General features: G+C 38.9%; 1 protein-coding gene and 1 pseudogene across 1 annotated transcript; both read left to right on the forward strand.

Annotated features, from left to right (window-relative positions):
* Positions 1-973: 973 nt before the first annotated feature.
* On the forward strand, positions 974-84,229 carry ASZ1 (ankyrin repeat, SAM and basic leucine zipper domain containing 1). Its single transcript, XM_054726106.1, has 13 exons — positions 974-1,090; positions 1,514-1,613; positions 7,575-7,697; positions 9,829-9,940; positions 54,122-54,233; positions 54,776-54,910; positions 56,113-56,237; positions 56,980-57,055; positions 58,581-58,637; positions 59,834-59,943; positions 66,574-66,679; positions 80,281-80,394; positions 83,827-84,229. Exons 1-13 carry the CDS (start codon positions 974-976, stop codon positions 83,977-83,979), a joined length of 1,440 nt encoding a protein of 479 aa, XP_054582081.1. The 3' UTR covers positions 83,980-84,229.
* A 10,465-nt stretch (positions 84,230-94,694) lies between these two features.
* Positions 94,695-104,487, forward strand: LOC103295932 (60 kDa heat shock protein, mitochondrial-like; annotated as a pseudogene).
* Positions 104,488-106,986: the final 2,499 nt, after the last annotated feature.

The following is a 106,986-nucleotide window of genomic DNA, read 5'->3' on the forward strand; positions in this document are numbered from 1 at the left end:
TATTTCTCGTGGAGGTTGGATGCAGAAAAGTGGGTCTGGGCTGCTTTCACCTAGAGTTGTTTGTATTAATTACTTGCTCTCTGAACATGTAAATAATTTCTTCTTCCCCACTCTTTTGATCCACTCTCTCCCCTTCCTTTCTTGACTGAATTTTTCCTTTAGTGCGTCTACACTCTCTAGGTGGGAAAGCGTTGTTTGTTTTTTAAAAATATATTTTCTTGATGTTTTATAGAGAGGAAGGGAGAGGGATAGAGAGCTAGAGACATCGATCAGCTGCCTCCTGCACACCCCCTACTGGGGATGTGCCCGCAACCAAGGTACATGCCCTTGACCGGAATCGAACCTGGGACATTTCAGTCCGCAGGCCGACGCTCTATCCACTGAGCCAAACCGGTTTCGGCAGGGAAAGCGTTTTGATGCTCTTAAATTTCTGAACCTACAACGAGATCTCAGATCACGTGAAATTTAAAGGGAGAAGTTCTCCTGGCTCGTTCGTGAGCTCCCATTTGTCTTGAGTGCATGGGTGGTACTCCTTAGAGATAATATCCTGGCCAACAGCAGTCCCTCTCCAAGGGTACGCATGTTTGGCAGTGGGTTTGGAGCGGGGTGGGAGCTGGGTGAGGGGGGGAAGGTGAAGGGGACGGGTGTGAAAGCATAGTCATACCTTGGCATACAAATCCCAACTCTGCTCCAGCTACAAGTGGGGCAATCCTTAAAGCCCAAGAACCTCTTCAAACAAGTCCCCTGTCAGCCCCACTTGCACCGGGAGACACGCAGGTTTCCTATCTCTCATAGCCACGGGGCTGCAGAGAGGGATGAGGGGCGCAGCACCAGCTACGCGCCTGCGCCTAGGAGCCCCAGGCCCGGGCTGGGGCACGTCCCGCCTTCCCGCGTAGCCCAGTGCGCAGGCGTAGGCGCAGGCGCAGGGGGCGGGTCGCACGCGGAGCTGTGCGGGAGGGAGGGCCCGGCGGCCATGGCGGCAGGCAAGGCGGCGAGCGTGTTCCGTGGCTTCCCGGTGGCTGGTGGAGGCGAGAGTAGCGAGAGCGAGGATGACGGCTGGGAAATTGGGTATCGCGACCGGGCATCTCAGGTATCAGAGGAGGCTTTTTCTTCACTGTGCCTACGTCTGCCTCCCCTGGCCCTCGAAGACCCGGCCTCCCCCTGAAACCTCTTCCTTCCTCCCCTGTTTTCACTTCCTCCTTTGTTTTTCCAGTGGAAATACAGGCTTTGGGACTTGAGACAAACCCGCAACGCGTTCGTCCGGTTTCCTTACTGTGCTTTTCGTCCACTGCGCTTCTTTAGGTTGTCCATGTGGTAGCTCGTCACGTGGGCTTGGGCCCGCCATTACCTGGTCGCCTTTAGAGGTCATTTGAGACATGAATTCTTGACAAACTTCGTCTGTCGCCCACCACCACCATCCCGCCCCCCACCCCTCCAAAACCATTTACCTGTTGCAGTGGAAATGAAAATATGTATAACTACTTTCTTTTTTTTTAACTGTCTGCTTTTTTAGAAATTAAAAGGACCGGTTCCCACGGAAGACAAGAATGAAACATTTAAGAAAGCATTGACCACAGGAGATATTTCATTGGTCCAAGAGCTCCTAAATTCTGGTGAGAAATAAGGGATAGATTCAACCCAACACAATTGTCTTAAGTTCACAACTGTTTCTGATTTTAAAAGGTTCGAGTTGCTTTTCTAAGGGAATCACAGCGAATGTGAGTGGATCAAGTGTCCTAGATACCTTTCTTGACTCTGCGTTCTCTTTGCCTTTTCTTCCTCTAATTTGGAATGCCTCCCTATTACCTTCCATTAGTTCTTCCGCTTCAAGAGGCTTATTCTGACCAATCCTAGCCAACTAATATTGTGTTTTGCTTTTTTTCAGCGTTTTCTTGATCTATTAATATGTTTCTCAAGAGTTGATTTTAGTTATGACATCTCAGTTATGGTCTTGTCCTGTGCCGGGTGTGTGTGTGTGTGTGTGTGTGTGTGTGTGTGTGTGTGTAAGATGAGGCCTGGTGTAGGAATCAGGATATTTGGGTATCTGTTCCAGCTGTATTGACTAGTCAGTGTGGTTCCTTGGAAAAGTCATTTAAACTTCCAGAGCATCAATTTCTTTATGGAAAGCATCATAATTCTGGCCTGGGTCCCATGACATTTTTTTTCCCTGTTGATCAGATATTATTTTTAAGAATTACCTTGACATAGAAATTTGAGTTGTTGATTATAACGATTGAAATTACCCAAATGAATAACAGGCATTTACCATTGGAGTGGAGATGTGGGGGTGGGTGGAGGGATTGAGCAAAAAAGAAAAGAGAGAGAACTCATGGACATAGACAACAGTGTGATGATTGAGGGGGGAGGGATGGAGAAGGTGGACAATGCATAGAGGGGGTAAATGGTGATGGAAAATAACGTTCATACACAAAATAGTTAAATAATATTGTATATAGAAAAATGTTTGTCTTCTATGCTAGAGATGCCTTGTGGTTTAGTGCAGTAGTCGGCGAACTCATTAGTCAACAGAGCCGTAGTTTGCCGACCACTGGTTTAGTGGAAAGCAAGTCATTTTGGAAACAGTACAGTTCTGGGTTTGAGTACTAGCCCTGCCATGGATGGCTCTGTAATTTTGACCAAGTTACCAAACCTTCCTAAGCTTCAATTCCCCCTGCCCCCCTTCAATGGGCTACATTGTATCAAAGATATTTGGGGGGGAGGGAGGTTAAAATGAAGTAATACATTAGTAAAGTTCTTAGAACAATAAGCATCATGTAAATATTAGCTGTTATAACAAAAAAGTTTATGTGAATTTGTGGACAATGGAACTTGAGTTGTAAGTGAAGAATGAAATTGGATGAAATTCAGATAATTAAACGAGACCTAATACCTAACATAAACACATGCAAAGAATGCACATAGTGTTGGATGTGATGTAGTAGGCAGAAATTTGTTTTAGAAAAGAGAGTTTGCCTTAGGAGTAGTGGGACTAGGTACAATGAAGTGATGGAGGCTCCCGAAGGATGAGAACTTGAAAAGATCCTGCTGGTAAAGTAGGAATTTAGTAAACGTTTTAAAATCGTTTAATTACAGAAAATTTTAAAGTTTGTTTAAAACAGCAAATAATAATATATAATTATAAATAGAAAGGTTTATTTCATCCCACTGCCTCTGAAGTCTCACTTTCACTGGTAATTCCGTTTTAGCATTTCCTTGTTTCCTTCTAGATGTTATTACTTAACACTTCTTAAAATATTTTTATTTTTTGCCTTTCAAAGTCATTCTTGACTTTGATAGATATTTTCTGCATCAGTTGAAAAGTTTAATAAAATTAAAGCTTCTGTTGAGTCAGCCACTTTTAACAGTTCAAAGACGTCTCAGTTTTTGTTACTCTGCCATGTACTACTTTCAGTTCTCTTTAAATTATTAAATATTTCAGACATTCAGAAAGGTATGAAGATGTCTCTCCTTCCCCCTGGAGATTATCACTCTCCTATCGTTGGTATTTATCTTTCCTATGCAAATCTTTAGACTTTTACTCTGTATGTATATATCCCAAATCAATATAGTGTTATTTTGAATGTTTTTGAGTTAGAAATATATTGTGTCAATCTTCTTAAACTTACTGATTTTACACTATGCTGGGTAGAGCATAATAGATGGTTTTTTGAATATTAGAGGTAATTATTATTAAGCTTTAGAGGTGATGATTATTAAGAATTTTTATACTAACATGCCACATTTGCTTTTTATTCACACTGTTTCCTTTTTATATGTGCACTCAAGTTTGGGCAGTAATATCAATAAGGAAACAATAATGAGAAAAAATAATGTTTTCTCTGATCTTATTTATAGGCTTTCAATTGCAGCCATTTAAAGAAGAAAGTTTGTTAGGTTGAGCCAACAGTATATGTTTGTACTAAGAAGGTTTTATGGTGTTTTTTTTCCTTCAATTTCTTTTTAAAAAAATAAATCTTTATTGTTCAGATTATTACAATTGTTCCTCTTTTTTCCCCCCATAGCTCCCCTCCACCCAGTTCCCACCCTACCCTCTGCCCTTACCCCCCCACTGTCCTCATCCATAGGTGTACGATTTTGTCCAGGCTCTTCCCGCACCCCCCACACCCCTTCCCCCCCAAGAATTGTCAGTCCACTCCCTTTCTATACCCCTGATTCTATTATATTCACCAGTTTATTCTGTTCATCAGGTTTTTAATTCACTTGATTTTTAGATTCACTTGTTGATAGATATGTATTTGTTGTTCATAATTTTTATCTTTACCTTCTTCTTCCTCTTCTTAAAGAATACCTTTTAGCATTTCATATAATACTGGTTTGGTGGTGATGAACTCCGTTAGCTTTTTCTTATCTGTGAAGCTCGTTATCTGACCTTCAATTCTGAATGAAAGCTTTGCTGGGTAGAGTAATCTTGGTTGTAGGTTCTTGCTATTCATCATTTTGAATGTTTCTTGCCACTCCTGTCTGGCCTGCATAGTTTCTGTTGAGAAATCAGCTGACAATCATATGGGTGCTCCCTTGTAGGTAAACTGTTTTTCTCTTGCTGCTTTTAAGATTCTCTCTTTGTCTTTTGCTCTCTTTTTTTTTTTTTAATATATTTTATTGACTTTTCACAGAGAGAAAGGGAGAGGGATAGAGAGCTAGAAACATCGATGAGAGAGATACATCGACCAGCTGCCTCCTGCACACCCCCCACCGGGGATGTGCCCACAACCAATGTACATGCCCTTGACCGGAATCGAACCTGGGACCTTTCACTCCGCAGGCCGATGCTCTATCCACTGAGCCAAACCGGTTTCGGCTGTCTTTTGCTCTTGACATTTTAATTATGATGTGTCTTGGTGTGGTCCTCTTTGGATTCCTTTTGTTTGGGGTTCTCTTTGCTTCCTGGACTTGTAAGTCTATTTCTTTCACCAGGTGGGGGAAGTTTTCTGCCATTATTTCTTCAAATAGGTTTTCAGTATCTTGCTCTCTCTCTCCTTCTGGCACCCCCATAATTCGGATGTTGGTACTCTTAAAGTTGTCCCAGAGGCTCCTTACACTATCTTCATATTTTTGGATTCTTTTTTCTTTTTTCTTTTCTGGTTGGGTGTTTTTTGCTTCTTTGTATTTCAAATCTTTGACTTGATTCTTGCGATCCTCTAGTCTGCTGTTAGATCTCTGTATATTATTTTTTATTTCAGTCAGTGTATGCTTAAATTCTAGTTGGTCCTTTTTCATATCCTTGAGGGTCTGGCTAAATTTATCGTTCTTTTCTAGAAAATTCTTGAAAAACCTTATAACCGTGGCTTTTGAACTCTATATCCAGTTGTTTGCTTTCCTCCATTTCTTTCATTTGTGACCTGTTTCTTTGTCTCCTCATTTTCACTGCTTCCCTGAGTTGATAGAGTGGTTTTGTGTGCTAGGTGTCCTATAGGGCCCAGTGGCTCAGCCTCCCCAGTTACCTGATGTGGACACTCTTGGTGCACCCCTTTGTGGGCTGTGTGCACAGTCTTGTTGTAGTTAAGCCTTGATTGTTGTTGTTATCACTGGGAGGAATTGACCTCCAGGCCAATTGGCTGTGAGGATCAGCTGTGTCTATGGTGGGAGAACTTCTGTGCTAGAGACATCCTTGTGAGACAAGACTTGCAAAAGCCTCTGTGCTCAGCTTGGATGGAGCGGAGTCTCAGTGCAGAGCAGACAGCAATGGCTTCCCGTCAGCCCTGCCCTAATAGGCCCCTGGGTCTCAGTGTCCCATGGTAATCACTGCAAGCACCTCTGAGAGAAAGCCGCTCTTGAGTTTCGCCCACTGTCAGTCCATTTTCTCCCCCGAATGAGTCTGGGTCCCCAGAGTCTTGCCCAGAACTGGAGTTCAGAGCCATCGGGAGCTTTTTTCTCCCTCCCGATTGAAAAAGCCAGCTGTGTACTCAGTTGCCAGCCCTCTCTGCCCGCGTGCCTCCATACCTCTGCCTTCTGCAGCTCCTCTGAGTCTCAGTGTGCTTTCCTCTTCCCTTCTAGTTGTAGAATTTCCACTTAGCCAGCCTTCCTGTGGTCTGGATTATGTCCGTTTTGTCTTTCAGTTGTATTTTTGAAATTGTTGTGTGAGGCATTAGTTTAGGTATTTACTTATGCTGCCATCTTGGTTTCTCCTATGTTGTTTTCTCTCATTAATTACTGTGTACCTTATATCAGTTGGAGTTAACACATTCAGGAGTAATCTTTCAGTAACTTAGTGTGGATATGATCTCCCTCTTTTTGGATAGACCCCTTTATAGCCACAGACTATAAAACTATAAATAAAAGGTGTTAAAGGCAACTTTTATTCTATTTTCTATCTTTTCTTAATATTAACAAATATTTCTTAGGTTGAAGTGAGAGAGAGATTGCCAATTAAATCTTGATCTTTTTATTGAAAAGGCTTTACATACATTGAATAGGCTTTGTCCACTGCCTCATTGTATTCTTGCTCTCGTATCACATCTTCCCCAGTCATGGATAGAAACCTTTTTATATGATCACATCAGTCAGTGCTGTTGGATTAAAGCAGATGACTTCAAGGATTTTTACCATTAGTGACTTGAGAATTTTAAGGTCAGCTGGCTCAGCTGGCTCTTGTTTTTGCTAAACAAGTTATTAACTGTCTTTTCCTGTCCCATTGTCATTAATAGCTTTAAAACTTCATCCTAGTCCTATGGCCTTAGGTCTCATCTATGCCTCTTCTTATTCTAGCACATGGCTTGTCATTCATTTGTCCAAGGCAGACCCTGATGGTCATTTTGACTAGTTCTTTTCTATCACTTATCCTTTTCAAAGTAATTTTAAATTCTGATGATCCTGCCTTTAAAATGTTCTTTAGTTTTCCATTCTCTTTCTCCCCACTACCTTTGCTGTGACTTTTACATGGGCTTCTAGTCTGATAACTGGTCTCCCTGCCTCCTGTTCCACTCTCAACAGTGGTACCTTTGTTTTCTTTATAATACAAATATAATGGTGTCCATTCTTGGATCACAAAGTGCAGTCAACATTTCTTAATAGAGCTTTCATATTCTAACCCTAATCTATCTTTTTAGCTTCATGTTTGGCCAGTCACCCATAGATAAATTTTGTGTTAGGAAGGAAATTAAGGGATCTTAAGAATATACATGGTGTTCACTACCAAAGAAATGTATAAAAAATATTCTAATTTTTAAAAAATTTGCCCCTGTGAAACCTTTCCAACTCCCCTAGAGAGAAAATGGTAGCATGTAAAACCTGTTATAACATAATAGTTTTATATAATACATTGCTGGGGCTGACCAGCAGCCCCGGAACGATGGATGTACAGATTACTCAGACATAGTTTGACTGTGAAAGAGAGGGCTAAGGGGCCCTTGGCTCTAGTGGCCAGGACAGCCTCTATTACCTGCATCGCTAGGCTTTTATTGGAATTTTTATCTTTAGATATAATCAGTAGGGTGAGTAATCTTGGGAGGACACATGTGTTTACATTGTCTTCTAGGCAAGGCATCCAGGGATTAAGATTAAGGATTCCAGTAATGGTGGTGGAGTTTTTTAAAAGCTTATTTTTATTTTGACAGGCATTAGTGTAGATTCTAGCTTTCAGTATGGATGGACTCCCCTTATGTATGCTGCTAGTGTTTCCAATGTAGAGCTGGTTCGGGTCCTTTTGGACAGAGGCGCTAATGCAAGCTTTGATAAAGGTAAGATGTTTTGAATATTTAATGTGAAAATTTACTTTGTATATTCTCTGTTTATACACCTCATTATATTGTGTTTAGGTGTGGTAATGTACAGTTTCCATGTTCTGTTTTTTATGTATTCACTTTAAATCTTTTTCCTTGAAAAAAAAAATAAGGGTAAGGTGTTTGAGATTATGTAACTGATTATGTTTACTGTGATTTTCTTTTTTTTTAAAAAATATATTTTATTGATTTTTTTACAGAGAGGAAGGGAAAAGGATAGAGAGTTAGAAACATCGATGAGAGAGAAACATCGATGAGCTGCCTCCTGCACACTCCCCACTGGGTATGTGCCCGCAACCAAGGTACATGCCCTTGACCGCAATCGAACCTGGGACCCTTGAGTCTGTAGGCCGACACTCTATCCACTGAGCCAAACCGGTTAGGGCAAACTGTGATTTTCTTGATGCAAGTGAAAAAAAATTAAAGCAGTTAAAACTCTTTTTATAGTTATATTGGGTGAATAACATATAGAATAAAAATTAGAAACCATAGATATTTTTAAAGCTCTCCAAAAAGGTATATTCCATTTATTTTATTTTTTATAACTAGTTGTGTTATTATGTATCTTTAGCTCTTATGCAAAAGGGTTTGGGTTATTTTTATAAAGTAAAAATGCATTGAAAGAAAACATCAAAGCATTCATAATTTTGTGGAAAATTACTTGAAAATCAGTCCTTGGAATTTAAAACTTAACTCTGAATTATATTAAAGTTGTTTCAAAGATAGTTTATTAAATCCATATTATTCTATCTTTTTTATTAAATAAATTTCTACTCAGCTCTTCTTTGAGTGCTCTTGAAAAATAGGAGTATATGCAAGTTCAGTTTAATTATTATATTGAATTACTGATCACTTGTTTTTAACATGCTTCACATGGACAACTAAATTCATTTCATAATTCAGGTATAGGTTTTATTTTAGAATTAACTTTCACATTAAGTTTGTACCTACATTAGATATTTGTAAAACCATTTATATTTTGTTTTCTCATTTATATATTTTATATAAATTCCCATCTTAACAGTTTTATGTTTAATCAACTGCTGTGATGAGTTTTTCTGTTGTGTCATTTTAAAATATCACCCAATGAAAGCTAAATTTAGGAATGAGATTTTTGAAGTGTATAAAATATTCTCAAAAAATAATAGTTTTCTTTCTCTGCTGTTGTAATCAGAGGAATACCTTACAGTTAGAAAGCATTTTATATTTTTTCATAGAATGTATACATAAATTCTTTTATGTAGTCAACAACAGCATCATTAGGTAAAGAGGGCAGATATGAGCTTCCTATCTACAAATTAGGTCTACTGAGATAGTAAGGTATCACTCTAGTCACAGTTTATTTTATATATATATATATATATATATATATATATATATATATATACATATATATACATATATATATATATATATATATATATATATATATATTAGAATATATATCTTTATACGCAGTCAGTATGGAACCACTAATGTAAACCATGACTGCCTTGACCTATTTTGAATTTTTCTATTTTATTTAAGAAATATTTTTGTTTTTTCAATCTACCCTGATCTCTGCTGATGCCATAGAACCTAGGGGAAGAAGAGTTTTAGTAAATAGGGTGAGCACAGAGACATCAAGTAGAAAAGGACTGAGAAGATCATTTTCAGTAGGATGGTTTAGGTATAAACCAGGTCAGTGAGTTGTCAAATGAACGAGAAGTAAAGAAGTGAAATCAGAGAATAAGCAATCATTGTTTTTCAACCATGATTACAACAAGGAAAACTTTAACCAACCAAAAAGTGTTCAACTCTGGGCAGTATCTCTACATCTACTCCATGCTCTTCCCTACTTTCCTAGTCTCTTGAAGAAATAATAGGGAAAGGAAATTAAGAAATGAATTACAGATATAATTTTGAGGTAATCCATCTCTAATCTCATTTTTTGATGAAGGAAGACATAAACTTGTCTACTAAGAGAAAGGGATTTGGAAGTAGGTTGTAGAATTATAAGAGTGCAGTACTTTTTATTATCTTTTGAATAGTAAAGGAAGTCAATTAGATATACCTGTTGATGTGGTTCTCATTTTTCTATTCAATATAGATAAGCAAACTATTTTGATAACCGCATGTTCTGCTCGTGGCTCAGAGGAACAAATCTTGAAGTGTGTAGAACTGCTACTTTCAAGAAACGCTGACCCAAATGTTGCTTGTAGGTAAGAGCCTTACTATCTGTTCAGAAGTGATGGATACTTTGATTATCAGACTTAAAAATGATTTTTTAAATCCTCACCCAAGGGTATGTTTATTGATTTTCAAGAGAGGGTGGGAGAGAGGGAGAAAGAGAGAAAGATCAATGTGAGAAATATTGATTGGTTGCCTCCCATTCAAGCCTCCACTGGAGATCAAACCCACAACCTAGGTATGTGTTCTGACCGGGAATCGAACCCGCGCCCTTTTGGTGTATGGGATTATGCTCCAACCAACTAGCCATGTCTGATAGCATTTTTTATTTTTTAAAAATTATAAGCAGTGTGTATTTACTTGGCCATATAATTGATGAATGAAAATATCAGATGATTTATATAAGATGATCAAAGGAAGGGCGCATATCATGAAGGTAATCTTTTAGCTTTTAATTTTTAGAACAATATCCTAAGAATTTGAAATGAAAAGGAAAGGAGGACAGTAAACTATTATTTCCTGTGAATCATATACTCAAAAGAATATGATTGAGCCATAATAGTAAGCCTCTTAACTTAGTGTTCTCTCTAACATTTAAATCCACTAAACAATTTTATACAAATGCTAAGATATATATCCAAAATAATACATCCAAATGTTTTCATTTTCCTAAGAGTTTTCAATGAATTATGTTATATATATATATGTAATTGCCTAAATGCGTACAAAACAAATAGTAAGATGTTCTTGCATCTTTTGAAATTCAGTAATTTTTAAAACATGAACCAGGTTGCTTAAAATTTCTGTCATTGACTTCTTTCTTCTCTGGCTCCATTTTCCTGTTAAATCTCTTTCTGATTTATTAAATCTTCAAAATGAAGAGAGTGGGAAGTAATCTCAATAGAAGTATGTCTAGCAAGAATAAAATAATTATTCATCATTCATTAATTCAAATAATAATGATCTAGTGCCTAATATGTAGAAATAACTAGGTTGACTTTAGGAGTTTTTTCCTAATTTAGTTCAGGTTCTACACCTGGACAGCAGCTTTGGAAGGTACTGTCCAACTTTAGATAATCCCTAGGTCCTTTATGAGATCCAAAGATTTTGATTTAGTAAAGTGGTTCTGAAGCAAGACCTATTTTGTCTCCCAGTGGACATTTGGCAATGTCTGGAGACACTTATGTCTGGAGAGAATCTTCTATCCACTACCTCCTGCTTGCACCCTACTGGGGATCGAGCCTGCAACCCAGTCCTGTGCCCTTACCAAGAATGAAACCATGAACACTTGGTTCATGGGTCCATGCTCAACTACTGAGCCACACGGACTGGATCCTCCCTTTACTTTTCAATCTGTGTGTCTTTTGATCTGAAGTGGCTCTCTTGTAGGCAACATATGCAATGTAGTTGTTTTGTCAGCCATTCAGCTACCCCATGCCTTTTGATTGGAGCATTTAATCCATTTACATTTAAAGTAATTGTTGATATATAGTTATTGCCATTTATTATTCATATTTATTATTGTTTTTCCTTCTTAATGAAGTCCCTTTAACATTTCTTGTAATACCAGTTTGTTGTTGAACTCCTTCAACTTTTTCTTGACTGGGAAGCTCTTTATCTTTGATTCTAAATGATAGCCTTATGGTTAGAGTAATCTTGATTATAGGTCCTTTCTTTTCATCACTTTGAATATTTCTTACTAGTCCTTTCTGGCCTGCAAAATTTCTGTTGAGAATTTAGCTTACAGTCTTATGGGATCTCCCTTGTAAGTAACTACCTGCTTTTGTCTTGCTGGTTTTAAGATTCTCTCTTTGTCTTTAACATTTGGCATTTAAAGTATGTGTCTTGGTATTGGCCTCCTTGGGATCATCTTGTTAAGGACTCTTTATACTTCTTAGACTTGTATGTCTATTTCCTTCACCGTTTAGGGAAGTTTTCTGTTATCATTTCTTCAAATATTTTTCAGTCCCTTGCTCTCTTCTCTGATAACTTTGTGATATGAATGTTGTTATGCTTGACATTGTCCCAGTTTCCTCAGACCATCCTAATTTTTTTATTCTTCTTGTGTGTGTTTCTTTTTTTTTTCTTTTTGCTATTCCAAGTGGCTGTTTTTCGCTACCTTGTATTCCATATTGCTAATTTGATCCTCTGCTTCATCTAATCTACTATTGATTCCATGTAATGTGTTCATTTCCACTTTTGTAATCTTCATTTATGAGGGTTCCTTTTTATGTTTTCTTTTTTTTCTCATTTTTTAATTTTTTATTGATTAAGGTATTACATGTGTACATATCTTCCCATTGTCCCTCCCACCCCACTCCCATACATGCCCTCACCCCCCAGTGTCTTGCGTCTATTGGTTATGCTTATATGCATGCATACAAGTCGTTCTGTTGATCTCTTATCTTCCCCACCCCTCCCCAACCTTCCCGCTGTAATTTGACAATCTGTTTGATGCTTTACTGCCTCTGTATCTATCTTTTTGTTCATCAGTTTATAATGTTCTTTATTATCCATAAATGAGTGAGATCATGTGGTATTTTTCTTTCATTGACTGGCTTATTTCACTTAGCATAAATGCTCTCCATTTCCATTCAGGCTGCTGCAAATGGTAAGAATTCCTTCTTTTTTATAGCAGCATAGTATTCCATTGTGTAGATGTACCATAGTTTTCTATCCAGTCATCTGCTGACGGGCATTTAGGCTGTTTCCAAATCTTAGCTAATGTAAATTGTGCTGCTATGAACATAGGGGTACATATATCCTTTCTGATTGGTGTTTCTAGTTTCTTAGGATATAATCCTAGAAGTGGGATCACTGGGTCAAATGGAGTTCCATTTTTAATTTTTTGAGGAAACTCCATACTGTTCTCCACAGTGGCTGCACCAGTCTGCATTCCCATCAGCAGTGCACGAGGGTTCCTTTTTCTCCGCATCCTCGCCAGCACTTGTCATTCATTGATTTGTTGATGATTGCCATTCTGACAGGTGTGAGATGGTACTGCATTGTCATTTTAATTTGCATCTCTCAGATAATTAGTGACTTTGAGCATGTTTTCATATGTCTCTTGGCCTTCCTTCTGTCTTCTTTTGAAAAGTACCTATTTAGGTCCGTTGCCCATATTTTTATTGGGTTGTTTATCTTCCTTTTATTGAGTTGTATGAGTTCCCTGTAAATGTTGGAGATTAAACCTTTATCAGTGATAACATTTGCAAATATGCTCTCCCATACAGTGGGCTTTCTTGTTTTTTGTTGATGGTTTCTTTTGCTGTGCAAAAGCTTTTTATTTTGATGTAGTCCAATTTGTTTATTTTCTCTTTAGTTTCCATTGCCCTAGGAGTGGTATTGGTGAAGAAATTGCTTCAGCATATGTCTGAGATTTCTCTGCCTGTGCATTCTTCTAGTATTTTTATGGTTTCCTGTCTTATGTTTTAGTCTTTTATCCATTTTGAGTTTATTTTTGTGTATGGTGTAAGTTGGTGGTCTAGTTTCATTTTTTTGCATGTATCTGTCCAATTTTCCCAACACCATTTATTGAAGAGACTGTCTTGACTCCATTGTATGTTCATGCCTCCTTTGTCAAATATTAATTGAGCATAGTGGTTTGGGTCAATATCTGGGTTCTCTATTCTATTCCATTGGTCTATATGCCCGTTCTTGTGCCAGTACCAGGCTGTTTTGAGAACAGTGGCTTTGTAATACAGCTTGAAATCTCATATTGAGATCCCTCCTACTTTGTTCTTCTTTCTCAGGATTGCTGTGGCTATTTGGGGTCTTTTTTTATTCCAGATGAATTTTTGGAGAGTTCTTTCTAGGTCTGTGAAATATGCTGTTGGTATTTTAATGGGGAGTGCATTGAATCTATAGATTGCTTTGGGTAGTATGGACATTTTAATGATGTTGATTCTACCAATCCATTAACACGGTATGCTCTTCCATCTATTTATGTCTTCCTCTATCTCTTTTTTCAATTTCCTGTAGTTTTCTGAGTAGAGGTCTTTTACCTCCTTAGTTAAGTTTATTCCTAGGTATCTTAATTTTTTTGATGCAATGGTAAATGGGATTGTTTTCTTAGTCTCTCTTTCTGTAAGTTCACTATTGGTATATAGGAATGCCATAGATTTCTTTGCGTTAATTTTGTATCCTGCTACATTGCCGAATTCATTTATTAAGTCTAATAATTTTTTGATGGAGTCTTTAGGGTTTTCTATGTATGGTATCATGTGATCTGCAAATAAGGACAATTTTACTTGTTATTTTCCATTTTGGATGCCTTTTTTTTCTTCTTCTTGTCTAATTGCAAAGGCTAATACTTCCAGTACTATGTCGAACAGGAGTGGTGAGAGTGGGCATCCCTGTCTTGTTCCTGTTCTTAGGGGAAATGGTTTTAGTTTTTGCCCATTGAGTATGATGTTGGCTGTGGGTTTGTCATATATGGCTTTTATTATGTTGAGGTATGATCCTTCTATTTCCACCTTGCTGAGAGTTTTTATCAAAAATGGGTATTGGATTTTTTCAAATGCTTTTTCTGCATCAATTGATATGACTATGTGATTTTTATCTCTCAATTTGTTTATGTGATATATCATGTTTATTGATTTGCGGATATTGTACCATCCTTACATCCCTGGGATAAATCCTACTTGGTCATGGTGTATGGTCTTTCTGATGTACTGCTGGATCCGATTTGCTAGAATTTTGTTGAGGATTTTGGCATCTATGTTCATGAGGGATATTGGCCTTTAATTCTCTTTCATTGTGTTGTCTTTATCTGGTTTTGGTATTAGGGTGATGCTGGCTTCATAGAAGGAGCTTGGAAGTGTTTCTTCCTCATTAATTTTTTGAGATAGTCTGAGGAGGATAGGTTTTAGTTCTTACTTGAATGTTTGGTTAAACTCCCCTGTGAAGCCATCTGACCCCAGGCTTTTGTTTGCTGGAAGCTTTTTAATGACTGCTTCAATTTCTACCATAGTTATTGGCCTATTGAGATTTTTAGATTCTTCCTGATTGAGTTTTGGAAGGTTGTATTTTTCTAGGAATATGTCCATTTCCTCCAGGTTGTCCAGTTTGTTGGAATAGAGTTGTTCATAATATTTTTTTTAACAATCCTTTGTATTTCTGTGGGGTCTGTTGTTATTTCTCCTCTTTTTATTTCTGATTTTGTTTATTTGGGTCTTCTCCCTTTGCTTCTTGGTGAGCCTGGCGAGAGGTTCATTAAAGAACCAACTCTTGGTTTTGTTGATCTTTTGTATTGTTTCTTTGGTGTCTATGTCGTTCATCTTCGCTCTGATCTTTATTATTTTCTTCCTTCTGCTTACACTGGGCTTTTCTTGTTGCTCTCATTCTAACTCTTTGTGTTGTAGGGTTAGATAATTATTACCATTGTTTCTTGTTTTTTATGCAGTAGGCTTGTAGAGCTATGAAATTTCCTCTGAAGACTGCTTTCGCTGTGTCCCATAGATTTTGGATTGTTGTGTTTTCATTGTCATTTGTTGCCATGATGTTTTTTATTTCTTCCTTGATCTCTCTGGTAACCCAGTCATTGTTTAATAGACTGCTGTTTAGTCTCCAAGTGTTTGATTTTTTTGGATTGTTTTTATTGTAGTTGATTTCCAGTTTTATGCCATTGTGATCTGAGAAGATGGTTGATATGATTTCTGTCTTCTTGAATTTGAAGAGACTTTGCCTGTGTCCTAATATGTGGTCTGTCCTTGAAAATGTTCCGTGTGCACTGGAGAAGAATGTATATTTTGTAGTTTGGGCGTAAAATGTTCTAAAGATGTCAATTAAATCCATCTGATCTAGTGTGTCATTTAGGATTGCTGTTTCTTTGCTGATTTTTTGTTTAGTTGATTTATTCAGTGATGTCAGTGGGGTATTAAAGTCCCCTACTATGACTATATTGCTATCAATCTCTCCCTTGATATCTTCCAGAAGTTGTTTTATGTATTTGGGTGCCCCTGTATTGGGTGCATTTATGTTTACCAGAGTTATATCGTCTTGTTGAATTGCTCCCTTTAGTATTATATAGTGGTCTTCCTTATCTCTTGTTATGGCCTTTACTTTGAGGTCTATTTTATCAGATATAAATATCACAACCCCAGCTTTTTCTCATTTCCATTTGCCTGAAAAATGTTTTTCCATCCCTTCACTCTCAGTCTGTGTGAATCCTTTGTTCTGAGGTGGGTCTCTTGCAGACAGAAAATATATGGGTCATGTTTTCTTTTCCATTCAGCTACCCTATGTCTTTTGATTGGTGCATTTAATCCATTTACGTTTAATGTTATTATTGACAAGTACATGTTTGCTGTCATATTTTTCCTTAATGTTTGTGTTTCTTCTTGCCTTTCTCTTTCTTCTTTTTACAGCAGTTCCTTTAGCATTTCTTGCATTGCTGGCTTGGTAGTGATAAACTCTCTTAGCCCTTTTTTGTCTGTGAAGCTCCTGATTCCACCTTCAATTTTGAATGATAGCCTTGCTTGGTATAGTATTGTTGGGTTCAGTCCCTTGCTTTGCATCACTTTGTAAATTTCATTCCATTCCCTTCTGGCCTGGAGTGTTTCTGTTGAGAAATCCGTTGATATTCTAATAGGAGAACCCTTGTAGGTAACTTTCTGTCTCTCTGGCAGCCTTTAAGATTCTTACTTTGTCGTTGGTGTTTGCCAATTTAATTATGATGTGTCTTGATGTCGGTCTTTTAGGGTTCATCTTATTTGGGACTGTATGTGCTTCTTGGACTTGCATGGTTTTTTTCTTGCCAATATCAGGGAAGTTTTCTGTCATTATTTCTTCAAACAGGTTTTCTATTCCTTGTTTCTCTTCCTCTCCTTCTGGTACTCCTATTATGCGAATAATGTTTCGTTTTGTGTTGTCCCAAAGCTCCCTTAGGCTCTCCTCTTGCTTGTTAAGTCTTCTTTCCAGTTGCTGCTGTGTTTGTGTGTTTTTTCCTGCCTTGTCCTCTAATTCGCTGATGTGGTCCTCAGCCTCTTCTAGTCTACTGTTTAAGCCTTCCATTGTGTTCTTTATTGTAGCTATGTCATTCTTAATCTTTGGTTCCTTTTCATGTTGGCAACATTCTCATTCAGCTCCTTATAATTCTCTTTGAGGTGTGTGTATTTGTCATCCAGCCATTTAAACATCCTTATAACCATTACTCTGAATTCTTTCTCTGATAAGCTGCTAGCCTCAATTTCATTTAACTCCCTTCCTGGTGATTCCTCTTTTTCTTTCCTTTGGGGATTGCTTTTTTGTCTTCCCATGTTTTCCTGTAATGTTTTAATTGTAGATCCAGTTGCTTTGCTACCCAGGTTCTTTTGGGTATGGTGCTACTGGTGTAATCTCTCAGTTCTCCTGGGCTTGGTAATCTAGTGTACCTCCCTACTTGAGCTATTTGGGTTCTCTTGATGTAGGCCTATGAGCTTGAGAGGCACAACTGCGGTGTCTAGAAGTCAGCAGCCTTGGAGGGGAATGTCCCAATTTTTGCTGTCTTGCATCCTTAATTGAAATCACGTGTGCCCAGCGGAGACTCACAGTGGCACCCAGGAACCGTCTGTTGGGGTGATGGGGATCAGGGGCCTGCACTCTAGGAAGGCATGACTGTGGTGTCCAGAGTTCTATAGTTGTGGGGTGGGCAGACAGCTTTTGCTGCTGCACCTGTGGTGGATAGGCGCTCACTCCCAGTGGTGGCTCACAGGGTCACCCACGGTACGTTTGCCTGCGAGGCACACTGAAGCACTCTGAAGGGCCCTGGCAGTGTAGCCGCATAATTGAGGCGCCTGTGGGCAGGTATCCAGGGTGAGTGAATTCAGAATTTCTACTGCCGGGGGGAGGGCGGGAGTGTGCCCCTGTTTGTCCAATATCACACCCAGGGAGAGCTCACAGTGGCTCCCATGAGTGCCCTGTGGGTAGATGGGCTCAGGGTGCCTGCCTGTTGGAAATTCGCATCTGTGGAGGTGCATTTGCAGGCGCAGAGCTCTGACGCACTCTGAGGAATCCTGGCACTGAGGTTGAGCAGCTGGGGTGAATGTGGGCAGTTATTCAGGAAGAGGGAATTTAGAATTTCTACTGTGGGGCAGCACGCCCTTGTTTGTGCAGAATCACACCCAGCAGAGTCTCACAGCTGCTCCCCTGAGCACGCTGTGGATAGATGGGCTCACGGGGCCTGCCTGTTGGAAATGCGCATCTGTGGAGGTGCCTTTGCCTGCGCAGAGCTCTGATGCACTCTGAGAGGCCCTGGCACTGAAGTTTCACAGCTGGGGTGTCCGTGGGCAGTTATTCAGGAAGAGGGAGTTCAGAATTTCTATTGCAGGGCCGCGTGCCCTTGTCTGTACAAAATCACACCCGCGGGGGCTCCCAGTGGCTCCCACGTGCTGCCTATGGAGTGGTGTGCCCTGGATGTCTGCGTGCTGGAAATGCGTGAATGTTTTGTTAGGAGTTCTGCCGCTGGGGAGGGGGAAGTTGCACTTACTGCTGCCGAGCGGTGCACCTTTCGAGGTGGAGGTCCCAGGGTCCGCGGGTCTGCAGGTGGGGCAGCAGGATTTTGGCTAGAGTGGCTGCTGGGTCGCGGGACAGTTCCAAGGCCTGTCTGGTTGGTGGTGCTGATGAGTTCCTAAAAAAGGCCATTCTCCCCTTCAAGATGGTATGGGCTCCGTGCCGGAGTCCCACAGTCCGCATTCTGGGGAGTGCCCACAGCGGTGGTTGTCTCTCCTTGTACAAGAGAGCCTGGTCTGCCAGCCCCTGCTGCTCCTACAAGGATTTAACTGTCCCTTACTCACTCACACACTCACCACACAGATTCACACACTCTCCTTTCATACCCTCACTCACTCACTTCCTCTCCCTCACCTCCGTCCTGCCAGCTGCCATCTTCTCCTCCCTTTTTATGTTTTCTATCTTCTTTATTATGTTTTTTTATCTCTTTGTTTAAGTTCTAGTTCATCTATTCTTTCCCTAATTTCACTGAGCATTCTTATAACCAGTGTTTTGAACACTACATCTGGAAGACTGCTTGCTTCAGTTTTATTTAGTTCTTTTTCTACAGTTTTATTATGTTCTTTCGTTTGGAACATGTTTGTCTCCTTGTTCTGATTGCCTTCCTGTGATTGTTTCTCTGTATTAGGCAGAGCTGCTACATATCCCAGTCTTGGTAAATTGGCCTTTCGTGTTAGGTGTCCCATGAGGCCCAGTGGCACAGTGTTTATGGTCACCTGATCAGATCCTCCAGGTGTTTCTTCTTTATGAGTTATGTGTGCCCTCCTTGATTGAGGTTGGCACATTAATTGGAGGGATTGAACCTCAGGCTGTTTAGTTGTGATTATTGGCAGTTAAGTAGCTGTTGTGCAGGGGCTGACTTTACTGAGTTACGATTCATCTTTGTGGGGCTCTGGTGCTGGCTGAGTCTACCCTTTGAGTGTGTGGTTTGTAGAATTGTTTGTGTAGTGCACCCGTGTGGTCTGAAGCTGGCCACCAGGTGTGTTGGTCCTGGGACCTTTTGGAAAGGGTTCTGGGGCAGGCCAAGGTCAGCTGCTGCCTGCGCCTGCCCAGGGCCACTTGGTATGAGCTACAGAGTGATCTGAAGATGTTTCCCACTTATGCTTGGCATGGAGGTCCCTGGAGGATGCTAAGCTGTGAACTGAGGCTGGCTGCCTCTAGTGCTGGGCTTGGAGTTGTTTATTAAGAGGATAAGATGCTGCTATTTGGGGTTGTATACCTTTGAGAGATTTTTGGGAAAGACTAGAACATGAGCCAAGATAGGCCGTTTGTATAGAAAAGCCACTGGAATTTACTTGAGTGGGCCCCAAATTTGGGAAGGTTGGGGTCTCAGGGAATCATCAGGATGAGGCAAATGTTGTCAGCCAGGTTGATGGAGACTCAAACAGATATGGCACCCACCTGTGTGTGCAGGCTAAGTTGGGCAAGGGCTCAACAAAGGAACAATGGCTTTTCCCAGCACTTCTCTCTGGGATAAAGCTACCCCTACAGCTCTTGCCCTGAAGCCAGACAATTCACTTCCTGCATATCTGTCCCTAGCACCTTGAACTGCTGCCCCATTGCTGGAGTTCAGAGTGAGTGAGTCTCTCAGTAAATAAGTGTGTGGGCCCTTTAAGAGGAACATTTGGGACTACAGCAGCCTACTGTCTCACTCAGTCACAATCTTTGCTGGTTTTCACAGCCAGAAGTTATGGTGGCTTCTTTTTCTAATACTAGAATCCTGGGCTGGGTGACCTGGTGTGAGGTTGCTCCTCAAGTGGGACCTCTGCATGTGAAATAGCTCTCCAGATTTTTAACCACCACATATGGGTGTGGGACTAGCCCCCTCCTGCCTATCTGATTGTGGCTTCTTATACATACCCTTAGCATTGTCTAAATTTTTAAATTGTTTTTTACTTATATATCGTCTGTTAGCTCTTTAATTTTTTGTGTTCCATGTAGATTTCTTTAATCTTGTGAAAAATAGCATTGACTTAATATTTAATGATTAGCTCTCTATATAAGTACGTAAACATCTATTTTGTTCTTTTATTTCTTCTTAGGTTTAAAAATTCTTTTTTATTTTCTCTCCAGTGGGACTAATAGTCAAAACATGCAAGACATGATAACTTGAGCCTGGCCAGAGTTGCTCAGTGGTTGAGCATTGACCTATGAACCAGGAGGTCACAGTTCGATTCCCGGTCAGGGCACATGCCTGGGTTGTGGGCTTGATCCTCAGTGGGGAGGTGGGGGGTGAGAGGGGGGAGTGCAAGAGGCACCAGATAAATGATTCTCTCTCATCATTGATGTTTGAATCTCTCCCTCTCCCTTCCTCTCTGAAACTAATAAAAGCATATTTAAAAAATGACAACTTGAAAACCATTTTAAAATTAACACAAATCACAGCTTGTGTTTCTCTTGGATCTTGCTATTGGCAATACTTAGCGCGTTGTACTTTGTCTAGCAAATGTGGGAATTTAATACTGGTTTATTTATTGGGGTCTTAGAATTTGTTTCTGTGGTGATGTTTTTATTTAGTTTTTAAAGGAAACATGTATTGAATGTTTTCTGTGTACTGGTTATTGTGTTAATTGCTCTTAAATATGTTATTTAATATATTCCTTACAACTAGAGGTAGATGCTATGTTATTTGTACATAAAATAAAATTGGCACTAGATCATTTAAGTCTTTGAGTATAGCAGAGGTTTAATTTGAGCAGGATCTACCATTGGAATGAAATTATATTTTCCATTTTCTCTGTATTTGGGATTATATTACATATTTTCTAATTGTTGCAAAACACGTGTTTGTGTTAAATTGCCTTATGTCTTTGGGTTTTTCCCTCTCCCTAAATTATTGTAGGTAATTGAATATTTTGAATTTAAAAGTCCACAGATTGCAATGGGAAGTACTATAGGAACAGAAAAATATTGCTACTTTAATTTGGCTTAATATTTAGCCCTGAAAACAAGGTGGCCTGTGATCAACTTAATTGGAACTTGGCAGTTGTGCCAACTATGGACTTAACATTCCTTTTTATTTGCATTGATAATGTGGTAACAAAAGATATTATAAATTATGAAAGTCTAAAAGGTCTATATTAGATTATTAAATACAGGATAAAATTTAAATCCTTCTTCAATCTTGCCTTAAATTTAGAATTGACATTTTTATTGTTGGATTGACTTTAAAAAGTATATATAATAAACATTTCTGCATTTAGCAATTACATAGGTTTTCTTCCCAGTTTGCTGAAACATTTTCTTAAATAAATAAAAAAATTCATTACATTTAGAAGGCATTTTTTTCTGGCAGAAGAGAGTGTTCTATTGAGATTGCTCAGTCATGAGGTAAAGGTTTTGTAAAATGATGTGACACTTTAATTTCAATAGGTGTTTTATTAGTGTTGATAAGACAGCACACATTAACTAATGTTCAAGGTTTTTACGTAATCATTGTGTGATCATTAACTTGTCAAATGTTAGTGCCCATTTTAACAAATAGAAAATACTCTGGGAAAAATGTTGCTTTCTTTCTCATATTATAAATTTAGTTGTAAATGTCAGAAGCAGTTTGGTAGATTGAGGTCTAATTTTGTATTATAATGTTAACTTGTTTTTTAGTTTTGAGGAAATAAGTGATATATTTTTGTTGAAGTCACAAAAAATATTTTCAGAAAGAGTTTGTTAATAGCTTATTTAGAAAATATTACTAGAAATTGTTATTTTTGTGATTTTTCCCCCTGTATTTTTCAACTAAATTGCCTGTCCATATCCTATGCTCATTGTTTTATTTACCTGTTTTCCTTATGTACCTTTAGGAGCTGATCTTAACTTTGTTAGCAGTTTTACATGTTTGCAGACAATTACAAATATCTTAGTGTTACTTTACATGAATAGGGCATAGCATTAATATTGCTATTTATGCACAGAATGGAGATGAAGGAAGTCCTTAACAAAAGCACAGAAGCAAAGACTTAACATTTTAAAAAAGAAACAAAACTATCTTCCAGATTCTGACTTGACTTTTTGACTTACTGGTGTCTACAACCAGTGGTAAGTTGTGTGCTGGCATTTATTCTCCTTAATTGTGGTCACATGGGCATATATAACTTCAAGGGAGCGAGTAAGTATAATCTTAACTGTTTTCACAGAAGTGAAATCAGTAATAATGGTGGGCAGCCCTGATTATTTACCACCTAAATATATTTTCTTCATGACCACAATAATTGTATTTCCTTTTTACTATGTGCTTAAAGCAATAACTAATTTTGAACATAAATTTGCACCAAGAAAATTTTTTTATCTCAAATTGTTTCATTTGCTTTTATATATAATTTGCCCCAAATTGGTTCTTTCTTTGTAATGTCTATTAGGTTCATTGCAGTTTTGATATTGTAATCCTTTAGGGCAGGGTTGTGGAACATCCAGCCTATTGGCTATAATAAGGCCCTCGAAATCTTTTGGTCAGACCCTGCCAGTGCATTAGGGGTGAGTTAACTAAATGTTTTACCAAATATAGCAGGCTAAATTTTAAGTTGATAATTTTGTATGGCCTGCGAATGATATTATAAATGGCCCTTGGCAGAAAAAAAGGTTCTATACCCATGCTTTAGGGGCTACTTTTATAGCCTCCTAATTGATATTTTTTACTGCACTACTGTATTTTAGTCTGGTCTATATGCTGCTACCTGTTGAACACACTTCTTTTTGTTTATTAGGTGAAATCTAAAATTCTCAATAATTTGATTCCATTTTATTTATTCGTTATATACTCCCTAATTTCTTTTCTTCCCTTTGACATATTTTTAAATTAAATTTATTGGTGTGACACTGGCTAATAGGGTCATATAAGTTTCAAGTGTACATTACTATGATGCTTATTACTGTGTATTGCTGTGTGAAGCCACACAGCAACTAGAGAAGTAAAGACGAAAGACTTGGAGGAGGGGCAAAGGCACAGAATGAACTGATCTGGCACCCAAGTGGTCCATTTTTTAAATTCAGAGGGAGATTTTCCCTACAGAAGCCACTGTGGGGAGCAAGTGGTCCCAGCTCCACACCAGATCCCCCACCCAGGGTCCCAGAGCTGGGAAGAGAAGTCCCTGTAATTTTGGGCTGTAAAAACCAGTGGTGATTGTGGCTCAGGGACACGGAGGCTGCCAGACAACCAGCTGTCCCTCTTAAAGGGCCAGGCATGAAATTATTCAAACTCACTTCCTCTGAGCTCCAGCACCATGAGGCCTTAGGGGACCCAGACATATACACATAGTAATTATCTGGTATGGGCACAGGAACTCAGGGGCAGCTTTCTACCAGACAGAGATGCTTGCAGGAGTTATTGTTCCCATGCTGAGACCTCCCTGTTGCAGAGCTGACTGGCAATCATATCTGATTCCCCATCAACCTGGAGCACACTGATTGTTTCACGCTGGTGATTCCCTGAGACCCCACCCCATTCACTTTGCATCCCCATCCAAGCTGATTGCAGCAGCTTTTTCATATGAATGGCCTGCCCTGTCTCGGGATTCAGACTTTGCTAAAATCTCTCAAATAAGCTGCAGCTGGTGTCAGCATCCCCCAAACATACCAATAGAAGGCCCAATACCTGGCACCAGCACCAACTGCCTTCACAGCTTAGGCTTGCCTGGGAACTCCCAAACACAATACATAAAAAGAGGGAGCTGGAGATCTCTCTGTAGCTCTTGCCAGGTGGCCCCAGGCAGTGGCTGACTTTGCGCCTCCCTGGAGACCCAGGAGCCAGTGTACTCAGTGGACAGCTTCAGACCATACCAGATTACAACTCTACACATCCACTAGTGATACACTCAAGGGGAAGACTCAGTGAGCACCATAGCCCTCCTGAAGCAAGTCCTGCTTTATAGTGTTTCCTGCACAGCAGCTCTCCCACTGTAGTCACAGCTGGTCCTCAAAACCAATTGGCCTGGAGGTCAATTCCTCCCAGTGACACCAACAGCAATCAAGTCTCAACTACAACAAGGTTTTGCACACAGCCCACAAAGAGGTGCACCTAGAGTGCCCAGCTCAGGTGACTGGGGAGGCTAAGCCACTGGGTCCTCTAGGACACCTAATACACAAGGACAGTCTACCAACTGCAGGAGACGTAGCAGCTCTACATAGAAACAAACAGGGAAGCAGCCAAAATTTAGAGACAGAGAAACATGTCACAAATGAAAGAAATGGAAGAAAGAAAACTACTAGGTACAGAGTGCAAAACCATGGTTATAAGGTTAGTCAAGAATCTTCATGAGCCCTAACCGGTTTGGCTCAATGGATAGAGCATCAGCCTGTGGACTGAAAGGTCCCAGGTTCGATTTTGGTCAGGGGCATGTACCTTGGTTGCGGGCGCATCTCCAGTAGGAGGTGTGCAGGAGGCAGCTGATCTAACTCTCTATCCTTCTCCCTTCCTCTCTGTAAAAAAATCAATAAAATGTAAAAAAAAAGAAAGATGAAGAAGGGCACATCACTTCCCTTTAAATACATAAATAAAAAGGAATCTTCATGAGACCTTCAAGGGACTTAGTGACACTTTCAAGGATCTTAGTGAGAATGCCAAAGATATAAAAAAGGACCAGTCTGAAATTAAGCATACACTGACTGAAATAAATAATAATATACAGTAGAGTAGAGAATTTTGAGAATCAAATCAATGATTTGAAATATGATGAAGCAAAAAATACCCAATCAGAACAAAAAGATTCTAAAAATATGAAGATAGTGTAAGGAGCCTCTGGGACAACTTCAGGCATACCAACATTCACATTAAGGTGGTGCCAGAAGAAGATGAGAGAGAGCAAGATATTGAAAACCATTCCTTCACTTTCATCCTGTGTGAGTCTTTTGTTCTGAGGTGGGTCTCTTGTAGAGAGCATATATATGGTTCATGTTTTTCTTAATCATTCACCTGTCCTATGTCTTTGGATGGGAGACATTAATCCATTTACATTTAAGGTTATTATTGATAGGTATTTATTTATTGCTATTTAACTTTGTAATCCTGTATTTCTTTCTCTCTTCTCATTACAGCAGTCCCTTTAGCATTTCTTGTAGTGCTGGTTTGGTGTTGATAAACTCCTTTAGTCTTTTTTGTCTGTGAAGCTCTTTATTTCACCTTCAATTTTGAATGATAGCCTTGCTGAATAGAATAGTCTTGGTTTCATATCCTTGCTTTTCATTACCTTGAATACTTCATGTCATTTCCTTGTGGCCTGTAGTGTTTCTGTTGAGAAATCAGCGACAGCCTTATGGTAGCTCCTTTGTAGGTAACAATTGCTTTTCTCTTGCTACCTTGGTAAGATTCTCTCTTTGTCCTTTTGGTAATTTAATTATGATGTGGCTTGGCCTGGGCCTCTTTCAGTTCTTGTTTGGGACTCTGTGTTTCCTGAACTTGTATGACTTTTTCCTTCAGATTAGGGAAATTTTCTGCCAATAATTTGAAACAGATTATACCTTGCTCACTTTCTTCTCCTTTTAGTACTCCTATGACAAAGATGTTGTACATTTCATGTTGTCACAAAGCTCCCTTAATCTGTCCCTGGTTTTAAAATCATTTTTTCTTTTTTGTTCTCTGATTGATTGATTTTTTTCTACCCTGTCTTCTAGTTTGCTGATTCTGTCCTTGGCTTATTCCTCTAGTGCAGTCATCGGCAAACTGCAGCTCGTGAGCCACATGCGGCTCTTTGGCCCCTTGAATGTGGCTCTTCCACAAAATACCACGGCCTGGGCGAGTCTATTTTGAAGAAGTGGCGTTAGAAGAAGTTTAAGTTTAAAAAATTTGGCTCTCAAAAGAAATTTCAATTATTGTACTGTTGATATTTGGCTCTGTTGACTAATGAGTTTGTCGACCACTGCCCTAGTGCATTACTTATTTTTGCTGTGTCATTCTTCATTTCTGGCTGGTTGTTTTTCATAGTTTCTATACCCCCTTTCAGGCTGTTGAGCATATAATTATTACTTTTAACTTTGTATATGTCAATTTGCTTATCTCCATTTCAGTTAGCTCTTCTTTGGGAGAATTCTCTTGTTCTTTCACTTGGGGCCTATTTTCATTGTTTCCCCATTTTGCTTCCCTTGGCATGCTTGTATCTATTTATTAGGTAGATCTGCTATGACTCTCAGTCCTGATGCACTGGCCTTATCTAGTGGGTGTCTTCTGGGACCCAGTGGTGTAGTTTCCTTAATCTTCTGATCTTTCCTTAATCTGTGCTCTAGAAATATCCCTTGCATGGGTTATGTCAGGAGTCCTCTAACTTTTTAAAGAGGGGACCAGTTCACTGTTCCTCAGACCGTTGGAGGGCTGGACTATAGTTTAAAAAAAAACTATGAACAAATTCCTATGCACACTGCACATACCTTATTTTGAAGTAAAAAAAACAAAACGGCAAAAACACCCGCATGTGGTCCGCGGGCCGTAGTTTGAGGACGCCTGGGTTATGTGGACTCTCCTAATGTAGTTGGCTCCTAACTGCTTTGTCCCTTTTGTGGGTGAACTCAGTCCTCAGGCTTGCTGCCTATGAGGCTCAACCCCAACCACATCGTGGCAGCTATTTTACAGGAGTTGACAGAACAAGACAAGATAAGACAGGACCAAACTGAAAACAACATATACACACAAAATAATAGCTAATAACAATAACCAAAACAACCCCACCCCACAATAAAGCATAATAAATGAAAACAGGAAGAAAGCAAAATAAAAAGGAACAGTATAATACAAGACACCAAAAAAATAGAGCAGAGGGAAGAAAAAGAAAGGAAAATGTGAAGGAAAAGAAGGTGGAGAAAATAAAAATAAGAACAGAAGACGAGAAATATGCATGTATATGTGAAATAATTATAATAATAATAAAAGGTAATAATGAATAAAATAATATATGGAATAGGAAAAGAAAAAATGGAGAAGAAATTTAAAAAGTTTTTAAATGCAAAGAGAAAAAATGCATAAAGACAAGAAGGGATATGAGAGATCAAAGGAGAAGCAGAAATGAAGTCTGAAAAAATAGAATATTATTTATTAAGTAATATTTAAGAAATGAAAAGAAGACAAAAGAAAAACAAGTGGAGTTCAGCTCTGCAGATTTCATTGTCTATTGCACATTCACCTTTTGGATCTGCTATTTGTGGCACTCACTGGATGTTACTCAGATGTTGTCCAAGACTGATCCCTTGGTGTGCCGGTCACCAGGCATACCCATAGGTTCTCTGGTGTGATCAATGTCAGTTGCTATTCTGCCTGGCTTTTGGCCACTAATCTGACATGGCAGGTATGAGTCCCAAGCAGTGCAGTTGGCGGGTCCTCTGAATCACAGAGATTGGGTCTGTCTCGGGACTTGCCCCTTGAATGTACCCATTCTGAGTTGTTCCCTCTTCCCCTCTGGATCTTTTCTCTGTGGAGGTATCCCGGAACTGGCTGGGGTGATTTAAGCAGACTTTTGTTGAGGGTAGTGCTTATATTCTGTAGGAGTGGGGTTGGCGCTTCTCTTTTTCCCTTTGGTGTGCTGGCTGCCTGTACTCACTGGGGAGCTTGGATTTGCTTTCCTGTAATGCTGCCAAAGGGCCCAGTGCACAGCCCTTTGTTTCCCGAACAGAATTCCACCCAGACAGAAAACCACCTGAGAGACACTGTTGCAACACCTCAGCTCTGTCGGTCTCCCTGGCAGTCCCTTGATGCCACTCAGATGCAAAAACAAATATAAAAAGAAAGCAAATACAAAAATCAACTCCTCTTGGCACTTCAATCTTTCTGTGTAGCCTGCCACTCTTGGCCAGGGCTTCTGCCCAGGCTCCAGCTGGCCAACTGTTGGTGATCCTCACACCATCAGAAGGAGCCTTTGGGGAACAGATTTCTACCCCTATACTGTTTTCCTTTGGCTCAGATCACAGCAGAATGTGTAGACCTAGCAGAGTCCTAGGTTAGGGGCAGAGCGCCTTCAGTGTGCTTAAGGTGGAAGTGAAGTAGGGAAGTGTCATCTCTTCCTCCCTGCCCCCCAGGCACATAAACCAGCCCCCATCCAGCTCTGCTCAGTGTTCTCCCAGGGACTGTAGGATCTCTCAGAGTCACTGCTGGGTGTACCAGTCTGCTCTCTCTGCAGCTTAGCTCTGTGGTGTGGAGTTTTGCTACTTGGCTCCTCCTACATTTCCAGATCAGAATAATTGTCCCTGGTGCTGAAACAAAAATATTGCTCTTTGCCTGGCCTGTTGTGGTTTGTTCTTTCAAGGTGGATCGAATCTCCACTGCTTCTTACCACCCAGTGCTACATGGGTTCCCCTTCCCTTCTCTGTTTTTCTGAGTTGGGGAATCCCTGTATGGGGCTTAGACCCTTTGCTTGCAGAGTGCGAAGGGGCTCCACTGCCATAATATCTTTCCAGCTTCCCAGCTGCGCATCTGTGCAAGTTGACTCACTCTCTCCACATCTCCTCATGTCTTTTCTCTGTGTTTCCTGTTCACAATATTTCATATTAGCTTCACTTTACCTGGTTTTTCATGATGGTTGCCCTGCAGTTCAGCCACAAAACCATTTGGTGTTGGGAGCAAGCGGTCAGAGGTTCCACCTACTCTGCAGCCATGATGGATCTTGTCTCTGTATATCTTCTGATGTCATCTTTTTTCTTCTTTAACACAGTCACTTTTTAGTAGTATGCTGTTTAATCTCCACATATTTGTGTTTCTTTACTTCTTTTTTGCAGTTGATTTCTAATTTCAAGGCATTGTGGTCAAAGAATATGCTCTGTATAATTTGTCTTCATGCGTTTGTTGAGGCTAGTTTTGTGACCCAACATATGGTCTGTCCTTGAGAATATTCCATGTGCAGTGGAGAAGAGTATACAGTATAATTTGATGTTCTGGGATGGCAGGCTCTGTAGATGTCAATTATTTTCACTTGGTGTAGTGTAACATTTAAGGCTTTGTTGATTTTCTGTTTGATCTGTCTAAAGCTGTCAGTTAAGGTCCGCAACTATCATTGTGTTTTGGTCTGTTTCTCTCTTTAGTTCTGTTAGTAGTTGCTTTATGTAATTCAGTACTCCCTGATTGGGTACATATATATTCAGAAGTGTTATGTCTTCTTGATGTAGTGTTCCCTTTGTCATTATAAAATGTTCATTTTTGTCTCTTGTTAACTTTGTTATGTCCATACCTTTGTCAGGTACAAGTATGGCTACACCTGCTTTTCTGTGGATGTTATTTGTATGAAGAATCATTTTCTACCTTTGTCTTTGCAGCTTAGATGTATCTCCTTGAAAGAAGGCTATGGTTGGATTTTAGTTTTTATCCACTCTGCTACTCTGTGCCTCTTTACTGGTGAATTCAGTGCATTTATGTTTTGGGTAATTATTGATGTGTGAGGATTTTCTATAGCCATTTTATCTTTTCTTTTCTGGTAGCTCTGTGCATCCATTGGTTCTTTTCCTTTGTATTTGTGCCTGTTGTTTTGTTTGATGGTATTCCATTCTTATTTCCTCTGTGTCCTCTTTTCCTACACTGTTTCTCAGTTTTGGCTTTTTTTTCTGTGTGGTTATCATCATATTTATGAAAAAGTTTTATATATACAATAGTCCTTTTTCTTTTGAATGCATCTGGTCTCCATCCTCCTTACCAAATTTAGACCTTTACTCCCTCCGCTTTTATATTTTTTTGTTGTCACAAATTACCCCTGTTTATGCTGTAGGTTTGTTAGTGATCTTATTCATAGATTTGTGACCTTTTGTTCTTTGTTTCAGGTAGAATAACCTACTTGAGTATTTCCTGTCATGGAGTTCTTCTGGTGATAAAATCTCTCAACTTCTGTATCTCTGCGAACGTCTTTCTCTTTCATATTTAAAGGATAACTTTGCTGGATATATTTTTCTTGCCTGGTAATTTCTCTCTTTTAGTTGTTTGAATATTTAGTTCCACTCTCTTCTGGCTTGTAGAGTTTCTGCTGAGAAATTCAATGATAACCTAATGGGCTTTCCTTTATAGGTTATTTTCTGTTTCTTTATGGCTGTTTTGAGAATCCTTTCTTTGTCGTTAATTTTTGACAGCTTTAATACAAATATGCCTTGGAGAAGGCCTCTTTGGATTGAGGTAACTAGATGTTCTGTTTGCTTCTTGGATTCAAAGATCTAGTTAGTTTTTAACCTTTCCCATAGATTTGGGAAGTTCTCCACTATTTGTTTGAATTGGTTTTCTGTTCCCTTTTCCTTCTCTTTTATGGTATGCCTATAATTCTTATATTACTCATTCTGATGGAATTCAGATTGTTCTCATAGAGGTTTTTTTTATTTTTTTATCTTTTTAAGCTCAAGTCTCTCTCTTCTTCCCTCTGCATCATTTCTATCTTCAATATCATTGGTCCTTTCCTCCATTTGGTTTGCTCTATTTCCTGTGCTCGCTAGGTCATTCTTTATCTCTTTTATTGAATTCTTCAGCTCTAGGATTTCTGTTTGGTTCTCTTTTAAAGTTTCAATCTCTTGGTGAAATACTAGTTTTGTTTGTTTTTTTTTAAACTCGCTAAATTGCCTGTTGTATTATCTTGCCTCTGAGTGTTTTTAGAACTGTAATCTTGAATTCTCTGTCATTTATGTCATATATTTCCATGTTTTTAAGTTTGTTTTCTAGAGTTTTATTTTCTTTCTGAGCTCTCTATCTTGGTTATTCATGGTATTTAATGGATTCCTTCTCTTTCTAGGAATCAAAGGGTGAGTGGGACTTTTCCAACAGATTAACACAAAGAGGTCTTTCCATTCTTTTTCAGTAGGAGGTGCTAAATCATAAGTTTCTTTTTAACTCTGAAATCCCAATGCTGTCCCCTACAGCCTCTGCAGCCAGTGTAACCCTGATGTGTCAGGTAGAGGTGGGCTGGGGGAATCCCCTAGCTTCTTTGTTGTTTTACCCTCTCAATAATGGCAATGTGGGTCTTCTGCTGACATCCCCGTGTCCCGATTCTGTGTCACGGAGTGCACCTGTTGCTCAGGGAGACGTGATTCTGTAGTATTAGTTAGTATTAGTGATTCTGTAGTATTAGGCTCCCATTTAATGTGCTCCACATTCAGACACCAAGAGCAAAAGGGCAATCTCGGGAAGGTTTGTGGGTGGGGGGTGGGGAGGAGGCCAGGTTTTGTGGCTTTGTTTCTCTGTCTGAATTGCTGACTGCCTGACACCACAGCTGCTCTTCTGTGCTATGTTCTTGCCCAGGTTTCCTAGCTCAGCCATAGCTAGTGCTGCTTACTCCTGCAGGAATGCCCATGTCTCTCTCTTTCTCCCAGCTGAGAGGAGTGTCAGCCACAACTGGATTCCTCCCCTCTCCAGCAGAGCTCCCGGCTGCCAGGCCACATCCCTGGCACCTCTCATACCCACTTCCTTTCGCCTCCCCCTTTGCTCCACTTGCCCATCTTTAGATGTTTCAATGTATGGATTTCTCAGGGGTATTTGTGTGTTGAGCAGGGACTACTTTGTTGAGTTATAGCTGTTTAAATTGTTGAAACTTCAAGGGAGAAGACCAAGGGAATCTCTCATGCCACCATTTCTCTGTCACCTTTGACTTATTACTCCCTAATCTCTAACTTTTATTTCATTTATACAATTTCAACATCATTACTCAGATATATGCTCATTTCTGCCTCTATGTTTTTGTTTTCCCCTAACTGTGCATTTAAATTATTCCTTCCAGGGCCACATTAATAGTCCATTAAGCTTTCCATAAGAGCCCTTTATGTTTGTAAGTATTTGGGATGGGTGATTAGCTTGTTTAGCATATGTTTATACATCTCATGTGTTGTTTTCTCATTGTTTTTAATGTATGAAAAAGTCTTGATTTCACTGTGAGCCACTTGACTACCATGGTACCATACATATTTTTGATTCCTTCACAATTCTTTCATGAGAAATTTATCATTTTCATTGAATTTAATAGATTTGAAGTAGAATTATCATATGACTATTTTATTTACATAACTGAACTGAAACATATAATTTTCGAAGTAATTAATTCATTAATCCATTTGTACCATGGATTGTATGAAGCATGACTTAGAGCCTGAAGATCTTGTTCCAAATACTATCTCAACAACTTGTCCAAGCTAATACACTATCAAGACTTTTTCTAGTCTTTGAAGCTTAGTTTTTTAAGTGATTAATAGATGTGATACCTAGCTAACAAGCAGGGTTACTATGAGAATTAAAACAAGATAATGAATGTGAAGGTACTGAGCATGTTGTCATTTCATAGTAGCTGTTTACCAAATTTTACATTTACTTAAATTGACAATGTATTTTCTGTGGTATTATGAGTCACAATTCCTAAAATGCACATTTCTGATTGATTTATGAAACTTAGTTAATAAGTATATATTTTATTTTTCTTTAAACCTTTCTTATCATTTTAATGGTACCATTAGCCATATATATACACATCCATCTGCATATTTATACATATAGTCATCATCCATCTGTAAATCATTTGGTCTGTTTTCTATTCTACATTTTTAAAAATATATATTTTATTGATTTTTTACAGAGAGGAAGGGAGAAGGATAGAGAGTTAGAAACATCGATGAGAGAGAAACATCAATCAGCTGCCTCCTGCACACTCCCCACTGGGCATGTGCCCGCAACCAAGGTACATGCCCTTGACTGGAATCAAACCTGGGACCCTTCAGTCCGCAGGCCGACACTCTATCCACTGAGCCAAACCGGTCAGGGCTATTCTACATTTTTATTGAGATCTAATTTACAAAGTGAAATATATAGTTTTTAAGTGTACAGTTTGAAGGATGACAAATAAATATACCCATGTAGCTCACATTCACTTTTCCATTTCCCTAGAAAGTTTCCTTAGGTCCCTTTCAAGACAGTCCCCTAGAGGCAACTCTTGTTTTTATGTTTTACCCTCTTTTATTTAGCACATTATATATTAGATACTCTTTTTTAAATATATTTTATTGATTTTTAGAGGGAGGAAGGGAGAGGGATAGAGCGTTAGAAACATCGATGAGAGATAAACATCAATCAGCTGCCTCCTGCACACGCCTACTGGGGATGTGCCCGCAACCAAGGTACATGCCCTTGACCTGGAATCGAACCTGGGACCCTTCAGTCCGCAGGCCGACGCTCTAGCCACTGAGCCAAACCAGTTAGGACTATGTTAGATACTCTTAGTGTGTGAGTTATTTCACTCAGCCTAGTATTTTTATTTACATTCATGTTTTTATAGCAGTAGTTCAATTGTTTTTATTGCTGAGATATATTTCAGTGTTTGAATATATCACAGTTCTTTTTTCTTCTAGTTTTCTTTTTGTTATTGATTTCTAGCTTAATTCCACTGTGGGGTGAGAACATGTTCTATATTTCACATCTTTGAAATTTATTAAGACTTTCTTGATGGCCCAGCATATGGACAGTTTTTGTAAATATCCCATGTACATAAAAAAATAATGTAATTTGGTAGTAGTTGTGTATAATGGTCTGTGTGTTGTATTAATTAAGCCACATTTGTTAGTTATCTTGTTCAAATCTAGCTGACTACTAATTATTTTGGCTTTTTCTGTTAGTTACTGTAATGTGTTTTTTGGTCAACTTTTGCTTATTTGTTTTAAAGCCACCATATTCCTGATACAATGACTTTATTCTTACGCAGTGTGATTCTCAGTAAATGTAGTAATACTTCTTAATTGCAATACACTTTCCTATTAGAATGGCTATATCAGCTGTCTTTTAGTTTAGTGTTTTTGTTTTGATGGTATATCTTTTTTTTGGTCCTTTTTTTTAACTTTTCTATATGCTTTTATTTAAAGTAAGCAACCTATAGATCCCTTTTTAAAATCAAGATTTATTAATAATAGTTTATTCTAATTAAAATATTTAGTCCATTTGTATTTAGGGTGCATGCTGATATATCTGTTCCATTTAGTTAGTGCTCTTTTTTCCAAGATTGTTTTTGATTCATTTTTTAATTCAGTTTCTATCTTGCTAATTTCTCTATTCTTCTATTATTCTTTGAGTGGCTATTCTAGAGATTATAACATGTATTCTTTACTTATTAGAGTCTATTATAATTTAGTACTTTTATCAATTCCTGGGAAATGGCAAGAATCTTAGAGTATTTTAACGCCATTTGTCCATCCAATTTTTGTAGATTTACTCATGTATTCATTTTATTTGGTGTTCTTCAGTCCACCCAACATTTTCATGTTTCACTCAGGGATTATTTTTCTTCTGAAAATCTTTTTTCAGTGTATTTTCTAGTGACAAAGTCTGTTTTTGTTTGAAAACCTTTTTTTTTTTCACTTTAATTTTGAAAGTTATTTTCATTGACTACATACTTCTAGGTTAGAAGTTATTTCCTTTTGGTATTTTTAAACTGTCATTTTGTTGTCTCCTACCCTACATTTTTCTATTGAAAAGCCAGCTGTTAAGTCTTATTCTTGATTTTTTGAAGGAATTATGTTTTGTCCTGTGGTTTTTAAAAAAAGATTTTCTAGCTCTAGCCAGTTTGGCTCAGTAGATAGGACATCAGCCTGTGGACCAAAGGGCCCTGAGTTCGATTCCGTTTAAGGGCACGTACCTTGGTTGCAGGCTTCTCCTCGGTCCTGGTCAAGGCGCATGCAGGAGGCAACCAATTGATGTGTTTCTCTCACATTGATGTTTCACTCTGTCTTTCCCTCTCTCTTCCACTTTCCCTAAAAGATCAATGGAAAAATATCCTTGGGTGAGGATAAATAAAACAAACAAAAAAGGTTTTCTATTTGTCTTGTTTTAGGTAACTTTGTTATGATATCCTTAGATATAATTTTCTTTGAATTTGTTTAGCTTTGGGTTCATAGAACTTCTTTGATATACATATTTAATGAGTCTGGGAAATGTTTCAACTAGTATATTTTCAGATATTTCTTTTGCCTCATTCTCCCTCTTCTTTCCAACTTGGGTTTAGACCATTACACCCCTATCCACATACGTTTCTTCACACTCTTCGTTATTTTCCATCCTTTTTCCTCTTCATATTTCACCTGGGTGTTTTCTCACAGCCTATCTTCCAGGTTGCTAATCCTCTTCTGTTATAGCTAATCTGCTATTACATCCAACCATTAATATCTTACTTTCAGTAATCCCATTTTTTCCAGTTGTAGAGTTTCTGATTGCCTCCTTTATTCAAAAAAATTCTGATCTCTAAATTTTTTTCTTTCACACCTATTTTGGAGTGTGCTTATGATAACATATATAGATCTGTTCTTACTGTCTTTCTTTTTTATTTTGGTCAACTGGTTTTATCTCCTAGAATGCCTAGTAAATTTTTATGAAATGCTAGAAATTATGTATAAACATTTGTATAGGTCTCTTTGCCTCCAGAAAATATTTAATTTTCTTCTGCATGAGAGAGACTTTTTTTTTTTTTGAGGTATTATATGTGTACATATCTTACCATTACCCCCTCACCCCACACCCATACATGCCCTCACCCCCCAGAGTTTTGCGTCCATTGTTTATGCTTATATGCATGCATACAAGTCCTTCGTTTGATTTCATAACTCCCCCACGTCTCCCTAACTTTCCCCCTGTAATTTGAAAGTCTGTTTGATGCTTTACTGTCTCTGTATCTATCTTTTTGTTCATCACTTTATAATGTTCTTTACTATCCCTAAATGAGTGAGATCATGTGGTATTTTTCTTTCATTGACTGGCTTATTTCACTTAGCATAATGTTCTCCAATTCCATCCAGGTTGCTGCAAATGATGAGAATGCATGAGAGACTCTTGATCTGCTTATGGATTATAATGGTTCAGGCTGTGTTTTGGGATTGGTCTATTTTCCCAATATCCCTTCAGTGGTAGAAATTCAAACTTGGAGCATTTATCTGACCCACTGGGGTAAATGAGTGGTCTGGATAATGGATGTGAGATGGAAGGCAGGTTGTGTAGATACGTGAATCCTTCAGGGGGCAATTAGAGGGTTATCTGGGGGTCCAACTGAATATCCAGGCATTGATTCAGGACTGGAAAGTTCAAAAAGCTTTAAATTCCCAGGCTAGTAAGAATAAGAATGGAATCTTTCCTCATGCCTCAACCTTCATAATGTTCATTTTAGCAGCTTGATTAAAGTGACTCCATTTTATATGTTCCCTATCTTCACTCTTTCCTTAGGGTCATAAATGCAAAAATTTGTTTCTTCAGTTTTATGGAAATAATGAAATCCCTTATTAGCTTTTCAGCCTCTTAACAACTGGTTTGTAGTCCTCCTCCCTCTCTTCCTACACATATCTGTGTGTCTTAGCCTTTTGCACTCGGATGTCGAGTGTGACTCGACACGGTTAGCATCGGTAGCAGCTCGTATGTCGAGCCACACTCGACACGCAGTTTCACCGCGGGGGGAAGGGGGATTTTTGTCTATTTTTTCAGTATCTTTTCTTGTTTTCATTAGCATGAAAGGACAAGTAAAATGTAAATGCTGTCTCAACTGATGCCAAAAAAGAAAAAATGAAAAACCGATAACGCATGTGAAATTTATTAGGAAACTAGTACATGATCTTGTTGGAGAATTCAGAGATGGTACACTAACTTCCAGGGGTAGATTTTTATCCACTAACTTAGAGCAATGTTTAGATGGAAAGCTCTATATAATTACAGCTCACCCTAACAAAAAACACAAAGATTGTGTTGTTTGTTCTAACAGAAAAATCAAAGGAGGAAGAAGGGAGACGATTTATATTTGCGAAACATGTGAATGTAAACCAGGTCTTCATGTGGGTGAATGTTTCAAAAAATATCACACCATGAAAAATCATAGAGATTAAAATTACTCTTTGAATGTATCAATAATTTGAAATATAAAAAAATCCAAATAAATAAGTTTGTATGAACAGAAACTCCAGTTTTTTATTCTACTGCCGCGCTTTGTAAAATCTGGGGTATTGAAAAAATTAAATCCCGAGTAGAATAAAGGAATCGAGAAAAAAGCAAGCAAGTGCAAAGGGTTAGATCACTTTTCTGCTATTCCTTTTTTTTTTTTCTTTCTAGATTTAACTCTTAGAGTTCTTGTTTGGTAGCCCTGAATCCAATTTTTGTGTTTTCAGCCCAGCCCCATAAGGCCTACAACACAGGCCATAGCTTTCTGCTTATGCTACCCAGGAATTGGCAAATGTCTTCTTAAGGGAACAAGTGGCAAGGAATGTAGGACTCAACAAATGCTTGTTTTCTACCCAGGATCTTGGCTTCTCATGTTCTTGTTGCCTTAGTTTTTCTACAATGCCTCAAACATAGTTTCTATTTTACAGCTTTTATAACCTTTGTTAGTAGAAGGGTTTATCTAATAAAACTACTCTGATAGTTGGAGATGGATGTCCTAGTTATAGCATTTTATCATTGTCAAAATTTATAGTTTTCCATAAATTTCCCAGCTAAAGCTGATTAAATAGAATAAAAACAGCAGATAATACTGAACTACACAGTAAAAATCTGACATGAAGACAAACCAACCATTTTACACTTGGTACAGAGAAATGATACAGATATCATTATGAAGGTACATTTTTTCCCCTGCCAGACTGATAATTTTGTTTCTACTTTTTCATGTATGCCATCTAGTGGAGGTTTTGTAGAAATGAAATAACAAGAAAGTAAGATGAATGAAAGGCTCTGTATCATCCAAAAATAATTTTTAAATTATAGTAACATATATAAATCTTACTATTTTAACCCATTTTTAGCCATTAAAAATTTTGAGGAAATTTGGTAGATGAATAAAAATACAACTTAATATCATTAGTAAATTCAGCTGGGTTTTGTTAGACAATATATGCTAAGCACTAGAAGATACAAGATTCAAGATCCAGTCCATTCCTGAAGAATTTGACAGTATAGACTACAACACTTAAAGGCATTTATAACATAGTAACATTAGAGGAAGAATAGGGTGTCTCTAGGAATCAAAATTAGGAGAATTTAACTGAGATGAAGATGACAAATGGAAGAAACTTCCTAGAAGTATATCCTTTGAACTGAAGTTTAAAGAATGAATAGAAGTTAGCCAACTACCAGTAACTATGGTAGAAAAGGATATTCATGCCCTGGCCGGGGTGGTTCAGTTGCTTAAGTGTCATCCCTTGTATAAAGAGGTTGCTGGTTCAACTCCTAGTCAGGGCACATGCCTAGGTTGCTGGCTCAATGCCAGTAGGGGGCATGCAGGAGACAGCCAATTGATGTTTCTCTAAAATAAAATAAATAAAAACATATTAAAAAAAGGAAAAGAGAAAATTCAATGTGGGTGCATGTTTAGACAGAGAAAGAGAGCCCATTAGATTCAGGCAATTTATAAATTATGTAACCAGATCATATGAAATTAGTGTAGAAAATGAGCAAACTCATATTCATCATTGGCTAGATAATAATCTGTGTAATCTTTGCTTAAAAATAAATGAATTTAATCCTGAAAACTATTGAACAATTCTAAGAAGAATGAACATATCCTATCTAATAAAGAGGGAATATGCTAATTGACCCTCTCGTCATTGCAAAGATGGCGGTGCCCACAGCCAATAAGGAGGGAATATGCTAATTGACTGCCACACCCTCAAATATGGCGGCACCCACAGCCACAAGATGGCAGTGCCCAGTCCCCTCAGCCCTGCCTCCGGAGTCCCCCAGTCCCCTCAGGCCCCCCAGCTTCTCAGGGCCAGCCGGAGGCACAGGCAAGCCTCCGATTGTGGCTGCCCAGCTGCCCAGGGCCATCTGAGGCTCAGGTAACCAGGGCTGGCCAAGGCTTGCACAGCCAGAAGTGACAGCAGCAGAGGTGTGATGGGGGCATCGCCTTCCCCTGATTGCTGGGTCGCCTCCCGCCCCTGAGAGCTCCCGGACTATGAGAGGGGGAAAGCTGGGCTGAGGGACCGCCCCCCTCCAGTGCATGAATTTTCATGCACCAGGACTCTGGTTATTTTATAAAGGTTATTCTGACACCAAGTTGAAGATGAATTGGAGCCAAGAGGTTCAATTAAAAGGCCATGGACTACATATTCAAAATTGATAATAGCAAGTAAATTTGCCTGAATTTGAAGAACATTAGTTCAATTGTACTTCAAGATAGTTTTCAGAATTGATTTTTATTTAAAATTCTGACCATGCAAGGTTTTTGTTAAAAATTTCAAGAAGTATGTAACTTAGAAAGTGAAAAGTCTTTTTCCCCTACTCTTCAGTTCTTATAGCAGGTTGTTATATATTTTTGCAGAACTTCTTCCATATGTTACCATTTTTGTTTTGTTTTTAAATGGTATTATACAGTATATAGGGTGGAGTAAAAGTAGGTTTACAGTTGTGAGTTTGAGAAAGAGTTTATGCTTGTATTATTATTTATTATTATTTTCCATATGAACAACTGTAAACCTACTTTTGCCCCACCCTGTATACTGTATTGCAATTGGCTTTTTCAACTTCTCAGTGTTTCATGGGCACTATACTTGTCAGTGTGTATAGATATAGTTCTCTTTTTATAATGGCTGCATAATATTCCACTGTATTAATATGAAATAATTGCTTCATATTTTACTGAAGAACATTTGGGTAGTTTTCAGGTTTTTAGTATTATAAAACAATGTTATACTGAGCATATCTGGGAACTTGTGTAGGTTTTCTATAGAACACATTCCTAAAGTAGGGTTGCTGACTCACAGATATATGTTTATTTAGAATTGTGATATGTGCTGCCAAATTGTCTTAGAAAAAGTTGAATCACTTTATACTACCTCTGACAGTATTTGAAAGGACCCACACAGTGATATCACTGGATATTTTTAATTTTCCAATATGATTTATAAATAATGATACTTCATTTTAATTTGCATATTTTCAATAATACTTAATTGATGTCTTCCATGTTTTTGTGAGTGGTTTATATTTCTTTGTATATTAAGTACCTGTGACCTTTGCCATTTTTCTATTTGGTGGTTCCACTTGTTTCTTAGTGATTTATAAGACTTTTTGTATACATGGACCTTTTAGCTTCTTACTGTTTTATGTGTTGAACTATTATTTCTAATTTGTTTTCATGCTGTTATTGTTGTTGCTTTTAGTTTTTATGTTGTAATTTCCATTTCTCTTTAGAGAAAAGTTGTCAGAAACTAACTTCCCCAAAAGTCCTGGACTCAGAGAATTTAACAGTTTACTTCTTTAAACTTCCAAGGAATAGATTACACTAATATAACTTAGGTAGTTGCAGAGCATAATGAATGATCAGAGCATACTGAATAAATCAGCAAAATGAATGTTATCAATAAATTAAAGGAATACTATCCAGTGATTCAAATGGGATGCGTATTAACTTTAAAAAATGGTTCACCCCCTGCCTGGTGGCTCAGTTGGTTGGAGCATATTCTTGTACACCTGAAAGCTTGCAGGTTCCATCCCTGGTTGGGGCACGTAGGGAGGCAACCAAGTCAATAAACATATCCTCAGGTGAGGATTAAAAAAGAAATGGTTCAATATTAGGGAAATGAATTTTATAAAAATAGGTCAAGAGATATTTTTAAAAAGTGAGTTATCATTGTAATAGATGCCAGATGGATGTGTTAATAAAAGTTAGTCAAAGTCCAATTTTCGTAACTTTAGTAAAATTTGATTAGATTAATCGTTCTTTAATTTCATAAGTGTATATCTGAAACCAAAACAAGTCAGATGATTAATGGAGAAATACTAGCAGCATTTGCAATTCAAGAACAAGATGGGATGCTTATCATATGCTTTTTTTTATCTTCACTTTTTTTTTTTTTTGTATCTATAAGGCAATTCAGTTAAGTACGAGAAGAAAACGAGATACAAATAGTAATACAAGTATATAATAATACCAGAGCATTTACTTTGTGTCTGGTACTTTTCTAATTATTAAACATTGTTATCTCATTACCACAGATTATGATAATATAAAAAATAGATGCCACTAATGTAGAAACTATTATTGTGAGCATATAAAGTTATAGAAATTGAGGCAATAAGAGTTTAAGAAACTTGCTTAAGGTTGTACAGCCACTAAGTGCTGAAGACTAGATTTGACTTAGGCAGATCGACTTTACTTATACTTACAGGTATACCACTTATACTGAAACTAGGAGTTTATAAACCTGTAACGTTTGATTAGAACAGAGTCATGCTCATTTGTTTACACATTATTATGGCTATTTTTGTGCTATAATACCAGAGTTGTGTGGTTATGACACAGCACTGTATGCCCCATAAAGCCTAACACATTTACTTTACAGAAAAAATCTTTACAAAAATAGTTTGCCAACCCCTGTTTCAAACTCTCCTATATAATAAAAACCTAATATGCTAAGTGTCCGACCGTTCATTTGACCGTTTGACTAGTCACTATGATGCGCACTGACCACCAGGGGCCAGATGCTCTGACCTGTAGGTTAGCTTGCTGCTGGGGTCCGGCTGATTGGGACTGGGCAAGATGGACTGGACATCCTGCGGTCCCCCGTGGCCCCGTTCGTGCACTGGTGGGGTCCCTTGGCCTGGCCTGTGCCGTCTCACAATCCGGACCCCTCGGAGTATGTCAGAGAGCTGGTTTCGGCCAGGCAGAGGGACCCCACCAGTGCATGAATCCATTCACCGGGCTGCTAGTTAAACTTTGTTACCTTTGATCAAACTATTAGCGTTTTTTATTAGGAAACGGGGCAAAATTATGTGAATATGTGTAAACCTAAGATAATCAACTCAGAAACTGTTAGAAATAGTAATCATAAAGTATGGTAGTTTTTTAAAATACTAATTGGAAACCAATTGCAAAATTCAATTGGTTTCCAATTTAGAAACAATAAACAGCTTGATAACACAATGAGATAATACATCTCAATGTTGGGAAGAAGGTGAGGATTCAAAAGTAAGTACTAAAAGAAAATAAGGATGTTATAAACTTTCAGATCAAGAGGCCAGGGGTAGGGGTAAGGATTTGATAGAACAAATAGAACTTGATCACTCTGACAAGGCTAAAAATGAGACATGGAAGCATATAATTATCATGGGAGCATGGTAAGTAAAACGCACAAAAATAATGTCAGAAATAAGTTTAACCATGTTAAAAAAGGAAAATAATATGATTTGTAAAGCTCACTGATTAAAACATAATAATATATTAGCTAAAACCAAATTCAATGAAGTCATAACAAAAACATAATGGCTGAAAATAAAACAATCAAAATTATGTTATTCATTTAGCAAATGTTTATATGAGGTAGGTACCAACCCGCGCCCCCCCCCCCCCAAAAAAAAAAAATAGGTACCTCTGGGGTAGTCAGGGAACAAAGATGGTAACTTCAGATCGATTTTGAGTTTTCTTGGGGTACCCAGGTGGTAGGGACAGATAAGATCTGTAGCTCAGGAACAAAGCCTGGGCTAAAGATAATAGATTTAGCAGTCAATTGTATGTTGAGAATAAAGTCATGAGAGTAGGTAACAGCCTTCAGGTGTGTTGTTTATGTAGTGAACAAAGGGAAAGGTATTGAGGACAGAAGCCTCTGAAATACATAGTTTTAAGTTCTAGAAAAATAAAAGGAGTCCACATAACTGACCTTGGTCAAAGCAATCATGTATTAGAAGTAGCAGGCAAAGAAAAGTGCATGGAAGAAGAGAATTCTTTACATTAAATATCAGGAAATAAATAAGATGCAAATTAATATTGGAAGTAAATTTATCAGTATCACAAATTACCATGTCACTTGAGTAGATCAGTTATTATAAAGTTTTATCACTTCCCTGGAGAGTTCGTAACATTGTCATAAATAGAGAAGCATTTGTAACAATGAAGAGTTTATTTAGATTTATTAATCCACAACAGGCAGACAATTACAGAAGTTACAAGTCTCTATAGATGCAAAACCACTGGGAGAATTATTCTCTCTTTCAAAACTGTCATGCAACATTATTGATGTTATCAGTAAATTTAATAACTACTTAGGATAGTGGTCGGCAAACTCATTAGTCAACAGAGCTAAATATCAACAGTACAACGATTGAAATTTCTTTTGAGAGTCAAATTTTTTAAACTTAAACTTCTTCTAACGCCACTTCTTCAAAATAGACTCGCCCAGGCCGTGGTATTTTGTGGAAGAGCCACACTCAAGGGGCCAAAGAGCCACATGTGGCTCATGAGCCGCAGTTTGCCGACCACTGATTAGGAGATCCAAGATAGTGGCCGAGTAGGTGGATGCTACACTCACCTCTTCCCAGGACCAATTAAATTACAGAACAAAAATCCAGAATAACTTTGCTGAAGACTAGCTGAAGAGAAGTCTTATAACCAAGGATTTAGAGAAGCAACATCAAGACTGATAGGAAGGGTGGAGACAAGAAAAGGGCTGGCCTTACACTTACGGGGTCAGCTGAGATTCACTCTGAGAAGTGTGGGGTGTAAATCCCAAGCCAGGTTCCTCAGCCCAGAGCATCAGAGCCTAAAAAAGGTACCCACATAACATCTGGCTGTGACCAGCAGCCGAGTTTCTGTTCACCAGAGAGAGAGACAGTAGTGCACTAGAGACACAGGCACCCTCTTAATGGGATAACACACAAAATTTCATTCACAGCCAGTCACCCAGGGCTCCAGTAGAGGGAGGGCAGAGTGGACTAGAATCATGTGAGGTGAGATTGGGCATTATGCTCTGGGGAGGAAGCTGAAGGAGACAGCTGCCAGCATCTCTATACTGAGTCATTCTCCCATACCGCAGGCATCATATTTCTTGAGTGGAGCTCTCCCCTTGTGTTGCATGAGCCTGGGAGAAAGCAATAGTCTTACCATCTGGACTCCCTCTCACCCCACCCTGTTAAGCCTACACCCTGCTGAGGAGTACAACCAGGAGACTGAGCCTAACACTGGCTGCCTTGGGACTTTTGATGAAAGGCCTCTGGGCTTGGTGCTAGTAAAAGCTGGCCTTGGTGCATAGCTTGGTCCTTCCCATGTGTACCCAGGCCCAGCTTGTTGCTCCAGACAGGTTGCCAAGGGCCAGTCACAAATAACATCTTAACATTGCTACATACCCTCCCAAGAGGCCCAGAGCCAACACACCCAATGGCCAGCTTCAAACAATGTCAAAGAAGTTTCCAATAAGCTTCACAAGAAGTGTATCCAGAAGGAAATATTGGCAGGCACCATACCCTGCTGAGGCAAATTCCACTTTGTGTGGTCAACACCTGCACAGCAGCTTGTACACATCGTCATAGTTGAGCCTCTACAGTCAGCCAGCCTGAGAGTCCATCCCACACACAAATGGGCCAATAGCAATCAAAACTCAATTACAAGAGGAGGGCCCACATAACCCACACAAGGACCATTCCTGGAGCATCCAGCTCAGGTGATCAAGGAAACTGCACTGCTGGACCCCACAGAACACCTACTGCATAAGGCCACCCAATGAAGATGAGTAGTCCTAGAAGATCTATCTGATACATAGAAACAAACATAAAGATGCAGCCAAAATGGGGAGACAAAGAAAAAGGCCTCAAATGAAAGAACAGGAGAAATCTCCAGAAAAAGAGCTAAAAGTAATGGAGGCAACAATAGGTTGCATAAAATAGAGGATCCAGTTTGGAAGACAAGTTAGAAAAAAAACCAACCAATCAGAGCAGCAAAAACTAAAAAGAATTCTTAGAAAATGAGGCTATGCCCTGGCCGGTGTGGCTCAGTAGGTTGGGCATCAAGTCATGCACCAAAAAGTTGCTGGTTCAATTTCAGGTCATGGCACTTGGGCTCTGTCTCTGGTAGGAGGCATGTGGGATGCAGCTGATCAATATTTTGCTCCCATATCAATATTTCTTTCTCTCCCTCTCCCTTCTCTCTCTAAAAATCAATAAAAATATTTTATTAAATGAGGGACTTTTGGGACAACATGAAGTGTAACAACATCCATGGTAGGGGTACCAGAAGGAAGAGAGAGAGAGAGAGAGAGAGAGAGACAGAGAGAGAGAGAGAGAGAGACAGAGAGAGAGAGAGAGAGAGAGAGAGAGCAAGGGGTCAAGAATCTATTTAAAGAAAAATAATGACAGAAAACTTCCCTAACCCGATGAAAAGAAAAGACACACGAGTACAGGAAGCACAGAGTCCCAAACAGGATAGACCTAAAGAGGACCATATCAGGACACATTATAACTAAAATAGCAAAGGTTAAAGACAAAGAGAGAATCTTAAACCTACCAGACCTGAGGCCCTGAACCTAACCTGTCCCCTATACCTGGGCTCCTGAGCATTAAAGAGAAGAAATCAACATGATATAGAAGAATGTTAGTTACATGCAAACAAGTGGTTAGAATAAGATGGAACTTGGAGACATTGTAGAAAATAGGTCTAGGCAAAGTACCGAAAATTAGGAGTCACCAGAGATTCGGAAATTACCGAAAAATCGGTACAGCGGTCTGGTAGGGTTAAAAGCCACAAGAGAGAGACAGTTATCTGTCTTAAGGGAGCTCCCATAAGACTATCAGCTGATACCTCAGCAGCAACATTTGAGGCCAGAAGAGATTGGGATGAAATATTGAAAGTAATGAAAGCAAGGACCTACAATGAAGACTATCTCAGCAAGTCTATCATCCTATATAATAAAAGCCTATCATGCACATTGTTCCCTCATGAGTTTGACTGCTCGCTGTGATGTGCACTGACCACCTGGGGGCAGCACAGAGCATGATGGGTGTTGGCGATGCAGTGCTGGCAGCGGGCGGCAATGGAGGTGCTGCCAGCCCCGAATGGCCCCGACAAGAGCAGGACCATGGTGGGATGGTGGAGCAGGTGAGAGGGCAGCACCAGGCCAAGGCAGGTGCAAGTGGAGGCCTGATCGCCCTGCCGATCATCCTGAAGACGATTACCAGCGGCAGCAGGGGGTGGGCCTCTGCTCAGCTCCGAGGCACTGAGGGAGCTGGGTGGGGGACCCGGTGGCCCCAATTAATCGCCCCACAGGCGGGATGGTGGAGCAGGTGAGGGGGCAGCGCCAGGCCAAGGTGGGGTGCCAGGTGGGCCTGCGAGGGTGGGGTCATGAGCTGGGGCTGTGAGCATGGGGGCGCAAGCTGGGGCCCGATCCCTACAGGCCACCCCGAGGGACCCCACCCATGCACGAATTCGTGCACCAGGCCTCTAGTTTAAAATTAAAGGAGAAATAAAAGCTTCCTAGGCAAGAAAATGCTAAAGGATTTTGTTCCTACCAACCGCATTACAAGAAATGTTAGAGCTTGCTTTAAGAAGAAGGAGAAGAAGAACCACCACCAGAGGAATATAGCTAAAAGAATAAAATGGCAATAAATATGTACTTATCAATAATCATTTTAAAAGTAAGTGGCTTGAATGCTTGAAGCGAAAGATGTAGGGTAGCTAAAATATAAGAAAACATGACCCATATATATCCTATCTATAAGAAACTCACATAAAAATGAATGATACAGGCTAAAAGTAAAGGGATGGAAAAAGATACTACATAAAAATGAAAAAGAGCTGGAGTAGCAATACTTCTATCTGACAAAATAGAATTTAAACCCAAGGATATAGTAAGACACAAAGAAGGACACTATATAATGATATATCCAACAAGAGGATATAACCTTTGTAAACATTTATGTACCCAACATAAGAGCACCTAAATATGTAAAGCAGATTTTGATGGTCATAAAGGGAGAGATTGACAGTAGTACTGTCATAGTAGGGGATATTAACACCCTATTGCCCTCAATGGATAGATCTTCCAGACAGAAAATCAGCAATGAAATTGCCTTAAATGACACACTATATTAGATGGATTAATTGATATTTTCAGACCATTTCACCCAAAAGCAGCAGAATATACATTCATTATAACTGCACATGGAACATTTTGTAAGATAGACCACATGTTACTACACAAAACAATTCTGAGTAAATTTAAGAAGATTGAAGTCATATCAAGCATCTTCTCTGACCATAATCATATGAAACTAGAAATCAATTACAAGAAAAAAAACTGAAAAACACACAAACACCTGGAGACTAGATAACATGTTATTAAACAATGAATGGGTTAACAGTTTGCACAAGTAAGAAATCAAAAGATACATTGAAAAGAGATGGAAATGAGAATACATCAACCCAAAAATATGGGACACAGTGAAAGCAGTCCTAGCAGGTAAATTCATAGCATTACAAGCTTAGCTCAAGAAACAAGAAAAATCTCAATCCAGTTTTACATGTAAAGGAAGTTGATAAAAAAACAACAATAAACCAAGCCTAAAGTAAGCAGAAGGAAGGAAATAGTAAAGATCAAAGCAGAAATAAAGGAAAGCAGCAAAAAGGAAGGAGTAAAAAAAAATCAATATAAAAGATTAATGAAACAAAGAACTGGTTTTTTGAAAAGATAAACAAGGCCCAGCTGGTGTGGCTCAGTGGTTGAGCATTGATCTATGAATTGGGAGGTCATGGATCAATTCCCAGCCCTGACACATGCTTGGGTTGCGGGCTTGATACATGATGGGGGAGGGTGCAGGAGCTAGCCAGTCAATGATTCTTTTATTGATGTTTCTATCTCTCTCCCTTCCTCTTTGAAATCAATAAAAATATACTTTAAAAAAAGACAAGATTGATAAACCTTTAACCTGTCTAATAAAAAAAAAGAGGACCCAAATAAATAAAATCAGACATGAAAAAGAAGAAGTAACAACTGACACCACAGAAATATAAAAGATTGTAAGAAAATATTATGAACACATATTTGGCAACAAATTGGACAATCTGGGCAAAATGGATAAATTCCTAGAAATATATAATCTTCCAAAACGGAATCAGGAAGAATCATCATAGAATCTGAATAGACAGATTATAGCTACTGAAATTGAAGCAGTAATAACCCCCCCCCCCAAAAAAAAAGGTTCTGGACTGATGGCTTTACCAGTGAATATTACAAAATTTCAAAGAAGAAATAACACTTATCCTTTTCAAACTGTTCCAGAAAATACAAGAGGAAGGGAGACTTTGAAACTCATAAGGCCAGCATTATCCTAACTCCAAAACCAGATAAAGATACTACAAAGAAACAGAATTACAGGCCAATATCCCTGATGATCATAGATGATAAAATCCTCAACAAAATATTAGCAAATCAGACCCAGCATTACATTAAAACTATCATACACCATAATCAAGTGAGATTTATTCTGGTGATGCAAGGTTGTTACAATACCCACAGTTTAATAAACATGATATACCACATAAACAAAATGAAGGATAAAAAACAAAGGATCATATCAATAGACACAGAAAAAACATTTGATAAAGTCCGGCACCCGTTTGTAATAAAAACTCAGGAAAGAGGGAATAGAGGGAACATAGAATCAAACTGGCTTCCTTTAGCACATTAAAGGCTATATATGGCAAACACACAACCAACATCATACTCAATGGGGAAGAACTAAAAGCATTTCTTTAAGATCAGGAACAAGACAGGGAAATCCACTTTCACCACTCTTATTCAACATAGTACCAGAAGTTCTAACTACAGTGATCAGACAAAAAGAAATAAAAGGCATCTAGATTGGAAAGGGGGAAATAAACCTGTCATTATTCACAGATGACATGATATTTTACATAGAAAATCTTAAAGTCCACCAAAAAATTCACTAGATTTAATAATTCAAAAGAGTAGAAGGATACAAAAATATCCAGAAATTGGTGGCATTTTTATATACCAATAATGAACTATCAGAAATGGAAACTAAGAAAATAGTTCCATTTCCAGTTTCTTCAAAAAGAATAAGATGCCTAGGAATAAATTTAACCAAGAATGTAAGGAACATGAACTCAGAAAAGTATAAGACACTAAAGAAAGAAATTGAAGAAGATTCAAAGAAATGAAAGCATATATCATGTTCATGGATTAGAAGAATTAATATAATTAAAATGTCCATGCTACTTGAAGCAATCTATAGATTCTACACCATTATTATCAAGATACCAATGATGTCCTAGCCAGAGTGGCTCTATTGGTTGAGCATCATCTTGCACACCTAAAGGAAGCCAGTTTGATTCTAGGTCAGGGCACATACCAAGGTTGTGGGGTTTCAAACCTCCTTTGGGGCACTTATGGGAGGCAACCGATGTTTCTCACACAGTGTTTCTCTCTTTTCTCCCCTCTCTTCCTCTTCCTCCCTCCTCCTTCCCTCTCTCTTGGGTGAGGATTTTAAAAAATATACCAATGGCATATTTCACAGAACTAAAACAAATATCTCCATAATTTATATGGAACCACAAAAGACCCTGAATAATAACAATATTGAGAAAAAAAATTAAATTTGGAGGAGTAGTGCTCTCTGATATCAAAGTATGCTACAAAGCCATATTAATCAAAATAGCATAGTACTGGCATAAAAACAGACATATAGATCAATGGAACAGAAGAGAGAGATCCTAGAAATAAACCCAAGCTTTTAGAGTCAAACTAGAGGCCTGGTGCACGAAATTCGTGCACAGGGGGTGGTCTCTTCAACCTGCCTTGCACCCTCTCCAATCTGGGACCCCTCAGGGGAAACCAGCAGTCGGACATCCCTCTTGCAATCTGAGACCGCTGGCTCCTAACCACTTGCCTACCTGCCGCCTGATCGCGACCTAACCGCTCCCTGGCCAGCCTGATGGCCCCCAACTGTACTGTCCTGATGGCCCCCAACTGCCCTCCCCTGCCAGCCTGATGGCCCCTAACTGCCCTCCCTGCCGGCCTGATTGCCTCTAACTGCCTCTGCGTCAGCCCCCACCACCGTGGCTTTGTCCAGAAGGAAGTCGGACGTCCAGAAGATGTCTGGTCACCTGGTCTAATTAGCATATTACCCGTTTATTAGTATCTATACTAATATGCTAATTAGATCAGGTCAACCGGACATCTTCCTGATGCCGGATAAAGCCATGGTGGTGGGGCCAAGGCAGAGGCAGTTAGGGGTGATCAGGCAGGCAGGCAGAGGCAGTTAGGGGTGATCAGGCAGGCAGGCAGAGGCAGTTAGGGGCCATCAGGCAGGCAGGCAGAGGGGTTAGGGGCTATCAGGCAGGCAGGCAGAGGCAGTTAGGGATGATTAGGCAGGCAGACAGAGGGGTTAGTTCTAATCAGGCAGGCAGGCAGAGGGGTTAGGGGTGATCAGGCAGGCAGGCAGGCAGGCAAGCAAGCAGTTAGGAGCCAGCGGTCCTGGATTGCTAGAGGGATGTCCAACTGCAGGGATGGGGCCTAAACCAGCAATCGACATCCCCTGAGGGGTCCCGGATTGGAGAGGGTGCAGGACAGGCTGAGGGACCCCCCCCATGCACGAATTTCATGCACTGGGCCTCTAGTAGATAATATTTGACAAAGAAGGCAAAAACATAAAATAGGGGGTAAAAATAGTCTATTCAATAAATGGTGCTAGGAAAATTGAGCAGATATGTAAAAAAAATAATTAGTCCACCTTCTTACACCATACATAAGAATAAACTAAAAATGAATTAAAGACTTAAATATCAGACTCAAAACTATGAAAATCTTAAAAGAAAACATAGACTGTAAAATCTTGGACATTACTAATAGCAATATATTTTCTGATATATCTCCCTTGGCAAGGAAACAAAAGAAAAATAAACAAATGGGACTCTATCAAACTAAAAAGCTTTGCACAGCAAAGGAAACCATCATCATGGACATAGACCACAGTGGTAAATGCAGGGTAGGAGTGCAGAGGGGAGGTTGAGGATATTGGAGGGATAAGGGGTAATGGACAGAGACTTGACTTGGAGTGGTGAGTAATAATAGTGTACAGATGATGTGTTGTAGAATTGTGCACCTGAAACCTTTATAATTTTGTTAACCAGTGTCACCCCAATGAATTCAATAAAAAAGGAAAAAACAGTTTAGAAGCTGAGTAATATATCTTTTTAAAAAATATATTTTATTGATTTTTTTACAGAGAGGAAGAGAGAGGGATAGAGAGTTAGAGACATCGATCAGCTGCCTCTTGCACTCCCCCTACGGAGGATGTGCCCACAACCAAGGTACATGCCCTTGACCGGAATCGAACCTGGGACCCTTGAGTCCACAGGCCAACGCTCTATCCACTGAGCCAAACCGGTTTTGGCATGAGTAATATATCTTTTATGTAATCTAGATCCTATTACTGAGAGTTTGCTATTCCATTGAAACCAATATAAGCGTTATAACATTTTAGTAGTGTTCTGAAGCTTTTTAGTAAGCAAACTACATCTAGTAGTTTTCTTATCTAAGAGGGAATAAGCATCTGTAAGTAGCCATTTATATCCATGAGAATTTACAAACAAAACTATATCCCTGCTCCTTTCTGAGATTCTTAAGAGAAACTTATATTTGGAAGAACTTAAGTTTTCAGTACAATTTCAGAAAATGTTGGTTATAATTTTTAGTAATAAGGTTCAATCAAATGGGACACTTACACTTTCATGTCACCTTATTTGGATACTCTGCCAAAGAGTATCACCTCTTTGAGATTATACTTCAGCCAGCTTACTTTAGTTAGTTTACAAATTTTGCCGTATTGTGGAGTGAGTTTATGAAATTTATACTGTGTTTCATGATCAAATATACAAAAAAAGGGGACATATGTAATATTTTCAACAATGAAGATTTTAAAAAATAAAAGAATATGGTGACCTCAGTCCCACAACCATAAGGAACTAAAATTTGCTAACATCCTGAATGAGCATGTAACGAAATTCTTTCCTAGGGGTTGGCCAATATGATAACTGTTTTGAGATACCCTGAGCACAAACCCAGTCATGTGCCATGCTTGAAAGTTTGACCTACAGAATTCTGAATTAGTAAATGGGTGTTTTAAATCACCAAGTTTGTGGTCATTTGTTATGTAGCAATAGAATACAAATATACGAACAATTCAATTAAAAATAAATAAATAAATAAATAAATAAATAAATAAATAAATAAATAAGATTTTAAATTTATTGGCATAAATATTCCCTTATACTTTAAAATCTGGAGACTCTGTACTGATATCACTTCTCTTATTCCTGACATTGGTGATCTGTGTCATCTTTTTTATCATGATCAGTTTGGCTGTAAGTTTTTCAATTTTATTGATCTTTTCCTCTTAATAAGAATCTGATTAAAGAGAAATAAATGGACAATATGAATATTTATAGAAAGGTAGAGGGAACAGCACTTGCACAGTCCCTGAAAGGAGAATAATTTGGTGTTTTCATAAAGAATAAACTGGAAGTGGCCAAAAGAGGAATCATGGAAAACAGTTCTGAGACTTACGCAGTAATATGGATCAGAAAAAGATAATGATAGCTTGGACTGCTTATAATAGCTAACAAGATGTGAGAAGTGGTTAGATTCATAATATATTATGAGGTGAATCCAATAGCACCTACTGATGACTTATGGAGTGATGAAGAATAGCCACAAATAATGCTTAGTCTTAGGCCTGTGGTTAATGGTAGCTTTGTGAAATAGGAAAGATTGGAAGGAGCAGATTTCAGCTATTGTGGGGGAAGTGAGATGGAGGAGAGGCCTCAAGAGATCTGATTTATACTTATTGAACATTTTGAATGATTAGTTGACTCAAATGAATTTTTTCTTTTGTATATATTTTCTCTTTGCTTAAGTTATCCAGGAAATTCACTCTTCATCGTGTAAAAATTGTCTGTCTAATGAAAGCACTGTATAGGAGATATTCAAGGTAAAAGAGACAATGTTTGACAACTACATATAGTTTCTAATAAAACATTAAAGTTGTAATGTACTAGGAAATAGAAGAAACAGATAAATATGTAAATCTTTTTGTGCTAAAGACATTGGAGTGCAGTGATTAGAGTTAGGTTGTACCTTATGTTAATAAACCTAATAACGAAATATTCTGTTTAAAGGTAGTGTATACAATGTAACCAAGATGAATTTCTTTAATGAGATCAAAATAGAGAATTCAGAAATTTGTTGTTCTTTTGTGAACTTCTTTGTATATAAATTAGATATTTGAGGTGACTCCGGAAGATTAGGCCCAGAATTCCAGACCTGCTTTAAAACAGACCACAAAATAAGTTTAGCCCAAGTAGAACTGATAGAACCTATTTGGTGTCCTTTGTAATAGGTCCAGAGGATGACTAACTTCTAGAGGTAGAGGCATTCAATCTGTAATTTTGGAAAATGATACACTAGAGCGAAAGCACTATGCTCTCCTCGAAAATAGTCTCAGAGAATTTGGCTGAAGTATTAGATTATCTCTTTCTTGATTAGAGTAAGCCTCCAAGTCAGGGTAAAATTCTTTCAGTCGTAAACTGAAGTAGAATTGTAATAGAATACTTTATGAAACAGAGGAAGTTTTAAATTTACATTTTTATTTCAGCAAACTGCTGTATAAAATACAATAAGCATTCAGTTTGAGCATTCCTCTGAGGACAGAGACCTTTTTTGTGTTACTCGTTACTATATTCTCAGCATAAGCACAGTGCGGCTACTCTGATATTTTTCTATATGAATATGTAAATTAATGAAACCGCAAATTAGAAAGTGTGGTTTATTTTGTGATTTTTTTCTTAAAACGTGTTTCTTCACTAGAGGGTGCTGTGTAAGCATGTTATACTTTTAAGTGTTCATTTTTTTATTTGCTATGAGATTGGATTTTAAATAATATGATTTATTAAAAGCTCTTATTTCTCTTTTTGCCTTCAAAGCAATACTGATGGTACTGTTATTCCTGAACTTGAGTAACTATTAATGGAAGCATTAACACAAACGTTTCTTTTCTTCCTCCTCCTTAGGAGACTTATGACTCCAATCATGTATGCTGCACGAGATGGTCACCCTCAGGTTGTTGCTCTCCTTGTTGCTCATGGAGCAGAAGTTAATACCCAGGATGAAAATGGTTATACTGTGAGAATCCATTGTACAATGTCCCTTTTTATTTCTAAGACATTGATATCTTATAATTATTAGTATTAGGCCACAAATACTTTTGAAATAAAAGTTACAGAAGGGCTAGGATATAATTGTGTTTTGATGAAGAAAAGCAACAGCTGAAATATAAAAAAAGGAATTTTCTGTCTCTCTTGGCCCTCACCATTGACAAAGAAGCTGTAACACACAAAACCTGGGCTCCAGAATACACTTAGAATTCTTTTTTTACACAACACAGTTCAGTAATTGGCAGATAAACCATTTTATTATATAACATCACTTGAGTGTGTAAAACATTTCTCTTATAAAATCACTGAGTACTGGAAGTTTGCTTTGCAATTACAACTTTGGAAATATGTTTACATTAAATTGTGAAATGAAGAGATTGCATCACTTCATTAATTAACTATGTTTACTTTTTTATTGTTTACTTTTTTATTTTATTTGTTGTTCTTTCCCTCTCATATACAGTCCCTCTTTTTAAACAATGTTTTCCTCCCCGCCTCCCACTTGTCCAGGCTTTAACATGGGCAGCACGTCAGGGTCACAAAAATGTAGTTTTGAAGTTGCTTGAACTTGGAGCAAATAAAATGCTACAAACCAAACATGGCAATACACCAAGCGAGATTGCAAAAAGAAATAAACATCTAGAGGTATTCTTTTATATATTAAACTAAATTTTCTATGGCATGTTATGTTGTCATTTGTATTCTAGAGTAAATGCTGAAAATTAAAGCTCTGTGAAACTTCAAGAAGAAATTTGTAGTTTTTCTTCTAAGCTTTGAAAATTTGAGGACTTTTAATTAGTTTATTGCATTATTAAATCTAGGGCAGTGGTCGGCAAACTCATTAGTCAACAGAGCCAAATATCAACAGTACAACGATTGAAATTTCTTTTGAGAGCCAAGTTTTTTAAACTTAAACTTCTTCTAACGCCACTTCTTCAAAATAGACTCGCCCAGGCCGTGGTATTTTGTGGAAGAGCCACACTCAAGGGGCCAAAGAGCCGCGTGTGGCTCACAAGCCACAGTTTGCCAACCACTGATCTAGGATATGTGACACTGAAATAGAATATTAAAGAACATCAAAGAAAAATATGAACATGAAAGATTATTTTGAGTTTTAAATTGTTTCTTAAAGTGAGATTTAATTTTGTATTTTGGTTAATTATGAAGCATAACCTTGAATTACTAAAAAGTTAGATTTTAAATCTAAGGAATTTCCCATATGGAGTTGGGATGTGTATACATTTAGCCATCCTTATTACATTCTTCCTACTTAACCATGTATTTAAAGTACTACCTTAGTACTCAATCTGAGTTACTTAACAAAATGGAATTTTTCATTTTGTTTTATATTGTATGGAAAATATTAATGACTATATTCTTTTGTTTTTACTATTTTTAATTAGATGTAGTTTTTTTCTGATTATTTTAGTTTATTTATTTTTTAAATATATTTTTATTGATCTCAGAGAGGAAGGGAGAGGAAGAGAGAGGTAGAAACATCAATGTTGAGAGGGAACCCTTGACTGGCTACCTCCTGCACTTTGAACCAAGCCCGCAACCCAGGCATGTGCCCTTGCGCAGAATCGAACCTGGGATCCTTCTGTCTGCAGGCCGACACTCTATCCATTGAGCCAAACCAGCTAGGGTATGGTTATTATTTTAATCAAGGAAATATTTGCTTAATTTTTAAAAAAATTATTCTTAGGATAGTAAGTTGTGAAAGTTCAGTCTCTCACCTTGGAGAAAAATTCTTTCTAGATATAAAATAATCACGTTTAGTTTCTTTTAAGTGTAAGTAATAGTATATAATATTGTTAACTATATTTGAATGGCTCAACTTTTTTCAGATCTTCAGCTTTCTTTCTTTGACTTTAAATCCATTGAAAGGAAAGCTTCAACAGCTAACTAAAGAAGAGACTATTTGTAAACTATTGACAACGGATTCTGATAAAGAAAAAGATAGCATATTTAGGTAAAAACCTTTTTATTGTTCAACACAATACCTATAATTCAGTAAAAATTGTGCATGGTTTTATTACTTCTAGTAAATGTGATATATGATATCTTAAACTTATAAGCATTTTTTAATATCACTTAGAAATGTCTGGTTTCTAAGTGCTTTATTCTCCAGAATTTTAGAAAAGTTTTATATGTGTATATTGACAGTAATGAGGATAATTTTTTGACTTTATATAAAATATCCACAATAAAATTTATTCCTAAAAGGTTCTAAGATTATGTTTTTGTTAGTGCTCAGTTTTTTTGAACACTAAGTTTTTAGCAGGTTTCTGATTTTATAAGCTAAATTAAAAATACATAATTTTTTTTTTCTGAACACCATTGTTCAGTATAGGCCACAAAATTGTTATCTATTTATCCACATTTAAAATTATTATTAAATTCTTACTTCCTGCAGTTAGAGTTTTTCATGTACAAGATCTCACAAGGAATATATATATATCAGCAGTTATTTTCATTCTTAGGAAAGATTATCTACATTTTACTATCACCGTTTACTATCACATGTTTACTTATATCTTTACTCAAGAAACCTATCTTATTCCTGATATAACATAGATCTGTTGTGTAAATATACAAATATATTTTACATATATTTATTTTCACTCATTCTTTCTCTGCATTATAAATACTTATTTGTTGTTTGGGCATTTATAGTATTTTTCTGAAATTGACACTGCTATAAATATATATAGTTCATATACAGCATTTGGAGACCTGGAAGTATTTTTACATGGTCTTGGACTTGAACATATGACAGATTTATTAAAGGTAAGACATTGTATAAGCTACAATAAATTACTTATGTATATTTGTTGGTTAACATGACATTAAATATCCATAAACATGCATATGAAAAAGTCCCAAATGCACTTTTCTCTGTAATTTGTACTTGTAAGCATTTTGAAAATTGGTACTTAAACGAGTTTCAAAAATTTGTACTTATAAGCATTTTAAAAATTTATTATTCTAGAAATTTATGTAAATTTTCTGGCTGGATTAAACAGCTTTTACTGCCTAAAACTTCACAGAAATCTTGCTTGTACATCTAAGTCCTTAGTTTGTTTTTTTTAGTTGCTAATCTTACTGCATAGAATATTAGAAGAAGCATTATTTTAAACCAAACAAACCTGGGATCAGATTCTTGCTTTAATGATTATTAACTGAAATATGTTACTTAAATATCTTTTTTTCATGCCAATGATAATACCTAATGTAGGGTTGTCATAAAGATTAAATTCATATGCCATCCACTGTTATAGGTCCTTTAGGCATGAATTATGGGGTTTGAATAGATGATAATTATAAGACAACTAGAGGCCCGGTGCACGGATTCATGCACTGGTGGGGTCCCTCAGCCTGGCCTGCACCCTCTCGCAATCTGGGACCCCTTGGGGATGTCAGAGAGCCGGTTTCGGCCCAATCCTCGCAGGCCAGGCCAAGGGACCCCACCGGTGCACCCTGACTTGATGTTTTTCTATGCTTTTCTGAGTGTATATTAATTCCTCTTTTATTTTCAAACTAGAGACCCAGTGCACAGATTCATGCACCAGTCAGGTCCCTCAGCCTGGCCTGCAGGGATTGGGCCGAAACCAGCTCTCCAACATCCCCCAAGGGGTCCCAGATTGTGAGAGGGTGCAGGCCAGGCCAAGGGACCCCACTGGGCCTCTAGTATGCATATAAGATCTTTGGTTAATCTCTTTCCGCCCTCCTCTGAGATTCATCAGTCTGTTCCATGTTTCCATGTGGTATTTGCTCCTGCACTGAGCGTCTGCCCCCTGGTGGTCAGTGCACATCATAGCTACTGGGTCAGTTAGGCTTATAGAGAGAGAGAGAGATTAACTGATACTGAAGGATTAAAGCACTATTTATGATAGGCTGTCCTTCAAAATATGTACATTCTGTTGGGTAGTTCAGAATTAGACTTCCTTGTACAATCCTGAAACTTCTTGAGATATATTGAGTAAAACTAAATGTTATTGATGGTTTAATGTGATACAAATAGAAATTTTAAATATTCATAAAACATAATTTCTATCGATTTTATAGAGTAAATATAAATTGTTTTTGAATCTGGAAAACTAGCTATGTATATTTTTAAGGTAATTATAGATATTATGACATTCATTACTATATACCTGGTGATATAATTCTGTACCTGCATAATCCTATCACCTCTAGAAAGTTGAAAGTTGTTTAGGAAGGTAGTATGTAACTAACTTATGTACATGTGGCTACTTCCTCTTCTACTGTTTTATTTATATTGAAAGGTGGCATTCTTTTTCCTTTTCTACAGGAAAGGGATATAACTTTAAGACATCTTTTGACCATGAGGAAAGATGAGTTTACAAAGGTAGTATCAATTTCAAAAACCGCAGACATAATCTTTCATATTTCTAAAATTGTAGATGGAACCTTTTATTTTCTATTTTAAAGATCCTAGGCTATAGACCATGAGTGATATTTTGCTAAGTTTTTGATTATATATGATTATAGATAACCAAAATCTTCTGTTATGGCGATAAGTTGTTTTAAGAACATTTAAAATCTTAAGAGTTGTTTTTTTATTTTGATTATGACATTTCAATTAAAACGCCTTCATTTCTAAATATAAATTAAAATTTTAAAACAGGTTACTTAGAAATAAGAGGTGTTTTTTGTGTGAGTGTGAACATGTGTCATCCAAATACTGCCTTTTGCTGGATTCTCACAATGGTCAAGACCTGTTATTTCATCAACTGATATTATTAAGCAACAATTTGAAAATACTGTGGGAAATATAAGAGTTACTTTAAAATTTTAAAAAAATATTTTACTGATTTTTTTTTTTACAGAGAGGAAGGGAGAAGGATAGAGAGCTAGAAACATCAATGAGAGAGAAACATCAATCAGCTGCCTCCTACACACCCCCCACTGGGGATGTGCCCGCAACCAACGTACATGCCCTTGACCGGAATGGAACCTGGGACCTTTCAGTCCGAAGGCTCTATCCACTGAGCCAAATCGGTTAGGGCAAGAGTTACTTTAATAAATAGGACACTTAAAAAGTAATGATATTTCTGAAATATTGGAACACATTGGCATAAACACACTGGGAACTTGAAATCTTTAGTATCACTGAATATCAAAATAAACATACTAATTAGCTCAATCCAGGAAAGAAAATTTAGTTAATACTAAGGGTAGAATACAAACATAAAGAAGACAGTTCTCATGTAATCACAGATATTTCAAATAATATTTTGAAGGAAAAAATTGTATTACTGTGGTTTTTTAGACTATATGTTAAAATCTAGTCATTTATTTTTAGAATCCATCACAACTGTTATGTATTGTAAAAAATTCACTAAAGTTACTACATATCTAAGTATTTTAATGATGTAAGCTTCTTAGTCACAGTTACAAGCAAGTAATATTTTTCCAGTGTTATTTTTTCAATATGTATCTTTTTTCAAGATATGAATTAATCAAGTAGAAAAATTCTATAGTAATTTTGAATATTATTCATGTGTGACTATCTTATTGCACCTTGAAATTATATGTATTTAGAATGGAATTACCAGTAGAGATCAACAGAAAATTCTGGCTGCTCTTAAAGAACTAGAAGTAGAAGAGATAAAATTTGGAGAATTACCTGAAATAGCAAAGTTGGAAATCAGGTAAAATTAACTTATTGGTTTACATTAATATTGTTTAGAACCAACTGTTCTTTTTTTTTCACTTTAATTTTGATAATGTTTCAGTCATTTTACTTGATGGCATCATTTCCCCAGATAGTTCATTTTGTAATACTGTGTTCTAAAATGGGAGATACTTTATAAAGTCGATTTTGAAGTTATTTTACCAAGATGCAAAACAATGTATCTTCTTGTTAACTCACATAAAAACATTTTTTATTTTTTATTGCATTTTGTTAATTGAACTATATAAGAGATCTCATGCTTTTCATAATATAGCTCTTACTCTCTTTAAATTATTTTAAGTGTCAAATTGAAAATACAAGGAAATGATATTTTCACTTAGGGCAGTGGTTCTCAACCTTTCTAATGCCGCGACCCTTAATACAGTTCCTCATGTTGTGGTGACCCCCAACCATAAAATTATTTTCGTTACTACTTCATAACTGTAATTTTGCTACTGTTAATGAATCGTAATGTAAATATCTGTGTTTTCCAATGGTCTTAGGCTCTATAGCAGCAGTTTTCAACCTGTGGGTCGTGACCCACAGGTTGAGAACCACTAGCAGGGTCGCCTAAGACCATCAGAAAACATAGATATTTATATTACGATTCATTAACAGTAGCAAAATTACAGTTACGAAGTAGCAGCAAAAATAATTTTATGGTTGGGGGTCACCACAACATGAAGAACTGTATTAAAGGGTCGCGGCATTAGAAAGGTTGAGAACCACTGATTTAGGGCAACAAGAAAGTGTTTCTTATGTAGCTCAGCTCTATCTTCAGCTTTATTCTGTAAGAAATCGTTATTAATATACTAGTAGCCCGTTTGCACGAAGATTCGTGCAATAGACCTTCATTCACCTGGCTGCCTGCACCAGTTTTCTGCCGGCACCAGGGACCCAGGCCTTGGCTGTGGCCACCGCCTTCTACCTTCTTTCAGGGTCCCGGCTTGGCCCTGGGCGGTGGCCTTGGGCTCCGCTGCACCCCAGCATCCCTGTGACCCGATCGCAGGAGCGAGCCGACCCCCCAGGTAGGCTCGCTCCTGCCATCGGAGTAGGCACCCCGCTGGCGCCCAAGGCCGGGAAAGCCTCGGGCGGCTTTCCCGGCCTTGGGCTCTGCCGCACCCCAGCTTCCCTGCAACGGTTTCCTGGTGGGCGTGGCTTGGTTGGTGGGCGTGGCTTGGGCGTAGCGAAGGTGCGGTCAATTTGCATATTTGTCTATTATAAGGTAAGATAAAGTTCATTTTCAGTATTATAAATTTGTCACGCACTGATTGTTAACATTAGTAATCCAAAATCTATTTTGAAAATAATATTTGATTTTATTAATGTACTAGAGGCCCAGTGCACGAAATTCATGCATGGGGTGGGGGTGACCCTCAGCCCAGCCTGCACTCTCTCCATTCTGGGACCCCTCGAGGGATGTCCAACTGCCCATTTAGGCCCGATCCTACCACGGGCAGCCAAATATCCCTCTCACAATCCAGGACTGCTGGCTCCCAACTGCTTTCCTGCCTGCCTTCCTGATTGCTCCTAACCGCTTCTGCCTGCCAGACTGATCACCCCCTAAGCACTCTCCTGCCAGCCTGATTGATGCCTAACTGCTCCCCTGCCAGCCTGGTCACCCCTAAATGCCCTCCTCTACAGGCCTGGTCCTCCCCAATTGCCCTCCCCTGCAGGCCTGGTCCCCCCAACTTCCCTTCCCTGCAGGCCCCAACTTTCCTACTCTGCTGGCCTGGTCACCCCTAACTGCCCTCCCCTGCTGGCCTGATCGCCCACAACTGCCCTCCCTTTCAGGCCTGATCCCTCCCAACTGCCCTCCCCTGCTGGCCATCTTGTGGTGGCCATCTTATGTCCACATGGGGGCAGCCATCTTCTGTGTTGGAGTGATGGTCAATTTGCATATTACTCTTTTATTAGATAGGATTATGGAGTAGTAAAAGCTTTTAACTTTTATTTGAAACAATTATAGGAGCCCCTATGTACTCTTCATCCAGTCTCACCCAATGTTAATATCTTGCTTAACAAGATATTAAAATATCAAAATATCAGAACCAGAAAACTGATATTGTTATAGTCCACATAGCTCATTCATATTTCACCAGTTACACAAGTACTCATTTGTATCTATGTATATAGCTCTGTGCAATCTTACTATATAACTAGAGGCCTGATGCAGGAAATTTGTGCAAGAGTAGGCCTTCCTTCCCCCGGCTTCCCTCTGGCATCCAGGACCCAGGCTTCCCTCAGGCCACCGGCAGGCACTCGGGACCCGGGCTTCCCTTGCAGCCCCAGCTTCGTCTGGAAGGTCGTCCGGAAGGACGTCTGGTCTAATTAGCATATTGTGCTTTTATTATTATAGAAGATAGAAAATAGCTTCATGCACCTACTTTCATAATCAATACACCTCACATACCATTACCACAAGACTCCCTCATAGTACCCCTTTATAACTATACCTCTCCCTCCCTTCTTCCCTAATCCCTAGCCACCCAATAATTTGTTATCTATTTTTATAATAATGTTATTTCATGAGTATTATATAAATGGAACCATGCAGGACGTATCCTTTTTCAATTGGCTTTTTTCAATCAGCCTAATTTCCTTGGGATTCACTCAAGTTATATCCTATCCTATCTAATAAAAGAGTAATATGCAAATTGACTGTCACTCCAACAAACAAGATGGCCGCCCCCATGTGGTCAAAGATGGCTGCCCCCATGTGGACACAAGATGGCCACCACAAGATGGCCTGCAGGAGAGGGCAGTTAGGGGTGACCAGGTCTGCAGAGGAGGGCAGTTGTGGGCGATCAGGCCAGCAGGGTAGGGCAGTTAGGAGGGACCAGGCCTGTAGGGGAGGGCAGTTGGGGGTGATCAGGCCTGCAGGGGAGGACACTTGGGAGGGACCCAGGCCTGCAGGGGAGGGCAGTTGGGGGCAACCAGGCTGGCAAGGGAGTGCAGTTAGGGGTGACTGGGCCGGCAGGGAAGGGCAGTTGTGGGGGACCAGGCCTGCAGGGGAGGACAGTTAGGGGCAACCAGGCCTGCAGAGGAGGGCAGTTAGGGGTGACTAGGCAGGCAGGGGAGCAGTTAGGCGTCGATCAGGCTGGCAGGGGAGTGGTTAGGGGGTGATGAGGCTGGCAGGCAGAAGCAATTAGGGGCAATCAGGCAAGCAGGCAGGCAGGCAGGCAGGCGAGTGGTTGGGAGCCAGCAGTCCTGTATTGTGAGAGGGATGTCCGACTGCCCATTTAGGCCTGATGCCACTAGGATTGCGCCTAAATGGGCAGTTGGACATCCCTCAAGGGTTCCCAGATTGGAGAGGGTGCAGGCTGGGCTGAGGGGCACAAACCCCCTACCCCCGTGCACAAATTTCGTGCACTGGGCCTCTAGTAAAATATAATACTTACAAATTCAGTAGTATTATCACTAGTTAGTCTGCCTAAAACTAATAATGCAACTATGATAAACACTGAACACATGAATAATAGATTTCCACATTATTTTAAAATTTAGAGGTTTTTCAGGAAAAATATAAATGATCCAGGTTTTTTTTAGAAAACTTAATTACAATGTTAAATTATTTTCCTTCCTCTTAATATACCTCTTTATAACAATAATTTACGTTTTCAAAATAATGCCTCATAATTACTTCAAAATAGCATTTAAACACATTGTAAAGGATTTCAGTTGTGAGGAATTAAAATCAGCAAACCTTGAATTACTTTGTTCATTTTCTTTACTTATTTAATTTATTGCTTTTATGAAGGAATATTCTAAGTTTTACATGCTAACTTGCAAATTAAATGTTTTAATATAACTTATTTGTGTGATGGCAGAATTGCCTGTACAAATTTATTTTGTGGATTTAATACACTTAAAGAATGTGCAGAATACTGAATGGTTTACTTATTAAAACTGCTGAATTTAAAAACAAAACAAAACTGGAAGACATATATTTTAGGAATTTGACCTTGTTATTAAATCACAGACTCTGTTTATATGCTGTTAAGGAAAAGGTTTTACTTCCCATTTATTCAAAGTCATTCTTTAAAGAAGAAATTAGTCATTAAGTCATAAGAAAACTAACAGCAAGAAAAGTTGAACTGATTGATTATAATCTTCTGATAATGTGATTTTAACAATTTAGCTACTGATTTATTTAAGATACTTTCTTCTGTGTTGTAAATTTTCTAAAATAGTATCTCCTACAATAACACATGCACAGTACACTTATTTATTCTACACTTAGCCTTAGTATGTTTGCAGATTTATAGAATGTATTTTATAAATATTAATAACTATTATATTACTACTTTGAGATATTTTGAACAGCAGTAGTTGTTTTCATTCATGTCTTGACATTTTCAACAATTTCTGTCTAGACCTTTTCTCTGAGCTATCTGACATCTACTTAAATTTATCAAAGGCATCTCAAAAATATTTTCATTAAGAAAACTCTTTCTTCTCCAAAAGGAAAAATCTGTATACATACAAAATTTTATGTAAAAATATATTATTCACATCTGTTACTTATAAGCTTTCTAAAATCAGGAATCTACATATTTAACAGGGGAATTGTTGAATTACATTGCATCAATATAATTATTTTATTGTGTCATTAATATTATTTTGAGATTTAATGTCATGGGAAAATACTCAGAATAAGTATAAAAAGCACAATATAAAATGGAGTGTGAAGTATAGTTCTAGTTATATATATGCATAAGAAAAATACTGGAAGAAAATGTGTACTATAAGAAAATATTTGAAAGAAAATAGTATCAGTTATTATATTTGAATTAATTTTGACTCATTCACATAGATGGCTGTTGTGTTGGCTGTTGTCATTTTTTTTTTTACTTAACATTGTAGGGGAAAAGAGGTCAGTGCCCCTGACTAAATAGTCAGGTATTACATGTTTTAAATTTTCTTATGGCACACCAATTGAAAATTGCTGTCATATGTGGATGTGTCCATTAGTATCCTACTTACTCTTCTCTACTTGAACTTTCATGTTCCTTTAAACTACACCACTTCTCAAATAAGCTTTCTTATACAAAAATCTGATTTTCTACTTTTCTATTTAAATTCCTTTAATAACTCGTACCTTATAAAGAAGATAAAATTCAGTTCCTTAGCATGTCACAAAAGTTCCTTAAATAAATGGTTAGGTCTATCCTCTTTCCTTACTACTTTCCCATAATTGTGCTTTAGTTATATCTTGGTGACCTCTTACTCTCATACTTATGCACCTGCTATTCTCTCCATCCATAATTCCTTCTCTTCCTTACCTTTATTACTTTCTCTTCCTTCCTTACAAACCTATTCTACTGCTCCACACTCAATTCAAGTTACCATCTCTATGAAGCACTACTAATTCCCTATTCCCATTATACTAAGTTCATTATTTCTGTGTTTTAGATGCCTCCTCTATAAACTTAGGTTAACAACATCTACCTTAAAGGAGTTGTTATGAGGAATTAAACAAATAATAAATGTAAAATAACTAGTGCAGTGCCTTTAGATAGTACTCAAAATCGGTCCTCTAACACTCCTTCATTTAACTCTGTGAATAATGATGTTATAATTGAACTAGAGGCCCAGTGCATGAATTCATGCACTGGTGGGATCGCTTGGTCTGGCCTGCGGGATCAGGCTAAAACCGGCTCTCTGACATCCCCTGAGGGGCCCCAGATTTTGAGAGGGAGGTTCTCGGGTGACACCCCCCGGAATCGGGCTCTCTCCTCTCTGGTGCTGGGTGCATCACCTGAGAACCACCGCTGCCAAGTGACCGCAGCTCGGCAGCTCCTGTGTTGAGTGTCTTAACCCCTGCTGGGCAGTGCACATCATAGCTACTGGCCAGTCTGCCGGTCGCTTAGGCTCTTATCCTACCTAATAATAGACAAATATGCAAATTGACCGCACCTTCGCTACGCCCAAGCCACGCCCACCAGCCAAGCCACGCCCACCAATCAGGACGAGTATGCAAATTACTCCAACAAAGATGGCGGCTAATTTGCATACCAAGACAGCGTAGAAAGAAGCCAAGAGCTGCAGAAGGGAGCAAAGCTGCAGAGAAGCAAGCAAGCTGGGGGGAGGAGAAGGGAGGAGCAGAGGCGGGGCCTGGGGAGAAGGGAGAAAAGCAGGCAGGCTGGTGGAGAAGGCGGGGCAGGGGAGAAGGGAGGAGTGGAGGCGGGGCCTGGGGAGAAGGGAGGAGCAGAGGCAGGGCCAGGGGAGAAGGAAGAAGAGCGGGCGGGCTGGCGGAGAAGGGAGAAAAGCAGGGGGCTGGCGGAGAAGACAGGGCGGGGGACAAGGGAGGAGAGCAGGCAGGGCGGGGTAGAGTGCAGCAGGAAACCCTATTGCAGGATTTTTCCTGCAACGGGAACGCTAGTATATATATAGATACTTGCCTCTCATTCTGAACTTGGAGATCTTCAAGATTAGAGATTTGGTTTACTTCGTATATTCAATGTCTTTTTCAGTTTCTGATACATATTAGCTATTCTATGAATACATTTTAGAGAATATAGCAAATATGACTAGACACTGAGTAGCACAATAGAATGAAGTAAATGGCTTACATGTGTGATTCCTGTTTGTTTCCTCTTTTTAGTGGTGATGAGTTCCTCAACTTTCTTCTGAAATTAAACAAACAATGTGGCCATTTAATAACAGCTGTACAGAATATCATTACTGAGTTGCCTGTAAATTCTCACAAGGTATTCTACAAAAGTTAAGTGAAGAAAAGTATGAATGCTGAAGAACATTTCAGATAAGTCTATGATAATTAGTAATAGCATTGATATGTTAAAATTGTATTTTTATTCTAAAAAATCATATAAGATCTCAATAAGTAAATGTGTTTACTATTACTCCTTTACATACTTATTAATTGAAAAACTTTTGTGTGCTAGTCCTCAAGAAAAGTCAAGACTAAAAATTAAACTGATCTGTTTATTGTACTTACTATTTGTTCTAAAGGGAATTTAGAACAAATTTAAAATATAAAGTGACAGGAGACCCAAGTGGAAGTTGAAACAAAACATTGTTGAGTGTTATTAAAAACCATATCAAGCCCTAACTGGTTTGGCTCAGTGGATAGAGCATTGGCCTGTGGAGTAAAGGGTCCCAGGTTCGATTCTGCTCAAGGGCATGTACCTTGGTTGTGCGTACATCCCCAGTAGGGGGTGTGCAGGAGGCAGCTGATCGATGTTTCTAACTCTCTATCCCTCTCCCTTCCTCTCTGTAAAAAATCAATAAAAATATATTTTAAAAAACAACAACCATATCAATATATAAGGTGTTTTACCCTGACCAGCTTGGCTTAGTGCTTGAACATTGGCCTATGACCCAGGAGGTCATGGTTCAATTCCCTATCAGGGCACATGCCCAGGTTGTGGGCTCAATCCCCAATATGGGGCATGCAGGAGGCAGCCGATCAGTGATTTTCTGTCATCATTGATGTTTCTCTCTCTCCCTCTCCCTTACTTTCTGAAATCGATAAAAATATATTTGAAATACATATATATATGGTGTTTTAACGAAGGAAGTTTTACTTTTTTAATCTTTTTTATTCTTTAATTACAGAAGACATATCCTATCTAATAAAAGAGTAATATGCAAATTGATCATCACTCCAACACACAAGATGGCTGCCCTCATGTGGTCAAAGATGGCTGCCCCCATGTGGACACAAGATGGCCACCACAAGATGGCCAGCAGGGGAAGGCAGTTGGGAGGGACCAGGCCTACAAGGGAGGGCAGTTGTGGGCTATCAGGCCAGCAGGGGAGGGCAGTTAGGGGTGACCAGGCCTGCACGGGAGGGCAGTTAGGGGTGACCAGGCCTGCAGGGGAGGGAAGTTAGGGGCAAACAGGCTGGCAGGGGAGCTGTTAGGCATCAATCAGGCTGGCAGGGGTGAATAGGTTGGCAGGCAGAAGCAGTTAGGGGCAATCAGAAAAGCAGGCAGGTGAGCAGTTGGGAGCCAGCAGTCCTGGATTGTGAGAGGGATGTCCGACTGCCCTCGAGGGGTCCCAGATTGGAGAGGGTGCACGCTGGGCTGAGGGACACACACCCCCATGCATGAATTTTGTGCACTGGGCCTCTAGTATTATTATATTTATTTCAGGTGTACACCCCAGTGATTAGACATTACATAATTTAGTGATCATCACGATAAATCTTGGACCCATCTGACATCATTCAAAGTTGCTAGACTATTATTAATGATACTGAGGTCCAGCGCACAGAATTGTGCAGGGTCCCTAGGGCCTAGCCTCCTGAGATCAGGGACATCTTCTGCCCGTTAGCCAGTCCCCAGGCCGAATGCTGCCTCCGCCACTGGACTATCAGGCCGTTGGGATCACCAGCTCATCCCTGGCTGCTCGGGGGCTCAGGCCTGCAGGAAAGCAGGCGCCAGCGACTTCACCTCCATGCGCGTGCGCTGGGCCGGCTGCTTATGGAACACGCTGCCCGCTTGGGGCCCCTCACGTGGGCACTGTTGATGCCACTGCTGCCGCTGGGGCTTGAGGCGCTGATGGAAGGTGCGGAGCTCACCTGCGACCTTCCCACCCTGTTGTGAACAGCCCCAAGCGGGCAGTGCATTCCATTAGCAGCCGGCCCGACGCACACACATGGAGGTGAGGTCACTGGCACCTGAGCCCCTGAGCAGCCGGAGATGAGCTGGTGATCCCAATGGCCTGACAGCCAGCCCGGTCCTCCCACCACCAACCCCGATTCCCCCATTCACCATCGCTGATCCATTGGAGCCTGTGGGCCGGAGGCAGGGACCAAGAGGTCAGCCGTTCAGCCCACTCGCCAGTCCCCAGTCCCTCGTTGCCCTGCTCAATGCACCTCATGGTGACCGGTCGTTTGGCGTCACAGTCATCACGAACACTGGCTTTTTATATATATAGATTCCTTAAGCTGTACTTTACATCACCATGGTTATTCTGTAACAACCAATTTGTACTTAATCCTTTCACCTTTTTGCCCCAACTCCCAACACCCAACACCACCTCCATCTGGAAACCATTAAAATGTTCTCTATGAGTTCATTTCTGTTCTGCTTATTTATTTTTATTTTTAGATTCAATAGATAAGGATTTATTGTCACTTTATTCATATTTTTTATTTTTGGTACAGTTATATCTTTTAACCCTTTGCACTCGCTTGCTTTTTTCTCGATTCCTTTATTCTAATGCTAACCGTGTCGAGTCACACTTGACATCTGAGTGCAAAAGGTTAAAATTTATTTTTATTGTTGAGAGTATTACAGAGCTCCATTTTCTCCCCTTTGCTACCCTCCACCCGGGTCCTCTCCCAACACAGACCTTCATCGCATTATTGTCTGTGTCCCTGCATTATGCATATCTATCTATCTATGTATATAAAAAGCCCGCAACCAGAATGCCAGAACGACAGAACAACCAGTTGCTATGACGACCACTGCGGCCAGCGAACCGGCCTAATGGCGGGGGTGGGGCAATATCCCGCAGCCCCTTCCCCCAGCCAGCCCCACTCCTGATCGGCCCCCACCACCCTGATCAGCCCATGGCCCCTCCCCAAGCCAGCTCCGTCCCCCACACCAATCAGGGATGGGGCTGGCTGGCCAACCTCCACAGCCCCTCCCCTGGCTGCTGACCTCCAGTTGCCCCCCCCACCCCATTCAGGGATGGGGCTGGCTGGCCAACCTCCACAGCCCCTCCCCTGGCTGCTGACCTCCAGTTGCCCCCCCCCACCCCATTCAGGGGCAGGGCCGGCCAACTCACCACCCACAGCCTCTCCCCACACCCAGCCCCACCCCCATCGGCCCCTCCACCCCAACTGGGGATGGGGGCCACCAGCCAATTGCTCTCGGCACCTCCCCCCAGCCGGCCCAGCACTGAACGGGTCCTGATCAGGGCTGGCCAGCCAACCTACTGCTGTCTCCTCCTCCCGACAGGCCCGGCCCCGATCTGCCTCAATTGGGGCCTGGCCGGCTGGACCCCACCCAGGCACAAATTCGTGCACTGGGCCTCTAGTATGCATATAAGTTTTTTGGTTAATCTCTCTCTGTCCCCTGAGAACTATCTATTCCATGTCTCTGGACCTAGTTTGTTCATCAGTTTATTTTGTTCATTAGACTGCACATATAAGTGAAATCCTATATAATAAAGAGGTAGTATTCAAATTGACCATCACTCCAACACACAAGATGGCCAGCAGGGGAGGGCAGTTGTGGGCAATCAGGCTAGCAGGGGAGGGCAGTTGGGGGTGATCAGGCCTGCAGGGGAGGGCAGTTAGGGGGGACCAGGCTGGCAGGGGAGGGCAGTTAGGGGCAATCGGGCCGGCAGGGGAGGGCAGTTAGGGGCAATCGGGCCAGCAGGGGAGCAGTTAGGTGTCGATCAGGCTGGCAGGCAGAAGCAGTTGGGGCAATCAGGCAGGCAGGCAGGCGAGCAGTTGGGAGCCAGCAGTCCTGGATTGTAAAAGGGATGTCCCAGATTGGAGAGGGTTCAGGCTGGGCTGAGGGACACACACCTGCCGCCCCCCCCCCCCCCCCCCCCCATGCACAAATTTCGTTCACCGAGCCTCTAGTCAAGTAATATTTGTCTTTTTCTGACTGGCTTATTTCACTTAGTATAATAATCTCCAGTCCATCCATGCTGTCTCAAAGGGTAAGAAATTATTCTTTTTACAGCTGAATAGTATTCCATTGTGTAAATGTGTCACAGTTTTTTTAATTCACTCTTCTACTGATGGGCACTTGGGCTGTTTCCAGATCTTAGCTACTGTAAATAATGCTGTTATGAACATAGGGGTGCATATATTCTTTCTGATTGGTATTTTGGCATTCTTAGGCTATATTCTCAGAAGTAGGATCACTGACACTTCCATTTTTTAATTTTTTTAGGAAACTCCTACTGTTTTCCCACCAGCTGTGTATTAGAGTTCTGTTTTCTCCACATTATCACCAGTATTTGTTGTTTGTTGATTTATTGATGGTAGCCATTATGACAGGTGTGAGGTGATATCTCATTGTCATTTTAATTTGCATCTTTCTTTTTTTATTAAGGTATTATATGTGTATATATCTTACCATTGCCCCCCCCTAATTTGCATCTTTCTGATGATTAGTGACATTGAGCATTTTTTCATATGTCTCTTGGCCATCGGTATGTCCTCTTTGGAGAAGTGTGTATTCAGTTCCTTTGCCTATTTTTTATTAATTGGATTGCTTGTCTTCCTTTTGTTGAGATTATAAGTTCTTTATATATTTTGAAAAATAACCCTTTATTGGATATAGAGGGTTCTTTTTGAGGAAGGTTTCTTTTGCTGCACAGAAGCTTTTTAGTTTGATGTAGTCCCATACATTTATTTTTTCCTTTGTTTCTCTTGTCCTTAGTGATATCTCGATAAAAATTCTATGTGAGATGTCTGATATTTTGCTGCCTACATTTTCTAGGATTTTTATGGTTTCTTTTACAGTTCGTGACTTACATTTAAGTCTTATACTTTTTGAGTTTACTCTTGTGTATGGTTTAAGTTGATGGTCTGGTTTCATTTTTTTGTATGTATCTGTCCAAATTTTCCCAGCACCATTTATGGAACAGACTGTCTTGACTCCATTTATGCGCTTGCCTCCTTTGTTGAATATTAATTGAGCGTAATGGCCTGGGTCAATTTCTGGGTTCTTGGTTATGTTGCATTGTTCCATATGCCTGTTCTTGTGCCAGTACTAGACTGTTTTGATTACAGTGACTTCGTAATATTATTTTATATCCAATATTGTGATCTCTCCAACTTTGTTCTTCTTTCTTGAGATTGTTGTGACTATATGGGTCATATAAATTTTTGGAGTATTTGTTCCATATCTGTGAAATATACTGTTAGTATTTTCATAGGAATTGCATTGAATCTATAGATTGTTTTGGGTAGTATAGACATTTTAATTATGTTAATTCTATCAATCTATAAACACGGTATATTTTACTTGTTTCTATCTTCCTCTGTCTCTTTTTTCAATGTCCTGTAATTTTCTGAGTACAGATCTTTTACCTCCTTGGTTAAGTTTATTCCTAAGTATCTTATTTTTTGTTGTTGTTGCAATGGTAAATGGGATTATTTTTTAGTTTCTCATTCTGAAAATTCATTATTGGTGTACAAAAATGCCATCAATTTCTGCGTATTAATTTTTTACCCTGCTGCATTGCCAAATTCATTTATTAAATCCAGTAGTTTTATAATGGAGTTTTTAGGTTTTTTTATGGACAGTATCATGTTATCTATGAATAATGAGAGTTTACTTCCTTTTTTTCCAGTTTGGATGCCTTTTATCTTTTCTTCTTGTCTGATCACTTTGGTAGGACTTCGAGGAACAAGTGAGCTAGATCCCCACTAGGGGCTGTGACGAGAAGCAGCCAGTCAATGATTCTCTCTCATCATTGATGTTTCTATCCTTCCCTCTCCCTTCCTCTCTGAAATCAATAAAAAAATATTTTTATAAAAAAGAGGTGAAAGTGGACGTCCTTGTCTTGTTTCTGTTCTTAGGTTAAATGCTTTCAGTATTTGCCCATTCAATATGATATTGGCTGTAGGTTTTTCATATATGGCCTTTATTATGCTGAGATATTGCCTGTAATCCCTCTATTCCCACTTTACTGAGAGTTTTTATTGATAATGGGTGTTGAGCCTGGCCAGCATGGCTCAGTGGTTGAGAGCATCGACCTATGAACCGGGAGGTCACGGTTCGATTCCTGGTCAAGGGCACATGCCCAAGTTGCAGGTTCGATCCCCAGTAGGGGGGCTTGCAGGAGGCAGCCAATCAATGATTCTCTCTCATCATTGATGTTTCTATCTCTCTGTCCCTCTCCCTTCCTCTCTGAAATCAATTTAAAAAAAAAAAAAGTGGGTGTTGGATTTTATCAAATGTTTTTTCTGCTTCTATTGATACGATCATGCGATTTTTGTCTTTCAATTTATTTATGTGATGCATCACATTTACTGATTTGTGAATATTGTACCAGCCTTGCCCTGGAATAAATCCCACTTGATCATGGTGTATGATCTTTTTAATATATTGCTGGATCTAATTTGCTAATATATTGTTGATCTTAGTATCTATGTTATCAGATATATTGGCCTGTAATTCTCTTATTTTGTAGTGTCATTCTTAGGTTTTGTAATTAAGATAGTGCTGGCCTCATAAAAAAAGCTTGGAAGTGTTCCTCCTCCTGGATTTTTTGGAATAGTTTGAGAAAGATAGGTGTTAGTTCTTTGAATATTTGGTAAAACTCCCCTGTGATGTCATCTAGGCAAGAGATTTTATTTGCTGGGAGATTTTTGTTCTTTTTGTTTTTTTAATTATTGCGTCAATTACATCAGTTGTTATTGGCCTACTTAGGTTTTCTGATTCCTTCTGATTGAGTTTTGGATGATTGTGTATTTCCAGGAACTTGTCCATTTCGTCCATGTTGCCCAGCTTGTTGGCATATAGTTGAGTTGTTCATAGTCTTTTCTTACAATCCTTTGTATTTCTGTGGTGTCAGTCGTTATTTCATCTCTTTTGTTTCTGATTTTATTTATTTGGGTCCTCTGTCTTTGTTTCTTGATGAGTCTGGCTAGCTATTCATCTTATTTTATTTTTCAAAGAACCAGCTCTTGATTTTATAGATTTTTTTGTATTGTCTTATTAGTCTCAATGTCAGTTATTTCTCCTCTGATCTTTATTATTTCCTTCTATTTCCTCTGGGCTTTTCTTTTTGTTCTCTTTTTATTTCTTTTAGTTGTAGGGTTAGATCGTTTATTTGAGATTTTTCTTGTTTCTTCAGGTAGGCCTGTAATGCTATGAACTTCTGTCTCAGGACTGCTTTCGCTGTGTCTCATAAATATTTAGGTTGTTGTATATTCATTTCCATTTGTTTCCAGGATGTTTTTTATTTATTTCTTGATCTCATTTGTAACCCAATCATTGTTTAATAGCTTACTATTTGGCCTCCATGTGTTTGAATGTTTTTGAGGTGTTTTTTTTATTGTAGTTGATTTCTAGTTTCATGTGGTGTGACCCAAGAAGTTCCTTGATATAACTTAAGTCTTCTTGAACTTGTTAGAGACATATTTTGTGTCCTAACATGTGGTCTATCTTTGACAATGTCCCAATGCACTTAAGAATAATATTCTGCTGCTTTGGGATTAAATGTTCAGCAAGTATCAATTGAATCAATCTGATCAACTGTGTCATTTAGGTCACTTTTTCTTCTTTTTTTTTTTTTTGGTCTAGAACATCTATGCAGTGATATCAGTGCAGAGTTCAGGTCCCCTACTATGACTGTTCTGCTGTCTCTCTCTCCCTTAAAATCCTTAATGAGTTATTTTATATCTCTACTAGAGGCCCAATGCACGAAATTCGTGCAAGGGGCTTGGCCCTCGCAGCCCTGGCTGCCTCAGCCCTCGCAGCCCTGGCTTCATCCGGAAGGTCGTCTGGACAGTTGTTACATTGTCAGGTCTAATTAGCATATTAGCTCTTTATTATATAGGAGGATATATATTTAGCTGCTTCTTTATTGGGTGCATATATGTTTACTAGTGTTTCTTTGTCTCCTTATTTTGCTAGCCTCACTGTGTTAGTTTTATTTATTAGGTAGAGCTTTTACATCTCTCAGGCTTCATAGAGTGGCCTAATGTAGTAGGTATTCCTCTCTCTCTAAAATAAAGTAAAAACATCTCTCCCTCTCCCTCCTCTCTCTCTAAAATAAGTAAAAACAAATACAAAAGAAAAGAGAATTAGTAAAAATAGAGTGGGGAAAAGGAAAACAGTAAAAAAGAAAGAAAAAAGTATAGAAAGGTAAAAAGAAGTGGAAGATTAAGCAAAAGAAAAAACAGAATAAGAAAAGGAAAGAGGCAACTAAGAAATATGAAAGAGAGGAGAAAAAGGGAAAAGAGAATAATAATAATAATATCAAAGCAATAAAAAAGAAAAATTAAAGATAATAATGAAAAAACAAACACCAAAAAAGTCAATATGTGAAGTTTGTCTCAGCAGATTTGAGTGCCTGCTAGGATTTCCCTTTCAATCCTACTCTTCTGTTATCTGAGGCTAACTTTTTTGTATGCGTATTTTAGGCCTCCCTGGTGGTACTTTTGTGCTAACCAGTCAGAAGCTGTCCAAGTTGGCCCTCCGTGCCCTTTTCAAAACTTTGGAGCAATCTACAGCTTATGGCTGCCTCTCCTGGGCTTGGCTGCCCATGGGAGGTGCCAAATTGAGCTCCAGTGCTGGTTTCTTAGCACGGGACCTATAGGGTGTCAGCAAATGTTTAGACTTCAGGGAAGAAGGTGGTTGTGTACCAATATTATTTCCCTGCCCTTGGTTGGGTGAAGTCCCTCTTAGGCTATGGGTGTCTGCTGGAATCCAGGAGTTTCTGTTAGCTCTCCTGTAACACGGAAGTACCAGCCAGTTTCCCTGTAAAGTGGGGGGAGTGTCCCCACCCCAAAGCCGGCTATTGATGTTCCCTGAGACGACTGCCCCTGAGACTGCTGTCTTCTCGGCAGGAATGGAGATGCAGGGTTGCTAGATCCCAGAGGGTGCAGTGAGTGGGATTCCTTAGGGTAGGGTGAGCTGTATATCAGGAGGCTGGGTGTTAGCCTTTCCCCAGGCTTCTGCTGTTGAGAGGGGCTTATGCCTCTAAGGAAAAATGGTTGCTGTGATATGGGGGTTGGGGCATGGCGGGGAACTCAGCACAGGTATCCCAGCAGCCACCTTCCCTGTGACTCTCCCTAACTCCTTCTACCCCTGTCTCTCCTTAGGTAACTCTAGTCTGCACTGTCATCCCTCTGCTGAAACCTAGGGGAAATGTCTGGAACAGAAGTACTGTGCACCAGACCTTTAAAGAAAGTGGCTTTGTCTCTTAGCAGCTCAGGTTGCTGCATGGGCAACTGTTCCCAGCTCTGGCTGTCTGGGCTGGTGAGCCCTGCCTGGTGTCCATCTCCTCTCCTGCTGGGGCAGCCTTCCTCCCTCTTGGCCCAGCGCTCCTGATATCTGGGCCAGCACCTCTCACTTTCCCGCCCTTCTTACCAGTCTCGAGGTGGCTTCTGCCCTTCCTATTTAAATGTCTTTTCTTCAGGCAGTCTTCAACTGGTATTTCATGGTGAATATTTCCCAATTTAGTTTTAATTACAGTTTATTCTGGGAGGAGGTAGGAGAAAGATCCACCTACTCTGCTGACATCTTCTAATTCTCTCTCAGTGCCTATTGTTCATATTTTTCATCTTATCTTTTTTTTCTTCTTAAAAAATACTAACATTTCATATAATACTGGTTTGGTGGTGACTAATTCCTTTAGCTTTCTTTGTATGGGAAGCTCTTTATCAGTCCTTCAAATCTAAATGATAACTTTACTGGGTAGAATAATCTTGGTTGTAGGTCTTTGCCTTTTATCACTTTGAATATTTCTTGCCAATCCTTTCTGGCCTGAAAGGTTTCTGATGAGAAATCAACTGCCAGTCTTATGGAATCTCCTTTTTTGATTACTAACAGCTTCTCTTTTGCTACTTTTAAGATTATCTCATTGTCTTTAATCTTTTGCATTTTAATTGATGTGTCTTGGTATGTATCTCTTTGGGTTCATCTTGTGTAGGCCTCTTTGTGCTTTCTGGACTTGTGTGTTTATATCCTTTACCCGGTATGGGAAGTTTTCTGTCATTATTTTTTCAAATAAGTTTTGAATTTCTTGCTCTCTCCTCCTTCTGGCAGCCTCATGATGCAAATGTTAATGAAGTAAACCCTTGATTTTGTGGACCTCAATTTAATGGACTTTGGATTTAATGGATAAAATTTCTAGTCCATATGTCATATGTGAAAATTAACACCCTGTTAATTTTAAAATGTTTTTTACCAAAATTTGCTCATAATTAAAATAATAGGTACATTTTTGTTAATTCACTGTTATTTTAAACAAATTTTAACAAATAGACCATATTTTGGAAAAACACTGTAGTAATTTCACTGACATACATAAATATTATATATCTACAATTATAGTCTATATATATTTTTTAAAAATATATTTTTGTTTCAGAGAGGAAGGGGGAGAGACAGACAGAAACATCAATGATGAGAGAGAATCATTGATTGGCTGCATCCTGCATGGCCCTTACAGGGAATTGAGTCCACAACCAGGGCAAGTGCTCTGACTAGGAATCGAACTGTGACCTCTTGGTTCCTAGGTGGATGCTCAACCACTGAGCCATGCCTGTCAGGCTATAGTCTATATATTTAATTCTGAGTCACCACTTGTAAACAATGTTTGCAGAATGATTAGCACATGATCACACCACTTTGTCCGTGGTAATTGGTTCTGTTGTCCCATGGCATTACTTTCTGCAGCAGTTTTAATGTGCACTAGGCCACGCTCCAGCTATGTGTATTTGTTTACTTGCGATGATTGGTGAATTCATGGAGTTAGTTGACCTATTCAGTATACATTAAAAATTTTTGTAATGCATATAGGAAACTTGTCTGTGAAATTAAACTTTTCATACATTTTTTTTAAAATATATTTTATTGATTTTTTACAGAGAGGAAGGGAGAGGGATAGAGAGGTAGAAACATCGATGAGAGAGAAACATCGACCAGCTGCCTCCTGCACACCCCCTACCGGGGATGTGCCCGCAACCAATGTACATGCCCTTGACCGGAATTGAACCTGGGACCCTTCAGTCCACAGACCGACGCTCTATCCACTGAGCCAAACCGGTTTCTGCAAACTTTTCATACATTCTTAATTTTAATTACACAAACATGTCTATGTAAGTAAAAACCGGTAGACTAGTTTGTCAATTTTTTAACATACACATTTGGAAAACCTATTTTATTACATAATGGACTTTCACTTATAATGGATACCTCCTTGCTCAAATTAATCTGTTATATCGAGGTTTTACCATATGCTTGAAGTGGTCTCATAGGCTCCTTATATTCTCTTCATTTTTTGGAGTCTTTTTTCTTTTTCTGTTCTGATTGGGTGTTTTTTTTTGTTTCCTTATATTCCAAATCACTGATTTGATTCATTCTCAGCTTCATCTATTACTCTACTGTTGATTCCCTGAAAAATTGTCTTCATTCAGTTAGTGTATCCTTCATTTCTGACTGTCCTTTTTTATGCTATTGAAGTTCTCACTAAGTTCATTGAACATCCTCATAACCAGAGTTTTGAATTCTGCATCTGGTAGGTTGCTTGTTTCCTTTTTTTCTTTTTTAGTTCTTTTCCCATAGTTGTTTTGTTCTTTCATTTGAGACATGTTTCTTTGTCTCCTTATTTTGCTAGTGCCCCTGTGTTAGTTTCATTTATTAGGTAGAGCTGTTACGTCTCTCAGGCTTCGTAGAGTGGTCTAACGTAGTAGGTATTCTGTAGGGTCCAGTGGCACAGCCTCTTTGATCACCCCAACTGGGCACTCAAGATGTACCCCCCATGTGTGCTGTATACATACACCCTCCTCTTGTAGTTGAATCTTTATTGCTATTCACACATTAATGGGAGGTATTTACCCCTAGACCAGTCAGCTGCAAGGACTTCCATGACCACTGGCCACTGACCTCTGACCACCGTGGAGGATCAGCTGTGCTGGAGCCCACCCCACTGAGCAGAATGTATTCATTGGGGCTCTGGTGCCTGCTGAGTCCACTCATTCAGTGTGTTGCTTGTGGAGGTTATAGGGTGGTGGTGTGTTGATGCTGTCTGAAGCTGTACTGGCTCTGAGGCCTCCCTAGAGGTGCAGGCCACAGACAGCTGCTGCCAGTGTTCTGCCTGGGTCCACCAAGCATGAGCTATAAAGCAATCTGCAGATGGCTGGTGCCTGTGCTGTGCTTAGAGGTACCCAGGAGAGGCCAAGCTGTTAACTAAGGCCAGCTGTGGCTAGTTCTGGGCCTAGGGCCACTTTGCAAGAGGTACAGGGCTCCCTAAGGCCAGATGCTGCTTATTTGTGAGATTTTAGAAAAATCTGAAGCATGAACCAAGATAGATCATTCGTTTGGAAAAGCCCCTGGAAACAGCTTGGGTGGGCCCCAAAGTTGTGTGGAGCAGAGTCTCAGTGAATTACTAGAGTGGAGCAAACAGGTGAGGCAGGTTGTTGGAATCTCGGATCTGGTGCCTGCCTACTGGCTCTGTGGGAGGTGGGCTCATCAAAGGAATAATAACCTCTGCCAGCACTTCTCTCTGGGATAGAGCTGCCCCTCTAGCTCTTGCCCTAATGGTGGACAATTCAGTTCTTCCTTCTATGTCTTTTGAGCTGCTGCCCCAGAGCTGGAATTCAGAAAGAGTGAGTCTCAGTAAGTCTGTATGCAGATCCTTTAAAAGGAACTATCTGGGATTTCGACAACTCTGTCCCCCTCATCCTCCATTCCAGCTTTTAATTTTTTGTTTTATTTTTTATTGGTTTTAGAAAGAGAGGAAGGGAGAGAGAAACATCCATTTGTTGTTCCACTTATTTTATGCAATCATTGGTTGATTCTTCCATGTGTTCTGACCAGGGATTGAACCCTCAACCGTGGCATGTCAGGACAATGCTCTAAGCAACTGAGCTACCCCACTAGGGCCCCTGCTGGTTTTTGCAGGGTCTTCTTTTCCTGGCACTGACCCTGGGCTGGGGGGCCTGGTGTGGGCTGGGATCCCTTGCTCTCCTCAGCAGGGACCTGTGCAGCCAAGATATCCCTGCCGATTTTTGCCTGCTACACCTGGATGTAAGACCATCCCATATGAGTCTCTGCCCCTCTTACTAGTCTCCATGTGGCTTCTTCTTAAACTCCTAGTTGAAGAATTTCCATTCAGCCAGACTTCAGGCAGTTTCTAATGTTGGTTGTTCTGTAGTTTAGTTGTAATTTTGATATGGTTGTGGGAGGAGGCTGGAAATTTTAAATAGAGAAAGTGTAAGTGACCCATAAAAGCAAACTTGTTTTGTAGAATTTTTTTTATGTGATTTGGCTTTAGTTTTATAGCTTTTTACTATAAAGTGAAAACATTTTAATGTACTTGTTTTCCTTAATTTTTATAACACCAATATGGGAATCATGTCATTCTTCAAACTTTCATCATAATTTATTTTTCATAAATATTTTATTACTAATATTAGTCTCCATAAAATTATTATGTACTACATGTATTTAGTAAATTCATCCACGAAACTGGGTTTGACTATTTATATAATGTTACTGACTTCTTTTTGGTGTTAGGATTTATCCTGAACAAAAATGCTTTTCTGTTAAATAATTTAATGCTGTATAATTTTTGTGGGTATGACGTTGTGAAAGTTGTTTTCTATTATTTAACATGCAACTTTTGAAAATATTGACAGATAGTACTTGAATGGGCTTCTCCTCGGAATTTTACTTCAGTTTGTGAAGAACTGGTTAGCAATGTTGAAGATTTGAGTGAAGAGGTCTGCAAACTAAAAGACTTAATTCAGAAGGTATATATTTAGCATAAAAATGGGGAAAATAATTTGCAGGATAGTATGTTAGACAATGAAATAATTCTGACAAGAGCAACTTAAGCTACCACTAAACAGTTGGAAAGAGACAATTTCTAAAGGAAGAAGTATACATAGGAAACAAATTTTGTCGCTCATCAAAGAAATGCAGACTAGAAAAACAATGATAGATTATTTTCATCTTTTACACTAGCAGGGATTAGTGCATTTACCCATTTCTGGCTAGAGTTCACCAAGCTGATAGTTTCATATGAGACAAGTGTCACAATCCCTTTTAGAAACAGTTTGACAAGATGTGCTAAGAACCATAAAAATACTTGTATCTTTCAATAATAGTTTAATGAATCCAAAATCGTATGTACCATGAGTGTCCTATATTAGCAAAATGATTAAATAAAGCATTGTACACTTATTATAATTATATGCAGCCAGTTGAGAAAATAATGAAAATGAAATATCAGCTTGTTAAAGATATGAAGTTATATTTGTAAGTTTTACTTATATGTAAATATGCAGATAAAAAATTCCCAAAATGAAAGTTACTTAGTTGTGTTAATGAGATAGGATTGTGGATAAAAATATTTGGTCTGATTTTTAAAATATATATTTATTTATTTCAGAGAAGAAGGGAGAGGGAGAAAGAGATAGAAACATCAATGATGAGAGAGAATCATTGATCAGCTGCCTCCTGCACACCCACACTGGGGATCGAGCCCATAACCTGGGCATATGCCCTGACGAGGAATCAAACCACGACCTCCTGACTCATAGGTCGACACTCAACCACTGACCCACACGGGCCAGGCTATTCGTTCTACTTTTTAGAGTTCCTATAATACCTTTTATAATTTAACTTTTTTTTTTAAAAAGTGTGGGCTTTTCTTGTTATTGTTTCTATACTCACATAGAAGTATATATCTGGATTCAAAGACACGTGATTTTCCCCCTTTTAGAAAATAGGCTGTAACAAAATTTAAGCTGCTGAAATTGGGAACTCTTTTGAAGATAGTTAACAAAGGAAAACACTTTTACCTGATTAAAGAAATCACTTCTAAGTTCTTCAAGTCTATTTAACAAATACATTTTATATATATAAAGTTTTTAATATGTGATATGAACATTAGATTATGCATTAAATTTTATAACATCAACTCATAAATTATTTCATATTTTCATAAAAAGTTTTCCTCAAAATAAATTAGATACATGTTCCAAGTAATTGTCATTCTAGCTATTAACAAAGATATGTTCAGTCAAAAGAAGTCTTTTTAAAAAGTGAGCAGAAAATTGAGAAGCAAATTCTAAAAAAAAAATAGGAAAATAAAGATATTTAAAGTGGAGCAAATAAGCAATCTATTTCAAAATTATTATAGAGGCTACCTCCATTCCAAAGAACGAGGCATCATAGAAGTTATATTATCTCTTACATTTACTTATTCAACAAACATAAGAATGCCTTCTGTACGTCAGGCAAATTGTGCTACACAGGCTACAGAGAGCCTGACTTGCTGAAAACATGAAAATTATAACATTGTTCATCTTCACTACTTGCATCGTCTGGAAGAATTGAAGGAAAATGGTATTGATTTTACTTAGCATGGTGTTTTTCATGGAAATCCAAGGGAAATTGGGAAGGAGTTATGTAAGAATATTTCCTGCAAAGCATCACCCTTTAATGTTTAATGTGGGAAATTCCCTAAGACATCTTTGCCTCAGATTGATAATTATTTGATTTCTTCAAGATGAAATGAAAACATTTTGGAGGCAGAGGTGGAAGATTGAGATGAAATTAGAGAGAGACCAGATTTTTCTTAAAGGAATGAAATTAAGAAATACTGCTCTAGGGGTGACTTTGACTCTAAAACATAAATAATCAAATCAGGTATTATATTTATTTTAATGTAACTATAAACAGAATTTCAGCTTTCTTTAGCTAAATAGTAGACCTTTTTTTCTGTGACACTCTTTACCTTGAATCTGTACATTTCTATATGAGGACTAACCTTGGTTTATAATAATAGCTTATACAGTTCTTTGGGAAGGAAAGTTAATTTTGGAGCAAGCTAGTGAATTGTTGTTGTTTTTTTCTGAATTAATCTTAATCACCATAGTGAAATTTTATTTAAAGAACTTAAGAGCTTCCAAATTTGGAAATATGCTATCATGTCTTTTAGCTTATGATATTTGAAAGTTTACCAATAACTGAAGGGAATTTTTAAAAGAACCATATGAGTTACCATAAGTATATGGAGATAACAGAGAGAGGGTAGGAGAGGTCAAGACTGGACTTTAGCACCACATCACTCTCTTTCAAACCAACACACTGACAAGCTCCTGTCAGAAAGGGTCATTCTAAGTAATTGGTTAATAAAAGGAATTACTGTCTCAGGATTCAGTAAATGGAGCATCAGTGTCAAAAAGGAATCTGTTGCTGAATGAAGCCATTTGGAAGTTAGACCAAGAATACAGTATTAATGAGATTGGCACTGATGTCTGTTTCTACTATAAATTGAAAATTAATTTTGCAGGCTTTTAAAATTAAATATTTACACTGTAGATTTTAGAAATAGTTATTCTTGCTAATGATGAAAGTATTTGTCACCACTCCAGCACAGGATGCTTTTAGTAAATATTGCTCTATAAATGTGCCTGATTATTTTTATCTTTCAAGAATCTTTTGGTTTCTGTTCATTTTCTCTTTTCTACTCTTCCACCAACAACTGTCTCCTCTCTCTCCCTCCCCCTCGCTCTCCCTGTCCCCTCCTTCCCTCCCTTTCTTCCCCCCCTCTCTCTTTCTCACACACACACACACACACACACACACACACGATTTGGGGGACACTTTAGCAAGAAAGGTCTGTGTATAGAAGCTGAGAAACTGGGTCATGTACTTTCATTGTGGAAAAGTGCTGGAAAAACCACTTAGGTTTTTATTGATGTTTGTTCCTCAATTATATTTAAATAAAGGATTAAACTTGTAGCATTACCATCATATCTTACAGCTTTTGTTAAGATTTACATATTGTAGGTACGTTATAAGAACAGTTAACTTTTTTATAAGAAATCAAGTGATATTTAATACAGAAGGAAAATGCAATGATCATTTCTTAGGTAGAAATAGAAACTAATATTAAAAAAACTTTATCTTATGACAAAAACATGATATGAAAATACAATAACTATAAGAACATTTATTTTTAATGTGAAACTCATGGTTTACTATAATGGATCCTGGTGAAAAAAAGACTAAAGACATATGTGGTCACTTTAAATCTTACATAAGAATTTTGCATTGACTATATCTAAATCATGCATTAACATGGTTATATTATATTTTTTAAATCAAATATATTTCTATTTTCAGTATACTATATGTACATTAACTCTTCTTTTCCCCATGCAAATATTTAGTTGCAAAACGAAAGAGAAAATGATCCAACTCATATACCATTAATAGAAGAAGTACCTACATGGAATAATAGAATTTTGAAGAGGACGGCTATTACAGTATGCGGATTTGGATTTCTTCTTTTCATTTGCAAGCTAACTTTCCAAAGAAAATAATTCTAATATTTATTTGAGTATTGTATGTATATTTTATTTAAATAATCTTAAATGTTACTTTTAACCATTTGTGGCTCAATAAAATTACATTCTTTGCCAATATTCCACAGGAAAAATTATGATAGCATTGAGCAGGGGGTTTTTCTTTAGGAAAGTGGTTTGTCACTTTGAGTTAAAATGTAATTTGTTATATTTTATGATAATTTTGATCAAGCAGTAAGTTATGATTCTTAAGTTTGATCCTATGACTCTAAATCACATTCAAAATAAAAGTTTCATCTGATATTCTTTGACATTTAAAAAAAGCGTTTATTTTCCACAGAGCATCCTATAAAATCTGTAGTGTTCATTAATCAATAGCTTTCTTTTAGTCCTTATTTTCCCTCTCATTATTATGGAATAAGGACTTTCTTGTTTAATTTTGTAGTTATGTAACATTATTAGGAAATTACTAATTTTGAAAGTATTCCAGAGAATTTAAAGATAAAATGTAACATTTTTGAATTCTAGTTTAAAATTCTAGGGAAAATATTTTAAATGTAAAGTAAAAAAAGAAGAAAATTTATGTAATATATTTAATGGGAACATATGATATATACTGTGTGTGACATTCTTGAGGATTTTATACATTTGGCATAAAATTTCTCATATCAGTGTAAATAAGTAATAACTTCTCTTTTTCTTCTGAAAACAAAATATTCAGATTTTTTTAAAAAAATGTTTTTATTGATTTTTAGAGAGGAAGGGAGAGAGAGACATCAATGAGAGAGAAACATCGATCACTGCCTCCTGCATGCCCCCTACTGGGGATCCAGCCCAGCCCACAACCCAGGCATATGCCCTGACCAGGAATATAGCCGGTGACCTCTTGATGCATGGGATGATGATCAACCAATTGAACCATACCAGCCAGGGCATATTCAGATTTTAATAGTGATGTTAATCAAAGGGCAGACCCAAATTAGCAGGGAATATAGTAGTTAAATCTTGTTTGGCTTAGAAAAGATGCACTTGATCTACAGCTATTGAAAGGTAAACATCAAGCAAAGAGGGAAATTACGGAAAGGAAGAACAGTATAAGGACAAATAATTAGTAGCAATTTCTGCTCTTAATAATACCAAAGCAACAAGACTTGAATCATCATTCTTTTTCTGAGAATATACTCAACCATATATCATTGTAAAGAATTTATGTCTGAAATTTTAACCTAAGTGCCGTACCTTTTTTTTTTTCTGATGTCCCTCATTCAAATGGGGTCAAGACTTAGAGCTAAACTGGAATATGAATAGAATAGTTACTTCTTTTAACACATATATTTCACTACTAGCACAGCACTTAGGTTAAATTAAAGGTGTTGAATGTTAATTTTAGTTTCCTTAAAAGAACTGTAGGAAATGATATTATGACTGATTTTTAAAAAACTAGGAAAATGACAGACATGCTACTGATTATATACTTATAATACTCTCACCTCAGTTCATCTTGAAGATAATCATTTTTCTCCTATTGGCTGATGGGTCACTATTTTTTTCTCTGGCCCAACCAAATCTATGCAGCTCTCAGATACTAAGATAAAACTGTTAAAATGCAAATTAACAAAATATTTGTTTTCTGAAAGAATTTACGATAGAATCCCTTAAAATAATGATCTGCCCTAATGAACTTTAACTATAATTAGCTACTCCGGGGAAAGAAATGCTGTAAAGTCCATTGCAACTGCATATTCTGAGTATATTTTTATTCCCTTGACACACAGTCTAATTTTCAGACTACAGACTGAGAATAAGTAGGGCAGCATTTATTGTGATAAATTGTTTCTTCATGGGCAAAGTATCAATAGAATAAATAATATTATCCAAATGGTTTGATATTGGTTTTTCTTTTTATCTCTTCCTACTCTGATTATTTGACTTGATTACAAACAATGCTTTATTATGAGGAGTGGTATCACTCCTGGAATAGTCATTCTTTACAAGATAGCTCAATACAAATTATTTTTTTTCTTATCTTAAAACAAGTTCCTTAGAGACCTCCCTAAAACGACAGACAAGAAGAATATTGTAAACCAAGTTTTAATTCTATGCACTTGAAAGTAGTAAAACATTTTGGGGTCAAACATGTTCTTATAGCTTTGGAATCAGTTTGGGAACTCAATCCATTATAAGCCCCTGTTGGGATGCAAATATCTTTAAAGTAGAAGCATGCTTACTTGCCACTTTTTTTATTGTATAGAAAATTTTGCGAGAATTTTATTTTTGACTTGACAGTATTCTTAGAAGGAGATACCAGGAGAATTTCTGAGTTTAGATGATAGAATAATTGCTAACGGGAATTACAATCACAAGGCTAAAAGACAACCCAAAGTAATTAAGATGTATAGCCAGGAGAGTGGACTGAATCTGTGAACACCCAATGAAGAGAGAACTAAAGAAAAAATTCTTACAGCCACTATGAATTAAGAGAGGGAGGCATCAAACTTGGATAGGTTCTCACATATGAGGAACTTCGTAATTGTTTAGGCAGGAACCAACCATTTGTGGGAATTCCAGAAATTGTAGGATAGCAGGTATTTAAATGCTATTGAATTTAATGGGGACAATTGAAGGGGAAAGTCTTATAGTCTGTTACAATGGCTGGGTTTCTATTCACTTTCTCACAGTTTCATAATATATTTGCATGTCAAAATCCAGAGAAGAGTTTCAAGATGGCTGCAGAGTAGCTGAATGCCCTTGCTCCTAGCCAGGGGTGGGATTTAAAGTTAAAATATTGCTCAGTCAACTTGAATAACCAAGTAAAATATAGATGATTGGAAATATTATAAGGAGCACTGAAGAGGTAGATAGATACTGGCAAGAGGAGGAGTGTCGCGGACAGGGGAGCCCCCCTCAAGAAAGTGTGGTAGCTGAGAGGCCCGAGGGATATCAGCTGCAAAGCTTCCTCCCCATTGGAGTGTGGGGTCTTGACCCCAGGCAGGGATTCCAAAACTAGAGCAGCAGAGACAGGAAGAACAGCCTGCTTAGCATCAGGCAGAGGGAACAAGAGGGACTCAGACTCGGATGCACCTTCTTAGTGAAGGAGTGCTGCTCCTATTGTTAGCCCAGTCTGAGAAGCTTGACTGGAGAGTCTGATGCCATGTTTGGGTCCAGTAAGGGGCTGTGGGCTGCACCCAACAGTAACTTTGAGGGACCCTCTATTTTCTTGAAAGACGTCATGCAGAGCCGCCATCAGTGACTAAACTATTAGGCTTTGGGAAATGAGAAAGGTCTCTCGCACCTTGATTGAACAGTCAGAACCATTCCCCCCACCTGTGCAGCCTCCTAGAATGTCCCATCCTACTGGGTTGGCAGCACCAGGAGCAGTGCAGGTCTGGGATGCTTGGCCCACACTGCAGAGTTGGGAACCCAATCGGAGCTGGGGGTTTTGGTGCGAGGAGGGATCAGAGTCCTGCACAGGACTGATTTTTTTTTTACCCCCCTCTTGCTTTGTCTGGTGGCACAACGGTGCCAGTGCCATGCAGAACTTGATTTTTGGACTGTATCCCCTGGGGAGGCTTCTGTCAGGGAGAAAGACAGTTGAGTGCTGGGCTCTGTGACTGCATTGTGGGGAGACTGATCCAAGCTCCCTGGGAGTTCCACGAGGCAGTCCTGGGAAGGAGAGCTAGAGCGCCTCTCCCTCTCCTGCAGGTGTGAAAACCATCCACAACAGGAAACTGGTTGAGCCCTGTGAAGTACCAAATATGCCCGCTGGGGACAGTTCTGTGGGGGACGGGAGAGTAGCTCAGAGCAGGACATTCTAAATGTGAGACCCACAGCAGCTGTAGTCTGGGACCAAGAAGAAATGCGTAGCCCCTCCTGTGGGCTGTATTGGCAACATCCTCAACCAGAGACTCTGTAGATCAAGCATGTCATGCTTGCTTTAGATCATTCCTCCTGAGCCCAGGGTAGCTGAAACCGCTCCTGCAGAGAAGACTTCAACCTTATCCTGTAGCAAAGCCCCCTTAGAGGAAACTGAGTTGGAGTCTCAGGTAGAGACTGAGGAGTTTGGCTTTGAAGCAGAGACTAATTTCCTCTCACTAAGTGCCTTACTGTGTAATGTCCAAGCAAGTGGTCCACTAGCCTGAACTAGTCTAGCCTAGGTACATCCTACAGATTCTTCTTGGAAGACTCTGGAGGAAGATCAGGCAACTCATGGAGGAAGTGGAGTAGCTGACAGGTGGAGGTGGACTTCGGGAGCCTTGGTCTGACCATAGATCTGCCCCCTGCTCCAAATTGAATAAAGCTGACCCATGTACACAGATTGATCCCTCCCATACACATACAGGTCTTGTAGATGCAGACAAACAGTGAACTGAGTGGCAAATATATACAGGTAGCCAAAGGCCACCAATCTACACACAATGTCTGACAGTGATCTGCATCTGAAACCCATCCAAAAGTTCACAACCAACACAACTAGTGGTGGGCTTCAGACCTCACCAGAGCTCGACCCAACGAGACACACAAGGTGGATCATGGCAGGCGCCAGACCCTGCTTAGAATAACCTTGCCTGAGGGGGCAGCCTCCCATACATGGTGATAAAGATACCACTAGGGTTAACAATTGTGCCTCTGAGCCCATCAAGGCCCCTTGAGACTGAACCTGCAGAACAATTTGCATGCCCGGGTAAGGGTTCAAACTCATAGCCAGACTGAGGATCAGTCCCACCCAGAAAAGGGTCAACAGCAATCAAGATCCAATTACAACAGTAAGGCTTAACCCACACAAGAGGCATTCCTAGAGCACCCAGCTCAGGAGATCAAAGACACTGTGCCACTTGGTCCACCAACACCAGAAGGCCACTCCACCAAGACTGGGAATCATAGTTACGTCTAATACATAGAAACAAACACAAAAGCCAAAATGGGGAGATAAAGAAACGCCCCAAATGAAAGAAGAGGAGGAATCTTCAGAAAAAAGAGCTAAGTAAAATGAAGGCAAGCAATTTATTAGGTAGTTCAAAGTAATAGTCATAGGGATGCTCAGGGAACTTAGAACAATAACAGCATGAAAAAGGACATGGAAATCAAAAAGAATAATCAGAAATGAAGAATGCCATATCTGAAATACAGAAAACACTGGAAGGAATAGCTAGCAGACTGGACAAAGTAGATGATAGAATCAGTGAATTAGAAGACAAAAAAAATCAGAACAGCAAAAATAAAAAATAAGCAGGATAATAGTATAAGGGAATTTTGAGACATGAAAACATAACATTCACATCATGGAAGTACCAGAAGAAGAAGAAAGCAAGCAAGCAAGGGACAGAGAACCTGTTTGAAGAAAGTATGACAGAAAACTTACCTAGTCTGTTGAAGGAAAATGCCATACAAGTTCAGGAAGTACATAGAGTTCCAATCAAGATAGACCCAAACCAGGACATGTCATAATTAAAATGGCCAAGATTAAAGATAAAAAGAGAATCTTGAAGGCAACAAGAGAAAAATAGTTATCTACAAGGGACTTCCCATAAGGCTGTAAGCTGATTTCTCAACAGAAACATCAGGTGAGAAGGGAATGGCATGAGTACACAAAGTAATGAAAAGCAAGAAACTGCAACCAAGACTGCTCTATCCAGCAAGAAAATTGAAGATGAAATAAAGAGCTTCCCAGACAAAAGAAGACTAAAGGAATTCATTACCAGCAAAGCAGCATTGAAAGAAATGCTAAAGGGATTGCTTTAAGATGGAGAAGGAGGAGGAGTAAGAGGGGGAGGGGAGGGTGAGAGGGAGAAACAAAGAGAGGAACAGAGGTATAAAGAATAAAAATGGTAACAAGTACCTAAATGGTAGTAAGTAATAACCTTAACTGTAAGTGGATTAAATGCTGTAATCAAAAGACATAGGGTGGTTGAAAGGTAATAAATCATGACCCATATATATCCTATCTACAAGAGACCCAGCTCAGAACAAAAAGACTCACAGACTAAAAATGAAGGAATGGGAAAAAAATATTCCATGCAAAAGGAAACAAAAAAAGAGCTGGGGCAGCAATATTTATATCTGACAAAATAGACTTCCAAACAAAGGCCATAAAAAACAAATGAGATCACTGCATAATAAGAAATGGATCATTCCAACAAGTGGCTATAACCCTTATACATATATTGGCTCCCAATATAGGAGCACCTAAATCCTATCTAATAAAATAGTAATATGCAAATTGACCATCACTCCAACACAAGATGGCTGCCCCCATGTGGACACAAGATGTCTTCCATAAGATGGCCAGCAGGGGAGGGCAGTTGGGAGGGACCAGGCCTGCAAGGGAGGGCAGTTGGGGGTGATCAAGCCTGCAGGGGAGGGCAGTTAGCAGTGACCAGGCCGGCAGAGGAGGGAAGTTGGGGGCGACAGGACCTGCAGGGGAGAGCAGTTGGGGGTGACCAGGCCTGCAGGGGAGGGCAGTAGGGGGGGACCAGGCCTGCAGGGGAGGGCAGTTAGGGGCAATTAGGTTGGTAGAGGAGCAGTTAGTCATCAATCAGGCTGGCAGGAGAGTGGTTAGGGGTTGATCAGGCTGGCAGGCAGAAGCGGTTAGGGGCAATCAGGAAGGCAGGTAGGCGAGCGGTTGGGAGCCAGCAGTCCTGGATTGTGAGAGCGATGTCCGACTGCCCGTTTAGGCCCGATCTTACCTGGATAAGGCCTAAACGGGCAGTCAGACATCCTTCGAGGGGTCCCAGATTGGAGAGGGTGCAGGCTGGGCTGAGGGACAAACACCCCCGTGCACAAATTTCATCATACACACACACACACACACACACACACACACACACACACACACACACACACACCTCTTGGTGGACTTTAAGGGAGCAATAGACAGCAATACACTCATACTACGGAACCTTAACATCCCACTGATATCACTGGATTGGTAGGTCTTCCAGACAAAAAACCAATAAAGAAACAGTGACCTAAAATGACACACTTGATCAGATGGATTTAATTGATATTTACAGAACATTTCATCCCAAAACAGCAGAATATGCATTCTTCTCAAGTTTACATGGAACATTTTCACACATAGACATGTTAGGATACAAAGTAAGTATTAACAAATTCAATAAGTTTGAAATCATACCAAAGATCTCTGATCATAATAGCATAAAACTAGAAATCAACCATGATAAAAAAAGGCTCAAAAAGATTCAAACACATGGAGGCTAAATAGCATGTTATTAAACAATGAATGGGTTACCAATGAGATCAGGAAGAAAAAAAATTGTGTGGAAACAAAAATGAACAAACAACCCCAAACCCCATAACAAAAATAGTACTTTGAGGGAAGTTCATAGCACTACAGGCCTATCTCAAGCAACAAGAAAAATCTCTAGCATACCATCTAACCTACACCTAAGAGAACTGGAAAAAGAACAGGAGGAAAAGCCCAGAGTACATAGAAAGAAGGAAATAATAAAAATCAGAGCAAAAAAAAAAAAATGGCATAGAAATGAAAAAGATCAATGAAACCAAGAGTTGGTTCTTTGAAAGGATAAACAAGATTGATGAAGCTTAAGCCAGGCTCATCAAGAAACAAAGATAGCCGAAACCGGTTTGGCTCAGTGGATAGAGCGTCAGCCTGTGGACTCAAGGGTCCCAGGTTCGATTCCGGTCAAGGGCATGTACCTTGGTTGCGGGCACATTCCCAGTAGGGGGTGTGCAGGAGGCAGCTGATTGATGTTTCTAACTCTCTATCCCTCTCTCTTCCTCTCTGTAAAAAAATCAATAAAATATATTAAAAAAAAAAGAAACAAAGATAGAAAACCCAAATAAAATCAGAAATGAAAGATTAGAGGTAACAACTGACATCACAGAAACACAAATGATTGTAAGAAAATATTACAAAACTATATAGCAACAAATTGGGAAACCTGGTTCTAATATTTTTTGGTGGAATCGTTAAGGTTCTTTATACACAATATCATGTTATCTGCAAATAATGACAGTTTTACTACTTCCTTTCCAATTTGGATGCCTTTTATTTCTTATTGTCTGATAGCTATGGCTAGGCCTTCCAGTACTACGTTGAATAAGAGTGGTGAATGTGGACATCCCTGTCTTGTTCCCCAACTTAAGGTGAATGCTTGTAGTTTTTCCCCATTGAGTATGATGTTGGTTGTAGGTTTGTCATATGTGCATTTATTATATTGAGGTATATTCCCTCTATTCCCACTTTGCTAAGAGTTTTTATCATAAAAGGATGGTGGATTTTATTAGATGCTGTTTTGGCATCTATTGATATGATCAATAGATGTGTGTGTGTTTTAAAATATATTTTCATTGATTTCAGAGAGAGAGGGAGGGAGGGAGGGGGGGGGAGAGAGAGAGAGAGAGAGAGAGAGAGAGAGAGAGAGAGAGAGAGAACATCAATGATGAGAGAGAATCATTGATTGGCTGCCTACTGCACACTCTACACTGGGGATCAAGCCTGCAACCCAAGCATGTGCCCTTAATCAGAATTGAACCTGGGACCCTTCAGTCCACAGGCTGATGCTCTATCCACTGAGCAAACCCAGCTAGGGCATGATCTTGTGGTTTTTATCCTTCAATTTGTTTATGTGGTGAATCTCGTTTATTGTTTTGCAGGTATTGTACCAATCTTGCATCACTGGAAAGAAATCCCACTTGATCATGGTGTATGATCTTTTTAATGTATTGCTGAGTCTGGTCTGCTAATATTTTGTTGAAGATTTTAGCATCTATGTTCATCAGGGATATTGCCTATAATTTTCTTTCTTTGTCGTGTCTTTATCTGTTTTTGGAATTTGGATAATGCTGGCCTCATAAAATAAGCTTGGGAATCTTCCCTCCTCTTGAATTTTTAAAAATAGTTTGAGAAGTTTAGGTGTTAGTTCTTCTTTGGATGTTTGGTAAAATTCACCTGTAAAGTCATCCAGTACAGGGCTTTTGTTTGTTGGGAGTTTACTTTTATTTTTTTTTTATCACTGCTTCAATTTTACTAGTTAGAATCTGTTTATTCAGATTTTCTGATTGTTCTTGATTTAGTTTTGGAAGGTTGTATGTTTCTAGGAATTTATCCATTTCTTCCAGATTGTCCAATTTCTTGGTATATAGTTGTTCGTAATATTTTCTTAAAATCATTTGTATTTGGTGTCAGTTGTTACTTCTCCTCCTTCATTTCTGATTTTATTTATTTGGGTCTCCCTTCTTTTTAATGATGAGTCTGATTAAAGATTTGTCAATCTTGTTTATCTTTTCAAATAACCAGCTCTTGGTTTCATTGATCTTTTGTACTTTTGAAGACACTATTTCATTTATTTCTGGTCTGATCCTTATTATTTTCTTCCTTCTGCTCACCCCGGGCTCTGTTTGTTGTTCTTTTACAATTTTCTTTATGTGTACAGTTAGATTGCTTATTTGAGCTTTTATCTTGTTTCTTGACATAGGCCTGTAATGCTATGAGTTTCCCTCTTAGAACTGCTTTCCCTGTGTCCCACAGATTTTGGGTTGTGTTCTTATGTTCATTTGTTTCAAGGTATGTTTTGATTTCTTCCTTGATCTCATTGTTAACGCATTCACTGTTTAGTAGCGTGTTATTTAACATCCATGTCTTTGTATGTTTTTCAGTTTTCTTATTGTTACTGATTTAAGTTTTCATAGCATTATGGTCAGAGACAATGCTTGATATGATTTCAATCTTCTTAAATTTATTGAGACTTATTTTGTGTTCTAATGTGTGGTCTATCCTAGAAAACATTCCATGTGCATTTGCAAAGAATGTATATTCTGCTGCTTTGGGATGCTCTGAAGATATCAATTAAATCTATATGATCTAGTGTGTCATTTAAGGCTACCATGTACTTCCATGTACTTATTTTCTACCTATTGATATCAATGCCATGTTAAAATCACCTACTATAACTACTATTGTCAATCTCTCCCTTTATGTTCATCAAATTTTGCTTTACATATTTAGATGTTCCTATGCTGGGTGTATCAATGTTTACAAGGGTTATAACCTCTTGTTGTATTGATCCCTTTATCATTATATAGTGTCCTTACTATAGACTTGGTGTTAAAGACTATTTTGTTAGATATATGTGTTGCTACCCCAGCTTTTTTTTCCTTTGCATCTGCATGTAATATATTTTTTCATCCCTTTACCTTTAGTCTGTGTGTATCTTTCATTATGAGGTGGATCTATTGAAGACAGCATCTACATGGGTCTTGTTTACTTATCCACTTAGTTACCTTAAAAATCTTTAGATTGGAGCATTTAAGCCATTTATATTTAAAGTGATTATTCATAGGTACATATTTATTGCCATTTTATTTTTGAAACTATGTTCATCTGTTTTGTTTTTCTTCTTCTGTTTCTTAAAGCCCTTTTACATGTCTTTGTAATGCTATTTTGGTGGTAATAAACAGCTTTAGCTTTTTCTTGTCTGGGAAGCTCTTTATTTCTCCTTCAATTTTAAATGATAGACAGGGGTTGGTAAAGTAGCTTTAGTTGTAGATTATTGTTTTTCATCACTTTGAATATTTCATGCAATCCCTTCTGGCCTGAAATATTTCTGTTGAGAATTCAGCTGACAGTCTTATGGGAGCTCCTATAAAAAAAGCCCTTCTCTTGTGGCTTTTAAGATTAACTCTTTGTTTTTAACTTTTAGCATTTTAATGTGTTAAAAATGTGTTTGATGTGAGCCTCTTTGGGTCCATCTTGGTTGGAACTCTCTGCCCTTCCTGGACTTGTATGTCTTTTTCTTTCACCTGGTAACAGAAGTTTTCAGACATTATTTCTTCAAATAGGTTATTGATCCCTTATTCTCATTCTTCTCTTTTTGGTGCACCTATAATGTCCTTCATGTTGTCTCAAAAGTCCTTAAACTATCCTCATTTTTTAAGTCTTTTTTCTTTTTCCTGCTCTGATTGGGTGTTTTTATCTGCCTTGTCTTCGAAATTACTGATTCTATCTTCTGCTTCATCAAGCCTGCTGTTTATTCCTTCCAGTGTATTCTTTTTTCAGATTTGGCATTCATCATTTTTGACTGGTCCTTTTCTATGGTTTCCATATCTTTTTTCATGCTGTTGAGCATGAAAAATATTCTTTCTCTCCCCATTCTGGCTGTCTATTTTGATTGATTCTATGTATTAGGTAGATCTGCTGTGACTCCCATTTTGGTAGTGTGGCCCTATGAAATAGGTGACCTATGGCACCCAGTGGCACAGTCTTCTTTATCACCAGAACTGGGTGCACTCATAATGTCCTTGTGAGCATTGTGTGGGCCCTCCTATTGTAATTGAGTCTTGATTGCTATTGGCCCATTCACAAGATTCTTGACCTTCAGGCTGGTTGATAGTGAGGCTTAACTCCCAACACAGCATGCAGACTGCTTGTTGGTGCTGATCACACGAAGCAGAATTCACTTAAGCAGGGTCTGGTGCCTGCCAATACACTCCTGTGGATATGCTGCTTGTGAAGCTTACTGGATCCTGCTCTGTTGCTGTTTGAAGCTGGACACTGGGTGTATTGGTTCTATACCTCTTTGTAGAGGCTCTAATGCAGACCACTGTCAGACACTGTGACTGGCCTGAGCAACCTGTTTGGAGCTATCAGCAATCCAAAGTTAGTGGCTCTTTCTGCTGGGTTGGGGTGCATGTGGGAAGGACCAAGCTATGTACTGAGGTCTGATTTTACTAGCCCTAGGCCCAGAAGCAGGTCAGGAAAAGACCCAGAGATCCACCTCTACTTGAAAGCTGTTAATCTCAGTCACTTAATGAGCCTCCAGCTGTAGTCCTCAGCAGGGCATAAGGTCCACAGAATGGATGAGAGGGATTCCAATGGGTGGGGCTATTGATTCCCCTCAAACTACTGCTGCATGGATGGGAAAACTATCCCTGAGAAAGGCTTCTGCAGTATGGGGAAATGGCTCAGCACAGGGGTCCTGGAAGCTGTCCTTTCACCTATCTCCCTAGAGCCACTAACCTTAAACTCCCCTCATACAGCTCTAGTTCACTCTGCCCTCCTTCTCTGGAGCCCACATTGAATGGCTGCAAATGAAATTTTGTGCATTGGCCCTTTAAGAGAGTGTTTATAGCCATCTCTATCTGTAGGACAGAAACCCCACTGCTTTTCACAGCCAGATGTTATGTAGGCAACATTCCCAGCTCTGATGCTCTGGGCTGAGAAGCCCAGTTTGGGATTTAGCCCCTAGACTTCTAAGGGGGAACACCCCACAACTGAGATATCCCTCTGGAGCCTGGCCAGCCCCCTCTCACCTCCACAATTCCTACCAGTCCCAATGTGGCTTTGTCTTTACATCCTTGGTTATAAGGCTTCTCTCCAGCTAGTCTTCAGTTGGTTATTCAGGATGATGTTTCTATATTTTAGTTGTAATTCCAGTTTGGTCCTGGGAGTAGGTCAGTGTAGCTTCTACCTAATCTTCTGCCATCTTAGAATGCCCCAATGTTGCTTTAAAATATAATACATCTCTATCAGACATAAGCCCAACAATAAAATTATCCTATATAATAAAAGTTTAATATGCTAAGTGTCTGACTGTTCATTCGACCATTCAACCAGTCACTATGATGTGCACTGACCACTAGGGGGAAGATGCTCCAACTGGTAGGTTAGCTTGCTGTTGGAGTCCAGCCAATCGGGACTGGGCAAGACAGGCTGGACACTCCCTGGAGCCCTCCCACGGTCCCTCCCTGGCCCTGATCATGCACCCATGGGGTCCCTCGGCCTGGCCTACACCCTCTCGCAATCCAGGACCCCTCAGGGGATGTCGGAGAGCTGGTTTCAGCCTGATCCCCATAGGCCAGGCCAAGGGACCCCACCAGTGCACAAATCTATGCACTGGTCCTCTAGTATAGGATAAGAGAAGAAAGGAGATGATACATTTATATTGTCTTTCATAATTATCTTTACCACTGCTGTGTGTGTGTGTGTGTGTGTGTGTGTGTGTGTGTGTGTGTGTGTGTTTAGATTTCCATCTAGGTTTACTTTTTTTCTGTCTAAAGAACTTTATCTGTATTTCTTATAAGGTAAGTCTGATAGCAATTCTCTATGTTTTTGTTTACCTGAAAATTTCTTTTGCCTTCATATTTGAAAGTTTTGCTAAATATCCTATATAATACAACCTTCATATGCAAATCAACCAAATGGTGGAATGACTGGTCGCTATGATGCGCACTGACCACCAGGGGGGAAGACTCTCAATGCAGAAGCTGCCCCCTGGTGGTCAGTGCACTCCCATGGCGGAGCACCGCTCAGCCAGAAGTCGGCTCACGGCTGGTGAGCACAGAGGTGGCAGGAGCCTCGCCCGCCTCTGCTGCAGGGGGGCAGTAAGGAGTGAAGGGTCCCAGACTGTGATTTGAATGTCCGACTGCCAGCCTAGACCCACTCACAGTGGTAGTCAGACATCCCTCGAAGGGTCCCAGACTGCGAGAGGGCGCAGGCCAGGCTGAGGGCCACCCCCCCCACTGCCCCAGTGCACAAAATTTCATGCACCAGGCCTCTAGTAAATTATAAGTTAACAGGTATTTTTTTCTTACAGTACTTTGAATATGCCATCCTACTGCAGTCTCCATGTATTTTTATGAGAATTTGGCTGTTGACCTCATTAGGGTTCCCTTCTACATGACAAGTCATTTTGCTGCTTTCAAGATCTCTTCTTTGTCCTTTGTCTTTCAGCATTCTTACTGTCTTCTGTCTGGATGTGGATCTCTTTATTTATCCTACTTGGTTTTCATTGAACTTCTTGGATGTGTAGATTAAGGTTTTTCATCAAATGTGGGAAGTTTTCAGCCATTATTTGAATGTTTTTTTCCTTTCCTTTTTTATTAACCTTCAAGTTTAGTGATTCTTTCTTCTGCCATTTCAAATCTATTATTGAGCCACTGTAACAGATTTTTTTTCATTTTAGCTATTGAACTTTTCAACTCCAAAATTTCCATTTGTTCCTTTTTTTATGATTTCTATATATAGATATTCTCTATGTTGAGACATTTTCTTTATACTTTTAAATATGAATTACTTTAGGTCTTTGAAGATATTTATAATGGCTTAATATGACATCTGATGCCCCTCACAGTTAGTTTCTGTTGCCAGCTCATTTTCTTGTGTATGGATCACTTTCCTGTTTCTTTGCATTTCTCATAACTTTTTGTTAAAAATTGGATGTTTTAGATATTATAGCAATTCTGGAAAGTGATTTCTCTATCCCTCCCCTTAAGGAATGTTTGTTGTTATTTGCACATTTATTTGTTGAGTGACTTGGCTGGACTATTTTAGTAAAGTGTGGTCCCCCTAAAGTATGGAGCCCCTGATGTCACTCCTCAGAGGGTGTGCCCTTGGGCAAGTACACAGTCACCCTGGGATGGTAGTGGTTTTAATAGGGCTATTTCTAACTATCTCTTTCCCTGATCACTCTGGAACGCTGTTTGCCTCATTTGGTATTTCACCCTAACGTCTGGCTCCACTAACGTCTGGCCCCACTAATTACTGGTTAAGTGCTTTATTGGTTTTTTAAAAATATATTTTATTGATTTTTTACTGAGAGGAAGGGAGAGGGATAGAAAGTTAGAAACATCGATGAGAGAGAAACATCGATCAGCTGCCTCCTGCACCCCCCGCCCCCCCACTGGGGATGTGCCAACAACCAAGGTACATGCCCTTGACCGGAATCGAACACGGGACCCTTCAGTCTGCAGGCCAACGCTCTATCCACTGAGCCAAACCGGTTTCAGCTAATTGCTTTATTGTTTTGGCATGAATTGCTCAGCAAGCTGATAAAATTAAATTGGGGTAAGGGTTGTTTTTGAGGCTACCTTTTAAAAAAAAATAGGTTTTTGTTGGTTTTAGAGAGAGAGGAAGGGAGAGGGAGAGGGAGAGAGAAACATCAATGATAGAGAAACATCATTTGGCTACTACCTGCACACTCCCTGCTGGGGATTGAGCCTGCACAACGGTTATATGCCTTGACTTGGAATTGAATCGGTGACCTTTTGGTGCAAGGGTCAATGCTCAACCACTGAGCAACACTGGCCAGGTGAGGCTACCTTTTGGGGGTTATTCTGACCAGGGGAGGGCCCTTCTAAGCTGTCTCTTTTCCTGATTTTATCTGGTAAACTAGCTGACCTACCCTTTAGCTTGTTGCTCCCAATTAAGAGGTTTGTCTCCAAGTGTGCCCTTAGGTTTAATTTTCCCCACATTCTTTTCAAATGAAGTCAGTTCCTTTGGAGAGAACTCTTATGCTCTCCTTTCTTATGAACTCTTTTTCCCTAAGGGCAAAATCTGTGAACTACTACCCTGGGTTCTGGGAGGGCAGTAGCCTCTGACCTTCTAGGTTTGCTTCTCACTGCTGTGCCCTATGAGTGAGCTGGGATGAGGGAGGTCAGGATCCTGGCCTGCCATTCCTGAGTAGTCCTCATCCTATTCAGTGGAAGGAGCCCTCTACCTCTCAGACACAGTCACCAAAATTCAGCCATGTAAGCTTTGAGTTGGAGGGGATATGAAACGCTCTCCGCTTGCCCTTCAGATGAGCTATGATAACCCTTGTTTGGGACCTGAGAGGAGAGGGAACTCCATATTCTTGGCCATATTATGCCCAGAGTGGAGTTTCTGCCAAGCTGAGCCGATTTGGGATTAGGGGTGGAGAGTTGGTGGTAAGGGAGGAAATGGATCATGGCTCAGTATTAGTAAGTTTTCTTGAATAACTGTTGCTTCATTTTTTATTTTTTTTTCTGAGCCATTAGGACTCTTTCCAGAGACTTTAAATAAAGGTTGTATTTGTATAGCTGTCTCTAGCTTTGCTTGTTTCTCTAGGTAGTACACCCATAGAGCGCCTCACACTTTCATCCTGGCAGTGAAACTCCTTAACTAATATGTCTAGCGTATCTGCTATGTGCTTAGTATAGTGCTTCGCCCAGAACAGTGTGCAATATATATTTTTAAGCCAGGACATTAGGTGAATAATTTTCATGTAAGCATTACCTAGCACTAGCTTAATATCATAGGGTGCTGACATTCTAAAATATATTGGAAACAAAAGCAAAGACCACCTAGGTTTGACCAGGATATTCTAGGACTAAATACATGATGGGCAAGGCTATACTCTCAATTTTGAAAGCTTTCCTATGAAAGGTATTTCAGCTGACACCTAATTCTAAATAATTATATTTATTAAATATGGGAAATGGGATATTTAAAAGTGTAAAAATATATCATTAAAAAATGAATCCAGCTACAATTTTAAGCACCAGATCAAAATTGAGGCTTTTTTTCTGGTATGATTTTAGAGTGCCAACCTTTTTTTAATCTTAACACTGCAAAAGTTCATTATTTGAGAACACAGATAACCATGATGACTTCTGTTTTGCACTACAAGTTGCTCTGTCACTACTTAATAAATAATCATGTGTAGCTCTATGGGGGTGGAAATAGGGTGGGGATTTTCCTTTTGGCACATCCACTAGTGAGTAATACATTTATTTCAAGTGCCAATAAAAATGTTATACTGGACTTATATGACACATTTGTTAGTTATTAGAAACACTAATTCTAAATAATTTGAACAATGCTCTATTATATTTCTCTACTTGTAAAGTTATATTATCATATAAAAGTTCTAACAAAATGAACAAGTTTTTAATATTGCATGGCATTTTTGGATGGAGTAAATAAAATAAGGACATTTTCGGGAGTGACACCATCTCTGGACTTATCTCAATAAGACAGTATTATTCACCATTTCTTCTCAACTGATCTTTCATAATTGTTTCCATGAACTCTCTTCCTTCCTGGAATCTTTCTAACACTTTTAATTATCTTTATTATTTTCATTTTGAAGTTTGTGTCTACTATAACATGATGCCTCTTCCCTCTCAACCCTAACCTGCCCTTCACCTCTGCTGGCAGACAGAACAGAATGTACTAGGTTCTAGCCTTGTTGTCAATAACTTGTACATTCTCTGGGTCTTGGTCTCCTCATCTGCAAAACAGATGATCTCTAAGTTAAATGGATCAGAATAATACCATCTTCAGAAATGGATCTGATTCAGAACTCTGAAATTGAAGCAAAACCTTAGAGTCTTTATATAAAAGCATCAATGCTTACTAGACAAGTTTGACCGTTCACTAAGTAGTTTTGCATATATATATTATTCAGTGAAATATATATAAATTGATTTCAGAGAGGAAAGGAGAGGAAGAGAGAGATAGAAACATCAATGCTAAGAGGGAATCACTGATTGGCTGCCTCCTACACACCCCACACTGGGGATCGAGCCCACAACCCAGGCATGTGCCCTGACCAAGAATTGAACTGTGACCTCCTGGTTTATAGTTTAGTGCTCAACTACCGAGCCATACAGGCCAGAATGGTTTTTCTTTGGATCTCACATTCAGAGATCTGATAAGAAAATTGCTCTTAATGTTCAGTTATTGCCAATATTTTATGATATTTTTGGGAAACTTACTAGTAATGACATTTCAAGTCATTAAACAATTACTAAGTGATTGCTTAGTATACAGGGGTGGACAAAAATAGGTTTACATTTGTAATATAAATTAGTAATCCAATACTTAATAAATAAAACAAGAATAAACTCTGTGTCTTGTGTACTTAGAACTGTAAACCTACTTTTTGCCAAACCCTGTATTTAAGAGGCTATACCCAGACATTATATATTTTATCTGATATTAGAAAACCTAAATATTTTGGCTACTATTAAGAGAGGAATTGGGATTCCTGTTGTTTTAAGAATGTAAGCTTTTTTTTTTTTTTTTTTTTTTTTTAGACACCACTTTGTAAGACTTGCATAGGCTAAGGTGAGGTTCAACATTTGAAAATTTTTTTTCTACAGTTGAGAGTGTGGAGATATATTCACTTATCTTTCCTTATGGGAGTAGGGCTCAACTTCAACCAAAGCCTCCTACAATAAGACAGCTACAAAAGGGAAAATCAACAAAGTTCCTAATGTGTAAAATCTTTTAGAAGAGATTTAGACCAGATTTAAAGTAAACTACTCATCATGGAGTCAAGGTTTATTAGTGTTAAACCAATTTTTGGACTTGCATATGTACAATTTCTCCTGCTTCCAATGTAAGGTATTAAAATAAGACACCTAGAACCTTTAGTAGTAATATTATAACTATCCACTTAGTGGTAATATTACAATTAACCCTCATGTTAGTGGTAATATCACAATAGCACTCATGGTTAGCTGCGGCTTACCAAGATTGGATTTAAAATGTGGAAATGTAAGATTAGTTATTATGCAAAGTCCTTAAATCAGTTTCTAGATAAAATATAAAATAGGAATAGCATCACAGAATGAAAGAAAAATTGTGCATTTTCTTCTTAGTAAGGTTTTGCATCCGGAAGTGGACGCAGTGATGGAATAAAGGACTTATTCCCCCAGCTGCTGGAAATGAGACTAGCAGACAGTGCTCTTTGTGCAATTTCCCTACTAAGGAGCACTGCCTTCCAAAAACGACGTTCTACTCCCAGTAATGGCTAGTTAATATAGGAACTTAAAGGGGCCCTCCTCACAACTCAAGATAACACTGCAGGGACCCTGCTTCAGAACTCCTGGTGGGGTGGGCTGAGGCCTTCACCGAGTGTATCCCAGCCCATCTTCTCCCTCGGCCCATCCTGCTTCCTTCCCTCTCCTTGCACAGGTGTTGCTCTACAGAGCACTCCCTAGTAAATGTCCAGTAGCCTGATCTTAGATTCTGTATTTGCTTCTGTCACTTATCAGCAGTACTTTGCAAGAGTCATGAAATAGGCCTCACTGACCGCAGATGGCCTGCCTCACCGCTTGCAGGTCCTGACGCTGCCCCACAAAAATGCTTCGATTACACAGAGTCCTTCACCAAATTAGGCCAGTGTCCAGGGCACTGACTCTTCATCTCACTCAGGCTTATGCCAAAGATGTAACATTTGGTGCAGATGTCTGAGCCTTAATGTTTCAAGGTATAGACCTATTAGCTGTTACTATGGGGCCAAAGGAAAGAAGAGTGAATGGAGCTGGGGAAGTCCCAAAGTAACAAAAGATGGTGTGACCATTGCAAAGTCCATTGACTGAAAAGATAAATTTAAAAATATTGGCGCTAAACTTGTTCAAGATATTGCCAACAATACAAATGAAGAGACTGGGATGTCACCACCACGGCTACTGTACTGGCATGCTCTATTGCCAAGGAAGGCTTTGAGAAGATCAGTAAAGATGCTCATCCTGTGGAAATCAGGAGAGGTATGGTGTTAGCTGTTGGTGCTATAATTTCTGAATATAGGAAGCTAAAACTGTGACACCCCCTGAAGAAATAGCTCAGGCTGCTATACTATCTGCAAATTGAGACAAACAAATTGGCAGCATAATTTCTGATGCAATGAAAACGATTGGAAGAAAAGGAGTCATCACAGTAGAAGGTGGAAAAACACTGAATAATGAATTAGAAATTATTGAAGGCATGAAGTTTGAGGTTATACTTACCATACTTTATTAATATAGCAAAAGGTCAGAAATGTGAATTCTAAGGTGCCTGTGTTCTGCTGAGTGGGAAGAAAATTTCTCGTGTTCAGTCCATTGAATGTGCTCTTGAAATTGCCAATACCCGCTGTAAACCCTTGGTCATAATCGCTGAAGAAGCTTTGAGTACACTTGTTTTGAATAGGCTAAAAGTTGGTCCTCAGGTTGCAGCAGTCAAAGCTCCAGGTTTTGGTGACAATAGAAAGTATCAGCGTAAGACATGGCTATTGCTACTGGTGGTGCAGTGATTGGATTGACTCTAACTCTTAAAGATGTTCAACCTCATGACTTAGGAAAAGTTGGAGAGGTCGTTGTGACCAAAGATGATGCTATGCTCTTGAAAGGAAAAGGTGACAAGGGTCTAATTGAAAAATGTATTCAAGAAATCATCAAGCAGTTAATGTCACAATTAGTGAATATGAAAAGGAAAAACTAAATTAATGTCTGGCAAAGCTCTCAGATGGAGTAGTAGCTATGCTGAAGGTTGGTGAGAAAAGTGATGAAGTGAATGAAAAGAAAGAGTAACAGATGCCCTCAATGCTACACGAGCTGCTGTTGAGGAAGGCATTGTTCTGGGAGGAGGTTGTGCCCTGCTTCGGTGGTGCATTCCAACCTTAGGCTCATTAATTCCAGTTAATGAAGATAAAAAATATTGGTATAGAAATTATTTTAAAAGCACACAAAATTCCTGCAATGACTATTGCTAAGAATACAGGTATTGAGGGATTGGTGATAGTTGAGAAAATTATGCAAACTTCCTCAGAAGTTGGTTATGATGCTATGTTTGGAGATTTTGTGAATATGGTGGGTAAAGGAATCATTGATCTGACTAAGGTTGCGAAAACTGCTTTATTGCATGTTGCTGGAGTGGCCAACAGCAGAAGTTGTAGTCACAGAAATTTCTAGAGAAGAGAAAGTTCCTGGGAAGGGCAGGATGGATGGAATGGAGGTGGTATGGGAGGTGGCATGTTCTAATCCTACAATAGTGTGAAATAGGAATTTTAGGGGAATATAGGCAGGTTTAGGGAATTTTTAGAATTGGGGGTTCATGGAAAAAATACAGGGCTACAGACTGGGAGAAGGTACATTTCCATAACCCAAGGGACCAGCAACAGTTACATTTACATAAGACAAGGGAACTGGGAGTAGCCAAAAGGTCTATATTTACAAAATAAAGAAGGAGGAAGAAAGCCCAGAAGGAATAGGAGGACAATGAGGGAGGAGGGCCTCAGGAGTTACTATAGTAACCAATTCAAAAGAGAATACTGACCAATCAGAAGGGATATCAGGACACAGGGACTTGCAGCCTTTATAAACCAAGGAAACAGGAAGTCGGTGGGACCCTTTCCCCCTCCCCAGGTGGGAGTCTGTACTTGTTCTTCAATAAATCTCCACCTTTGCTATACCATCTTCAGTCCATGGATTCATTCTTTGTCTCTGACAGACAAAGAATCCGGGGAACACCACGTGTTCCAGTACAAAAATCACATATCAAGTGCTTTACCATCGTTCATGAGAACTGAGAGAGGAAGCTCCAGGCAGTGCTCCTCACCTATAACTTCAGAGAAGCCAATGAAAGGAAATGACTTAAGAAAAAGGCTGGCCGATGTTTAAGAAAATCACTGTAACCATCAGTTACTGGTTTCAATTGACAACATACAATGGTTTACTGCTACTATTGACCATGCCTTCAGATGTTTTATTTTGTATTTTTGAATAAAAATTCACTTTTACATCCCTGATAAGTGCAAGAGCTATGTACCCATGTACTGTTTTTGACTTAAATCACTGAGGATTTTAATGCTTGCCATCACCCGATGAGAAGTTAAAAGCAGCCTTTCTGTAGAGAGCAAGAATAATTGTGTAAAAGCAGAGAAATATCCAATTACATGACTTTGGGTAATAAAAATTTGTTTAAAGTTAAAAAACACACACACACACACAAAAGAAGAGTCATGAAATACATGATTATAATTAATAATTATTTCCTCTGAAATTTAGTATTCTAATCTGAAAGATAAAAATCATCCTGAGATTGGGTTATGGTTAGAATGTTAAATGCCATGACATAGAAATGGTTGTAGAGTTGTATAATTAATGCAAACTTGTGGCCAGACAGACCTGAGTTCCAATTTTAGCTCTGCCGCTTACTAGCTGTGCAGCTTTTATATACCAGTCTTTTAGCTAGTTCAACAAAACCTATGTTCTAATAAATTTAATTAAACCCATAAAGTTGATATAATTATTAAGTAAACTAAGGCATCTAAAGTTGTCTACACTGTCTTGTATGTGGCATACACTGAGTAAATGGTAGCTGGTATATAATTTCTATCATTGTTATTCATCATAGAGCATGCATTGCAGTGCCTTGCACCAAAAATGATACTCTACAAGAGAAAAAAAGTCAGATGTTTCTAATTGCCAGGACCATATTTTAAGGGAAATGTTTTCTATCATGTAATGACACAAAAATACTTAAATTCTTTAAACTGAAACAGATGTATTCACAATGCACAAGGTCAGGAGAGTTACTAGGTCAAGCAGACAAACATTTGATAAGACCCCCTCTGTTTTCTCTTTCCCTTTTTAACAGATTGTATGTAGTACGCTCAAATGTAGATGTGCAATCAGCTATAAGAAATAAGCAGAAACCACTTGTCTATACCGTAAAGTCAGACTTATTAAACCTGCATATGATCATGGAGAAAGCCAGGCTTTGCATTCTTATTATCCCATAGAAGAGGATTGGTGGTGGTGTGAGGAGGTGTGTGACTCAATCTTGGTCAGAATGTCTGATGATACAATCCCTAATACACTCACACCTCTTCAAGTCACAAAGAGGACCTCATCTCATTGAAACATTTTACACAACATGGGGGGTAACAGAGTTTATCCATCTGGTAGGTACACATTTTCTAAGCTTTTTATTCATTAAAAATATTTATCTAGATTCCAAAATGGTGGCAGAGTAAGTATAAGCTATACTGACACGCTCCCAGGTCCAAACTGGAATTACAACTAAAATACAGAAAATCCACCCTGAATAATCAACTGAAGACGAGCTGGAGAGAACCCTGATAACCAAGGATGGAAAGAAGAGATTGCATAGAGACTGGTAGGATGGGCAGAGGCGTGAATGGGCTGGCCAGGCTCCAGACAGCAACTGAAGTTCCGGAGGGATATCTCAGCTGTGGGGGGTTCCCACTGAGAACTCTGGGGACTAAACCCCAAGTAGGGTCTCCCAGCCCAGAGCACCAGAACTGAGAAAGGTGCCCACATAACATCTGGTTGTAAAAAGCAGCAGGGTTGCTGTCTACCAGGGAGAGACAGCTGGAAATGCAGGCACCTTCTTAAAGGGCCATTGCACAAAATTTTGTGTGCAACCAATCATCTTGGGCTCTGGCAGAGGGAAGGCAGAGTGGATTGGAGCTGTGTGAGCAGAAGCCAGGGTTGGGGACTCTGGGGTTAGAGCTT

The sequence above is a fragment of the Eptesicus fuscus genome, chromosome 14 (genome assembly GCF_027574615.1).
Source record: "Eptesicus fuscus isolate TK198812 chromosome 14, DD_ASM_mEF_20220401, whole genome shotgun sequence".
NCBI lineage: Eukaryota > Metazoa > Chordata > Mammalia > Chiroptera > Vespertilionidae > Eptesicus > Eptesicus fuscus.

What these genes read in the sequence shown, in the direction of transcription:
- ASZ1 (XM_054726106.1), top strand. Translation starts at nt 974, where the DNA reads ATGGCGGCAGGCAAGGCGGCGAGCGTGTTCCGTGGCTTCCCGGTGGCT. An exon ending in AGGATGAAAATGGTTATACT is followed by an intron (nt 54,234 to 54,775) that starts GTGAGAATCCAT and finishes CCACTTGTCCAG; the next exon opens with GCTTTAACATGGGCAGCACG. An exon ending in ATATGACAGATTTATTAAAG is followed by an intron (nt 57,056 to 58,580) that starts GTAAGACATTGT and finishes CCTTTTCTACAG; the next exon opens with GAAAGGGATATAACTTTAAG.